At 42.5% G+C, this 107,103-nt stretch overlaps 1 protein-coding gene and 1 long non-coding RNA gene across 3 annotated transcripts; one reads left to right on the top strand and one right to left on the bottom strand.

Annotated features, from left to right (window-relative positions):
- Positions 1 to 6,601: 6,601 nt before the first annotated feature.
- LOC149461227 (uncharacterized) lies at positions 6,602 to 29,714 on the top strand. Its single transcript, XR_016312892.1, has 2 exons — positions 6,602 to 6,750; positions 29,549 to 29,714. It is a non-coding gene; the product is annotated as an uncharacterized LOC149461227 (long non-coding RNA).
- On the bottom strand, positions 25,598 to 73,340 carry LOC149461226 (uncharacterized). Of its 2 annotated transcripts, XM_089678563.1 has the most exons (5): positions 73,184 to 73,340; positions 71,180 to 71,267; positions 68,792 to 68,890; positions 55,948 to 56,128; positions 25,598 to 32,259 (listed from the first exon to the last, which is right to left on the bottom strand). In XM_089678563.1, exons 1-4 carry the CDS (start codon positions 73,237 to 73,239, stop codon positions 55,988 to 55,990), a joined length of 384 nt encoding a protein of 127 aa, XP_089534689.1. In that variant the 5' UTR covers positions 73,240 to 73,340; the 3' UTR covers positions 25,598 to 32,259; positions 55,948 to 55,987. The 2 variants fall into 2 exon arrangements, with proteins under 2 accessions (XP_089534689.1, XP_089534688.1); XM_089678562.1 differs by lacking the exon at positions 55,948 to 56,128.
- Positions 73,341 to 107,103: the final 33,763 nt, after the last annotated feature.

Here is a 107,103-nt window from a genome sequence, read left to right as displayed (position 1 = left end):
AACCTTTATACTGACTTAAAATTAACCTGTACTTTGCCAATGCAGGGCAAAGGAACAGATTAATCTAAATGCCTCCCCCCCAGCATAAAGATCTCCCCTTCTCAAACAAAAATCCTTTCATCCCTTCCACCAGCAAAACAGCCCATCACATCACATGACACAACACATCTTGCCCCGCAGCCAGCGGCAGCATAAGGCTGCTTGGGCAGCTACATTAGGGCTCCAAGGAGCTAGAAAATACACCTTTGCCTGTGTAGACAAAAACCCTTGGCACCAGCCCTGCCCCCAGCATAAGCACCCCACCCAACAGAGAATCCAGCAATGCCCACACATTCAAAACCCCCTGCCCTCACCCTTCCGTTCAGGGTATTGCTGTACATCACACTGTTCCCTTTTTTTTAAATAAACATTATTTAATTGTCACACAGTCATCGGTTGCCTCTCACAGCGCTGTACTAGAAAAGAGTATAGACTGCCATTTATTTTTTCAGTGTACACTATCCGAACACAACAACAATGTAGTGGTGTGAACCAGCCAGATAGGAGACAAGGCCTTTTGCCTTGGCTTGTGGCTGGATTGCAGCTAATAGCTGTCTAATGCAGTCCCATCCACACTTAGTGTGAACAAAGCCTAAGGGCTCGTTCACACTTGGCTGTTTTACCAATGCTTGCCAAATGCCCCTATAGCATTTGGCAAGCGTTGGTCCGGCGTTTGCGGAGCATTTTTTAATGCTCGGCAAACGCTCCGCAAAGGCTCCGCAAACGCCGCATGCGCGGTTTAGCGGAGGTTGCTAGGCATTTGCTGAGCGTTAATAACGCCCCACAAACGCCTATAATGCAGTTTGAGTGGTGTTACCGCTCTGCAAACGCCCCGCAAACGCCGGCCAGGCGGCACCATAGACGAGAATAGGAGGCTTCAACACCTCCTGACTTGACCAGAGGCGTCCGTTTTGAAGCGACGCGACGCGACGCAAACGCTCCCGTTAGAACAGCACCATGTGCTGTAATGTGCAGAATTGGCAGAGGCGTTTGGGAAGCGGTAAAAACGCTTCCCAAATGCCTCTCTGCCGCCTGCACACAACGCTAGTGTGAACGTAGCCTAAGACTGGTACACACTGGCCAAATATCAGACGGTATCAGCCGATTCAACAGAAACCGGACGGTATTTGACCAGTGTGTATAGCAGCATGTCCGACAAAAGCAACCAGCTTGGAAAACCAGCAGCTAACCAGTATCCAATCAGTGCTCTCGGCCAATAGCTGCAAGCGATGATTAGTGTTGTTTTGTAGGGGGGGCGGACCCGCTGTCAGAATACTGGGGGGGGGACCCCATATCAGAACACAATAACGCAGCAGTGAGATCACTGTACTAACATTGCTTTGGTTAATACAGCAATATGAAAGTTTTTTTATAAAACTTATAGTGTGTACCCCGCATCAGGCAGTCATTCACTTTCTTGCCATTTTAGCACTGAAGGGTTGGAGTGGGCACCAGGCACAAATGGACAGGCTGGCTGGAGCCAGATGGGTGGGCATTGTCACAGGTTCATCAGGCAGGACGTGCCATTATTGGGACTCATGTTCAGGGGCGGACTGACAATTCATGGGGCACCCGGGCAATAGGGGATCATGGGGTCCCTCTGTCCTTGCCCAAACTCAAAAAGCCTATGAAAAAGGTACCAGGGGCATCTCATGGGGCCCCCTACTGACCCTGGGCCCTCGGGCAGTGCCCGAGTTTCCAAATGGTCAGTCCGCCCCTGCTCATGTTCCGACTGGTGGGAACATATGGGGAGGTGCAGTGTGATGCGGTGGAAAAAATAAGTCCTCTTGCAGATAGGCCAAAACTTGTATTGCAAAGCATGCTGAACTACAAACAACCCCATTGGGAAATCGCTGCTTCAAGTAAAGCTCACAGTTCAGTCCGATGCAGAGATACAAGGAGTGAAGATGCACCAACAAAGTCTGTCTTCAGAGGGTGGAATGTGGCCTGCCTGCTCCGGTCCAAAAGGACAGGCTTCCATAGCAGGATTGCAAGTCCCTAAGCTGTCCCTACTTGTCCGGTACCTCTTCCTGCCACTAATACTGTCCCTAACAGGTGCTCTTTCTCTACTCTAACCACTACGTGAAAGCATGCCAAAACTTGGGGCAGGGACTTAAAAAAGCCTCTTCTGACCCAAGATGGCCACCAGGGGTCACCTGGATGCAGCGCAGCCACCCGGAACACTCCCTCCAGGGACTAGGAAACCATAGAGAAACCAGGTTTCTCCTGACTTACTTTCCAGGCTGTGGAACTGCTCAGGTCGAGCATCATCTACAGTTGAGAAAGCAGACTATGCCTGCCTACAAACATACAGGGCGGTGGTGGTGGTGGAGCTTATATCTACAGCTGCCCACAGATGTGGATTCAAGGAAATACAAGTGAGGCTCACTAACAAGCTTAAACAAAATTAAAGCTGTTGCAGCCACGGGACCCAGAGCACTTAGCAAAGGTGTGGGGCATATGCCATGGCAGCCCAATGCTAGCGGTGTCCCTGCCCCACACTACCCAAAAATATTTTTGGGGGGCTATCAATAAGGTTAAAACCTATCTTCTTTTGACTACTTTGCCAAAAAAAAGTTGTTATTTAGTTCCAGGTTGTTCCTTGTTATAGTTTAAACATGGCTGAGGAGCCTCTTGTTACCCATTGTGATGGCCCCAGTGTCTCAGAGGCCAATTTTCAAGTACCAGTGCTGTCACATGTGAGGAAGGGGAGTGAGTCACATGACCCCCATACCTGGAAGTACTGAGTAGTTCCCAGCAAATGAAGCTGAATAAGGGAAGGAAAGGAACAGTTCTTATGTACTGCAAGCAGGGCAGATGGGTTGTATTGCCCTTCACTGGCAAAACACAGGTTCCCCTTTAAGGGTTTCTTGTCTGGGAAACACTTGGAAACTAGTTTGATGCATTTCACGCACTGCAGTCTGACAGTATTATTCTCATTTTACTTTGAAATGGAAAAAGCCGATGGTATACCAGTTTTATTTATGAAGCTCTAACTTTTGTTTCAGGAGGATTATTATACTGTAAAACACTTGTGTCAGTCATGGTTCTTGATGTGATGTGAACACATCACACTATCAGCAGCTACAAATCAAATTGTTATGAAACCTTTTTCCTTCCCAGTATATATTTTATCACTCTCATACTTGGCAAAACACAGTGTTTTATATATGAGAAGAAAGAGCTACAATTCTACATAGTGTCATTGGGTCCTTATCACTCCCTCCACACACCTCTAAGTGTTAACTATGCCTACTCATTGGTGATAACCAGGAATGTTCATTCAGTGTAATTTATTCCAGACTGCCTGACAAGTGCCACCCTGACCCCTCTTACTCCCCTACAGTGAGATCAGAGCTTTATTTTCTCCATCCTTCTACTTGTAATTTCCAGAGGGAAGCTATCTAATTGGAAGCACACAATGTAAGATAAGAATAGTTAACATCTCTTGTTGTTGTTTTTTTTAGCTTCACATATGAAATTCACATATACTGTGCAGGTCTTCAATTTAACTCAATATACAGGCATAGAAAGTCTTATGAGGACAGAGTTTTGCAATAACAGATTAATTTCTGGTATGGCTGGTGTTATGTCCCTGCCGGCGGTAGCCTCTAGCATTCCACAGACCGGACTCCCCCAGGGCATGGAATCTAAGTCCCAACCTTCTTGTTCACCAGGGCCCCTGATGGTGGGGATGGACTTGGAGCAGGCCGAGACCAGGTCGCGACCCCTGGGTTCACCCAGCTGTGGTAGAAGCAGCACCGGAGGTGTATAGCAGGTGAGAGCCTGATGTGAGGAGGTAGCGAGAGCAGAGTCAGGCAGGCCGGGTCAGTAATGGTGGAGGCAGAACGGTACCAAAACAGCAGACAGAAGAATAAATAGGTCACAAGCCGGGTTCGGTAACAGGAGATCAAGCGTGCAGGATTAAACAGGAGAATGGTCAGACAAGCCAGGGATCAGAACAGGAGACAGACAGCAAATCAGGGTCAGGCAGGGTCGGCAACAAGGCAATCTCAAATACAGGAACACAGGATACAGGTAAGACCATATGGCAATTAGAGCCAGACCTGACCTGTTTTAAATAGGGCGCCCCGCACCCTTATTGGTGCCAGGCGCGCGATCGCGAGTGCACATGTATGAACAGCGCTGCCGTCGCGGGTGCCCAGGTCCCAATGCTCGCACACTACTGCGGTCAGGCACACCGCGCATGCGCAAACCCGTGCGCAATTGCGTCCAGATCTGGGGTCCCTGACAGCTGGTTTTGTATAATTACATCGGTCAAGCTTGGTCCCAGATGCGACGAGAAAGAAAGAAAGAAAGAAAGAAAAAACAAGACTCCCTGGGAGTGTGGGTGGGGCAGGCACAGGAGGAGAGGGTGGGGGGCAGCTGCCAGGGGAGTATACAGGAGCCCAAGACAGCAGGAGATGGATAGCAGGGGCAGCTGGGCGGCACATACAGGAATCAGTCCATAGATTTCTCTTTTGCCGCTGCTGAATACCTGCAGGAGGGAGAGGAGGAGAAGTGGACATTCGGGCGCAGCAGGAGTGAAATGCATGGATCGGTTCCTTTATGTGCCTGCTGGCCGCCCCTCCTATCCAGGTGGCCCTGGCCCACCGGGGAAATGCCCAGTGTGCCTTATGGCCAGTCCAGGCCTGATCTACACCAGCTTCCAGGTCCTGTGTAAAGCACCTGCCCTGCTGCACTGTGAACTCACTTAGCATGGGTGCCATTCAAAGAACACTTTGCATTTTTCTCAACGAATTCAAAGCCTTTGCTGATTGGATGAGATGGAGAGGCAGGGTGGTGACAACACGATTTAGCCTGCAGTTTTCCTGCTGTGTAATTCTCACTTTGCTGTAGTGCTTCTCTTAGACCTGTATTCATATGTGGGCATACCTTGGCGCCGTAACCTGGTTCCAGCTTGCTGCAAGTTCATGTCCACCATCAAGGGCCCTGGTGAAGAGCAGGCTGGGGCTTAGACTCCATGCCCTGGGGAATTGATAATCTGCAGGGGCTTACTATCACAAACACCTGACACACATGGTCCAAGCAGGAAACGCTGTGCATAAATTGTGAAAATGTAACGTATTTTCTGATGGGTTCAATGCTGAGTGGGTGACCTCCTGTGTTCGCAATGCAGCACAGGACCTGGAAGCTTGTGGAGATCACTGGAATAGCAGTGTCTACTACAGTGAATTCCAGCTTCTAGAGCAGTCATGGCAAACCTTTTAGAGACCGAGTGCCCAAACTGCAACCCAAAACCCACTTATTTATTGCAAAGTTCCAACACTGCAATTAAACCTGAATACTGAGGTTTTAGTTTAGAAAAAACTACTCCTACATTAACATCTTTTGTCTTAAAAGAAAAACACAATAACAGAGCTTTTGTCCACAATGTTCCACTGACCACCAGCACAAGGGGGAAAAGTTCCACTGACCACCAGAACAGAGGGGCAATGTTCCACTGACCACCAGCACAAGGGGCAAAGTTCCACTGACCACCAGAACAGAGGAGCAATGTTCCACTGACCACCAGCACAAGGGGCAAAGTTCCACTGACCACCAGCACAAGGGGCAAAGTTCCACTGACCACCAGCACAAGGGGCAAAGTTCCACTGACCACCAGAACAGAGGGGCAATGTTTCACTGACCACCAGCACAAGGGGCAAAGTTCCACTGACCACCAGAACAGTGGGGCAATGTTCCACTGATCACCAGCACAAGGGGCAAAGTTCCACTGACCACCAGAACAGAGGGGCAATGTTGCACTGACCACCAGCACAAGGGGCAAAGTTCCACTGACCACCAGCACATGGCGGCAAAGTTCCAACGACCACCAGCACAAGGGGCAAAGTTCCACTGACCACCAGAACAGAGGGGCAATATTTCACTGACCACCAGTACAAGGGGCAAAGTTCCACTGACCACCAGCACAGATGAGCAATGTTCCACTGACCACCAGCACAGAGGGGCAATGTTTCACTGATCACCAACACAAAAGGACAATGTATCACTGACCACCAGCTTTTGGCCTGCTCTGAAAAAGGCATCTGAGTGCATTTCCTACCTTGTGGACCTGTGGGGGCTTCTGCTAAAATCATAGTCCAGGGATCCCAGCCCAAGTAAATACTTATATACCTTTTTGGCAGCACACTGACTGGACGAGTCACAGCTAATGAGTTGCGGCTAGTGACATCATTGCCTGATGCCGCTACTCCTTTCCAAGCATGCGCATTGGCCCCTATGTACGCCGTTATCCAATGCTCAGCTGCTAGGGTGATGCTGGGGCGACATGGCATGCGTGCCATAGGTTTGCCACCACTGTTCTAGAGGGTTCCCACAGGTATGGCACGTACAAACTTACATCATAGGTTCAAGCTGGACCAATGTAACTATGTAAAAATTGCCATACATAAACTTCTATTTTATGGTTTTCCTAATTCAAATTCACTGTGTACCATGAACTATTGCCTTTTTTTTCTTAAAATACTGTTTTTAACTTTATTTTTATCTTTTTTTCACATTGCACTGCAGCTAATCTCCTTCAGTCTTTTTCAGCCACTCCATGTCTTCATGTCTTTGGATCATCTTCTTGGTTGACCATAACTGTGTAATGTGTGTTGGCGTGGCTGCTTGTAGTCTCCATCAGGGATGCATTCGGCACGGTCACAGACTTGGGAGAATGCTGTCATCCTATACCAGGATAACCAGGTATTATTTTAATGAAAGATGCAGATTTAAAAATATAAAAAATTAGTTTTGAATTGGCACAACATATTACCGATTCTAGGAGATTTGAGTGATTATTTGTGCATATACCTTAAAACCTGTTTTCAAGCCTCTAAAATATCTGCTGTAATGCAGTAATGCAGACACACATATTTTTCGTGTTAGAGGCCCTAAACTAGAATGCTATGTCTAGGCATTTAATTAGTGCAAGACAAGGTCAGCCAGTGCCCAGGGCAAGGATGCCAAATTGCTACCCCCCCTCTATGTGGGAGCTTAGAATATCCCACATTATCAGTCATCTGTTTGTCAAGATCACTGTGGAGCTCCAGATCTGTCAATCAGGTTTTGAGTGGACCTGGAGGTATATAATGCTGTGGGACCTTCCTGCTGTGTTCTCTGCCTCTCCTGGTCATCTTGTGCCAGAGCCAAAACGCACAGCACAAATGCTAGTCAGAGCAGAGTATGTAGCTGTACAGGTTAGGGAAAAGTGATGGGCAGGGGCGGACTGACAACTCATGGGGCTCCCGGGCAATAGGGGATCATGGGGCCACTGTGTCCTTGCCCAAACTCAAAAAAGCCTATGAAAAAGGTACCAGGGGCATCTCATGGGGCCCCCTACTGACCCAGGGCCCTCGGGCAGTGCCCAAGTTTCCAAATGGTCAGTCCGCCCCTGGTGATGGGTCACCTTGTTTACCCCTCTCTCTCCCTCCTTCCAGTGCCTCGTTCCTATATTCCTGTGAACACCACTGCCAACTTGTTAATACAGGAGTGCTGCACTGGCAGCAAGAAGGAGTGGGAGAGAGAGCACAACCCGCACCTCCTCCAGGCTTTATGCTCTTCTCCTCGCCACTTCTAGCACTGCATTAACACTAGTCCCATCAGCCTTATAATGGAAGGAACTTCTGTTCATACAATCCATGCAATATACTGCTGTGCCTGGGGCAGCCACCCCTTATGCCCTTCCTTTGTCCCAGCACTGCATAGAATGTCTGTCCATATACACTGATCAGCCATAACAATTTGACCACCCAACTAATATTGACTAGGTCCCTCTTTTGCCACCAAAACAGCCCTGACCCACTGTGGCATGGACCCCACTAGACCTCTGAAGGTATGCTGTGGTATCTGGCACTAAGCTGTCAGCAGCAGATCCTTTAAGTCCTGTAAGTTGTGAAGTAGGGCTTCCATGGATCAGACTTGTTTTTCCAGCACATCCCAAAGATGCTAGATTGATTGAGATCTGGAAAATTTGAAATCAACACCTCAAGCTCATTGTATTCCTCAAATTCGTGAACCATTTTTGCAGTGTGGTGGGGTGCATTATTTTGCTGAAGGAGACCACTATCAGGGAATTCTGTTTCCATGAAGGGGTGTACTCGGTCAGCAACAATGTTTAAGTAGGTGGTGCATGTCATGTAACATCCACATGAATGTAAGGACCAAAGGTTTCCCAGCAGAACATAGTCCAAAACATTTTACTGCCATCTCTTTCCCATGTAAGCAATGCACAAGCACCCGGCCATCCACATGATATAAAAGAAAATGGGATTCATCAGACCAGACCACCATCTTCTATTGTTCCATGGTCGAGTTCTGATGCTGATATACCCATTGTAGGCTCTTTTGGCTGTGATCATGGGTCAGCATGGACACCCTGACTGGTCTGTGGCTACGCGCCCCATAGACAACAAACTGAAAAGCTTTTTTTTCCCTGCACATCAACTTCAGGGACAACATGTTCACTTGCTGCGTAATATATCCCACCCACATTTAGATACCATTTTAATGAGATAATCAATGTTATTCGCTTTACCTGTTAGTGGTCATAAAGTTATGGATGATCAATTCTCAAGTGTTTTATACTCAGACAGCAGTATACATTCTTCATTCCTACTTTGTTTTTTTTTCCGCATAAACGGAAACGTGGTTAGCTTTAGCTGGGTGCAGTGATGGTGTTTGTCCGCAGTGAGAACCCCCCAGCAACTGGTTCACAGTCCCTGTTTACTAAGGATTCTAGGTAGTTTCCAAGTACCTCCCACTATCTGTGAATTTTTTCTATAGGGTTCATTCACACAGGCCTAAAACACCATATTTAGATGCGTACAGTGTATAGTTTTGTACCCATCTAAACACAGCCTATAGGAATCAATGGGGCTATATACGTAGCTGTGTCTTCAAAGGAAAATGTGTGCCTTGTTTACAAAAAGTAGGACACAGTAGTGTCTGAGACCATACATATCTGCAGATTTTTTTGAGCGTACACTTGTAAATGTATCTACATGTACATGCATTTATAAAAGTCATTCCCAAAATGCGTGTAAACATAAATACTTTAGGCGCATATTTCACACTATTAGCAAAAATCTGCTTTTCGTGCAGAAAGTAAACAAATGGCCATGTGAGCCCTTAGAGTGCGGTATAAAGTTGATATCATCCTGCAAATGCTTGGATGCTCTAGATGGTGCTGTTGTACTAGAAATGAGTTGAATAATCCAACAATCAATGAAATGCCAAATAAACCTCGCCTTTTTGGTACAGCTGTGTGAACACCCATCTCAGCCATATTGTAATGTGAATCTGGGACTACAGTGAAGATATCAAAATGAAATTGACATAATAGTGCATTCCAGAACTGATTATGCCTGCGTGTACATTCCATGGTCTTGTAGCTCATCTCGAGACCTCCATATACCAAGGTATTCTGGTATGAAAAGTGAATCTGTGGTCGCCAGCCTTTTCCAGCCCTCCTATGCATTGTTACAGGGCCATCATTGTGTGTGGCAACTTTATAGTGAGGCTCAAAAGGTAGAAACGGGTGGGCAGAGCAGAAACAGGTAGGTTACTGCATTTCAGAGCACTTAGGTACTTTGTGGAGTCTCTACAAGAAACTGTAAAGTGGAGATCTAGCGTTCTTTTCATAGCTTTATTGTAGCTACAGGAACAATTTTTACAGTTTATTCTATCTTGGTGGTAGAGTGTTTATTACGACAGTTTAACATTAGCATGGATGGGAAACACACATACAGATCAGCTCTTAGGGCTCATTCAGACCTGTGCCAGGGGGGGCAGTAAAAGCAAGTGATTGAGGTGGTTATACTGTTCTCCCTGACCACCTGCCTAAACAAAGACCCCTGAAGGCTGTATACATTCTGTGGCTGCAACGTTTTGTGGCCACAGCAAAATATAAACCCCCTGTTGCATTCGGTTGGCAACACCACTGACAAACGTGACCCATTAAAGCCCTGTACACACTATGAAAATATCGGACGAACAATCGTCTGTTTTTTTTCACCTGCTAGTCTCACATCGAAATTGAAAGGTTACTACAGATATGAAAATTCTCGTATAAAAGAAAAGAATTTGAAAATGATGTCATGTATTTGTATTGTATTTTTCGGTTGACTACTGTACTGAATACATGAAAATCGTACAATCTGGTATCGTACGAGAAAAAATTTCGTACTTGTCCCTTTGGATATTTTTGCACGAATTGTGATTGGCTCTCGAAAGCTGTATACTAACGATCCGATTATTGGACGATCTGTCCTTGTACGAAAATTTTCAGATGAATTTCTTATTGTGTGTATGGGGCATAAGGCTCCTTCCACACTTGCAGCAGTGTTAACTGCTCTCTGGAAAGTGATGTGGGAGGATTGCTTTTCAGAGGAGAGCGAAATGAGTTTTTTAGGATATCAGAGGGTTACAGCATGGTTCTATTCACTTACATGGGAGAGTTTTGCAGGAGCCTCTCAAACTCAACATATTGTTTTAAAATTGCAACAACTGCGGTAATGAATACTCACCTTATGGACACCTTGTTCTCTTGTAGGTGGGCGGTCAAGGGTGGTAAAAACAGGGATCTGCCTGTTTTTAAAGTTGAAAAATTATAGAATGCACTCCCGATCTGGGACAAAAAATAGGCCGGGGCATTTAAGACTGAGCAGCCCCTTTTTTTAAAACCAAATTACAAATAATGACAACTACTGGTTTTTCAATGACTTTTAGTTATATTTAGCTGGATTCAGTCATTTATGACTGGACAATGAAAGACCAGCAACAGCCTGGTCAGGTGAACTCTCTCCTACTGTCAGCTTGTCCCCCTCCAGTCCAGGCCGATTGTGGCATTCCTCTTCATGTAAAAAAACATAATTTTTTTGCTAGAAAACGACTTAGAACCTCCAAATATTACAGATTTGTTTTTAGAAGAAGCCCTAGAGAATAAAATGGTGAATGTTGCATATTTTTATGTCACATGATATTTGTGCAGCAGTTTTTCAAACATTATTTTTTGGATAAAATACACTTAAATGAAGTTTAATGTATAAAAACACAAAATAATACCCAATTGTTTTGGTAAAATATAAAAGATGATGGTACGCCAAGTGAATAGATATGTCACACATTAAAATGGTGTCTGCCCCTGGAACAGCGCCAAATTACATGGATGCTTTCATCTTTTTAATAAAAATACTACACCATTAGAGTTTTCTCTCTCTGGGCTCTTTTATGAGCTTTTCCCCTCAAGGTGTGGCCAATTTTCATGTCAAGTACATACGTTCCTTTTGGAGGCATCTCCCATTTCTGATGTATGACAGCTTCATATCTGTACCTGACGGTGAAATAGGCTGACCTGTTCTGGAGGATATCATCACCTTTGCTTTCTATGCGCATTTTTTATGCGGTTCTGGTGAGTGAATTATAAAGAAGAATTTATCACAGATTCACATATCACTGGATGTCACGATCTTCTTTTGGACTCTATTCACACTATTGATTATTGGTTTTGCAATTTGTTCAGATTTGCTTCATTCTGTTGCATTTGTTGATTTGTATCACTACAGTCACGATATTTGTCACCATTACACTGCAACCTCAGCGTCACATTATACACTTGCATATTATTGTTTTTTTCACTTTAATATAGTGCCGTCATAGAGAGCTTCACTTATTGCATTACACATTGCTGTTTGTTCACTCAAGTCACTCATTGTTTATTCCCATCCAGTATAATGCAAAAGTGTTTTCTTTTTCCACCATTTTATTGTTCTTTGATATATTTTTTTAGTGCTGCACTTTTTTTGACTTATTGCTACTGAAAAGGTAGTCCTGTTTGTGCTAGTGGTTGTTCTTACTATTTCCTCCCTGTGCACTGTCTTTCTCTACTTTCTTACACTTAAATGAAGTTTAATGTACAAAAACATAAAATAATACCCAATTGTTTTGGTAAAATAGAAAAGAGGATGGTACACCAAGTAAATAGATACCAAACATGTCACACGTTAAAAAATCAGGTGTTTTAAGCTCTGTATGCATAAGCCTAAGGGTTTAAATAGGCGGTGAGTGGCAACATATGCCACGTGGAAAAAGCTCTCTGAAAAGAAATCCACCATACCATGGATTGCTTTTAAGGGTGGTAGCAATGACTGCTCCACTTGAGAATAAGTCCTTCCAGCACTGAGGATGAATGGCAGAGATGTTTAGGCAGCACACACACCTAATCATGGTTACAGAGGCACATGGATGTCTCCAGGCATCGACAAGTGATGTCAAAAACTAACTAGAGTTTCTTTTAGAAACATGGTCTGGCTAGTTTTTAAAATGATGTTTAGGGTTTTGAAAAACACAATTTTGCAAGATTTTCAGACTTGTTACCTTGAGAGGTGTCTAAGTCAACCTGCAGACATGCACAACTTTGATAGGCTCTGCTATCATTTCATGCCATTGTGTGTTGGATGGATAGCCAGGTTATCCTCTTCTAAACAATACAGCCATAAGGCCCCATTCATACCTGGTGATTTTGAATCGCGGGCGGAAACGCCATGATTCTTCCCAGCAATCTAAATCACATGGTAATCTCTGCAAAATGTGTGATTATTATTATTTTAAATAGCACCCCAAATGCAGTGTGATTTTGCCGGGATTGTTGATTAACAGAATGTGTGACAACTACGTCAAAATATGCCTTTAACCACTTGCCCTCCAGAGGATTTACCCCCCTTCCTGACCAGGCCATTTTTTGCGTTACGGCGCTGCATTATTTTGACTGACAATTGCGCGGTCATGCAATGCTGCACCCAAATGAAATGTACATCCTTTTTTTCCCACGAATAGGGCTTTCTTTTGGTGGTATTTGATTGCCTTTTCCTTTTTTTATTTTTTTGTGCTATAAAAAAAAAAAGGCCGCCAATTTTGAGAAAAAAAACTATATTTTTGACTTTTTGCTATTAAACATGTCCAGTAAAAATGAAAAAAAATCAAATTTCATCATAAATTTAGGCCAAAATGTATTCTGCTACATATCTTTGCTAAAAAAAATCCCAATACACGTTGGCGGTATATATACTGGGATTTTTTGTAATGTTTTATGTTTACTAGTAATGGTGGCGATCAGCGACTTATAGCAGGATTGCGGTGGGCATTCTGACACTTGGGGGAACTGACTTGTCACTGACATCATCAGTGACACCAATACAGTGATCAGTGCTAATAAAAAGCACTGACACTGTACTAATAAAGGGGTTAACGTGTGGGGCTATCAAAGGGTTAACTGTGTGCCATTTTACATAGTGTGCTATGTGTGTGCTTCACTGTAAGCACACTGCTTTGCATGGCAGTGCTGTGCACAGCCATGCAAAGCAGTGAGCAGAAGCTGACGGGAGAGATCTGTATTGTTTACAAACAGTTCTCCTCCCCCCCATCGGAGATGCTCGGAAATCACTAGGCACCACCGAGTAATCACTGGCCAGGACCCGGTGATTGACAGCTGAGGCTATGAATGGTGCAGGTAGGGCATGCATTGGACTCATGCGCACCTCCTACCACCTATATATACGTGATTTTGCGCACCTGTGCTGCCCTGTAGCAGTACTTCTGCTATAGGGCACATGGGAAGCGGTTAAAAACTGCATTAAAAAAACAGCAGGAGCTTCTTTTGGGTGACAAACATGCATAGAACAGTCCATTGACGTAAACAGACTACCCTATGCGTGATCATGTGAAAAATCACCCACACAAAATTGTGAGTCTGAATGCGAGTTCCCACTATGTGAAGTGTGAATGGAACCTCAATGTAGTAGCTGTCCCCATAGCAATAATTATGTAATTACTGTTTGGCTTGCTGTTCACCAGATAAATTATATGCATATTGCTGAAGTAGATGCAAAATGCTGGTGCTATATAAATTCTGTATTGTAATAGTAATAATAAAAAAAAAACAAAAAACTAAGTTTCATTAACTACTTGCCCTCCTTAGGATTTACCCCCCTTAATGACCAGGCCTCTTTTTGCTACTCGGCGCTGCACTAATTCAACTGATAATTGCGCGGTCATGCAATGCTGCACCCAAACGAAATTTACGTCCTTTTTTCAAACAAATAAAGCTTTCTTTTGGTGGTATTTGACCACCTGTACGCTTTTTATTTTTTGCGCTATAAACAAGAAAAGACCAAACAATTTGAAGAAAAATTATATTTTTTACTTTCGGCTATAAAAAATAGTTATAAATTTAGACCAAAATGTATTCTGCTACATGTTTTTGGTAAAAAAATTCCAATACGTGTATATTGATTGCTTTGTGTGAAAGTTATAGCGTCTACAAACTATGGCATAGATATTGCAATTTACGCCATTTTTTTGCTATAGAGCATTGCACTAGTTTGCGCGGTCATGCAATATGCGCGGTCAATGCGCATCATGCAATATGGTACATAAATGAATTTTATGTTCTTTTTTTCACACAAATAGAGCTTTCTTTTGGTGGTATTTTATCACCTGTGTGCTTTTTATTTTTGGTGCTATAAACAAAAAAAGTTTTGAGAAAAAATGTTTTTTTTTGAAAAAAATTATATTTCCTCATTTCTGTCATACAAAATATCCAAAATAACGAAAAGTTTGTCATATATTTAGGCCAAAATGTATTCTGCTACCTGTTTTTGGTTAAAAAATCCCAGTAAGTGTATTTTTATTGCTTTGTGTGGAAGTTATAGCATCTACAAACTATGGTATAGATCAGTGGTTCTCAACCTTTCTAATGCCGCGACCCCTTAATACAGTTCCTCATGTTGTGGTGACCCCCAACCATAAAATTATTTTCGTTGCTACTTCAGAACTGTAATTTTGCAGTGGGAGGAATAGTGCCCCATCATTGGTATCAGTGGGAGGACTAGCGCCCCATCATTGGTATCAGTGGGAGGAATAGTGTCCCATCATTGGTGTCAGTGGGAGGAATAGTGCCCCATCATTGGTGTCAGTGGGAGGAATAGTGCCCCATCATTGGTGTCAGTGGGGGGAATAGTGCCCCATCATTGGTATCAGTGGGAGGAATAGTGCCCCATCATTGGTATCAGTGGGAGGAATAGTGCCCCATCATTGGTATCAGTGGGAGGACTAGTGCCCCATCATTGGTGTCAGTGGGAGGAATAGTGCCCCATCATTGGTGTCAGTGGGGGGAATAGTGCCCCATCATTGGTATCAGTGGGAGGAATAGTGCCCCATCATTGGTATCAGTGGGAGGAATAGTGCCCCATCATTGGTATCAGTGGGAGGAATAGTGCCCCATCATTGGTGTCAGTGGGAGGAATAGTGCCCCATCATTGATGTCAGTGGGGGGAATAGTGCTCCATCATTGGTGTCAGTGGGAGGAATAGTGCCCCATCGTTGGTGTCAGTGGGAGGAATAGTGCCCCATCGTTGGTGTCAGTGGGAGGAATAGTGCCCCATCGTTGTTGTCAGTGGGAGGAATAGTGCCCCATCATTGGTATCAGTGGGAGGAATAGTGCCCCATCATTGGTGTCAGTGGGAGGAATAGTGCCCCATCATTGGTGTCAGTGGGGGGAATAGTGCCCCATCATTGGTGTCAGTGGGAGGAATAGTGTCCCATCATTGGTGTCAGTGGGAGGAATAGTGCCCCATCATTGGTATCAGTGGGAGGAATAGTGTCCCATCATTGGTGTCAGTGGGAGGAATAGTGTCCCATCATTGGTGTCAGTGGGAGGAATAGTGCCCCATCATTGGTGTCAGTGGGAGGAATAGTGCCCCATCATTGGTGTCAGTGGGAGGAATAGTGCCCCATCATTGGTATCAGTGGGAGGAATAGTGCCCCATCATTGGTGTCAGTGGGAGGAATAGTGCCCCATCATTGGTATCAGTGGGAGGAATAGTGCCTATCATTGGTGTCAGTGGGGGGAGGAATAGTGCCTATCATTGGTGTCAGTGGGGGGAGGAATAGTGCCCCATCGTTGGTGTCAGTGGGGGGAGGAATAGTGCCCCATCGTTGGTGTCAGTGGGGGGAGGAATAGTGCCCCATCGTTGGTGTCAGTGGGGGGAGGAATAGTGCCCCATCGTTGGTGTCAGTGGGGGGAGGAATAGTGCCCCATCGTTGGTGTCAGTGGGGGGAGGAATAGTGCCCCATCGTTGGTGTCAGTAGGGGGAGGAATAGTGCCCCATCATTGATGTCAGTGGGGGGAATAGTGCTCCATCATTGGTGTCAGTGGGAGGAATAGTGCCCCATCGTTGGTGTCAGTGGGAGGAATAGTGCCCCATCGTTGGTGTCAGTGGGAGGAATAGTGCCCCATCGTTGGTGTCAGTGGGAGGAATAGTGCCCCATCATTGGTATCAGTGGGAGGAATAGTGCCCCATCATTGGTGTCAGTGGGAGGAATAGTGCCCCATCATTGGTGTCAGTGGGGGGAATAGTGCCCCATCATTGGTGTCAGTGGGAGGAATAGTGTCCCATCATTGGTGTCAGTGGGAGGAATAGTGCCCCATCATTGGTATCAGTGGGAGGAATAGTGTCCCATCATTGGTGTCAGTGGGAGGAATAGTGTCCCATCATTGGTGTCAGTGGGAGGAATAGTGCCCCATCATTGGTGTCAGTGGGAGGAATAGTGCCCCATCATTGGTGTCAGTGGGAGGAATAGTGCCCCATCATTGGTATCAGTGGGAGGAATAGTGCCCCATCATTGGTGTCAGTGGGAGGAATAGTGCCCCATCATTGGTATCAGTGGGAGGAATAGTGCCTATCATTGGTGTCAGTGGGGGGAGGAATAGTGCCTATCATTGGTGTCAGTGGGGGGAGGAATAGTGCCCCATCGTTGGTGTCAGTGGGGGGAGGAATAGTGCCCCATCGTTGGTGTCAGTGGGGGGAGGAATAGTGCCCCATCGTTGGTGTCAGTGGGGGGAGGAATAGTGCCCCATCGTTGGTGTCAGTGGGGGGAGGAATAGTGCCCCATCGTTGGTGTCAGTGGGGGGAGGAATAGTGCCCCATCGTTGGTGTCAGTAGGGGGAGGAATAGTGCCCCATCGTTGGTGTCAGTGGGGGGAGGAATAGTGCCCCATCGTTGGTGTCAGTGGGGGGAGGAATAGTGCCCCATCGTTGGTGTCATTGGGGGGAGGAATAGTGCCCCATCGTTGGTGTCAGTGGGGGGAGGAATAGTGCCCCATCGTTGGTGTCAGTGGGGGGAGGAATAGTGCCTATCATTGCTGTCAGTAGGGGGAGGAATAGTGCCTATCATTGGTGCCAGTGGGAGGAATAGTGCCCCATCGTTGGTGTCAGTGGGAGGAATAGTGCCGCATCGTTGGTGTCAGTGGGGGGAGGAATAGTGCCGCATCGTTGGTGTCAGTGGGGGGAGGAATAGTGCCCCATCGTTGGTGTCAGTGATGGGAGGAATAGTGCCCCATCGTTGGTGTCAGTGGGGGGAGGAATAGTGCCCCATCGTTGGTGTCAGTGGGGGGAGGAATAGTGCCCCATCGTTGGTGTCAGTGGGGGGAGGAATAGTGCCCCATCGTTGGTGTCAGTGGGGGGAGGAATAGTGCCCCATCGTTGGTGTCAGTGGGGGGAGGAATAGTGCCCCATCGTAGGTGTCAGTGGGGGGAGGAATAGTGCCCCATCGTTGGTGTCAGTGGGGGGAGGAATAGTGCCCCATCGTTGGTGTCAGTGGGGGGAGGAATAGTGCCTATCATTGGTGTCAGTAGGGGGAGGAATAGTGCCTATCATTGGTGCCAGTGGGAGGAATAGTGCCCCATCGTTGGTGTCAGTGGGAGGAATAGTGCCGCATCGTTGGTGTCAGTGGGGGGAGGAATAGTGCCTATCATTGGTGTCAGTAGGGGGAGGAATAGTGCCTATCATTGGTGCCAGTGGGAGGAATAGTGCCCCATTGTTGGTGTCAGTGGGAGGAATAGTGCCGCATCGTTGGTGTCAGTGGGGGGAGGAATAGTGCCGCATCGTTGGTGTCAGTGGGGGGAGGAATAGTGCCCCATCGTTGGTGTCAGTGATGGGAGGAATAGTGCCCCATCGTTGGTGTCAGTGGGGGGAGGAATAGTGCCCCATCGTTGGTGTCAGTGGGGGAAGGAATAGTGCCCCATCGTTGGTGTCAGTGGGGGGAGGAATAGTGCCCCATCGTTGGTGTCAGTGGGGGGAGGAATAGTGCCCCATCGTTGGTGTCAGTGGGGGGAGGAATAGTGCCCCATCGTTGGTGTCAGTGGGGGGAGGAATAGTGCCCCATCGTTGGTGTCAGTGGGGGGAGGAATAGTGCCCCATCGTTGGTGTCAGTGGGGGGAGGAATAGTGCCCCATCGTTGGTGTCAGTGGGGGGAGGAATAGTGCCCCATCGTTGGTGTCAGTGGGGGGAGGAATAGTGCCCCATCGTTGGTGTCAGTGGGGGGAGGAATAGTGCCCCATCGTTGGTGTCAGTGGGGGGAGGAATAGTGCCCCATCGTTGGTGTCAGTGGGGGGAGGAATAGTGCTCCATCGTTGGTGTCAGTGGGGGGAGGAATAGTGCCCCATCGTTGGTGTCAGTGGGGGGAGGAATAGTGCCCCATCGTTGGTATTAGTGACACAAATGATGGGGCACTATTCCTCCCACTGACACCAATGATACTTACCTTGCTGACCCCTGCTCCAGCCTGGGCTCGCTCTCTCCCTCTCCCATCTACAGCCTGCAGAAGCAAAATTTGCACTTACCTGTCAGCTGTCTTCCTTCTCTGGCCTCTCTCCTCTTCACTCGGTCCTGCAGCTCCCTCGATCTTTTTCGATCTGCACGCTCTGCCGCTCGGCTCCTCCTCTTCAAGCTCCACCTCCTCGCCGGTGATTGGCCGCCTGTGTGCCTCTCCTGAGCTACAGTTCCGGAGGCCAATCAGCGGCGAGGAGGCGGAGCTGTTGAGTGATCCCGGAGGTGTGGCCAGGTTACAGGGGCAGCATATCATCCCGCCCACAGATCGCGAGACAGAGCAGCGGTGTTTCGGTTCCTAAGACCATCGGAAATATGTTTTCCTATGGTCTTAGGCGACCCCTGGGAAATGGTCGTTCGACCCCCAAAGGGGTCGCGACCCCCAGGTTGAGAACCGCTGGTATAGATAATGGAATTTACACAGCTTTTACTTTCTGACTGCCCATCACATTCCTTGAGGTGCTAAAATACCATGACAGTACAAACACCCCCAAATGACCCCTTTTCGGAAAGTAGACACCCTAAGCTATCTGATGAGAGGCATATTGAGTCCATGGAAGACTTATTTTTTTCCATTCTGGAAAATGACAAAAACTTTTTTTTTTTTTTTTTTACACAAAGTTGTCATTTAAATTATATATTTCTCACACAAGCCATGGGTATGTCTTGGAAATTCACTTTCAATGAATTTTCCTTACCGTGAGTGCCCGCAGTTGGATGTGCAGCAATCCCTCATAAAGCTGTGCGAACTTCGCTGCAACCGTATTGCGCCCTCCGCTAACCGCGACTTCAGCTTAGCTCCACGATTCCTGCGCCTCCAACCGGTGTGCAAAGGTTTAGCTCTTTTGAGATGTGGGGAAATGGAGCTCCAGTAATCCAGGAATAAATCAGACGATACTCCCAGGTTAAAGTTGGAATCCACTGTGCCTGGGTCTAACACCAGACTCCTGTTTTTATTATCTTACAAAACACCCCCCCGCACGGGGCCAAGTCAATCCCCTCCCACAGAACAATGTATAGGGAGTGTCCATACACGAGAATGTCCATCCTGCTCGGAGTGCAAAGTTCCCTCTTAACCTATACTAAAAAACAGTTTTTCCAATTTTTCTGTACTCCCTTGTAAGCTCGCTTCAGAGAGCGAGTTTCACATTATTTACATGCTATCAGCTCCCAGCAGTATGTACATTGTCTGTACAAGCATCCCTTAGATTAAACAGTGCCAGTCTGTATCTGAATGGGCCTGATACGATCTTTATTAAAACACATCCATCCAGATACAGTTCAGGTCGCTAGCGGCTTGTAGAGATGTACATGAGCCTACACGCGGAGTTCGCACTGCCTGGCGCCTGGCCATACGAAGTCCATGTGGTACTATGCTGCTGATATGTGAATACAGGCCCGCGGCCTACCGCCGGCGGCATTTCTATCGAATGCCGTGGTGGCATACACGCCGGTCTATAGGCGCAGATCTGCCATCTCATCCATTACCGAGCTGAGTACTGTAATATATACATTGTAAATGCGCATGGCCTAATTGCAGCCTTCAGAGCTTTAATTAAGCCACACGAGAGACATATGAATAACACTAATATATGACACATTTAAAGGATAACCTGTAATAGAAAATTTCCATGACAGGTATATGTAGAATTACACCCCAAAATACATTCTGCTACTTCTACCGAGTATGGGGATACCACATGTGTGAGACTTTTTGGGAGCCTAGCCACATACAGGTGCCTGAAATCCAATGACCACTTTGAAAGCCTGAAGGTGCGTAACTTCCCCATTTCACTTCCTCATTACCTATCACAGTTTCAGAGGCCCTGAAATGCCAGGATAGCACCAAACCCCCCCAAATTACCCCTTTTTGGAAAGTAGACACTCCAAGGAATTTAAAAAGAGGCATGGTGAGTATTTTGCAGATCTCACAAGGTTTTGAAATATAAAAAAGAAAAGATAAAATGTTTTTGTTTTTTTTCTTCAATTTTCAAAAACTTGTGGCAACAAACGAGATCTGCAAAATACTCATTACGCTTCTGATCAAATTCCTTGGGGTGTCTACTTTCCAAAAAGTGGTCATTTGGGGGGATTTGGTGCTATCCTGGCATTTCAGGGCCTCCGAAACTGTGATAGGTAGTCAGGAAGTGTAATGAGTAAATAAAGCCCTTTAACCACTTCCCGACTGGCCGTTGCATATAAATGGCCGGACGGTGGCATTGCAGGATTGGGTGGTCCTTTAAAAACGGCCTCCCTGCACCCTGCTTGTGCCTTTAGCTGACACTCTGGGATTCTTTACCTCATGCAGCATTCTGCGCTGTGCTCTTGCAGTCATTTTTACAGGACGACCACGCCTAGGGAGAGTAGCAACAGTGCTAAACTTTCTCTATTTGTAGACAATCTGTCTTATCGTGGACACATGAACATCAAGGCTTTTGGAGATACTTTTGTAACCCTTTCCAGCTTCATGCAAGTCAACAATTCTTCATCGTAGGTCTTCTGGGAGCTCTTTTCTGTGAGGCATGGTTCACATCAGACAGTGCTTCTTGAAACCAGTAAACCCAAAACAGATGTGTGTTTTTTAAGGGCAGGGCAGCTGTCAGCAACACATCCAATATCATCACACTGATTGGAGTCAAGGTTGGCTCACTCCTGGCTCCAATTAGCTCTGGGAGAAGTCATCAAGCTAGGGCCTCACATACTTTTTCCTCCCTGCACTGTGAATGTTTACATGTTATGTGCAATTAAACCATGGCAACATCTAATGTTTGTGTAGTATTATGTTCAGCGGACTGTGTTCTTCTATTGTTGTGACTTAGATGATGTTCAGAGCACATTTTATGCCCAATTCATGCAAAACTCCATGAAATGCCAAGGGGTTCACATACTTTTTCTTGCAACTGTAGTACTCACGCAGCAATTTTTCAAACGCAATTTAAAAAAAACAAAAACTTTTTTTGCTTTTAATGCACAAAAACACTAAATATTGACCAATTATTTGGTTTAATTATAAAAGATGATGGTATGCCGAGTAAATAGATACCAAAAATAACATGCTTTAAAACTATGCATGCTCCGTGCAATGGCGACAAACTGCATACGTTTTTAATATCCATAGGCAGCGGTTTAAAAGCCTTTACAAGCTACCATTTTAGATTTACAGAGTTAGAATTACTGCCCTTGATCTAACGTGCGTGGTGATACCTCACATGCATGGTGCAATTTCTGTTTACATACTGGCACAGGGTCAGTGCTCACGAATGCAGATGCGCGTGTGCGCAGGGGGTGAGGGTAATTTTTTTTAAGTTATTTTGATCTTTTGTATTATCTTTACACTTTTTTTTTATCACTTTTAGTGCTATAACAGTGAATGCAAATATCCCCTATAACTTCAATGGGCATTGTCATATATTCTTTTTTGAGAAATCTGGGTTCTATCAGACTCTAGATATCTCCTCTGCCCTTACATTATGTAATCAAACCAAGATCAGATGCTTTCCCAATTTACAAATGGAGCTGTTATATCCTGATGAAATGCTCGTAGCTTCCAATTTCTTAGACTATAGAGATGATTGGCACCATTCTGTCTCCATATAGCTCTATGGTCAGCTAGCAAAAACACCAGCTGCATTCTCAGGTTGCCCCCATGGCACAGGACTGCCCGAGAAGGCCGTGGAAGGCAGTGGGGAGGGGGGCATCATCTTGTGCTGCTTGTAAAAGCAATTCTGCAGCTAATTAGCCACTAGCATTGCTTTTACATGAAAGTCGATCGCTGGCTGAAAAAAAATGATACCAGGGTGATGCCTGCAGCTGTAGGCATCATCCTGGTATAACCATTCAAAATCCAGTGATGTACCAGTACCTCTGTTTATGAATTTAATTCGTTCTGCAGGACTTTTCATATAGCGAAAAATTTGTAAATCGAAACACTGTTTCCCATAGGAATGCATTGAAAACCAATTAATCTGTTCAGAAGGTCAGAAAAACAGGAAACGCTATTAAAATACTGCCTGAGTTATTTTATTAACTCATGCAGTATTTTAGTAGTGACAACCATGTGTTAATGTTTCAGCTGTCAGTGGGGCTCCCCACTGACAGATGAATGTAAAAGGATTGCTGGTAATTAAAAAAAAAAAAATTAATTGCAGACAATTCACTCAGCTGTTAGGTGCCAGTTTTTAAATATAATTACCATTTTTTTCCCCCTTCACTATACATTAGTTCAGAAATTCAGCAGTCACTTTCCCCCTCCAGCTGAAAGAGAGAACCCTTCTTTTAGTTTATTTCCCCAAATTAAAAAATACAATGTTTCCTTTCAGGTTCTTAAAAGATACAATGTTTCCTTTCAGTTTCTTAAAATATACAAAGTATCATTTAGCTCCAGGAAACTGACAGCTTCAGTTTCACAATACACTTAGTATTGTGAAAAAAATTAATAAAAAATGTGTAAACCGAGGCATTATTTTCAATGGATTTTCATTCGTAAACCGAAAATTACCTTAACAGAGACATTCGTAAACCGAGGTATTACTGTATATGCTACTTTCTTTTTTTTGTATGCAGCCTATGGACTGAATGAAAAAAAGAGAAGAAATCTCTGCCAGAAAAAGTGTGTGGTATGCCCACCATTGGAATATACCGCACTGCATCCACCCACTTCTAATGGTGGGCACACATTAGGTCACACTTTGCCACATGCACCAGTTCCAAGATTGTACAAATATCTAAACAGTGGCACGCTTCAATAACAATTGTCCACGTATAAGTGGTACCACATATGGAGAAGGATGACACCAAGTCCCAAACTATCTTGTCACTGCTCCCCATGTAGTCTGGGCATCCGAGCAATACTTGTGCTCGCCACCGCACTGGCTTGTACTACACTTATGGGACTCGCCACGTCACCAAGTCATACTGCAGTGCTGGTATTATTATTTTTATACAGGATTTATATAGCGTCAACAGTTTTCTCAGTGCTTTACAATATAACGGGAGACAATACAGCAACAATACAGTTCAATACAAGAGGGTTAGGAAGGCCTGATCCTGGGAGCTTACAATCTAAGAGGTATGTGAAAGACCAGGATGTACTAGACCGCTGGTGCTCGCCAGTTCACCAAAAGGTAGAGCAGCACTAGTACTGGCACTCTGCTGCATATGAGAGTCATCAAAATTTACCGACAAGTGCTAACAGAGATCAGGCCTGATTCTGCCAACCTGTGGTTTTGTGTGCAATGTATCAAGTGACAGTGACCTACTGACACTGCACTTGCTGGGGGAGAAAGGGGAAGTAACCGTAGGGGCTAAACGCAGGTGTCGGAGCTGATCCTGCTGATGCTGCATTTTTGGGGACACTATACTAATGTGTACGCTGGTATAGTGCTGATCTGATCAAAGATATTGATCCGTTCAGACACTATACTAGCAATGGAGGTTTATTGTGTATGAGCGTGTTCCTGGCAATCAAGGGGTTAAATGTGATGAGATGACTGGTGTACTGACGGGCAATCTGACATTATCTGGGAGGGGCTTGAAAACCACGGGAGTGCGAATCACTTATATATATATGTGATTTTGCGCACCTGCGCCGCCCTTTAGCAGTATTTCTGCTATAGGGAAGTCAGGAAGCGGTTACAGAAGCGGTTTCTGTTACGGCGCTGTGTTAATTTAACTGACAATTGCGCGGTCATGCAATGCTGCACCAAAATGAAATTTACATCTTTTTTTCACCACAAATTGAGCTTTCTTTTGGACGTATTTTTATTTTTGCGCTATAAAAAAAACAACAATTTTGAGAAAAAAAAATATTTTGGACTTTTTGCTATAAAACATGTCAAGTAAAAAAATTTAAAAATCAAATTTTGTCATAAAGTTCGGCCAAAACGTATTCTGTGACATGTCTTACGTGTAAATACGTGTAAATCCAAATACGTGTAAATTAATTGGTTTACGTGAAAGTTATAGCATTTACAAATGGCGGTATATATACTGAATATTTAATTTTTTTTATACTAATAATGGCGGCGATCAGCGACTTATGGCGGGACTGCAGCGGACATTCTGACCCTGGGAGGGAACTGACTTGGGGTCACTGACATCCCCAGTGGCACCAATACAGTGATCAGTGAAAAAAAAAAAAACACTGACACTGTACTAATGGCACTGGGGAGGAAGAGGTTGACTTTTTTGGGCAATCAAAGGGTTAACTGTGTGAGGGGAGTGTTTTACTAGTGAGTGGAGTTGTGTACTTCACTGTTGCAAGCTGTCCCAGAAAGCTAATCTCTGCTCTCCGTGACAGTGAGCTGGGAACTGACAGGGAGCAGAGCTGCATTGAAAACAATGCAACTGTGCTCTGTGTCACTGTTTGCCGGCAATTGAAATGACTGGCCAGGACCCGGTGATTGACACCCGCAGCCGTGATCGGCGGTGTGGGTAGGGCGGTCGCACGCCTCGCGCGCACCCCCTACCCGATATGCAAAATCACGTGATTTTGCGCAGCGGTGCCACCCTGCAGCAGTATATGTTCTGTGGCTGGTCGGCAACCGGTTACGTTTGCTAAACCATTGTATATCATAAACAATGGCCATTTTTTAAAACACTGCTTTCACATTTTTTTCATGCTTATTAGTATCTCAGTGCTGCTGATCTCCTCCAGGTTCTTTAAAGTGTTACTAAACCCACAACAGTAATCATGAATTCATGTAATGTGTCTAATATGTGTGAAATGTCATTTCCTAATTATTTCCTATGATTGTCAGCTCTATCTGCATTTAAAAATTACATTAATAATCAATAATCAATACAGAGCTGTATTATTTTGTATCTTTTACATAAGCTTGGAGTTCAACTTCAGTGGTCTATAAAATAAGCAATGCATTACAGAGCACATCATGTGATAAAATGTGTTTATTTCCAGACAACACACATTTATAAAGAAAAGGCATAGATTTGATATACAATAGTTGTTTTTTTTTTTTTACACAGGATTAAGAACATTTGCCTATCATAACTTTTCTGCAGCCCTAACACTTTTAATCAATAGGAGAAAAAAACATTTTCTAAACGAATCCTGATGAAAACTGTGCTTTCATCACATACAAAAATAATTTATTATACGTTTTTAGCCTTTGAAGCTGAATTAAATAGAGGTGCTAAAACCTAGTAAAAGCTAAGTGCCAGCATCTGCTTTGCTCTCATGTTCTGTATTTGACAATGTAGCTTGAGTAGTGGCTGTGCACCAAAGGCAGTTTATTGAAAGTGTTGCCACGCAGCCCACAGTATTACATCTACTATAACTACCTAATGACCTAACTACTGGTCACACCAAAAAATATCTGCTAATCACAAAAACAGTAAAAAGGGGAACTAAAACAAAAATCATAATTGAAGCAGAATCTGCCAGGAGGTAGGTGCCTTCTTTATTGTAAAAAAGAAACTCCCCCTAGCCTATAGCTAAGGGGCTGGGGGTCCTACAAGTATCATTCTATACACTGGCAGAGAGGGGAGTTCATTATGTACCAAATGATTATATACATAACCCCCTCCCTTCTCAGATGGGGAATAGGAATAATATCTATAGCTGGCCATACACAGTTAGATTTTCATTCAAACATTCATAAAAAAATAATTCATCAGAATGTTCTTTCTTGCTATCATTGAGTCAACTTATTTTGTTCGAAAGCCCTTAAAAATTAATCCAGACCTGTTATTCGAATACAACCCGAGACATAATAAACAGGTTTCATTAAAAATATATATGATTTTTTCCTGAATGAAAACCACATTTATAGGTATCCACCTCTATGACTGGGCCCTGTGGGTGGGGCGAAACACATTAGAGGACGTGGCCTTGATGGAGTCAGGCTGAAGCCACTTTCACCTTCCTTCCATCTGGTCTGCTTTCTTGGAGTGCAGTGCTCTATCCCTCTTTCAAATGCAGAGGTAGAATTCAATAGACATGGCCACACCAGGTATTTTCATTTCACTTAATTTTGTTATGTTGGTCTGATTTGTTTTCGGAATTTGTTTTGTATCATTGGAATTCCTCTTGTATATTCATTGGTCTGAGTGGATTCCAACAATTCTACAGTTTTTACTATGTATTTGATATATTATCGAGTTGGATGGATTTGAATCTGAAGGATTCAATATTTTTAGACTCTAGTCCAACCTGCCAAGAGAATTAGCATGAGTTGACTGGACAATATTGACTGGCGCCATGTGCAACACAATTATGAATGGAACAAAATTTGGATTCATTCGTTATCCAAATCCAAATTAACAAACAAATTCAAAAATTGAATTAATTTCCCCATGGGCCCGAACTATTGTTGCATCACGTGATGTCATCCGAATGAAACAAATGCATTTGTTAATTTCATTAGAGCTTTTTCTTGGATTTGTTGACATTCAATACTATGTCCATTTGGAGATTTGCATACAACCGAATCTCTGAAAATATAATTATCATCTGAAAAATGAATTGTAACTTACTGAAAAGCACATGTCTAGAATTCAATTCATGTTGCTTCGAAAAAAAATTTCCATCCTGCCCCTTTCAAATTTTCTCATCATTATGGTCAAAAACCAATAGAAAATCAAATAAATATTCTAAAAATTAACATTCTTGAATCAAATTCTACTGGTGTGAGGCCTGCTTGTGTCACATTTCCAACAGGGAGCAGGGTCTGTCTTGTTCCTGCTGGCCAGAAGGGAATATATATATATATGCCAGGGGCGGACTGACCATTTGGAAACTCGGGCACTGCCCGAGGGTCCAGGGTCAGTAGGGGGCCCCATGAGATGCCCCTGGTACCTTTTTCATAGGCTTTTTTGAGTTTGGGCAAGGACACAGGGGCCCCATGATCCCCTATTGCCCGGGGGCCCCATGAGTTGTCAGTCCACCCCTGATATATACTGTATAAAGGATTGAGCTCTGTCATTTCAAAGCCATTGTTTCTAAATTTTAGGGACTCTTTAATGACTGGCATAGTACCACTGGATTGGTGTGGTGCCAATACTTGAAAATCTTTACCAAGTAATTATAGACCTATTAGTTTAACTTCTATAGTTGGGAAGATACTGGAGAGTTTAATAAAAGACCACATAGATGAGTTCTTGCTGGAACAAAATATTTTAAGCAACAGACAGCATGGATTCATGAAAGACAGAAGTTGTCAAACAAATCTGATTTCTTTTTATGAGGAGGCGAGCAAAACCTTGGACAGAGGGGTGGCGGTGGACGTGGTATACTTGGACAGAGGGGTGGTGGTAGACATGGTATACTTGGACAGAGGGGTGGTGGTGGTCTACAGGCTTGGAAAAATCTGTATGTAAATGGATAGAAAACTGGCAAAAAGATCATATTCAGAGAGTAGTGGTTAATGATTCATACTCTGAATGGTCTGGGGTTGTCAGTGGTGTACCCCAAGGTTCAGTGTTGGGACCCTTACTTGTTAATATATTTATAAACGATATAGGGTCTTGGATTACAAATCCCATTTCAGTCTTTGCAGATGACACCAAGCTGTGCAGTGGAATAACGTCCTTACAGGATGTCTCCAACTTACAAGCCAACCTCAATGCACTGTTTAATTGGGCAACTATGTGGAAAATGAGGTTTAATGTTGATAAATGTAAAGTTATGCACTTGGGGGCTAAGAATATGCATGCATCATACATACTGTGGGGGGTACAACTGGGGGAATCAATGGTGGAGAATGATCTGGGGTTCTGGTAGCTCACAAGCTTAATAATAACATGCAATGCCAAGCTGCAGTTTCTAAAGCGAGCAAAATCCTCTCTTGTACTAAAAGAGGTATAGACTCCAGAGAGAGAGATATCATATTACCCCGGTACAAATCATTAGTAACACCTCATCTGGAATATGCAGTTCAGTTTTGGGCACCAATTCACAAAAAGAACATTGGGGAACTGGAGAAAGTACAGAGAAGGGCAACTAAACTGATACGAGGCATGGAGAAGCTCAGCTATGAGGAAAGATTAGAGGAACTGAATTTATTCTCTCTTGAGAAGAGGAGATTAAGGGGGAATATGATCAACATGTATAAATACATCAGTGGGTCATATAGTGAACTAGGTGTAGAGTTATTCACCCTGAGGTCATCACAGAGGACAAGGGGGCACTCTTTATGTCTGAAGGAAAAGAAATGTAATCTCCAAACACAGAAAGGTTTCTTCACAGTGAGAGCTGTGAAAATGTGGAATAAACTCCCTCAAGAGTTGGTTCTGGCCAGCTCAGTGGATTGCTTTAAAAAAGGCCTGGATTCTTTCTTGGATACACAGAATATAACTGGATACTAACATTTATAGGTAAAGTTGATCCAGGGAATATCCGATTGCGTCTCGGGGGATCAGAAAGTAATATTTTTTCCCTGCAGGAGCAAATTGGATCATGCTTTGCGGGGGTTTTTTTTGCTTTCCTCTGGATCTTCTATGGGTATAGGATTATAACTTTTTTTTTTTTAATAGTTCAACTGGATGAACTTTTGTCTTTTCAGCCAGACTAACTATTTAACTATGTAACTATGTGCCAGTATGTGTTAAAGCGGTACTGTAAATGAGCACTACAAATTGAATATTCTATTTAATATATTTTTAATATTCAAAGCACATTCACCCATCCATCCATGTCTTCATGATTTATTTTGTAGAGAGATTATGTTGAAATACACACCTTAGCACTTCTAACTGCAGCCATCTTGAGTAAAAAGAGATGCTTCATGTAACATATATGTCCTGTAATCCATCTGCCCTTAGCTCAGGCATGCAGACAGGAGGGTGTGCTTAACTAAGAAAGCTCCTTCTTTCCTCCTCCAGGTGAAAGAAAAAAATGCCCATGAAGACTCCTGGGATGTATGATATTTTTTTGCCTAGGCCAGAAACCGGGAAGCATATGAAGAAATGGAAAAACAATTTAAAGAAGTAAATATACTATACTTTCCTATCTGTTTACTAACGCAGCATAAAGATTTAAAATAGTTAATGTTGATTGAGTTGAGAGTTTAATTCCACTTTAAGTTGTTTATCCTTACCCATTAAACCTTTGAAAAAACTGTAAACGCATCAATTTAGTAAACGTGGATTAGCTCAGGAATGGTTTTCCACAGGAAATCCAAGGGGATAGTGAGCTGGTCATAGATGGATTGAAATTTGTCTGGTTCCGCAGGATCCAGCTGAATACGATCCATCTATTGGCAGGCTGATCTATCAATCAACTTCAGTACAACCAACCTGTCAGGTTTCTATTGTATGATCAGTGCTGGTGGATATAGCTGCCAGCAGTGATCATTGTATTCTGACTGTGGGGAATCCTCCACTGTTAAAAAACAATGGCTTAGTGGGTGGGATTCCCCCATCAACACTGACTGTGTTGATAGGGGAATTGAGCAATTTTCTTTTCTTCAAACCAATGTTGAATAAAGAAATTTGCATAATGTATGGCCAGCCTTCGGAACAAATACCACATTACACTAGAAGTAGAAAGGGAGATTAAGAAAAAGAAATTACTTTCCTTTCAGGGGGCTCAAGGAACACATTTAGGCACATAATTGTTCTCCCCTTTAAAACAGGTGGTGTTATATGATACTCAGTTGTTTTGGTTAGGAACTGTTTTTTTTTGCTTATTAACCTGTTGATGTCAGCGGTACGCATATATGTGGCCTCTCGGGGTGTGGGCCTTAACACAGAAAGGCTGCATATATGTGTACCAGAATATAAACAGAACTGTACCAAGACCGTGCCCTGTTCACTCCTAGCACAGTTACTGGCGGCTAATGGAAAGCTCCATATCTCTACTTACAATTGGAGCTTTCCGATCATGTAACTGCCGTGGCAGCCAATCACCGCAGTCCCATGATCAGAAATCCCACCCTGCCTTTCGGCATCATAAACCTCTTAAAGGGCTGGGAGTGCTAGCATTAAGGGGTTAATTATGTAGATTTCAAGGGATGAGTAGAGTTGAGGTGGTTTGAGAGAACACATGGCTTTATTTTGCAATTTTTTTGCATTGAAATAGCAGAAGCAACTGGCCTTAAGCCAACCATACATTGATCAAAATATGTAATGAAATCTACTGGTTGACTTGTATAACCGGCATGTTGGATTTTTCCAGATCTATCAGTGCCGCCAGCTTTAGCCAGCAGCTCTGATTATTGTATTCTGATTGTGGGGAAGTCTCCATGCTGTCAGTATAGGAAGACACAGTGGGAGGATTCACCCATCCACAACGAATGTATGGATGGGAGGAATCAAATTATTATATTTTTTTCTACCCGCTGGTTGAACGAAAAAAAAGAAGATGAATGTATGGGCTGCCTTATCCAGTGCTGAAAACGTTTACTGAGCCTGACAGCTGACAATTGACCAAGGGGCGGTGGTGGAGATAGGGTGGTTTGAGGAATGGCACACTGCTACCACTAGTCAGCATCTTGATCATAACAGGGGCGGACTGACCATTTGGAAACTCGGGCACCGCCCGAGGGCCCGGGGTCAGTAGGGGGCCCCATTAAATTCCCCTGGTACCTTTTTCATAGGCCTTTTTGAGTTTGGGCAAGGACACAGGAGCCCCATGATCCCCTATTGCCCGGGGGCCCCATGAGTTGTCAGTCCGCCCCTGGATCGTAATGATGCAAGCAGCTACATTTTTGCTTGGATACTTCACTTTCTTTACAGCTTACACTTTAGTAGCACACATTTTATAACTTTGATTGCTGTTCACAGCATAAACTTTCAATACAAAGCTTTAGGACACACGTTTGGCAACAATACAAAACTGTGTTAAACAATTTAACAGGTACAGATATATTTTTGAAAGTTCAGTGCAGACCTTGCATGGTAGAAAGAAATATGTCATTTTTGGGTAGGAGTAGGAGGAAATACAATATACAGTATAGTTAGATTTTAAGGACTGTAAAATTAAAAAAAAAAAAAGGAAACAACAGGAAAACTAGAATTAACAACACTTGTAAAACATAAATGTTAAAATATACAGTAAATGATACAGTCCCTTTGTCCTACTTTTTCCCAATGAAATGTAGTAGTTTAAAATCCATAATCATCTCTAATTACAATTGTAATTGAACATTTTCACATGTCCACGCACCAGGTGTTCATTTTAGGTTAGAACACTGCGGTCCTTTTTCAGACACGCCACAGAAAGGCAACCCCATCTCTTGGCATTTGCCATTTTGACAGCAAAAAGTAAAGGAGGGCAGGCTTTGAGGGAAGGCGCTGTCTAGGGAGTACGGGTAAACTGAATGGAACTAGGTCACTGGATCTGGCATGCGGGTACCTGCAGGTGAACACATTCAAACATATTGCTCTTTAGGACACACATATGGTGCCCGTGAGCCGGCTGCAGGGTAACAGAAGGTAGACTCTGGTGCCTGTCGGCCATGCGAGTCCTGCATGAAGAATGAGAGTGGCACATAACCAGGATGTAACTGATCCAAGTAGTCCTCCTCATGGGAGCAGCAATTATTCAGGTACTCGTGACCATCTGATATTTCTGTGCAATGTTCTCCATACATCTGTCAGAGAAAAAAAAAAAAAACAGCGCTCAACATATAATTGAAAATTAACATGTACATACATCTTAAACAAAAATGTATAGGAAAAACCTTTTCAACTTGCTTTAAATGGATATTGAAGAGTTTTCCTTCACTTTTTTTTTGTAATGTAGGTAGGGAGAATAATTTAAATTTACTTTTCAAGGTTACCTAATAAGACCATAATGATATCCAAAGTGCAGTAACCATAGCAACAAGATCGCACCTTTTACCTTCGATCATTTTCAAGTTGTCAGAAAAAAAAAAGATGTTGATATGTGGTAATAGGTTACTACGCCTTATCTTTTTAAATAAGTCTGTATGATATTTTTCACCTATAAGAATTAGTTTAATTAGATATTACTTCTGCTTTAGAAGTTTAAACATTGTATAGAAAACTATTTTTACCATTATCCACTACATTTCCTTGACGTAATAAAAGTTGACATTTTTTCTTATTATGGCTTTGAGATGTTAGTCAATATGGAGTGATCCATGAAGCTTCCATTTCCTAACTCATGGACTACACATTAGTTCACATTGGTGGTGCAGGAGTCAGGGAATAACATCACGTTTACAGGCTTCTCACACAGGTATTCACTTACCGATTTCTTCACAGCTGAAGCTATGGTAGAGTTTCTGGATTAATGTATTCATTAATCATCGGCTCATAATGACCCTGGATGTCAATGAAGACATTAGCTCTGGTTAGTATAACTACTAGCACAGCATAATGCAAATACAATGTGATGGCTTGTACCTGGGTTCTGCATCTCTTTACCAATGAACAAAATTCTGCACCTGGCAATGAACCAGATATGGCCCCTCTAATGTAAAGCCGAACATTTTTTAATGTAGCGCTACCCCCGAAGGAGCTGATGATGATTTTGGGTCCTCTGTTTGTTCTCTGGCCCTGGCTAGAACCTCAATCTTACCGACACCATCAGAATACCTTGGCTAGGAGCTCCCAGTGGTCACACAAGAATGGCACGCACTGATCATTGGAAAATAGGAAGATTATATTTACAAACCAAAATGAAAGGATAACACAATGAACCAGTATTTCAGTGTCAACACATGAGAAAACAATGCAATACAAATACAATGCAGTTGACCCAGGTACCTTTAAGAATGGAGTCAGCGTGTACTGCAGTATCAAGAGCAAAAACAGTAAGTCTCTGATGGAGAGATTATACCCCAAGTGACTGTGGATGGCTAACAAAAAGAATAACAGGCTAGTACACTTGAAGGCTCTCAGTCAGGAGGGGCTAGGCTTAGGCCAGAAAGTTTGTTATACAAACAGCAAACCAGTGCTGTAACCAGGCAGGCCACAAGATTTGAACAGTTCTTTAATGTTAACTTCTGCTGGCAGAGTTGGGGCCCTTTAACGTTGGTTCCAAAAACAATGGGATGTTCCTAGGATGTGGAGTTCAGAAACAGTTAAATGAAAAGTTAGACTCAAGTCAATGGGTGTACCACTGTAAATAAACTAAGTGAAGGCAGACACATTTAAAGGAAAGTAAGTACAATGTGTTGGAAGGATTGGAAAGAATTAAGGTTGAGATGTTATGCCACGACTTATGATGCGCATGGGCTTAAGATCAGCTGTCTGGATTTGTGGCAGCTTTAAAGCAGGCTTTGGTATTGATAGCTGCAGATTTCAGTAGTAAATGACAGCAAATGTGTTTGGCCTCAATTGGGGAAAAATGTCAGTGTATGGTGATGGCCCAGCCGGGCCTGCAGAGTTGATTATAGCAACTGTATGGGTCAAGGACCCTTTCACCCAATCCCTATGCAGCAGTCATTAGAAGACAATGAACTGTCCATACAGTGGGGGGCCCCCTTATGTGATAATACAGTTGCGGCAATCAGGGTGCTTGTAACTTAGCAACGACTCTGGATGATAAAGGATCTCCTTCAGGTTGTCTTGTGGCTCAGCACTCAGCACAGCAGTCTGCTCCTCGGTTCAATGGGCTCTGTGGACTGCAGTTCAGCTCGGCCTGGTCTAAGCAGCGCGGCTCAGCACAGCTCCACACACTCCTTCGCTATTGGCACGTCTTTCCCCAACTCCCCAAATTTTTATTTTATTTTATATGTTCCCTTCCCTTGGCTGGCACTTGTGGGCCTTGTAGTTTTCAAGACTATATCTCCCATATTGCTTTGAGCACTTGTATCAGGGCTATTTCAAGACAATGTAGTGAACACGCCACCTTGTGGGAAAAAGTTCTGCATCTTCAGTAACAATGCCCAGCGTTACATGGCATTTTGGATAGAATGAGGAAAACCAAAAATTTCTATTAGCTCTAATTTCTGTATGTGATCCAGCTGGGGAGATTTCCCCACTCTACTATAAATGTGGTTTTGTCTTTATCTGTGTCAGTTTTCTAAACAATTTTTGTTTTGACAGGAAATGAGAGAAAATAGGGACAGGAATAAATATATGACAGAGGAGCTAACCCTTCTTCATTCTATCAAAACAAAATGAGAGGTTTTCCCCTGGGGTTTGCAAACCACAGAAATTGCTTTTGCACAGTGCCTCCAGCTGAGCAGAACTATGGTAAATAATGAACTACAGCTAGATGGCAGAATCCAATTTTTATCTATCTTTAATTAGACAGCTGAAAAAAAATTGCAAAAGGATGAATGCATGTACTATGTGTGCCTGCTGTGCTTGCCTGTGGATTCCTGATCATAATACGCAATCCTAAATTATATAAAGAGAGTTCATTTATAATTGTAAACATCTAAATAACCTACACACTGAAAATGAAGACAACTGACATCAAAATGGTGTGAAATAAGTGTGTTATCAAAGTACCAAGTAAAGACAGAGGTGGGAATAGATAATTTACTTATGTTTAGCAATTCCGACACATCACTTCTGTAATAGTTTTCTATTTACAGATTGAGAGCAGGCTGTGGAATAAGTGAAACACTGCAAAGTGAACAACAGATTTCTTCCTATTGGATACAGTTAAAAAGGGGTCATAGCTAACTGAATGGCTATCCAGTGAGTTTGTCCGAAAACACATTCCTAACTGGACTCCTGCAACCACTGGACTTTTCTGAAGGTCACTCTCATTTTAGTGTAGATTGCCCCAATGATTGCAGTACAGGCATGTAACAAGAGTCTGCTTTACAGGATGCATAATCTTCTTACCATGCTCCACTCTTCACCCTCTCCACTGACTTCATTCACTGGCAATTACAAGCAAAGATATCTGCAACTGCTTAAAAAAGAAAATGGGATCCACGAAAGATCCTTGACTTTCAGTCACACCTAAAGTCACCTTCTATATGTTGGCACACCCTATTTCTTCCTCCTAAACTGCTAAGGATGAGGATGACACAGACAACTACAAATCTTGGAGGAATTCAATACTTCATATTAAAGGAATATGAGGGCAGTGAAACTTGCCACACTGATGCAATCCTTCCCACAGAATTTAGCCTCAATACAATACAGGGGATTCTTAAGATGACCAAAGGTGGGAGCCTTCAGTGCCAAGAGAATACCGTGATTATTGCTAGAGGCTATAGCCGCTGGCAATAATTGAATGCTAAAAATCTCACATGTTGGTTGTACCCAAGTCGATTGATGGGTCAACTTGAGTACAATCAAACTGCCCATAGATGGATCAAATCTAGGCAGGTTCCTACAGAACCAGACGAGATTCAATCCATCTATGGCCAGCTTTAGACAACAAAGAAACAATTTTATGATCAGAGGCCTTCTGTATATAATTGCTAAGGAGGACCTTGTATTCATGCTATTATCAATTACATTCTAGACCAACAGTTTGAAGTTGTTCAAGTGAAGAGGATTGTACCTTCAAGGGTCTTTGGCCCAACCACGATTCCTCATTTGTAGAGTTCAGTAGAACTCATTTAAAAAAGAAATTCCACAAAACAGCAAGAAATGTGAGATGAATTAAGCTGGAAGTAACACAAGTAAAATTATTTCCTGATTTGTCTTCAACAACATTGACTTTTGCAAACCTTGCAGACCACATTAAGAATAATAAGATAGACTTTTCTGCCTCTACACTTCACTTCCCAGAACTGACTGTATTTTTTTTTGACAGAGCTCAGTTGTGGCTTTCTGTTATGGTTTTAAACAGATTTTCCACATCTGTGGCCTTAGTTGATAAACTCTCGTTTGCTCAATTTGGATCATCAACACTACATATATAAAAACACTTATTCCAATTATGAAAAGCTGGGTCTTTTTTCACATTATGCATTAAGCTTTTGATGGGTGGGAAGGTCATGGCTCACTGGACCAAGGTATGAACAATCTATGTATCAATTCATATACAGTATGTTGAATGCATTCCCCTAGAAGGCAGGATTTCACCATATACCAGCCCTTTATGTATAATACTCTTTTTGGTGAAATGTAAGCTGGTCAAAGACATATCAAAATTCAGCTGGGACTAAACAAACTTCAATTCATCTAAAGCCATTCCTGCTAGAGAGAAGGCTAGAGAACGATCAGCTTCTCTTGAATAGGAATGTTGGAAAATTTCCATTTGACTGGTGCTGATCAATGTATTCTGACAGCAGAGGAGTCCTGCTGTCAGAATACAATAATGCAACCAAGAGGATTCCTCCATCCACCATGATATTGTGGCTAGGGGAATCTGTTAGTTTTTTGTTTTTATCAGCCAGCTGGCTGATTAAAAATAAACCATCCAACTATGGCTTTATGTTTTAGGCTTCCAATAAGCTCAGCCCTCCTGTTAACTTTTTGTTTTTGTAAATCTTTGTTAAGATTTTTGTTGGATAACCATGACATGAGATCTTATAAAATGTATTTTACACTTAATTGTGTGGTAGGTTAGGAATATAATTTCTTATTGCTTTGTGTTTGCTAATTATGGCCCCTTTTTTTGAGCTGTGTTAATAACATACAACTATCCCATTTTTCAAATGTTTATAACATACTCTAGTCATGTCAGTAAAGGCAGTTTCAGTAGATGAATATTTTTAGCATGTGTCTCAATAATACTATTTAGTTGCCCCTTTGCCCCTTTAGTTGCTCCTTCTAGAGCTCCACTTAGATAACTTGGTGTTCAAATACCATTCAGTGAGGTTGATAAAGGAGTAGAGCATGTTGCAAAGTGAATTTTCACTTAGCTTATTGTAGGAACCCCAACCCCATACCACCAACCCCCAGGTCACTTAGAGGACTAGCAAAATCCTTCTTACAATGTCCAGGTGGCATTTTCAACTCAGCTCCTCTGCAGCACTCTTCAGGAAGAAGATTCTCTCTTCAGTCCAGATACCTTGAGGTACCCACTCAATTTCTAGCTTAGTTTCTAGTGCCCTCAACTACTGCTGGGGCCAGGTCTCCTATCAGGGGAATGCTCCAAATGATACCTTTGAACATAGCTTCTCAGGGATGGCTGTATCAGATAAATATTAATAACTCACATGGTTGACCTTTTTGCACTGCTTACTGGATCATCCCTCGAGCAAAAGCCACAGCCAATCAACCCTCTGAACTGAATACGGTGTATTTCCCTGAACGTGCTACTGCACAGTTGAGGACATGGAATTCATATTGCAAAGAATAGTTATTCATATACAAGAAAAATATAAAAAAATAGGATTTTTGCCTGCACACTCTTTGATGATTCACCTTAACTTAGCTAAATACATTTTCACTAAGCTTCACTAAGTGAATGAGATAAAGTTGCGCTGTGGATCCAATTTCCCTTGTACACGACTGCATATTGTTCACTTTGTTGCGCTGTATTTACTAAGATAAGTAAAAATTCACTTTGAAAGTGAAGCTTCTCTGCTCCTTTAGTAAGTCATGGTCTTGGAGTATATTGTTTTCAATGCTTTGGCCAACTCATAGACTTGCATTGTGAGAAGGAGCAGTAAAGCACAACCACTGTGAAGCAATGCAGAAACTGCAGCAGGTCATGCCTGGGATTGTAATGATAAATGAGTTGCCTACAAGTACATCTGTGGTCATTAGTGCAGCCCATGGGCTGGATGTGGCCCTTTGTTTCCCTTTAACTGCTCCTTGAGGCACCATTCCTTCCACTAACACCAGTGATGGGGCATTGTTTACTCCCACTGACACCAGGGCATTTTCTAATCCCACTGGCCACAGTCTGCTCCCTCCTAAAGCCTGAAGGATGTTAAATGACCCTTTGTTTAGAAAGTTTGGAGACCCCTGATGTACATGTACATGCCATACACACGTACAGTATATTTCTCTTGCTCATCCTCACTGACTGAGAAATTATTAGATTCCCCCATCTACATTAACAGTGTGGATGGAGAAATCTTTTCTGCCAGTTCCCGTGGCTGTGAGCATATTTGAACAATGACTGCATCTGATTGGCTGCTGTCACTGTCAAGAATTTTCCACTCAGTGCCTTCAATTTTTAAATCAAAGTTTGACAAGAATCAGACAAAAATAAAGCCATAAATGGCTAGTACTATAGCAATTAAGACAGACAAAAGGACTTCAATTGACACTAAATGAAAACAGAAAGAAATGTATTATATTGAAGCTTATCAATCATTAGATGTGGTGGTTGCCTTAGTTTTCTTTGATTATTTACCAATGTTTTCACCTGGTGATCTGGCCAGTAACACACCACCTATATTAGTGAGATACCACTCTGGATGAATGACCATAGGAGGCACAGCAGACAGCATCATTGTCAGTAAGGGGAGAGGGGAAACTTACATGTATTAGCAGATTTAAACACATTAAAAAAAAATTAACTCAAACGCCAGCTAATACTTTCTAATCAGTTACAGCAAACAGGTTTTTTTTTCCTTTTGAAATAAAAGTTTTACATGAATAAATAAAAGCTGATCATTATACACATCACTGCTAGTGTTATATCGTTTATCTCATCCCTGCAAACCGACACATTTGTTGGAGAGCTTGTGCTTTTGAAAAACAGCAGACTTGCTGGCTGGATTACCAGATGACAGTAGAAGAAACAAAATTTAAACAATAAATCTAATGCAGCCATCACATCCCAGACTTGGTAAGCTGCAATATAATAAATGTTTGCTTTTGGGCTTAATACCCCTTTAAGCTGGGTATACAGGCTTGGTTTTTTGTATCAACCAGCGGGCTGAGCGAAAAAAAAAAATTCACAGGTTCCTGCGTCCACATTGCTTGTGTGGATTCAGGGATCTCCCCTACTGTACTATTGTATTCTGACAGCAGAATACAACAATCATCGGGGCAGTCAGTGGCTGCAGCTGCTGATCGAGTGCTGGTTTTTATGCAGAACTGTTCAACAGAAGCTGGTCTAATGATCTGGTTTTGATCACACAGTGCGAAATTTCTCCGGTTCCTGCTGAACTGACTAAATGTCGATCCATGTGTACTCATCTTCAGGATCCATGCACACTGGCTTAAAAAAACGCAGCTCATAGAGGAGTTTAGTGTTTTGCCTGTAAACGCAACTAATGCTAGCCTATGTGTCTTTGCACATTAGATAGTCTAGGGGCGTTTTTTTAAACTCAGCATTTAGAGGTGAGTTTTCCAGTTTTGAGAGCATTTTTCTGGCAGAAAAAAATGCTAAACTATTAAAAATGCTCAAAATTAGCATTTTTTTCTGCCAAGAGCACTGGCAGCCAGTGTGCATGGAGCCTCAAAGTGTATTTATGCCTTAGCCAGACAACAGCAACTCACCCCTTATCTCAAGGAAACAATAGGCCATGATTCTACAACTCCAGAGTAGCTCAATGTTTTTCCTCTTGAGTTGTCAGTGATTCATAGCCTGAGCCTAATCCATGCCTGCCAAATTTCAGGCATAGGAAATCTTTATCTATTGGTTCAGCAGTGGTGTGTTTGGGATCAGAGAGATGCAATCATGTTGGGCTCCTATTTATCATGAAGGTATTTGAATAAAGTTTGAGGAGATAAAATTGACAGGCAGGGGAAGTAAAAGAAGATGAATGGGCAGTAATACTTGGGGAGGAAGCCTACTGTTGTGTTCCAAACAGAAGGAGAAATGGCACTGTTACACTGAACATACACTAGTAGAATGTAATTCTTTTTTTTAAACATTTATAAGAATGTTTGTTTGATTTGTTTATTATTACTGGATTATAATTGACATTTGTTCTCAACTGCAGTGACAAGAAAGTTGAGAGGAGCTGAATTGTACATTTTGCCCAGTGAAGCGATGTATATGGTTTACATTCCAAAAACGAATGTGAAAAGTAAATAAAACTCTTTCAATCCACATTGACTATTTGTAACCACTTGCCCTCCAGAGTATTTACCCCCCTTCCTGAGCCGGCCATTTTTTGTTGCTATATGGTGCGGCGCTGCGTTACTTTAACTGACAATTGCGGGTGATGCAATGTTGCACCCAAATTAAATTTATATCCTTTTTTCCCACAAATGGAGCTTTCTTTTGGTGGTATTTGATCACCTCTGCGTTTTTTATTTGTTGCGCTATAAACAGAAAAAGACTGACAATTTTGAAAAAAAAACCCCAATATTTTTGACTTTTTACTATAAAACATGTTCAGTAGAAAAAATTAAAAAATCAAATTTCATCATAAATTTAGGCCAAAATGTATTCTGCTACATGTCTTTGCTAAAAAAAATCCCAATACATGTAAATTAACTGGTTTACGTGAAAGTTATAGTGTCTATAAATGGCGGTATATATACTGGAGTTTTTTGTTTTGTTTTATACTTTTAATGGCGTCGATAAATTACTTATAGCGAGACTGCGGGACTGCAGCAAGCATTCTGACACTGGGGGGGGAACTGACTAACTGTCACTGACATCCCCAGTGACACTTATACAATGATCAGTGCTAATAAAAAGCACTTACACTGGGCAGGAAGGGGTTAACATCTGGGGCGATCAAAGGGTTAACTGCGTGCTGTGTGTGTTTCACATTATGTGCTGAGTGCTGTTTTACTGTGTAAATATGCTGCTTAGTATTGCTCTGCTATGCAGAGCAATACAAAGCAGCATGCTGGTGCTGACAGGGGAGAGATCTGTATTGTCTACATACAGACTTCTCCCCTGTCAGTGTTCCTCGGCGATCGCTGGGTGCCAGCGGGGAATCTCCGTCTGGGACCCGGTGATCGACAGCTGTAGCCGCCAATGGTGGAATTATGTATATATACATGATTTTTACACAGCCCTTCTGTGCTGTAGCAGTATTTCTGCTATAGGGCGGTTGGGAAACTGTTAATCCTTATGCTACTAGCATTAGTAAATAGATAAGAAAATATATTATATTTGCTTGTTTTACATGTTTTTTCTCATTTTATCAGTTACTTCCTGGTTTCCAGGCCTAAGCAAATGATGTCATGTATCCTAGGAGTCTTCAGGAGGGGAGTAGTTTTCCCAGCTAAGCACGCCTTCCTGCCTGCATGTCTGAGCTAAGGGCAGATGGATTCCAGGAAGTAAATGCTACATGAATCATATACCTCACAAATTTCTGAGTAGGGAATGAGGGACACCTATTAGCAAAGATATGTCAGCATAGGACACACACCCTGCCACGCCCTCCTTAAAGGAGAATTATACAACAAAAAAATGATTAGTTAAACCCAGAAGTGTTTTTTTTACCACTACTATTCCTTAATATTGGCTTTTGAAATTTATAAATGCAGTAATTTAGAAATTGGATGAAAGGTTTAGCACTGCAAAACATTTTTTGATAGATAAATAGTTCATTTCATATACAACTAGATCAGACCAAAATGACAAAAATGACAAATGAGGAGGATGGAGGGACAGAGGGACTTTATTCCAAATGAGGGACAGTCCTTTGAAATCAGGGACAGTTGGGAGCTATGGAATCATCTGCCCTTACTCAAGATGGCCATGGTTAGAAATGCTGGGGGTGTTTCATAGAGACATGGATGGATGGGCTCATAGCACCCGGATTGCTAAGGAAGGAAGGAGGGTACAGCCCCCGTGGTGGTCTGCCAGAAGAGTAGGTAAGGGACAGCACTGTGCAATATTCTTGCACAGAGCAGGTAAGTATAACCTCTTTTTTTTAACTAAAAAACAAGCCAGATGCTAAGGGAAAACCCATGCGCATTAGTTCCCGAGCTGGGTTGTGTGCATCCAAGCCATGCCTCTGCTACCTCATTGCAGGAGTTTGACTGATAGCAGCAGGAGCCTATGGTTCCCGTTGCTCTCAGTATCTCCTGTGAGACCAAGAAGTGAGAGCAGCCCGAATGGCACTGGAGCAGTGATGCAAGGAATGCATTAAGGTACAAAAAGTGTAACACCCCTCTAGTTAGCCAGGGGAAGTTAGCTAGGTTTTAGTTAAAGGCTGGATAGCAGCCCAGTATGAGTCAGCCTGGGATGAGTCAGCAAAGTTACTTTGGGTCAGGGCTGAGGGCTCTGCAGGACAGTTCCCTGATACCTCCCCCTGCTCTAGAACCTTGTGAAGTTTCTAAAAGTCAGTGGTTGGGTGTGAGGAGAGGGCTGATCTGCATACTTAAGGGATCTTGACCAATCCCCAAGCAGGAGGCTTGGCATGGGGTCAGGACAGCCCTTACGTATGAGAGAGCCCAACCAGGAAGTGGTCAGTGTTGGGTGGAAGAAGAGTGAGCAGGCTGAAGTGTGTAGCCCAGGAGGGTGCCCAGGAGAGGAGCCTACCTGCAGGCAGGAGCTGGAGAGGATGATCTCTCAGCTTCCAGTCCCGAGAGAGGACTACCTGTGGAGCAGGGAAGGATCCAGTCCAGCGTAAGGCCTGAAGGCAGCCTCCAATCTACCAAGCTCACAGGAGAGGACTAAGTGAGTAATCCTACACACCCTGGACCAGATAAGGGGAGAGGGCAGTCAGGTGGCAAACCCAACTAGCTCCTGATCTGCTTTACTAAAGTAGCAGTTTCTTGGTCCTCTTGCCCAGGGATTCCCTCAGGCAGCTGGGTGAAGAGAAGGATTCACCTGGGGTCTGAGGTGGTACACCAAAAGGGCTGGAGCGCTCTTCATTCTTCTTGTCCACATCTGTACATAGATGCTAAGAAGTTTGTCCTCAAGTTTCTACAGTTCCTTGGGCATCCCATACACCCCTCAACCACATCCAAGTTCAACATCCCTTAATAAAACTACAAAAACAAGCTCAAGGATTGTTTACTGTCTCCAGTGTGCAAGTGTGGAAGAAAATCCGTGTTGCATGGCTGTGCAGGACTGTAGGGGCCCAAAAAAAAAAAGTCAGCAACTCCATTTGGGGTAGTGCTAAAACGTTTAGACTTTAGAACCACTTTAAGTCTATAGGAACATGCTATTGCATACTGGATTTGTAAGAAGCAAGGAAACTTACCTTGTGTTGGATGAGAGCACTTGCAAAGCGTTTGCAGTTTATTAATATTTTAATGTCTTTTGGTCAGTAATTAAACACAGGGAAATTAAAAATGTAAACAAAATAAATCTAGTGTTTTACTAGTTTATCTTGTCAGCATGTCATAAATGAGCATCTACTAACTTCAGAAGACACAAGCAGCAATGTAGCCAACCTTGTGCTGGGATGTCAGCACTTAAAATGTGTTAGTAGATTATTAAATATGTTATAATGCCCTTTGATCTGTAATTAAATATCATTGTTACTGATATAATGTCCCCAGTCAGACGCGCACGGAAATTAAAACAATTTAGAAATTGTACTTAGCCAGTTTATGTTGTCAGCAGGTCATAAATGAACAGGCCTGAGACGCAAAGTAAAAAAACCCACATCCAAAACAAACCAAGAACATTTACCCCCAGTTTATTTACAGCATCAATACACTAAAAATATGTAAATATAAAATCAATTCTTAGTACATCTGACATCGTCTCACTGTATAGGATTTTCTAAAAAACAGAGATTTTTTACCTGTAGATCAGGTCAATAAGACCAATTCCTGTTGCAGGCTGACAACAGTAAACCACTGCCTCGCAATTAGCAGCAGCATTGACAGCCTGTTTGGGGAGCTCCCTCAGTTGGCCATTGGGTTGTCTATCTGATAGACCTGATAAGCAGCTAAAGGGTCAACTATTGAGTACACATGGCAGGCTAGTCGTCGACTATCAAGAGTCCAATGGCAGAGTGGCGGAGCAGAAGCAGCTTCAATTGAAGGCCATACACAGGCCTAGGTTTAAAAGTCCCTCACAGTTAATTCCAATAACGAACTCTACTCCTCCGTGCAATCTACTTGCGAGACCTTGGGTAGGTCTGGGTCCAATTTGTGGTAGAGACTGGTTTTGTTCAGCCATGCTTGAGCGAGTAATAACAGGTCTGTGCTGCCCTTTGGTGTCTGGCTTAATGCGCACAACACTGAACGTCCCAGCGTTTGTCAACGATTTGCCGTTAAGTGATGCAAACCCGCTGAACCACGTTCATGAGGAGCCGGTACAGGGGGGCATGAATCAGTATGGACCTGGCAGCAGCGTGAGCAGACGACAGAGGCACATGGCGCAGGGTGGCGGTGTAGGCAGCATTATTCTGAAGCCATACACAGGCCTAGGTTAAAAAGCGGAAGCCGTCAGCAGCGTGAGCAGACGACAGAGACACATGGCGCAGGGTGGCGGTGGATGCAGCAGTATTCGGAAGCCAAAAACAGGCCTCGGTTAAAAAGCGGAAGCCGTCAGCAGCGTGAGCAGACGACAGAGGCACATGGCGCAGGGTGGCGGTGGAGGCAGCAGCAATGGAAGGCCATACAGCACCCTATCACAAAATGGAACCCACCAACAGTGTAAGGAGACCTGAAAGTGGCACATGGCAGAGTCTGGCAATGAAGTCAGCAGCAATGGGAGGCCGTACAGGGACCCATGACACACTCTGGACCTGGCAGCAGCAAGAGGAGGCGGTACAGGGGCCCATGGCAGAGTGGCGAAGCGTAAGCAGCTTAAATTGAAGGCCATACAGAGGCCTATGTTAAAAATAATAACATGTTTGGGGCATGATTCATGGCGGATTTAGTCAGTTGTGTCAGGAACTGGTGGTTTGAAATCCAGACTAATCCACGCTTGATTCATTTTCACAAACGTGAGTCTCTCCACACTTTGGGTGGACAGTCGTGTCCTCCGCGGAGTTACAATACCTCCTGCCGCACTAAACACGCGCTCCGATGCCACGCTACTGGCCGGGCATGACAGCCTTTCAAGGGCAAATTCAGCTAGTTGGGGCCAAAGGTCAAGTTTCGTTGCCCAGTAGTCAAGGGGATTGTCTACCTCAGTTGGCAGGGTGCTGTCCAAGTAGGCCCGAGCCTGTTGTTTGAGGTCCTGCTCCAGGTCCACCTGATGCTGCTGCTGCTGCGGCTGGTTAGTAGTTTCCTCACTGCGCTGGTGAAGAAAGCTACTCATCATCGACTGCAGACTGAGGCAGCCGCTGCTGGTGGAGCTGCCACTGCTCCTACCACCCCACCCCTCCCCTGCTGCCATGGCAGCGGAATGCGAGCGCACAGGGCCCACAGTGTCTGAGGATGGACGTTGGCGCAGAAAGGCAGAGACCAACTGACTACATAGGTGGTTTTTATAGTACTTTATTTTGGCCTCCCTCTCAGCAGGTGTGAAAAAGGCCACCATTTTTGAACGGTAGCGAGGGTCCAACAAGGTGGACAGCCAAAAGTCATCCCTCTGTCTGATGGTTATTATTCGGCTGTTGCTACGCAAGCAACCGAGCATGCTATGGGCCATTTGTGCCAAGGAATGCGAGGGACTCCCTGCCTCCATCTCCACAGCATACTGCCACGGTGCATCTGGGTCCTCTGTCTCCTCCTCCTCCTCCTCTACCAGATGCTCCTGCTCCTCCACTCCTGTCCGCTGAGTGGAAAAACCACCCATTTCACTCAATAATTCCTGAGCACCAATGTCCTCCTCTACCTCCTCCTCTTCTTCCTGTCCTGCCCCCACAGGGGTCATGTGGCGTTGAGATCTGTGCGCCACGTCTACCGCACCCTGACCAGCCATTGTTAACAGCATTTGTTCCAGGACGTGCAACAGAGGAATGACGTCGTTCATCCCATAGTCCTGCCGACTGATGAATAGCGTGGCCTCCTCAAAGGGCCTGAGCAAGCGGCAGGTGTCACGCATGAGCTGCCAATGGCTGACATCTAAGTTACACAGGGGAGTACCTTTATCCGCTTGTAACATCAGGAAATCGGTGATGGCCTTTCGCTGTTCGTAAAGGCGGTCTAACATATGTAGGGTTGAATTCCACCTTGTTGCAACGTCGCAGATCAGGCGATGCTGTGGAATTCCGTTCTGCTGCTGCAGCTCAAGGAGGGTGTGCTTTGCGGTGTAGGAATGGCTGAAATGCATGCAAAGTTTACGTGACATTTTAAGGATGTCTTGCAGTGGGATGGTGGATTTTAGGAACCGCTTGACAACCAGATTGAACACGTGAGCCATGCATGGCGCATGGCACAACCTTCCTTGACGCAGAGCAGACACCATGTTCTTTCCGTTGTCGGTCAACATGGTTCCGATTTTCAGTTTGCGCGGAGACAGCCATCTGTCGATTTCTCTGTTCATTACACTCAGAAGTTCCTCCCCTGTGTGACTACGTTCGCCAAGGCATACCAGGTGCAGCACAGCGTGACACCGTTGCGCCCTGCACATGTGATATGCCGGTCGGGTAATGGGACTTGGCACGGGGGTGGCGGCTGAGGACACGGCGGAAGAAGAGGTGGTAGAGGCGGACATCTTTGCTGGACCAAGGACGTGCAAACGTGGAAGCAAAAGCGGCGTGACCTGTCCAAGTTGCTGGTGCGGCTGTGCCGGCACCACGTTCACCCAGTGGGCCGTAAATGACATGTACTGTCCCTGACCGTAGTTACAGCTCCACACGTCGGCGCTGCCGTGCACTTTGGCAGAGACCGACATGCTCAAAGACTGGCCCACCATCTCTTCTACATGTGAATGCAGGGCTGGCACTGCCTTTTTGGCGAAGAAATGCCGGCTTGGCACTCTCCACCGCGGCTCGGCACAAGCCATCATTTCTCGGAAAGGTGCTGAGTCCACCACTTGGAAAGGGAGGGACTGCAGCACTAGCAACTTGGACAGGAGGACGTTCAGCTTCTGCACCGTCGGGTGCGTGCTCGCAAACTGTTGTCTCTTGGAAACGGATTCCAAGAAAGACTGCTGACGGAATCCGTGAAGAGGAGTAGCAGGAGAAGGAGCATCTGAATGAGCGGAAGATGCCAACGAGCGACAACTCCCCTCAGCAGAGGTGTTGGAGCCTTGACTGGCTGATAGAGGGCGATTGACGTCGGGTGACGGAGCAAGTAACGGAGCGGGTGATGGAGCGGGGGCTGGGGCAGGCAGAACCGCCGTATCTTTATCACGGTTTTCCCAGGCCACCGAATGGCGACGCTGCATATGCTGACGCAACGCTGTAGTCCCAACATGGGCCCCCTGGCCACGCTTGACTTTCTGGCCACATAGTCGACATACGGCTACGTTTACTTCCTCGGGCGGCTTGACGAAAAATTGCCACACCGCCGAGTAGGAAACTTTGCCCCCGCTACTCCTCACTGGCTGACTGCTACTTCCTCCATGCACACCGGCACCACTACTGGCCGTGGTGGTAGGCTGCAGTGGAGCTGGTGCTCTACTCCGTGGCCATTTGCCTCCACTGACACTGCTGCGACCCTGCTGCCTCCTGGGCAACCCACCGACTGTTTTGCTCGCTGGCAAGCTGGCACCCTCTTCTCCTGATGATGCGGAAGCAATAGCCTGATGACGACGAGGCTGCCAAGTGCGATCAGCCTCATCATCATCAATTAGGGTCTCCGCCTCACTACTAGCCCCCTCGGCTGCGTGTGGGTCAGGAGACAGACCTGTCTCTAGACCGGCTACCGAGCCACTCTCCTCGCCAGTACTTCTTCGCCTGGCTGCTGAAGAGGCGGATGTCTCCCCCCGTTCCTGACCGCCCTCTGTTAGCTCTTCCTCACTGTACAGTGGGGCTGAGCCCACAGCATGCGATACTTCACTTGGTGAGGGAACACCAAAGGACAGGGGCAGGTAGAGGACACGTGATTTCAGTGGGCTTGCTCCCGGGCCATGCCAACTAACGGTTGTGTCTGACGTACCCACCGACCGTTGGCTGTAGGTGTCAGAGGTGACCTGGGAAGAGGAAGACGACCGAGTCAACCAATCGATGACGGCAGGGTTGTCGGTGGAGACACGACCGCTGGATGACACCGGGAGCACTGGCCTCTGGCTGCGACTAGTGCTGCCTCGACCCCTTCCTCTGCTGCCACGTCTGCTCGCTCCTGAAACATTGCCTCCTCTGCCACTCCTCTGCGTGTTGTCTGACATACTCTTTAATTCAATAAGCACCCCAAACATAAAACAGGATTTAACTCTTTGAACGTACAATAGTGGTTGTGAAGCAGAAAGTAACGATTCTGTGTCCCTGAGTAACAATTCTGTGTCCCTGAGTAACGATTCTGTGTCCCTGAGTAACGATTCTGTGTCCCTCAGTAACAATTCTGTGTCCCTGAGTAACAATTCTGTGTCCCTGAGTAACGATTCTGTGTCCCTGAGTAACAATTCTGTGTCTGTCCCTGAGTAACGATTCTGTGTCCCTCAGTAACGATTCTGTGTCCCTGAGTAACAATTCTGTGTCCCTGAGTAACGATTCTGTGTCCCTGAGTAACGATTCTGTGTCCCTCAGTAACGATTCTGTGTCCCTGAGTAACGATTCTGTGTCCCTGAGTAACGATTCTGTGTCCCTGAGTAACAATTCTGTGTCCCTGAGTAACGATTCTGTGTCCCTGAGTAACGATTCTGTGTCCCTCAGTAACGATTCTGTGTCCCTGAGTAACAATTCTGTGTCCCTGAGTAACGATTCTGTGTCCCTGAGTAACGATTCTGTGTCCCTGAGTAACGATTCTGTGTCCCTCAGTAACAATTCTGTGTCCCTGAGTAACAATTCTGTGTCCCTGAGTAACGATTCTGTGTCCCTGAGTAACAATTCTGTGTCCCTGAGTAACGATTCTGTGTCCCTGAGTAACGATTCTGTGTCCCTGAGTAACAATTCTGTGTCTGTCCCTGAGTAACGATTCTGTGTCCCTGAGTAACAATTCTGTGTCCCTGAGTAACGATTCTGTGTCCCTGAGTAACAATTCTGTGTCCCTGAGTAACAATTCTGTGTCCCTGAGTAACGATTCTGTGTCCCTGAGTAACAATTCTGTGTCCCTGAGTAACAATTCTGTGTCCCTGAGTAACGATTCTGTGTCCCTCAGTAACGATTCTGTGTCCCTGAGTAACAATTCTGTGTCCCTGAGTAACAATTCTGTGTCCCTGAGTAACGATTCTGTGTCCCTGAGTAACAATTCTGTGTCCCTGAGTAACGATTCTGTGTCCCTGAGTAACGATTCTGTGTCCCTGAGTAACAATTCTGTGTCCCTGAGTAACGATTCTGTGTCCCTCAGTAACGATTCTGTGTCCCTCAGTAACGATTCTGTGTCCCTGAGTAACAATTCTGTGTCCCTGAGTAACGATTCTGTGTCCCTGAGTAACGATTCTGTGTCCCTCAGTAACAATTCTGTGTCCCTGAGTAACAATTCTGTGTCCCTGAGTAACGATTCTGTGTCCCTGAGTAACAATTCTGTGTCCCTGAGTAACGATTCTGTGTCCCTGAGTAACAATTCTGTGTCCCTGAGTAACAATTCTGTGTCTGTCCCTGAGTAACGATTCTGTGTCCCTGAGTAACAATTCTGTGTCCCTGAGTAACGATTCTGTGTCCCTGAGTAACGATTCTGTTTCCCTGAGTAACGATTCTGTGGCCCTAAAGTCTCTGTGGCCCTAACTCTGTCCCTAATACAGACAGGTCTGTCTCTCTTGAATGACCGGAGGCTAATGGAGAATTCTAAGATGGCCGCGATTTATAGCTCCACCATTACACAGTGCTGGCTGGCTGCTGATTGGCTAATGCGATCACATGTCATGAATGAATGCATTATGGGTCAGTGCGCCTTGTCTGCGCGCCTTCCCAGAGATCCCCGCTCCGTCGCCACACATGTCGCCGCCATTTTTGGGAAAATTCGATTTGTGCATCCGAAGTTTGCTAATTTTCGGATTCGGCGCGAATCGAATTTTTCCTAATCTTCAAAACGAATTCCACTTCGTCATGTTCGATTCGCTCATCTCTACTTACAACCCCAATAGCTTTTTTTGCCATCTGGACCCAGTTGGAGAATTTCACTTCTTTTGTAGACACAACATGAAATGAATGGAAATCTCCTCTTAGCCAGTTGGCACTGAAAAGATGCCGTCATAGGAAGATTTCATATTTATTCCTGTTCTGGCAAAAACTAATTTTCCTAAGGTGGACAACAATAAAAATCTGGACAGACGTTCACCACTTTATGAAAAACTAAATAAAAAAGGTTTGGCTTTAGAAACAATTTAATGTTGAATCATTCATGCCAACAAAATTTTATTTTTGTCTTAAGTTTATTTTTGACTCACAGAAAATTTTGCTATTGTATCCCTAGTTATGGGAGTATGTGGCTGTGTTCTTTGGTCAGTCCTTGGATGTACAATGCATTACTATAGTTGATTACTTAGCTAATAAATATCCATAAAATAGTTCATTCTGTAAAATGTTAAGTATGGGACTTTTATTTAAAAAATAATAAATCAAGTTACAACATATTGCACACACGTTTACTGCATAATTTATTTTTAAAGAAATGAAATATACAAAATATTGCCAAAAGTATTGGGATGCCGCCACACACATGAATTTTAATGGAATCCCAGGTTTAGACTGTAGGGTTCAATATTGAGTTGAATCCTTTACAGATATAACAGCTTCAACTCTTCTGGGAAGGCTGTCCACAAGGTTTAGGAGTGTGTCTATGGAAGTGTTTGACCATTCTTCCAGAAGCATATTTGTGAGGTCGGGCACTGATGTTGGATGAGAAGGCCTGGCTCGCAGTCTCCACTCTAATCCATCCCAAAGGTGTTCTATCGGATTGAGGTCAGGACTCTGTGCAGGCCAGTCAAGTTCCTCCACCCCAAACTCACTCATCCATGTCTTTATGGACCTTGCTTTGTGCACTGGTGTGCAGTCATGTTGGAACAGGAAGGGACCATCCCCAAAATGTTCCCACAAAGTTGGGAGCATGAAAATGTCCAAAATGTCTTGATATTCTGAGGTTTTAAGAGTTCCTTTCACTGGAACTAAGGGGTCAAGCCCAACCCCTGAAAAACAACCCCACACCATAATCCCCCCTCTACCAAACTTTACATTTGGCACAATGCAGTCAGGCAAGTACCGTTCTCTTGGCAACCGCCATACCCGGACACGTCCATCGGATTGCCAGAGAGAGAATCATGATACGTCACTTCAGAGAACACGTCTCCACTGCTCTAGAGTCCAGTGGCAGCGTGCTTTACACCACTGCATCCGACACTTTGCATTGCACTTGGTGATGTAGGACTTGGATGCAGCTGCTCGGCCATGGAACCCATTCCATGAAGCTCTCTATGCGTTGTTGTTGTGCTAATCTGAAGGACACACAAAGTTTGGAGGTCTTTAGCTATTGACTCTGCAGACAGCTGGTGACTTTTGTGCACTGTAAGCTTCAGCATGCGCTGATCCCACTCTGTCCTTTTACGTGGCCTACCACTTCATGGCTGAGTTGCTGTTTTTCCCAGTTGCTTCCACTTTTTTATACCACCAACAGTTGACCATGGAATATTTAGTAGCAAGGAATTTTGCACAGGTGGCAACCTATCACAGTACCACGCTGGAATTCACTGAGCTCCCGAGAGCAACCTATTATTTCACAAATGTTTGTAGTGGCCATGGAGGTGATTGGAACACCTGAATCCAATGATTTGGAGGGGTGTCCCAATACTTTTGGCAATACAGTGTATTGAGTATATTCTGTTTAAAACCACTTCTGATTTTCTTATTACGATCAAGAATATAAGATTACCACATGAGAATTGTCTGTTGAATGTTGCAAATTTATATTCCTCAATCCCACAGCTTGAGGACATGGTAGAAATCAGAGAGTGCTTACGTACAGATTCTCAACTTAATTATTTATAAAATGAATTTCTTATGTCTCTCGTACAATTTGTACTGTATCATAACTACATTTTGTTTCAGAATTTTTTATTTTCTAGAACTCAGCGACTTTGCCATGTATAAAACATACTGTATTTGGTGCACAATTAGAGCAGGCCTTGATCAGCAGTAGCAACAAATTTTAAACTTTGTTGTCTATGGATGTGTTATGAAGGTGATGTGACCATGAACTGGTCAGTGGAGTTAAAAGATCTACAGAAATTTCCAAAATTTCTTAGAGTCACATCTTAGCATTTCATGCTTACCTTGCAATCTGAAAAAAAAAATCACTGTTGTTATAAACTGTACGTAGTATAAATTACAGTATGTCAACCTTCAAATGTCCTCAAAATGTCTGTATAGATTTGAGCAAATAACATATTTATTAACTTTTTTTTTCTTTGGACTGTGCAATAAATAGTCACTGTCTAAACATACAGAATTGCTAAACTTAGACCTCCAAAATGCACTGGTTATTTTTTTTTATTACTTTTTGTGTATCAAGCTTGAATATAATATCTCATAGGTATGCAATTTACTTGCAAAATAAAAAATGGTCCTATAAGTAAGAAAAAAATGTGGTTGTGAAGAATTAAATTGAACATGGAGTCCACATAAACATATGAATAATAATGATGTGAACCTCCTGCGCTCACTAGTGTTCAACTCTATATATAGAGAAGAGAAGCTGCTAACATTAGATCATATACCAATGATTACCATAGACATATAAATAATAAATTATAATGTAGCGCTACTCACATAATTAACAAGTGCATATAAATATATGTACCAAGTGTATCAATTAGTGAAAATTGCCAAATCAACTATTGACCAAGTGCTTTCATGCAAAAATCCAAACAATTATATGTGAACACAAAATGTGATGGTGATAATTGAAAACAATTGATGCTGATCAAATACAATCTTCAAAAATAATTATAATGACCTAAATCATATGGAAAACATATATATCTCTTTATACAAATCCATTCAGTGTAAATAATATATAAAATCACGCGTGCATATAGTGAACATACTATAGTGAAACCACAATACAAAAACAACAAAATCAGTGCTCTTAAAGTCCAATATATGCTGATAGTAACACTTAGATGACACACACTCGTGCTGATATTTGTGTGCAAGTGGATATGACAATCCGACCACCGTCTGGATGAGCCTCTCACCTTATAGCTTCGACCCTTGCGGGTCAAAGCGCTTTACTGGATCCTTCTCACGGATCCTCCAAGCCTGCTATCCCTCCAAATGGTCGCTCCTTGTCGCACCCAAATCCCTCAAGGGGTCAGCACTCCACTAATGGCTCCTCTCCAGGTAAGATCAAGTGTAGCACCAATCTCTCATGTGGAAGTCACATGGTATTGTGACGCAACGCGTCAGCCTAACGTAGTGATGCACTTCCGGAGTAGCGGCCATCTTGGTACACCTGTACACCCTTTGTACACCCATACATTCCTTTCCTCATCCGAAAGCATGAGGTTTGAACTGGATACTGCTGCTATGTGAGTTTATTATTTTTATTATTCCTAGATTGTAAGCTCGAAAGAGCAGGGCCCTCAATCCCCTCATGTTTTGCATTGTATTGGTATTGTTCTGTCACATGTTCTGTCCCCCTTTTGTAATGTACAGCGCTGAGCGAACTATTGGCACTTTATAAATACTGAATAATAATAATTATTATTTTTGTTATTGTCCCTACTTTACAAATAAACTTACTACACTATGGGAGGATCTATTTTATGTCTCACATGAGAGATTGGTGCTACACTTGATCTTACCTGGAGAGGAGCCATTAGTGGAGTGCTGACCCCTTGAGGGATTTGGGTGCGACAAGGAGCGACCATTTGGAGGGATAGCAGGCTTGGAGGATCCGTGAGAAGGATCCAGTAAAGTGCTTTGACCCGCAAGGGTCGAAGCTATAAGGTGAGAGGCTCATCCAGACGGTGGTCGGATTGTCATATCCACTTGCACACAAATATCAGCACGAGTGTGTGTCATCTAAGTGTTACCATCGGCATATATTGGACTTTAAGAGCACTGATTTTGTTGTTTTTGTATGGTGGTTTCACTATAGTATGTTCACTATATGCACGCGTGATTTTATATATTATTTACACTGAATGGATTTGTATAAAGAGATATATATGTTTTCCATATGATTTAGGTCATTAAAATTATTTTTGAAGATTGTATTTGATCAGCATCAATTGTTTTCAATTATCACCATCACATATTGTGTTCACATATAATTGTTTGGATTTTTGCATGAAATCACTTGGTCAATAGTTGATTTGGCAATTTTCACTAATTGATACACTTGGTACATATATTTATATGCAAATGAACATATTACTAACATTAGGCCCTAATAGTAAGCACTGAAGGTAGCTACATAAAAATTTAGTTGTCAACAAAACATTTTTCTGTAGTTCTGGAATGCCCTTTAAGATAGATGCATGCTATATGAATTTGGGGGCGGACACTAGACCAATACTCCGCACGAAGAGAGAGAGCAGCAGTGACCGGTCTGAAATATAGGTAACTCCTACAGAAAAGCAGAGTGTATGGGTTGTTTCATGCTAGATTACTGTACAGATCTGGAAAAAAAGACAAAAACACATAAGACACTATGTTTTAAAGTGTAAGCTCACCTGTTCACTAAAAAAACTAAAAGGAGAACTAGCACCGTACACCCTCCCCACCTTTCCAGTCTCCATTGCACTTGCCTCCATCTCATAAAGCTAAATTGCCAGCTGCGCGGTGCGAGGCAGTGGATTGAAAAAAGTACTGCTTGCTTTACATTCTTTCAGTGCATCGCGTCTGCACACAACTGCAACACATTGATGTGAACCAGGCACATGGGACACAAGACATTTTGCCTTGTCCATGCAGTGGGACTGTGCTAGAATAGCTGCCCAACACATGTGGTGTGGAAATACCTTCAGGGCTCTGGGTACAAATCAGAGCGATTATGATTGGTGAAAGTGGTAAAGGAAATACAGGGGAAGATTATTGGGGCTTTCAAATCTCCAGATTGCTGCACCGGCTGCATGGGCAGTGACAGCTAACCACCCACGGAGGTAAGTGCAGTGGGAAATGATGTGTGTGTGGGGGGGAGGAGGCTCTGAAAAGCTGAACTTACACTTTAAGTAAGAATACACATTCCTCTTGTATTCAGGCCGTATGTGCAAAGCCTGGATTTCAACTTTAAGATGAGGTTATTAATCAGCTTATAATGACATACAAAAGAAATGCATCACAAATTACTTAGCCTAAGATTTTCTTCTAATGATGTTCCTTTGTATATCCTTGTACCGGTGTCAAGAAAAATTAAATAAAGAAAAGCCACCACATACAAACAAAGAGACATTTGAAATGGTAAACAAATGAAACTGCTGTACAAATGCACTAATGGCTTTTTCTAAGACTAACTAGTTTCTTAAGTGCTACTTGCGACATGTAAAGGTGGACACATGCATGGAAGTTGACACATGCAGGATATAACCTTTAGCTGTGGAAGCATAAGAGGACATAGGTAGGGAAGGTAAAGTATGACAATGTTGTGCTGAGGCAGATGGATGATAAGGAGCAAGGGGAACAGAATACCTTGAGGCCAGGCTGAGGGAAAGGGCCTAGGCTGCATGCTTTAGTGTAAGAGAGGCTGGATAGTTGCATACTCGACAAGGTCTCCGCTGGCGTGGAAGGAGCTCCCGGTGATGGGAGGTGACGCCAGGGCAGATGTATCCAGCTCAGCATACTGGACATCCAGGTCCATGTGACAGGAAGTCTGTAGATCAGAGTACCAGAATGTGAGAGAGATGGGGGTAAAATAAGGATCATTAGGATAAGGACAAGGAAATCAGGCAGGAAGGAAAAAACATGCAGCCACATAAAGTGTCAAGAAGGGTAATAAAGTAAAAATGCAAAGATTAACACAGAAAATATCATTTTAAACTTAAAAGGCACCTAACATTTGGGGGAAAAAACAAAGTTTGAGGAGAAAATCAATTTGTACTGGGTTGCTTCTATTATGAGGAATTACCTCTCTCTTAGCCTCTCAAACAAATATTATATGTATTAACAAGTCTAACCTGGATATTTTCAATGCTACTTATTTTTCAAGAGACCACATTAAAGTTGAAAAAACGTCATAGAAAAGTCTGCTGCCATCATCAGTCCTTACCGTGTTGCCATAGTAAAAAGTAAACAGCATGGCAGCACTAAGAACTTAATCTGGCCTTAAACAGGATGGTTCCAAATTTCCATAAAATATTTTTTTATTGGAAGCACAAAGCACATAATCTATCTTCTTTGCATTAGTTTGCTACTTAGAAGATATGTATAACAAAAATGTTGCAGGCTTCCTTCAAAAATGTAATTGCCTTAATTTACAGGAGGTGCTGTCAGCGGTCCTGGTACACAGTGCTATCAAGGTGACAGCGAACCCTTCAGAATATACCAGGAAAGTTGGTGTGGAAGGTGGGAGAGTTGGTGTTCTATTCAGCGTGCCCTAAGCATAGCAATTGAAGACACACATAGGGGTTTATTTACTAATGTAGACAATGTGGTAGTGTGACAAGAGCAACACCACCTAGAGAAAAGAGGTTACTTAAAGATCCACGCGGAGTAATGTAGGTTCAGTAGTTACAAAGAGTACTTTATTTGATCACATAGATCATGGGGAGGTTAAACATAAGCACGGTGAACATATCAGACAAATAAAATCATTTAAAAGCACTTGGCGTCCTCATTTCTGGGTGATTTTGGCACATAGGGAACCCAGAAATGAGGACGCCAAGTGCTTTTAAATGATTTTATTTGACTGATATGTTCACCGTGCTTATGTTTAACCTCCCCATGATCTATGTAATCAAATAAAGTACTCTTTGTAACTACTGAACCTACATTACTCCGCGTGGATCTTTAAGTAACCTCTTTTCTCTAGGTGGTGTTGCTCTTGTCACACTACCACATTGTCTACTATGCATTTCCCGGTTTATAAATCCACACTTCTATGATAAGTGAGTCGGAGATAGTACTAGGACACAAACTATTTGTGCCTTTACAGGTGGCTTCTTTCTGTTCTATTTTTGTGGTTTATTTACTAAACCTGAAGAGTACAAAGTCAGGCTCACTTCTGCAGAGAAACCAATCAGCTTCCAGGTTTCATTGCCAAAGCTTAACTGAACAAGCTGAGGTTAGAAGCTGATTGGTTTCTATGCAGACGTGAGCCTGACTTTGTACTCTCCAGGTTTAGTAAATAAACCTCCTAGTCTAGTGTCTTCAAAATTGGGTAGGTAGCAACCCTACTGTGGAAGAAAATGTTACATTATAGGTTGGCTCACCTCTAGGACATTGTATAGTGGATTTTTCTTTTTTATCCCTCTTTTTAATCTAACTGTGCTGACTCTGATTACAACTCAGACTTATGTCACACAAGCAACTGCGTTTCTGCCTCGATGAGAGTCTTCAGCCAAAAAACAGAAGACTTTCACTCTTCAGTGAGGAAGCAATGTCATTAGAACAAATAATATTGTGTTTAGAGATCCTGTTGCTGGCCAGTTGCCTTCAGCAATAGGATCACTATCATCCCATGGCTCTTCCTCATGCCCAAGGATCTTTTCTATTGACGTTCAATACATGAGACACGTAGGCAGTCCTAATACAATGATATATAATCAATTAGTGCAACACTAGACATATAATATAAATAACATATATATAAAACTAGTCACAGTAGAATGTCACACATCTATTCATGCAATAAGGTGACCAAATAATGTGATCATATTAAGGAATAGATCTCAATAATACACGTGTCCCCAGTGCCACTCACTGATGTGAATGTGAGTAAAATAAGTATCATAAAAAAGTTCATAACACTATGCAGTGGTGCTCAACTCCAAGCGGTATGATGCAATGCAAGTGATCACACAATAACTTCAAGTGATGGTAAGTGATTCTCCTCCTTTGGTAAAATTGCCCCCTCACCTCCACTCTGCGGCCCAAAGGGCCTATACGCCTTTAAGATCACTCAGGATCTTGATCCAATATAGACAGACATCACCAGCAAATCTCCCATAGGCTTCCCATCCGGTAAGGTAAGTATTAAGGATACACTGGCTCCTGGTCTCAGCAAGATATACCTCTCATCCGGATGACATAAACATAGGAAGAATCTCTCATAGCGTATTATGTCACACAGTGGGTACTTTAATTTGGTAAATAAGATGTCAACTCACACGCTGAAATCACAATCCACAGTTCCATGTATGGGTGTACTGTATGGGTTTTCAGGTAAAACAAGGTGTTCTAAGATGGCGACCTTACCGGATGTACGTCACCGCCAAACCGGATGCTGTGTCACCGCGTATCTACGCGTTGCGTCATCGTCATGTGACTTCATCGGGATATATGAATAGATGTGTGACATTCTATTGTGACTAGTTTTATATATATGTTATTTACATTATATGTCTAGCGCTGCACTAATTGATTATATATCATTGTATTATTGCTGTTGGGTACCACTTTGAGTGTTGGCGGCTTCTGATTGGTATAGGGACTCCATTGAGCGCAGGAGGATTACATATCTTTAGTAGGCAGTCCTGCTCCATTCTTTTATAACTTCCATATAAGATCTATTTGCAATTCTCTTAAACTTTAACAAATTAAAGTACAGTTCATTTTAAATGTTATAAGAACAATTTTAAACATTTAAATAATCATTTGAATTAAGAAAGTTTTCCTACTGCCAATAACATTAGTATAGTATATCTACAGAGACATTTCATTAGCAATAAGTGATTATAATAAAATGGTTATTTAAAAGTTTAAAATTATTTTTTTACACAACTCAATCTGATCAACAGAGCTTGCCAAAGATTTGAAACACATGTATATTATGTACAGTGACACAAATAAAATTCATAATAACTGTTAAATGAAATATTGGGCAATAGATAGCCTAGATGTTGTATACTGTATGTGTATGAACGTTCTCTCCCACAATCACAGAGCTGCAGCTGAAAATCTGATTTCAAATACAATCAACAAAACCCAGGGAAATAAATGGCTGTGCTTGTATAAAAGAGAAAGGCAGCTCCCACTCAGAGGGCTGCAATGAATAGACTGATCAATGGTAAAGCTTCAACATAAGAAGTTACAGTACACCTGCACTCATATGCACCAGTCCCACTCGCCAGACAGCTCCACTGGTCTCACAGAATCCTTCTCAGTCGATAGGTACTTATTGTAGTCCCAGCCGATGACTCTAGGTAAAGATGTTCCAGCATTCACAAAGGGGTATTGTCTATGTATGACATCTCTGCATCTACTTATGTGACAGGATGGGCAGTCAGCTGAATGATCATATAGGGAGTAACATTAACATACAGTAAAATAGATTATGCTGCACAAACATAGAATCTTTATAGCAATGTCTTTGTGGCTTCATCAGGGCAACATGCGGCTGCATAGCATAGCCTCTAATAAACTCTATAGCAACAGAGAGTCTAGCTGACAATTACTACTTCAGTAAAACATTTTAGCACACAAACAGCTATGGTGCTTGCACTTATCCTCATAAACAGTATCCCTCTCAGTGAAGTCCAAGGTAGTTTTTGTAACACAGGTGAAACAGCTAGAGGGATCCAAAGCCTAGGGACCAAAGGACAGCCAACCTACTGAAACTAGAATACTATGATAGCAATTAGACAGTCTTACAAAAAAACTAAGTGCTATTAGGCTCCAGCCCGGCTGCCTGCAGGCCAGTTCTGAATCTACATACATTATTATTATTATACAGGATTAATATAGCGCAGTGCTTTACAAAATGTGCAATCCAATGAAAGTGCCAAACAAACCTCCAAGAGCCCAAAGTTATTAATGATAACATTGATTCACAGCACAAAAAAGCCTTGCGTTTGCATGTCAGCTCTGACAATGGAGGGCCTCTAACCTTGCTGCAGATCACTTGCCCAGCTACCTCTGCATCTTCAGTTGTGGCTTCTCCAAGCTGCTGAGGAAAGAAAGCTAGGGAAAGTATCTTTCCTGGGCATGTCAAGGAACCCAAGGTGTAGTCATCTCAGTTTATCTTAGGTTTCTTCTGTCTGGATATAGTAGATTGGCATACCTAGAATGGGCTGTTGGACTACTCCAGGGACTTCTTTCCACCATTTTTGCGGTTGTCCTTGCTGGTGTGTGCCTTTACATCAGACTAGCACTCTGTTCTCACGGTGAAGGTTAAAGTCTGCTTCAAGCTCTTCTTGCTCCATTCATGACCAGTCTTTAACAAACTGTTGGACTTCAGACAGGCATTATTTCCACTCCTGAATCTAAAAAGTTGGAATGTGTTCAAATTCTTTTGTGGGCATTGTGGTCTATAGGTTTTTGCCCCTCCCCCTAGAGGATGGCCAAACATAACAGGTGAGTGGCCTGTCAAGAAATGGTCTATATGGTTGTACTTCCAGACCACTTCATCTAAATAATGGATCCATTTCCTTCATTTCTCACATGCAAAGCCTCTGAGCAGTAGTATCATAATCAGAAGGACTGATAGAATAATTTGTGTTCAGGATCACTTCAACCAAATGGCTTGCATTCTCTCTGGTGCCAAGGTTTGGTGTGTGGTGGACTGGGTTGATAAATTACTGGGAGGGGCTGGGCATGACCCAGCTGTCCTGGTCCATGTTGGAACCAATGACAGAATACATGGACGATGGATAATTCTTAAGGATCAATTTAAAGAACTAGGCTGTAAGTTGTAGGGAAGGACCTCCAAGGATATATTCTCTGGAATATAGCCTGTACCATGAGCAATACTGGAAAGACGGGGAGATTAGAGAACTGAATGCAGGGCTAAAGACCTGGTGTAAGAGGGGAAGATTTAGATTTCTAGAGCACTGGGCTGACCTTTCATTGGGATGCAAACTTTATGCTAAAGATGGTGTACACCTAAATGGAAGGGGGTCTGCTGTGCATGGGAGACGTTTATGGGAAGATTGGAGGAGCATTTAAACAAGGATTGGGGGTTGGAGGGGGGGGGGGGGGTGAAGTAGAAATCAGTGGGACAGAAAGGACAGTAAGAAGTCAGACATTAATGGAGGGTGGAATGGGGTTAGCTGAGGGGGGAGGGTTATGGCATGTAGTAAGAAGGTTCCCATGTTACAAACAACCATTGAAAGTTATAGTACTATTTGTACGGGACAGACTAAAACATTTAATGTGAAAATGGCTTAATGTAGCTCAACGTGTAATTACCTGCCTAAAACTTGAAACTTTGCACAGCCCAAGTTCTCAACATCCCAAACATGTCCTAGAAATTTCATAGATTTTGGTCTGCCACAAAGAAAATTAAGCTTGTTTTTTGGGGAACTTAATGTAGCTTAACGTACAAAAAAGAACTTAGATGTTAACCAATTTCCCCCAAACTTCACAAAATAGAAGACTCTATCTATGACAACATATTCTGAAAATTTCAGATCATTTGGTAAATCACACCAAAAGTTATTCACATTAAGCTATATTTTACAGTGCTAAAACATTTAATGTAAACAGCTTAATGTAAAAAGAGCTTAACGTACCATAATGTGCTTAAATGTGGCAGGCCGAAATCTATGAAATTTCTAGAACATGTTTGGAATGTTGAGAACTTGGGCTGTACAAAGTTTTAAGTCAATTGATTGAGATTTAGGCTGTTTATTACACGTTAAGCTACATTAAACCATTTTCCGTTTAAATGTCTTAGTCTGTCCCGTCTGAACCCAGAGTGTCAGAGGTGTTGGGAGGTCAGGGCAACCACTGGGAACAAGCATTATCACGTGGCCCCTGAGGGGGTAGCACCACATATATATATATATATATAGTGTATACGTATGTATATATGAAACTCTCGAATCACACATCTTAAGGGGGATTAACATGCAAGTGGCATCATTAGATATCCACCTCCAGGGAAGTAGCCCATTACATGTAGTGTACAAGTTTATAAGTATTAAAATGAATGCTGTCCATCCCTTACAACCTTCCACAAGGCTTGCATCTTTGGCCCAGGGGAAGGAAAAACAAACACCCCGGAGCAACTCTTCTACCACACAGGAGGGAAGCATCCTTCCTAAATCCCCAAGTGTAGTCTGATCAATTCTTATATTTGGTTTTTATTAGTTGTTTTTAAATTTGATTTTTGATTTTACCATTGCTACGGCATTACTAAGCATTCTATAGCTTAACCACTTTTTGTGTAGAAAACCTTTCCTACTTCATATTTGTAGCAGCATAGTATACAGTATATTTAGAAAATGCTTGCCTATCCTACCCTGTGATCTGATTTATTCTGAAATCACGCTACAAGTAATTCAAATTACCTCAAAGTGAGCTCTTATACTAGACTAGACTTTGTCACCCAATTTGGGACTCAGTACAAAAATAGATTAAATTGGTTACATGTTAGTTATATCCTTAAATGTAGCACAAAAAGGTGTGTAGATGTTACAATTCCTGGCCTCCTACCCTTCCATGGCTGTGCTGTGAAGCAGGGCTGTGTAAATCTAAAGATGGGATGGACAGAAATATAGATCTTTTAGCAGGTAAAACAGCTTCCATACATGCATTAGAGTTCAGCTTTATAGAATGTCATTCCACTTAAATCTAAAATAGGTATTGCAATTTAACAAGTGCAATGCAACATGCATAATTTACTTCATTACATCCTGTATAGAGAGTGTTAAGCTCAGTACAACATGGACACTAAAAGATAAGATTTAAGATCCTCTATAATTATATACTATATTAACAAAAATACCAATGTGGCTAAACAATTTGTAGAACAAATTCTAATTGTAGATTATTGATGGTCATGAGTGCAAGAGGATGAAGACCCCCTTAAGAAAAAAGCATACTGGATTTTTAACATACAAATAAAATGTTGGTTGGGTTTGAATTCAAATCAAATCTCTCTTAATTTTACAAATATTTACCCGTAATTTTGTTTGTTGCCCAGCAGCCAAAAGTATTGTCAACCTATTAATTTGAAGCATGATTTACTATTAGGTGCCAGTACTGGATCCATCTTTTTTATTTTATGTATTTGTTTGCTTCATAGTTAGACAATTAAAGGGTTCATAAGTTGATTTAATTAGTGTTGCTAGGAAAGATAATTTGTTCAGCCAGACATTTTTGCTATCACTCCTCGAGTTGTGACCACACACATCATTTTTTGATAAGTGTAACAGAATTATACCATATTATATGCCATTATTTTATTTTGTAGTAGCAATATTATTTTTGCCTTTTAAACATTGATTTTAAAAGTTTTTCAATATTTAACTGCAGTTCAATAAAGGAATTACCATACGGTGTGGAGTTTATTTGATCAGAGGAATTTGACATACTGTATGTTTATAGTAGATAATTCACATGTCACTCCTGACAAGTATATTATGTGTGAAATACACTAATGGGGCTTTCTCCAAATTCAGAAATGCATACAGATGCCTGAAAATGCCTGCAAACCAGAAATGGAGGCAGCTTATCATGTCTAATGGCTTGACACCCACAGGTACACTTTAATAACAGGATGTCTTGATAAAGTCATTTCTGTTGAATCAGTAATATATTAATTTGGCGGTACACATATTTATCAGCTGTTATACTGATAATACACGTCAGTCATTGCAAGCAAGAAAGATTGCATACTGCCAAAACATTGATCTTAGTAGTCTTCAGCTGACAGACAACAATGGATTCTTTGACATCAGCTTAATATTACTGGCAGAGACAAATATTTGATTTCTTTCTAGATTCAATAATATATATAGAGTCAGAATACTGCTTTGATTCTCATGCTATTTCTCAGAATTGAGTTTGTCTACAGGACACGTTCTGTAGACCTTGTAGACTTGTAGATCACAGAGTATACAGTATAAACAGTTTACGGTCAATCTCTTTTATGAACTGCATGTGCATGAACAAAGTAACTAGGTCTAAACATTGTGGTTTAATATGAAGCTTTACAGTTTATGCACAATGGCATTGCTCTTAACAGTTATTCCTTTTTAATGATAACAAAGGTGTATCCATTCATGAACAGGTTCATTTTGGCAGAATACTGTATTTGATCTATTAACCGTTTCAATACCGTGCAATTTTACACCTTCCTGCCCAGGCCATTTTTCAGGTTTCAGCGCTCTCACACTTTGAATGACAATTGCGCAGTCATACAACATTGTACCCAAACTAAAATTTTATCATTTTCTTCACACAACTAGAGCTTTCTTTTGGTGGTATTTAATCACCGCTGGGGTTTTTATTTTTTGCTAAATTAACAAAAAAAGACCAAAAATTTTGAAAAAAAAACACATTTTTCTTTGTTTCTGTTATAAAAGTTTACAAATAAATAATTGTTCTTCATAAATTTAGGCCGAGATGTATTCTGCTCCATGTCTTTGGTGAAAATAACCCAAATTAGGATGTATTATTTAGTTTGTAGGAAAGTTATAGAGTTCACAAACTATGGTATAGATCTGAATATTGATCAATCCTGAAGTACTGACAGCCAATCTAATTTCTTGAGGTCCAAGAATGTCAGAATAGTACAGATATCCCCAAATGACCCCTTTTTGCTGAGTAGACAGTCCGACGTACTTCATAAGAGGCATGGCGAGTTTTTTGAAGTTGTATTTTTTTGTCATAATTTTTCCGAAAATGAAAAAATGAAAAATATTATTTTCACTATTTTTTTTTTTACATACTGTCACCAGTGCAGTACAGCGTCATCATATAACTGGCATGGCGGTGAACAGGGACACTGATTGGTGACAGTATGAAAAAAAAAAAAATTATATTTTTTTTTAATTTTTTTTTATTTTTTTATTATATTTAATTTTTTATTACATTTTTTTTTTATTTTTTTTAAGATTTTTTTTCATATTTTACTATGACCAAAATAGTACAATGTTACCATAGTAACATTGTACTACTTTGGGGAAGTGATCAGTATTTTTTTTTTTTTTTTTTTTTTTACACAATTTGCTTATAGCAAAGAATTACTTTGCTATAAGCAAGCATTTAGCTGAATGAAATCGATTCATTCAGCTTTTTTTTTTTTTTTTTTTTTTTGTGCTTAGCTGTGATTTGGTCACAGCTAATCACATGACATGTGCATGTGATTAGCTGTGACCATTCACAGCTAGGCACTAGTATACAATGGATGGCATCATGAATGAAGCCATCCATTGTATACAACTGTCATGTGACCTGCTGTGATTGGTCGCGGCAGGTCACATGGTACCGGCAACGGGAGCCGGTACTCGGATCTGTCATCGGCCGTGTCCGAGGTGCACGGGCGGTGACAGATCCCGCTGCTGCGCCGCTCTGCAATAGCGCAAACGGCGCATGTGCGGGAGCACGCCAAATGGCGTGGACCCGGAAAGCTGCAGCGCTTTTCAAGCCGCCAAACGGCTATTGGCCGGGCGGCTAATGGTTAACCACTTGCCCTCCTGAGGATTTACCCCCCTTCCTGACCAGGCCTTTTTTTGTTTGCGATAAGGCTCTTCATTAATTTAACTGACAATTGCGCAGTCATGCAATGCTGCACCCAAATTAAATTTATGTCCTTTTTTTCACACAAATAGAGCTTTCTTTTGGTGGTATTTGATCACTTGTGCATTTTTATCTTTTGCGCTATAAACAAAAAATACCAACAATTTTGAAAAAAATCAATATTTTTGACTTTTTGCTATTAAACATGTCCAGTAAAAAATTTTTAAAAATAAAATTTTGTCATAAATTTAGGCCAAAATGCATTCTGATACATGTATTTGCTAAACAAAATTAATTGGTTTATGTGAAAGTTATAGCATTTACAAATTGCGGAATGCATTTTTTTTCTTTTTTTTTTGCTAGTAATGGCAGCAATCAGCAACTTATAGCAGGACTGCGGCAGGCATTCTGACACTGGGGGGAACTGACTTGGTGTCACTGACATCCCAAGTGACACCAATACAGTGATCGGTGCTAATAAAAAGCACTGACACTTTACTAATGGCACCGGGCAGGAAGGGGTTAACATATGGGGCAATCAAAGGGTTAACTGTGCGCTGTGTGCTGTTTTACTATGAAATTGTGTGTTGTGTTTTACTATAAGCACACTGCTTTGTATGGTGCAGGAGCTGACAATGTAGAGATCTGTATTGTTTACAAACAGGTCTCTCCGCTATCGGAAATCCTCGGAGATTGCCAGGTGTCGGTGGGGAATCACCAGCCGGGACCCTATGATTGACAGCCGAGGCTGCGAATGGCAGCGCGTGCCCCCTACCTGGAACTGCAAAATCACGTATATATACGTGATTTTGTACACCTGTGCCACCCTGTAGCAGTATTTCTGCTATAGGGTAGCGCAGAAGCATTCCACTCAGACAATATTGTAGCTGAACACATGTTGGTCAAGTATGTTTGATTATGGAAGGATTGTCAATATTCCCATTGCACACGTTCCAGCGGGTGCTGCACCAACTATCAGCTGGAACCTGGAATCATTGCAGATCAATGCACATATTTGCCAGCACACAATGAATCTGCATGTGACCACATGCCTGATGAAGGGGTTTTGCATGGTTCCAAAACATTTCACTTGGTCCTTTGTGATATAATCTGTCTGCAATAAACATTTTGAATGACACTTGACGATTTATGACGTGCTGGTGAATATGTGCATATATAATGGAAGGAGACAGTCCTAAACCACTAGGAGCCCTTTGAAAAAGTGTTTGAACACGAAACGCGTTAGGGAAGTGCCCCTAACTACTGTGTACACACCGATGGCCATATATGGATGGCCCGCGGCCATCTTTGATTTCCAATGTAAGTGAGATTCTTTTTGTATGTTCAAATTTTGACTAATAAACAATACTGCACTATTGGAGGCTTTCTCTGAGGCTCGTTTTTGTTTGGGAGCCCCACTTTTGAAGGTGATTCCTGATTCCTGCTGACATGACACATGGTACTGTACATGATCCCCCTGGTGGCTGTTATCGGCATCTCTGGAGGCTGGAAACCATATCCGGATGTATGACACCTGGTGGTTGCTGCGTTGATGACTTCCACTGTCTACAGTGTTACAGATCCAGCATTTTCGCCATCTGGTTAGTGCAATCTATATCCATTTCTACTAACACAGGAGTCACGGATATTCTGCTTAACGATTTTATTGATTTTATCACAGAAGTCACAGATATTTTACACTACTAGTGACTTTATGTTACTCGTTATGGTTTACATTTTATCATTTTGTGTTTAGCACCGTTTGGATATATCCATCTTGATGTATATGACTACTTTTCATGTTTATATGTTTATGAGCGCTGCATAGTTTATATTTTACCAATTTGATTTGTCGTCTCCTGAGGTTTGCCTTCATATGCCAGCAGCTACTCCATCATATTTATCACTCACCAAGCGCTCAAATTTTTCCGTTTTACCACTAGGAGAAGAAGCAGAGTAGCTGCTGCTCATGCACCTATAGACAAGAGGATGCAGAATTGTGGCTGAGCATGGAAGACATGTAGAGGAGTAGAGGAGGTAGAGTTGGATCACAAAACAAGAATGAGGATGAAGGGGAGACAGAAGGAGGACAAGGAGGTAAAGAAGAAGCAGAATGGAATGTAGTGTGAATGAGGAGGGGAGCTGACAGGGAACCTCCTGCAGTCAGCGTGGGAAGAGCTGTAAAGGTAGGGCAAAAACTGGGAATAGGGGTGCCCTAGAGTGGTGCACGTGCTTGCCTGCTATAGTCATTCCTGGTCGTTGAATCCTTCAATTGCAAAAGCAAAAGTTACAATCTCTCTATTTACTATGCAGTAGAGGAGCTGACACTGTGCCTGCTGTATTGGTAGTGTTGCCTGTATCATAGACGTAGCAAGCTGCTGTTTCAGCTCCCTAAGCCCTGGTTCACATATATGCAGACGCGCGGGCCGCATTTTGCGTTGGCACGAAAGCCCGTTCATTTGATTGGACTCCCGTGCCCCATGACACACAGGGAAGAAGTCCCTGCACTTCTTTGGAAATAGAGCCCACACGGGAACCTCAGTTCCCAGTGTGGTTGCGATTTCCAGTGCGAGCGGCGTGCCATTAGAACTAATTAGAACCATTAGAACTAATGGCACCCACCCGCGGGTCCGCATTTCTTGGTGTGGGTGGTGCGGCTGCACAGATTTTCCCGCACCTGCACATATATAAACCAAGCCTTAGTCTACATGCCAGTCTTTGCTTCAAATAATGCTCGAATCCAAATACAAGAATTTTCTTAAGCCCTGAAGTATAAGAAGTCCACATTCCCTGAAGCATGTTGGTTGTACCTGATTTTCCTAACCAACAAGGCACTCCACATCACGCTACCAAAGATTTTTAACATACATGGAATATCTACATGTCAATTTTTTACCTAGGTGCATCTTACCCTCTTCTCACAGTCTGATGCTGAGATATCATAATAAGGTGTCTGTATGGGTAGTGCAATAATCTCTTCTTCTGCTTTTACCGGGTCTAAGTGCACAATCTGAAGAGACAGTCACAAACAAATTTGTTATTAATTATTATTATATATACTGTATATATATTTGCAACTATGACAAACACAATATTTTAACCCAGGTTTAAATTGCATTATTATTAGATTATAAAATATTATTTTATTTGAACCATCAAACTTTTTCATATATACATTTTTATATAACTGCAATTTTTATAAGATACGAAAACCCACAGTGAAGAAAATACATCTAACAGCGTACAATAGTATTACAATGTGCAGAGATATACACAGTAAACTCCCCTTGGGGAAGGACAATATGTTGTTTGTAGACTTAGTAAACCAGACAGATGATACAGATTTATTACATAAGAAGGTTTCACTTAAACACCCTATCTATCGGACAGTGTTTCTAACAAAATGGTTAACTGTTGACCTAGAAACATGTAGAGGTCATATGATTCCATATCTGAATTGATCGATTCCGCAATATGATCGAAGTCCCTTCATATACTGTATACATTTTATAAGCTAAATGTAACTGTACTTGCAGACATCTGTGTATCATATTTAAACCGAGGAAGTGGCAACAATAAAGAAATTTGGTGTTCATGTGTTGTAGACACACCACAACATACAGTGAATCAACATTTTCTATGGGACACTATACTACAAAATACTCCCACAAATGCGGGCCATTGATTGCAAACAAGATTTGCAAACATAATCCCAGCATTGGGAGATATGCTGCATTAAAGGATTGTAAGCTCCAAGTGCTGTGCCTCCTCAGGGATCTGACCAGCAGGGAGCCCAGCCTGTTTTTGGACCCTGGCGGCGGGGTACTTAGTCAGCCTCCAGACTCCGGCGGCACGTTACTCAGTCAGCTTCCAGACCCCAGCAGTGAGGTGCCTAGCCAACTTCAAGACCATGGTGTTTGGACATGGCGGAGCACCCAGAGGCCACTCCTCAAGGCAGGGGAACTGTTAAAGCGGAGTTCCACCCACCTGTCAAAAAATAAAAGTCAGCAGCTACAAAAACTGTAGCTGCTGACTTTTAAAAAACAGCCATTCACCTGTCACTCGGTCACGTGGTGTGTCCCCCGCAGCCCGTTTCACTGGCCGTCCTGTATTCCAGGAGGCCGGCATCTTCAGTGTGGGCAGCTTCACAGCTTGGCACGCAATAGCTTGTGGCTTCACAGCTGGGTACCCACTGCGCATGCGGAAGTAACGCTGCGCTTCATGAATGGTCCTGTAGTCTTCTGGGACCTGTCACATGTCCCAAAAGACTACAGGGAGGGAGGAAGGGAGGACACCTTCTGTTTCCGATCGCCGAGGCGATCAGATCGAAATTGGGAGTGGGTACCTGTCAAATTCAGGTACCCCCCCGCCCCCCAAAGGTGCCAATCCTTAATGGGGAGCGAGGGAGCAGTCCTTAAAGCGGAACTTCCCCTTTTGGGTGTAGCTCCGCTTTAAATCTGAGTTCACCTGCTGATGGCTCAGTGGTTTTCTGGGCTGATAACTGCAGTTCCAGTGACCACCAGCAGGTGTCGCAGAATCAACATTTTCTATGGGACACTATACTACAAAATACTCCCACAAATGCGGGCCATTGATTGCAAACAAGATTTGTTCATTTGCAGACACAAAAAAGTATTTTTCCTAACAAATTAATTCAAGACCATGTTGCAAATATGAATACACCCCAATGAAAGTCTTAGGAGCAAAACAAATGTTTTATTAAACCCAGTTTTGTCAAAATGTTGAAAATTGTTCTTGTGTTCATTGAGATATTGACTAAAATATTACTTTTCAAAAGGGGTGTGCTCATTTATGCTGAGCACTGTATATTACTATGGGTACCTATGCAGTTTGAACTACTGCTGTTTTTTGCTCCTTCTCAAACACCAAGCTGAATGTGCCTCAACATGGTACTGGTACAATGCATGTGGGAAGTTGTAGCTGGACAACTGTCAGAAGGTGATAACATGCAGTATGTACACTTCTAAATTCCTGCAAAAAAATGCTGATAATGCAAAAATGTAATCATGGGAGCCTATTCATAACAATTAAAAACCATATCTATAGAATTATATTTTTTAGCCAACAGGTTCCTATTCAGCAATAACAGTATTTATTTCCGTTAAATCTAGTTTCTTTTCAGAATCTCGCATGCCTGGAGCTCAGCTTTTACACAAATAACAGAAAGCGCTTATTTTTCATTCTCTGGTCTATACTAGCAGAAGGACAAAGCAATATAATTTGCTACACAAAGTTTTCATAGTTCAGTCTATCTAGGTTTGTTAATGAATCTATATACCTGAATGTCTTGAGCAGTTATATGGGCTTTTACTTCTGTTTTCTTCTTTGGTGGAGGTGCTGGTTTATGTGCTGGAGGAGGATCTACTCTGAAGACAGAAATAAAAGAGAGAAATAATAGATTACTAAGTGTCAAAACAGTTTTTCTTTTTATATTAGACCAGGGAACCTCAGATGTTTGTGGAATACGAAAAGAAACCTTTCAAAATGCAATATACTTGAGTTAGTGAGAGACCAAGATCAGTCAGAGTGTGGATAGGCAGGAGACCCCCGTTAATTACTGTGTATTCAAAAAAATTAAATTGCATCTCTATTTAATTGAACATCTACTGTATTTGGTCCTTTCTTGTGGTGTATCCATGCTGTGTCATCAGATCTTTTATCATATATAATAATTTTATAACAATCAGGACTCACTTTCCTAGGACACTTTATACAAGTGTGCTTGACTCACGCCCCCCAAATAATTTTATCAGATTATTTGATGTGAACACAAAGGGGGCTCTCAAGGGTAAGCTAGGAAGCTTGGAGTAGTCAGGTATGCAAATGTCATATCCAGTTTGCCAGAGCTAGAGCCAAACTGAAGACAAAAACAGTCCAGAGCCCTGTCTAAGGTCATTTTCAGGAGTAACTAAATAGGAACATCAAAATCAAAACCAGAGCATGAAGCAGAGACGTAGTTAGGAACATAGTGATGATAAAACACAGTGGATTACTAGCATGGTCAGAAGAATTGAGTACTGTCCATGATATTTTTTGTATTTTCACTAACATCCATTTTTAAATTATTTACCTTTTAGGGGTTGTATTGTGATAATGTCTGGATTTGAAAGGTATGCTCATGGGGGCAGCTTTGATTTTGTGCTGAAATTTTGTGTTATTAGGGTATTGCATGTAATCGTTATTTTACGAGACATAAAAAGTGAGTTGTTGCTGCTTTAATTGTTTTGAGTTGATGTTTATTCGTTGTTCTAAATTCTATTTTGATTTGTTTTTTTTTATTGTCTTGTAGGTTTTATTAAAAACTTTTACAGAAACTAATGTAAAAAAAATCCAATTTTTCAGGGCAAGCTTTCGGGGTGGGTCTCCTTCTTCAAGGCCTCAGCAGTACTAATACACAAACTTTTAACAGACTGTTACTTTAACATTCTGCTAAAACTTTGTGCATTAGTATTGCTTGGGCCTTAAGGAAGGTTAAATACCGCAAAAGCTTGTCCTGAAAAATTGGATGTTAGTGCAAATAAAAAAGTATCAATTGTTCTTGTTGCAAGTGCACTAGTATGGCTACAATTACCTCTAGCATGGTCAGGATATGCACTTGATCAAAGGCAGTTCAGAAGTTAGAAGTTAGCAGTTTCAAGGAGATCACCAGAAGAAAAGCAACACTGTTGACACAGATTGAGAGCAAGCAGAAACAAGAAGGAAAATGAGCTAGGAGGAGGGAATACAGGACATTTAAACAAGAACTAAGCAAACACAGGGTTACCAAGGAACACTCAAAACACGGGACTGAAAGGGTCAGGAACAAGAATAAAGAACAATATGAACCCTAAAATGGTCAACCTGAATAGATAACTAAGGCAGGCATGTCAAAATGGAGATCTAGAGTGCAGGAAAAGCCAGAAAGGATTGTAAATGAAGGAACAACCAGTAAGCAGCCCCATACAGATGGTAGAACCCAGGAATGGGAGGACAAACAACAGCAACAGGCAGACAGCAGGTCCCAGGGAAGACAAAAGAATCCGCAACAGCTTCCTATCAAAAGCTAAGATTCCAAAAACCACAGAAGGAGCAGATCAGAGAAAACCTCTAGTTACTCTACTGAATCTGTAACATGAAGGTACATTTGCTGGTCTGACAGAGACCTTGAACTCCTTTAGTAAATCATTCTTGTATTAGGATACTTATGTCATCAGTGTTACCTTGTATGTGCTAAAGAGATTCTGAATATTGTATATAGCACTGATATTTGTTCTGGGAGCTATTGAAGCCGTTATACACTCACATGTCACTGTCTGTGTCTGATTTATGCTTCTTCTTCTTCTTCTTTTTTCTTCTCATCAGGAATGCACTCAATGCAGCTGATAATATGAGAAGTGCTACAAACACTCCTCCAAGAATACCCAGCAAGCTTGTGGAGAGTCCCTGGTATATGGGCTTATCTGAAAAATATATAATGAATCAAACAATGAGTACCATCACACTGCTGGTTCCTTGCAGAATGAGCTGGTAGGTGACATGGAAAGCTACAAGAAGGCCCTACCCTACCCTGCCCTGCCCTACCCAGTTTCCTGATGTCAGACCCCAAAGATCATCCACATTAATACAGACACCCTGAAAAATGCCCATGCACTGCTGGACCACTGCTTATGCACTCAAGCTCAATGTTCTGCTGGACCACTGCTTATGCACTCAAGCTCAATGCTGGACCATTGCAGGATTACCTAGCTAAATCAAATTATAAACCTTTTGAGAAAAAATACATTTATATATTCCTTTTAACAGTGTCAGTTCTGATAGCCTTGATTTCTTAAAATTCAGTTTGTATGATACAAGTAGCAGTTAACAAAAAGCTTAACACCTGACCTATTGCTCTAATAAGGATAATATTGCTGGTCGGTCACATGCCCTTTTCCAAGCCACTAGTCAAGAGGTCTGTGCTAATGTAATGGGTCTTTGGGGATGGACATCTGAAGACAGTTCAGCTCAATCCTCTGGGAGAGACCTTGATCTGCTGTAGGTTTGCATTTATTACACTAAAACATAAGGTTTTAGGCTATTTCATGTATATTATGGCTGTATAATAAATTAGCTGGCAATAAAGATGTGTTAATGTTTACTTTCCAGTCAAATGAATAAGAAAAAAACTAACTGGAGCAGAACTTCCACATCTCTTAATAAATAATTCCCATAGGATAGAAAAGTAATACATTTGAATTTTGTATGCAAATATGGGTATACTCATTATTAAATATTTATTTTTACACCACTTTTTTTTAATGTCTTGGAGATGCTTTCTATATGTAGACACTAATGTTCAACCATCAAAATAATATTGCTTCTAAAAAGATAACCTTTTAGACCTTTGTGACTGTTTATTGTGTTTACTTGACAAGATACAGATGTGCAAGTAGATTGGAATACTTTTGTTCCATATAGAGAGTCATTTAAGGGACATTTTTTTACATACTGGTATGTTTTTGATGTGAAAGAGGATATTAACAATGAATACTTGCTGCTTTGTATATCTCTTCCTTACCACCCTATAAATCAGTGGTCTCTAAACTGGATCCCAGGGGCTGGATGTGGCCATGTGCTTGCCTTTATCTGGCCCTTGGGGTGGTATTTCTCCCACTTACGTACGAGGAACTATTCCTCCCACTGAAGCCAACAACTGGCCATAATTACTGCCACTTACATATAGTTACCTAGTTAGTCTGGTTGAAAAAATACACAAGCCCACACAAGTTCAACCAATAGAAGGGGGAAACATTATATACAATCCTATATGTACAATCCTATACCCACAGTTTATCCAGAGGAAGGCAAAAACCCCAATGAAGCATGATCCAATTTGCTCCAGCAGGGGAAAAAAATCCTTCCTGATCCCCCTAGAGACAATCAGATATAACTATACCTATAAATATCAGTATCCCGTTATATTTTTTGCATTTAGGAAAGAATCCAGGGCTTTATAAAAACACTCTTGAGGGAGTCTATTCTACATTTTCACAGCTCTTACTGTGAAGAAGCCTTTCCATATGTGGAGGTAAATCTCTTTTCCTCCTGGCGTAAAGAGTGCTCCCTTATCCTCTGTAATGACCATAAAGGGAATAACTCTACACTAAGTTCACTATATGGACCACTTATGTATTTATACATGATGATCACAAGAGATTATACTTACCTAGGTGGATGCAGCATCAGACTGATGCTGCATCTGTCCCCCGCCAACCCTAAGGGTGGGAACTCAGCGATCACATGACAGCTGATCGCTGAGTTCTCACCGCCGCTCTGAGCAGAGAGCAGTGACTGTCAGTCACCGCTGTCTGCTCTGCCACCCCAGTGTTCACTGGAGTACTGGGCTGTCGACAGGGAGGGAGCGGAGTCCCAGAGTCTGGAGCGGCTGGCTGAGAGGCTGAGTCAGGTGCCACTCCAGACTCTGGGGAGGATCCCAACTTTCAAGTTGGGATCTTTCCCCAGTCTGGACCAGCTGAATGACGCCAGCTGACATCTGCTGAAAACAGGTGACAGGAGTGCAGAATGAATCCACAGGAGAAGTACAGCCAAAAGAGTTTTGGCTGTACTTTAAGTCTATGATATTTCAGCAAAATGGACTAGCCTATTGCATATTTTTTTTCACTCTGATTTTCGAGGTGTCTTTGAATTCAGTCCTCTGTAGGTTGATATTTTTTATTTCGATCAAACGGTGGGGCATCCTTATGTCCCTAACACATTACTCAGTCCATATCAGTATAGATATCAAGCATGATGTTTTTCCCCATTGAGATCTGATGTGTTTTCAAAGTGTTCCTTTTATTTTTCTGAGCAGTGTATTAAAAAGACGCAAGTAAGGTAGAGGTGAGGTTCTGAAATGGGCTGGTATTATTACAGTAATAATACCAGTCCATACCAGAGCCCCACCTCCACCTTGCTGGCGTTTGAGTCAAAGTGGAGCTATGTGTCTGTTACTGATCCAGACACAGGCCCATCTATCTGGTCTGTCCAGAGTCACTCATCTCATCAGTCCATAAAACCTTTGAAAAATCTGTCTTCAGATATTTCTTGGCCCAGTCTTGATGTTTCAATTTATGTGTCTTGTTCAGTGGTGGTTGGGTTTTTTGCCTTCTTTACCTTGGCCATGTCTCTGAGCACTGAACACCTTGTACTTGTAGGCACTCCAGGCAGGTTGCAGTTCTGGAATATGGCAGCAATGGAGGATAAAGGGTTCCTGGTAGCTTCAAGCTTGATTCTTCTCAAACCTTTGGCAATTAATTTGCGTCTTTTTTTGTCAACACATTTCTTGCAACCCCATTGACTATTTGCAACAAAATGTTTGATTGTTCTGTGATCACGACACAAAATCTTAGCAATTTCAAGAGTGCTGCATCCCTCTGAAAAACTTTTTACAATTTTTGACTTATCAGAGTCAGTTAGATCTCTTTTTTGGTGCATTTTTCCTGAGGAAAAGAAGCTGCCTAATAATTATGCACACCTTGATATAGGGTGTTGTTGATCTCCTTAGGCCACATCCTCCCTCATTACACAAATACACATCACCTGATATGCTTAAATCCAATAAGCATCCAAGTTTACAGAGCTTGGAGTTGGGCAATAAGCATGAAAATGATGATTTGATAAAAAAAAACTCACATGCCTAATAATATTATGCACACAGTGTACACATGGGGAAAGATAGGGAAAAAAGGAGATCCCTCAAGGACATAGAAAAAAAAGTCTTATTGCATTTTTATATATCATGGCACATTGTGAAGATGCATTGGGGTGCTATTAAAAATCAAATGCAGAGATTTGTACCTTACATTTGGTGGGATTTTTAAGGCAGCCTTAGAAAATATATAAACCAAACAATTAAAAAAAAAATTTGACATTTTATTTGACACATCAATACATATTTCCCCAATAGAATATAACAATTCTTGACAACATATTTGCTTGACAGTGTTTGTAATTATTGCATTGGAAGGTTAGCGGTATCTTTTGAAGCTGATTTCCATCTTGCAACCTCAATTGAGGGAACTACAAGTGCTTTCAGCCTAAATCCAATTCTTTTCGAATACTTTAGTGCAGATTCTTCCTCAGGGAAAGGATACCACTCTAAAACAATAATTATCGATAGTTAAACCTTTATACATATTATTTATGGTCCAAGAATTGAGAAACCAACTTTACAAATTTACATACCACCAAAATTGGTCCAACTGAAAATGCTTTGCTATGTTTTGGAGAATGAGCCCCCCCCCATATATAGGATGAGGTAATCGCTTGACATGCAGGAACCAGAGGTTCCACTTTGGGGAATACTGTAGTGATAAAGCATATCAATTAATGTGATGTCCTATACATTGATGTCCCAAAAATATATAGCACTAGACATCATATCTGAAGGAATGCGCTCTATTTTATTTTATATAATAGGGACCAAAAGTTAATTAAATGTTAATTGTAGGCATTCAAAGTAGTCACTAACATTCCTGAGATTCACCATGAACATATAGAAACATGGTGCTATGATAGTTGAACATCAAAGATCTGCTGTTCAGACTTTAACCCATCGAGGGGTCGGGAACAGGCGTTGTACATGTGGTTCTCCCAGGGACCGAACACAATTTGAAAACTGCCTCTGAGTCGCAATACTTAGGGCCTTATATAGTTCCAATAATGTTGAAATGTATGTATTTCTCCTCCCATATGTTGATATGCATCCGCCCAAGGGGAAGATGGTGCCCATAGTGCAGTTCCCGGCGTTCAACACAACTGCGCAGGCGCAAACGTGTTATACGCACTAGTGTCACTTCTGACTCTAGAAAAATGATCTCCAGAAGTCTGGCAGGCACCATGTTGGAGACTGCCGCCGACAGCAAAGAAACAGACCAATTTGGAGCATGAGGGGTGGAGAACGTTCCGCCCTTCGCTCCATAGGACAGCAAAGAGGGGCCCCCTGGCCATGTTTGGACCGGGGGACTTTTTCCGTGCCGGGCATGTTAACAAAGCAAAGCCCAACCCAGAGGGGGATCACAAACTCCAACATAGAGAGCATGTACAAGAATTATTAACATAACAAAGCACAACAAAATAATCTGGACTGTATAAAAAGAAAACAATTACAATATAATAATGACATTCACGGGGCAACCCTGTAGCACATGTAGAACGTGGAGAAAAGATCTCCCTTGGTGAGGAGAATAAATTGAATCATTAGTAGAGGCATTTAGAGAATTAGATCGTTAGTAAAATCAGAGATATTTCAATCTGTTTTACCAGAGGTAAAATCCTCTAAGAATGGTCTATAGCTTTCAGATTCATTTAAACCAGGATGGCGAGTTGCATCCAAGCATCTAATCCAGCGCATTTCCTGCTGGAGTCGTGCTTTATTTCTATTGCCTCCCCTGGTGGGGATATGTATTCTATCTAAAACTGAGAAAGCAACCTTAGGCATTTTATATTTATGAATAGAGATGAGCGAATCGAACATGGCGAAGTGGAATTCGTTTCGAAGATCAGGAAAAATTCGATTCGCGCCGAATCCGAAAATTAGCAAACTTCGGATGCGTGAATCGAATTTTCCCAAAAATGGCGGCGACATGTGTGGCGACGGAGCGGGGATCTCTGGGAAGACGCGCAGACAAGGCGCGCTGACCCATAATGCATTCATTCATGACATGTGATCGCATTAGCCAATCAGCAGCCAGCCAGCCAGCACTGTGTAATGGTGGAGCAATAAATTGCGGCCATCTTAGAATTCTCCATTAGCCTCCGGTCATTCAAGAGAGACAGACCTCTGTGTATTAGGGACAGAGTTAGGGCCACAGAGACTTTAGGGCCACAGAATCGTTACTTAGGGACACAGAATCGTTACTTAGGGACACAGAATCGTTACTCAGGGACACAGAATTGTTACTCAGGGACACAGAATCGTTACTCAGGGACAGACACAGAATTGTTACTCAGGGACACAGAATTGTTACTGAGGGACACAGAATCGTTACTCAGGGACACAGAATTGTTACTCAGGGACACAGAATCGTTACTCAGGGACACAGAATTGTTACTCAGGGACACAGAATTGTTACTCAGGGACACAGAATTGTTACTGAGGGACACAGAATCGTTACTCAGGGACACAGAATTGTTACTCAGGGACACAGAATTGTTACTCAGGGACACAGAATTGTTACTGAGGGACACAGAATCGTTACTCAGGGACACAGAATTGTTACTCAGGGACACAGAATTGTTACTCAGGGACAGACACAGAATTGTTACTCAGGGACACAGAATTGTTACTCAGGGACACAGAATTGTTACTGAGGGACACAGAATCGTTACTCAGGGACACAGAATTGTTACTCAGGGACACAGAATTGTTACTCAGGGACAGACACAGAATTGTTACTCAGGGACACAGAATTGTTACTCAGGGACACAGAATTGTTACTCAGGGACACAGAATCGTTACTGAGGGACACAGAATCGTTACTGAGGGACACAGAATTGTTACTCAGGGACACAGAATTGTTACTCAGGGACACAGAATCGTTACTCAGGGACACAGAATCGTTACTGAGGGACACAGAATCGTTACTGAGGGACACAGAATTGTTACTCAGGGACACAGAATTGTTACTCAGGGACACAGAATTGTTACTCAGGGACAGACACAGAATTGTTACTCAGGGACACAGAATCGTTACTCAGGGACACAGAATCGTTACTGAGGGACACAGAATCATTACTCAGGGACACAGAATTGTTACTCAGGGACACAGAATTGTTACTCAGGGACACAGAATCGTTACTCAGGGACACAGAATTGTTACTCAGGGACACAGAATCGTTACTGAGGGACACAGAATCGTTACTCAGGGACACAGAATCGTTACTCAGGGACACAGAATCGTTACTCAGGGACACAGAATTGTTACTCAGGGACACAGAATCGTTACTGAGGGACACAGAATCGTTACTCAGGGACACAGAATTGTTACTCAGGGACACAGAATTGTTACTCAGGGACACAGAATCGTTACTGAGGGACACAGAATCGTTACTGAGGGACACAGAATTGTTACTCAGGGACACAGAATTGTTACTCAGGGACAGACACAGAATCGTTACTCAGGGACACAGAATCGTTACTCAGGGACACAGAATCGTTACTGAGGGACACAGAATCGTTACTCAGGGACACAGAATTGTTACTCAGGGACACAGAATTGTTACTGAGGGACACAGAATCGTTACTCAGGGACACAGAATCGTTACTCAGGGACAGAGAATTGTTACCCAGGGACACAGAATCGTTACTCAGGGACACAGAATCATTACTGAGGGACACAGAATCGTTACTGAGGGACACAGAATCGTTACTCAGGGACACAGAATCGTTACTCAGGGACACAGAATCGTTACTCAGGGACACAGAATTGTTACTCAGGGACACAGAATCGTTATTCAGGGACACAGAATCGTTACTGAGGGACACAGAATCGTTACTGAGGGACACAGAATCGTTACTCAGGGACACAGAATCGTTACTCAGGGACACAGAATTGTTACTCAGGGACACAGAATCGTTACTGAGGGACACAGAATCGTTACTGAGGGACACAGAATTGTTACTCAGGGACACAGAATTGTTACTCAGGGACACAGAATCGTTACTCAGGGACACAGAATGGTTACTGAGGGACACAGAATCGTTACTCAGGGACACAGAATCGTTACTCAGGGACACAGAATTGTTACTCAGGGACACAGAATTGTTACTGAGGGACACAGAATCGTTACTGAGGGACACAGAATTGTTACTCAGGGACACAGAATCGTTACTCAGGGACACAGAATCGTTACTCAGGGACACAGAATCGTTACTCAGGGACACAGAATCGTTGAATTAAAGAGTATGTCAGACAACACGCAGAGGAGTGGCAGAGGAGGCAATGTTTCAGGAGCGAGCAGACGTGGCAGCAGAGGAAGGGGTCGAGGCAGCACTAGTCGCAGCCAGAGGCCAGTGCTCCCGGTGTCATCCAGCGGTTGTGTCTCCACCGACAACCCTGCCGTCATCGATTGGTTGACTCGGTCGTCTTCCTCTTCCCAGGTCACCTCTGACACCTACAGCCAACGGTCGGTGGGTACGTCAGACACAACCGTTAGTTGGCATGGCCCGGGAGCAAGCCCACTGAAATCACGTGTCCTCTACCTGCCCCTGTCCTTTGGTGTTCCCTCACCAAGTGAAGTATCGCATGCTGTGGGCTCAGCCCCACTGTACAGTGAGGAAGAGCTAACAGAGGGCGGTCAGGAACGGGGGGAGACATCCGCCTCTTCAGCAGCCAGGCGAAGAAGTACTGGCGAGGAGAGTGGCTCGGTAGCCGGTCTAGAGACAGGTCTGTCTCCTGACCCACACGCAGCCGAGGGGGCTAGTAGTGAGGCGGAGACCCTAATTGATGATGATGAGGCTGATCGCACTTGGCAGCCTCGTCGTCATCAGGCTATTGCTTCCGCATCATCAGGAGAAGAGGGTGCCAGCTTGCCAGCGAGCAAAACAGTCGGTGGGTTGCCCAGGAGGCAGCAGGGTCGCAGCAGTGTCAGTGGAGGCAAACGGCCACGGAGTAGAGCACCAGCTCCACTGCAGCCTACCACCACGGCCAGTAGTGGTGCCGGTGTGCACGGAGGAAGTAGCAGTCAGCCAGTGAGGAGTAGCGGGGGCAAAGTTTCCTACTCGGCGGTGTGGCAATTTTTCGTCAAGCCGCCCGAGGAAGTAAACGTAGCCGTATGTCGACTATGTGGCCAGAAAGTCAAGCGTGGCCAGGGGGCCCATGTTGAGACTACAGCGTTGCATCAGCATATGCAGCGTCGCCATTTGGTGGCCTGGGAAAACCGTGATAAAGATACGGCGGTTCTGCCTGCCCCAGCCCCCGCTCCATCACCCGCTCCGTTACTTGCTCCGTCACCCGACGTCAATCGCCCTCTATCAGCCAGTCAAGGCTCCAACACCTCTGCTGAGGGAAGTTGTCGCTCGTTGGCATCTTCCGCTCGTTCAGATGCTCCTTCTCCTGCTACTCCTCTTCACGGATTCCGTCAGCAGTCTTTCTTGGAATCCGTTTCCAAGAGACAACAGTTTGCGAGCACGCACCCGACGGTGCAGAAGCTGAACGTCCTCCTGTCCAAGTTGCTGGTGCTGCAGTCCCTCCCTTTCCAAGTGGTGGACTCAGCATCTTTCCGAGAAATGATGGCTTGTGCCGAGCCGCGGTGGAGAGTGCCAAGCCGGCATTTCTTCGCCAAAAAGGCAGTGCCAGCCCTGCATTCACATGTAGAAGAGATGGTGGGCCAGTCTTTGAGCATGTCGGTCTCTGCCAAAGTGCACGGCAGCGCCGACGTGTGGAGCTGTAACTACGGTCAGGGACAGTACATGTCATTTACGGCCCACTGGGTGAACGTGGTGCCGGCACAGCCGCACCAGCAACTTGGACAGGTCACGCCGCTTTTGCCTCCACGTTTGCACGTCCTTGGTCCAGCAAAGATGTCCGCCTCTACCACCTCTTCTTCCGCCGTGTCCTCAGCCGCCACCCCCGTGCCAAGTCCCATTACCCGACCGGCATATCACATGTGCAGGGCGCAACGGTGTCACGCTGTGCTGCACCTGGTATGCCTTGGCGAACGTAGTCACACAGGGGAGGAACTTCTGAGTGTAATGAACAGAGAAATCGACAGATGGCTGTCTCCGCGCAAACTGAAAATCGGAACCATGTTGACCGACAACGGAAAGAACATGGTGTCTGCTCTGCGTCAAGGAAGGTTGTGCCATGTGCCATGCATGGCTCACGTGTTCAATCTGGTTGTCAAGCGGTTCCTAAAATCCACCATCCCACTGCAAGACATCCTTAAAATGTCACGTAAACTTTGCATGCATTTCAGCCATTCCTACACCGCAAAGCACACCCTCCTTGAGCTGCAGCGGCAGAACGGAATTCCACAGCATCGCCTGATCTGCGACGTTGCAACAAGGTGGAATTCAACCCTACATATGTTAGACCGCCTTTACGAACAGCGAAAGGCCATCACCGATTTCCTGATGTTACAAGCGGATAAAGGTACTCCCCTGTGTAACTTAGATGTCAGCCATTGGCAGCTCATGCGTGACACCTGCCGCTTGCTCAGGCCCTTTGAGGAGGCCACGCTATTCGTGAGTCGGCAGGACTATGGGATGAACGACGTCATTCCTCTGTTGCACGTCCTGGAACAAATGCTGTTAACAATGACTGGTCAGGGTGCGGTAGACGTGGCGCACAGATCTCAACGCCACATGACCCCTGTGGGGGCAGGACAGGAAGAAGAGGAGGAGGTAGAGGAGGACATTGGTGCTCAGGAATTATTGAGTGAAATGGGTGGTTTTTCCACTCAGCGGACAGGAGTGGAGGAGCAGGAGCATCTGGTAGAGGAGGAGGAGGAGACAGAGGACCCAGACGCAACGTGGCAGTATGCTGTGGAGATGGAGGCAGGGAGTCCCTCGCATTCCTTGGCACAAATGGCCCATAGCATGCTCGGTTGCTTGCGTAGCGACAGCCGAATAATAACCATCAGACAGAGGGATGACTTTTGGCTGTCCACCTTGTTGGACCCTCGCTACCGTTCAAAAATGGTGGCCTTTTACACACCTGCTGAGAGGGAGGCCAAAATAAAGTACTATAAAAACCACCTATGTAGTCAGTTGGTCTCTGCCTTTCTGCGCCAACGTCCATCCTCAGACACTGTGGGCCCTGTGCGCTCGCGTTCCGCTGCCATGGCAGCAGGGGAGGGGTGGGGTGGTAGGAGCAGTGGCAGCTCCACCAGCAGCGGCTGCCTCAGTCTGCAGTCGATGATGAGTAGCTTTCTTCACCAGCGCAGTGAGGAAACTACTAACCAGCCGCAGCAGCAGCAGCATCAGGTGGACCTGGAGCAGGACCTCAAACAACAGGCTTGGGCCTACTTGGACAGCACCCTGCCAACCGAGGTAGACAATCCCCTTGACTACTGGGCAACGAAACTTGACCTTTGGCCCCAACTAGCTGAATTTGCCCTTGAAAGGCTGTCATGCCCGGCCAGTAGCGTGGCATCGGAGCGCGTGTTTAGTGCGGCAGGAGGTATTGTAACTCCGCGGAGGACACGACTGTCCACCCAAAGTGTGGAGAGACTCACGTTTGTGAAAATGAATCAGGCGTGGATTAGTCTGGATTTCAAACCACCAGTTCCTGACACAACTGACTAAATCCGCCATGAATCATGCCCCAAACATGTTATTATTTTTAACATAGGCCTCTGTATGGCCTTCAATTTAAGCTGCTTACGCTTCGCCACTCTGCCATGGGCCCCTGTACCGCCTCCTCTTGCTGCTGCCAGGTCCAGAGTGTGTCATGGGTCCCTGTACGGCCTCCCATTGCTGCTGTCTCCATCGCCACACTCTGCCATGTTCCACTTTCAGGTCTCCTCACACTGCTGGTGGGTTCCATTTTGTCATAGGGTGCTGGCAGATTACGGGCCTCCCATTGCTGCTGCCAGGCCCGTAATCTGCCATGGGCCCCCGTACCGACTCCTCATGCTGCTGCCAGGACCGTAATCTGTCATGGGCCCCTGTACCGCCTCCTCATGCTGCTGCCAGGTCCAGAGTGTGTCATGGGTCCCTTTACGGCCTCCCATTGCTGCTGCCAAGCCCGTAATCTGCCATGGGCCCCCATACCGACTCCTCATGCTGCTGCCAGGCCCGTAATCTGTCATGGGCCCCTGTACCGCCTCCTCATGCTGCTGCCAGGTCCAGAGTGTGTCATGGGTCCCTGTACGGCCTCCCATTGCTGCTGTCTCCATCGCCACACTCTGCCATGTGCCACTTTCAGGTCTCCTCACACTGCTGGTGGGTTCCATTTTGTCATAGGGTGCTGTATGGCCTCCCATTGCTGCTGCCAGGCCCGTAATCTGCCATGGGCCCCCGTACCGACTCCTCATGCTGCTGCCAGGCCCGTAATCTGTCATGGGCCCCTGTACCGCCTCCTCATGCTGCTGCCAGGTCCAGAGTGTGTCATGGGTCCCTGTACGGCCTCCCATTGCTGCTGTCTCCATCGCCACACTCTGCCATGTGCCACTTTCAGGTCTCCTCACACTGCTGGTGGGTTCCATTTTTTCATAGGGTGCTGTATGGCCTCCCATTGCTGCTGCCTCCACCGCCACACTGTGGCTCCACACTCTGGTTTTGGCCCCGTGACTGCCCAAATGAGTGAAGTGTGCGGTGATTCTAAGATCGACGGCACTCATCTGCATGTCATACTGACTGACAGTATTATTTCTCTTCCCCAGCAGACTCCAAGGGCATTTAAATTAAAGGTACAGTGTTCTGCACTAATATAAAGGCTCTCTGAAGCCTAGAAACACCCTTTTTATAAGTTAAATTCGCAGCGAATATATTCGACTCGAATCGAATTTATTCCGCGAATTCGCCGAATCAGCCGAATCGAATTTTTGAATAATTCGCTCATCTCTATTTATGAACTTTGCCAACATGTCTGCCCAGGGGTAGATACAGATTTTCTATTCTCATAGCATGAATATGTTTGTAAATACGTCTCCAAAATTCTTGGCGTGTTTTACCTACATAAAAAGATACACATTCACAGGGCATTAGATATACTACTCCTTGTGTCTGGCAGTTAATGAAATGTTTAGAAATTAATTTGTCTCCATTTGGAAGAATACATTTTTTCCTATTATCAAGTAAATAGCAATATGCGCACCTTCCACAAGGAAAATGCCAATATATTTGAATGGATCACATCTCTGAGTGCCTTTATATTCACTTTGTACAAAAAATATTTTAATGATCCTGCCCTTCTATATGTAATAGAGGGATTTTTACTGACCAATTTGCCAATGATAGGATCCCCTGCTAAAACTGACCAGTGATTATGTAATATTTTCCTTATTTTAATATGTTCATTGGAATATTTTATGATCCTAGTTTCATCTTTATTGGCATGTTTGTGTGTTTTGGAGTTGAATAGGAGGTTATGCCTATCCAAATGTTTTCCACAGTTAAAGGCCTTCTTGAGGCTCGTTTTAGTGTAGCCTCCTGTTAACAATCGTTCAGTGAGCTTATTAGACTCATTCTGAAAAGTAGAATCATTGGTACAGTTTTGTTTAATCCTTTAAAACACTGTCCAAATCCACCCGAGGTTAGAACCGGAAAAAGGTAAGATGGGTGTATTATCCACCCTGAATGTATAAGTATAACAGTCATCCGGTGTAACCTAGGGTGTAGTTGCCATCATCCCCATTTTTCTAATAGACAGATTTGTACCTTACATTTGGTGGGATTTTTAAGACAACCTTAGAATATATATATATATAAACCAAACAATTAAAAAAAAAAAGATTTGACATTTTATTTGACACATCAATACATATTTCTCCAATAGAATATAACACTACTTCCATGTACAGGGTGTGGCTATGGGGACCTGTTGTGCCCCCTCCTATGCTAATCTGTACCTGGGGGTGTGGGAGCAAAGTTTTTTGTCAAATGAATCTCTGTCTGTATACACACAACATATTATCATTTGGAAAAGATATATAGATGATATATTCTTTGTCTGGGATGGTCCCGAGACACTTTTAAAAAAGTGTCTTGAGGAAATGAATCAAAATGACTCAAACTTGTTTTTCACTATGACCTATGACAGAGAAAGAATTAACTTTTTTGATCTATGTGTTTCCAAGACAACAGACAGATGCCTGGAAATCAGTCTTTTTAGAAAAGATATTATTATTATACAGGATTTATATAGCGCCAACAGTTTGCTCAGCGCTTTACAATATAACGGAAGACAATACAGCAACAATACAGTTCAACACAAGAGGGTTATGAGGGCCCTGCTCCTTGGAGCTTACAATATAAGAGGGAGGGGCTAGTGGTACAAAAGGTAATAACTGTGGGGGATTGACTGGTAGAAGGAATAGAAGATTCCATTATTAGCTGAAGGCAGGATAGGCTTCCCTGAAGAGATAGGTTTTTAGAGATCGCCTAAAAGTGAGCAGAGTAGGCGATAGTCTGATAAGTTGGGGTAGAGAGTTCCAGAGGATGGGTGAAGGTCTGGAGAAGTCCTGGAGATGAGCATGGGAGGAGGAGGCAAAGGAGCTAGAAAGTAGGAGGTCATGCGAAGAGCGGAAAGTACGGTTTGGGTGATATTTGGAGACAAGTTTGGTGATGTAATTTGGGGCAGAGTTATAAATGGCTTTATATGTTATTGTTAATGTTTTGAATTTTATTTGTTGGGCAACGGGAAGCCAGTGGAGGGCTTGGCAGAGAGGGATGGCAGATATAGAATGGTTAGTGAGATGGATGAGTCTGGCAGCAGCATTCATAACAGACTGAAGGAATAGCCTGGGATGAAGTAGGCCAATGAGGAGGGAGTTGCAATAGTCAAGGCGAGAGATAACCAGAGAGTGAATAAGCTGCTTAGTAGTTTCAAAGGTTTAGAACGGGCATATCTTGGAGATGTTACGGAGGTGAAGTCTACAAGATTTGGACAGCGATTGGATTTGGGGCTGAAAGGACAGATGGGAGTCTAGGATTACATCTAGTACCCTGGCATGAGATGGTTGTATTATTGATCTTGATGGAGAAGTCAGGGGAGTGGGCACGGGCAGGAGGGAAGAGTATGAGCTCAGTTTTGGAAAGATTGAGTTTGAGGAAATGGAGTGACATCCATGCCGATATGTCACTTAGTAGGTTAGAAATGCGAGAGGAGACTGAAGGGGTGAGGTGAGGAGTAGAAAGATAGATTTATGTGTCATCAGCATAGAGATAGTAAAGTCATTGGAGTTTATCAAGTGACCAAGGGAGGAGGTGAAGATGGAGAAAAGAAGGGGTCCAAGGACAGAACCTTGAGAGACCCCTACAGAAAGAGGAAGTGGAGAGGAGGAGACAGAGTTATAGGTAATGCTGAAGGAGCGCTACGATAGGTAGGAGGAGAACCAGGAGTGAGCAGAGTCTCGTTGGCCAAGAGAGAGGAGTTTTTTTAGGAGGAGGGGATGGCCAACAGTATCAAAAGGTGCAGAGAGGTCAAGTAGTAAGAGTACGGAGCAGTGGTCATTGGAAAGCCAGACTGTAAAGGGTCAAGAAGGTTGTTGTCAGTGAGGTAGGAGCTCAGGCGATTGTAGACTAAGCTTTCTAAGAGTTTAGAGGTAAACGGGAGCAGGGAGATAGGTCTTAAGTTGTTCAGGTTGGTGGGGTCCAGTGAGGACTTTTTAAGCATGGGAGTGATGTGTGCATGCTTTAGAGGGGAGGGAAAAGCACCATTAGAGAGGGAGAGATTGAAGATGTGAGTGAGGGAGTATAGGATAGAAGAAGAGGGCGACCGTAGTAGTTGTGAGGGGACAGGATCCAAGGGGCAGGTAGTGAGATGGGCTTCTGAGAAAACTTTAGTGATCTCTTCAGTAGTAGCAAGGTCAAAAGAGGAAAGTGTTGAGGAAGGTTTTGTATAAGGTATGCTAAGTGGGATAGATGTCTGTGCAGTGGAAATGCCCCTGTGAATTGCTTCAATCTTGTTTTGGAAATGATTTGCAATCTCTTATGCAGTGAGTAAGTTACTGAGTGGAGGTGGAGAAAGTAGAGAGTTAAATGTAGAGAAGAGAAGACGAGGACTGGATGACAAGCTATTGATGAGAGTGACAAAGTAGGCTTGTTTGGCAGCATGGAGGGAGGAATTGTATGTTAAGAAAGCAGATTTATATAGGGTGAAAGCTTGGTGAGATTTGGTTTTACGCCACAATCGCTCCACCGCACGACTATGTCGCTTAAAATTTCTGGTGTCATCAGTCTGCCACGGTTGTAATGGTCAGGGCCTGATACTGATGGCTGGGAACACTATCTTGCATGCTGATAGCTTTCACCCAGAACCTTTAAAAAAAATCTATTCCATATAGTCAATTTTTGGGGATTAAACAAAACTGTACCAATGACTCTACTATTCAGAACGAGGCTAATAAGCTCACTGAACGATTGTTAAGACAAGGCTACACTAAAACGGACCTCAAGAATGCCTTTAACCATGTAAAAAATGTGGATAGGCATAACCTACTATTCAACTCCAAAACACACAAACATGCCAATAAAGATGAAACTAGGATTATCCTAAAATATTCCAATGAGCATATTAAAATAAGGAAAATATTACATAATCACTGGTCAGTTTTAGCAGGGGATCCTATCATTGGCAAATTGGTCAGTAAAAATCCCTCTATTACATATAGAAGGGCAGGATCATTAAAATATTTTTTTTTACAAAGTGAATATAAAGGCACTCAGAGATGTGATCCATGCAAATATGTTGGCACTTTCTCTTGTGGAAGGTGCACATATTGCTATTTACTTGATAATAGGAAAAAATGTATTCTTCCAAATGGAGACAAATTAATTTCTAAACATTTCGTTAACTGCCAGACACAAGGAGTAGTATATCTAATGTCCTGTGAATGTGTATCTTTTTATGTAGGTAAAACACGCCAAGAATTTTGGAGACGTATTTACAAACATATTCATGTTATGAGAATAGGAAATCTGTATCTACCCCTGGGCAGACATGTTGGCAAACTTCATAAATATAAAATGCCTAAGGTTGTTTTCTCAGTTCTAGATAGAATACATATCCCCACCAGGGGAGGCAATAGGAATAAAGCACTACTTCAGCAGGAAATGCGCTGGATTAGATGCTTGGATGCAACTCGCCATCCTGGTTTAAATTAATCTGAAAGCTATAGACTGTTCTTAGAGGGTTTCACCTCTGGTAAAACAGATTGAAATATCTCTGATTTTACGAATGATCTAATTCTCTAAATGCCTCTACTAATGATCCAATTTGCTTTCCTCACCAAGGGAGATCTTTTCTCCACGTTCTACATGTGCTTCAGGGTTGCCCCATGAATGTCATTATTGTATTGTAATGGTTTTCTTTTTATACTGTCCAGATTATTTTGTTGTGTTTTGTTATGTTAATAATTACTGTACATGCTCTCTGTGTTGGAGTTTGTGATCCCCCTCTGGGTTGGGCTTTGCTCTGTTGGCATGCCCGGCATGGGAAGGGTCCCTCGGTCTGAACGTGGCCAGGGGGCCCCTCTTTGCAGCCCTATGGACTTTCTCCACCCCTTATGCTCCAAATTGGTCTGTTTCTTCTGTGTTGGTGGCAGTCTCCAACATGGCGCCCGCCCGACTTCCGGAGATCATTTTCCTGGAGCCAGAAGTGACACTAGTGCGTATGATGTGATTACGCTTGTGCAGTTGTGTTGAACGCCGGGAACCGCACTATGGGCACCATCTTCCCCTCGAGCGGATGCATATCAACATATGGGAGGAGAAATACATTACAACATTATTGGAACTATATAAGGCCCTAAGTATTGCGACTCTGAGGCAGCTTTCAAATTGTGTTCAGTCCCTTGGGGAACCACATGTACAACGCCTGTTCCCGACCCCTCGATGGGTTAAAGTCTGAACAGAAGATCTTTGATGTTCAACTATCATAGCACCATGTTTCTCTATGTTCATGGTGAATCTCAAGAATGTAAGTGACTACTTTGAATGCCTCGAATACAAGAAATTTTTATAGTTTAAATACTTAATTGACTATCTCTTTTTTATTGATAGCATATTCTTATACTATGAAGCGACAATAAGATTGGTTCAAATATTAATTTATTATATATTTGTTCATGTGCTACACATGATGAACATTTGATTAACTTTTGGTTCTATTATATAAAATAAAAGAGAGCGCATTCCTTCAGATATGTTTTGATGTCTAGTGCTATATATTTTTTGGACATCAATGTATAGGACATCACATTAATTGATACGTTTTATCACTACAGTATTCCCCAACGTGGCACCTGTGGTTCCTGCATGTCAAGCGATGACCTCATCCTATACAGTGGGGATCGAAAGTTTGGGCACCCCAGCTAAAAATTGGTATTAATGTGCATAAAGAAGCCACGGAAAGATGGAAAAATCTCCAAAAGGCATCAAATTACAGATTAGACATTCTTATAATATGTCAACAAAAGATAGATTTTATTTCCATCATTTACACTTTCAAAATAACAGAAAACAAAAAAATGGCGTCTGCAAAAGTTTGGGCACCCTGCAGAGTTAATATCTTGTACTGCCCCCTTTGGCAAGTATCACAGCTTGTAACGCTTTTTGTAGCCAGCCAAGAGTCTTTCAATTCTTGTTTGAGGTATCTTTGCCCATTCTTCCTTACAAAAGTCTTCCAGTTCTTTGAGATTTCTGGGCTGTCTGTCACGCACTGCTCTTTTAAGGTCTATCCATAGATTTTCAATTATGTTGAGGTCAGGAGATTGTGAAGGCCATGGGAAAACCTTCAGTTTACGCCTCTTGATGTATTCCCCCGTGGATTTTGAGGTGTGTTTAGGATCATTATCCATTTGTAGAAGCTATCCTCTCATTAACTTCAGCTTTTTCACAGATGGCATCAAGTTACCATCCAAAATTTGCTGAAATTTTATTGAATCCATTTTTCCTTCTACTCGTGAGATGTTCCCTGTGCCACTGGCTGCAACACAACCCCAAAGCATGATTGATCCAACCCCATGCTTAACAGTTGGACAGAGGTTCTTTTCATTAAATTCCGTGCCCCTTCTTCTAAAAACGTACCTTTGCTCATTCCGGCCAAAAAGTTAAATTTTAACCTCATCGGTCCACAGAACTTGTTTCCAAAATGCATCAGTTTTGTCTATATGTTCATTTGCAAAGTTCAAACAATGATTTTTGTGGTGAGGACATAGAAGAGGTTTTCTTCTGATGACTCTTCCATGAAGACCATATTTGTACAAGTATCTCTTTATAGTGGAATAGTGTACCACAACTCCAGTGTCTGCCAGATCTTTCTGGAGGGATCATGCAGTCAAACGTGGGTTTTGAATTGTTTTTCTCACAATCCTGCGAGCTGTTCTGTCTGATATTTTTCTTGGTCTTCCAGATCTTGCTTTAACTTCCTCTGTTCCTGATGACTGCCATTTCTTAATTACATTCCGAACAGAGGATATTGACATCTGAAAACGCTTTGCTATCTTCTTATAGCCTTCTCCAGCTTTGTGAGCGTCAACTATTTTCAGTTTCAGTTTTCTAGACAACTGCTTAGAAGAACCCATGGTGCTGATTGTTGGGGCAAGGTCAGATGAGTCTGGGCATTTAAAACCTTTGAGATTGACATCACCTGGTCTTCCCAGACGATGATTGAGAACAATCCATGACACTGGCAGGTCTCAGCTTGGCAAAGGGGGCAGTGCATGCTATAAATTCTGCAGGGTGCCCAAACTTTTGCAGACGCCATTTTTTTGTTTTCTGTTATTTTGAAAGTGTAAATGATGGAAATGAAATCTAACTCTTGTTGACATATTATAAGAATGTCTAATCTGTAATTTGATGCCTTTTGGAGATTTTTCCATCTTTCCTTGGCTTCTTTATGCACATTAATACAAATTTTTAGCTGGGGTGCCCAAACTTTCGATCCCCACTGTATATGGGGGGGGACTTATTCTCCAAAACATAGCAAAGCATTTTCAGTTGGACCAATTTTGGTGGTTTTGTAAAGTTGGTTTCTCAATTCTTGGGCCATAAACAATATGTATAAAGGTTTAACTATCGATAATTATTGTTTTAGAGCGGTATCCTTTCCCTGAGTAAGAATCTATACTAAAGTATTCGAAACACGTTGGATTTAGGCTGAATGCACTTGTAGTTCCCTCAATTCAGCTTCAAAAGATACCGCTAACCTTCCAATGCAATTATTGCAACTATTGTCAAGCAAATGTGTTGTCAAGAATTGTTATATTCTATTGGGGAAATATGTGTTGATGTGTCAAATAAAATGTCAAATCTTTTTTTTTTTTAATTGTTTGGTTTATATATATTCTAAGGTTGCCTTAAAAATCCCACCAAATGTAAGGTACAAATCTCTCTATTTAAAAAATGGGGATGATGGCAACCACACCCTAGGTTACACCGGATGACTTTTTTACTTAAGAATCAAATGCATTACCAGTCCTCTATTACATTTTGCAATAACACGAGTTTACAATTTGTTATATAAAGGAAGATAGTGTGATTGGGCCCCAAACAGCATATGCAATATTCAGCATATGTTCATTTATGCAGGCTGGTGTGGGCAGCAGGAGACAGCTGGCTGCTGTTAGACACAGAATGACACATTCTCCAGCTGCAAAACAAAGAGAAAGAAGTGTGCAACTTTATGCGTCCATCAGAATGTGTGAGAGAGAGAGAGAGAGAGAGAGAGAGAGAGAGAGAGAGAGAGAGAGAGAAGGAAAAGCAGAAGTTCATGGTTCTTGGGATTCTGTTAGATCACAAGTAGGATCTGTAGACATTGAGAACACAAAACATGGTGGCTATCTTAACTTCTGACAGTTCATTAAGGGCTGATTAATGCAGGCCATGTTAAACGTAGGCAGTTGAGCAGCAGTTTTACCACAACAACTAGTAGAGAGGTGTAAGAAACTCATTGCTGGTTACAGGAAGCGTTTGATTTCAGTTAATTTTTCCAAGGGGTGTAATACTAAAAATAAATTGAGGGTGCCAAAAACTTTGTCCAGTCCATTTTTGGTTTTCCTGTGTGGAATGTGTCAAGATTTGGTATTTTGTTTCTCCACTTTTTGTGTCATACCAATACAAACAAAAGAAATAAACATGAGAATACCTAAACATTTGTAATTGCAGCAATTTTCTGGGTGAAGTAGTGCATTATCCGACAGAAATACAGGGGTGTCAATATTTTTGGCCATGACTGTATATTGTACATCGACATTAGTCCCTGCCCTCCAGAAGCTTACATTCTAAGGTTCTAAAGCACATTCCTACATACACATACTAGGGCCAATTTCAACAGGAAACAATTAACCTACCCACATGTCTTTGGAGTATGGAAGGAAATCAGAGTACCTGGAGGAAACTCACGCAGCCACAGGGAGAACATGCCAGCTTAAGGTAGATAGTGCTGTGGTTAGGATTCAACCCATGCTTTGGTTCATGACCAAGGCAAAAGTTAAATAGCAGTTAACATTTGGTAGGAGGTACTGCCACCAAACGCAAACTAATCAAGCAAATGGGGCAGCTCCACAATTGTCCTTTAACTGTAAGCAATGCATATAGTATTTTGAGGATTAAAGGAGGTGACATATCACCTCCTCCTTACTACTCGTCAAAAAACCTCTGAAAAATGATCCACCGTAGAATAATAGTAGATCAATAGTTGCACATGTGAGTGAGCCCTTCAGCTGAGGCAGTAAAGGAGAGAGTAACTTGATGCCCATGCTTAAAGTGATGTTTTCTGACATATAGAGACCACTACAAGGGGGCAGGGAAAAATATGAAAAATACTAATTAAGATGTCAAATTAGTTGAAGAAGCAGGTGGATCAGCTGCGGAGGAGAGCTGCTGTTTGTCAGATGTGGGGAGGAGAGACTGCAGATGGTTTTCAGTGTTCAGCAATGACAATTACTATATTTATTAATGTCATTGAAAAGCTCTACAGTTCAATTAGTAATGTTTACACTTTGAAAAAACATATCCTGCAAATGTAAAGATTAGTATGTAATTTCCAAAGATGAGAAAAGAAAGTTCCAATGCTGGCTCAGCTGCTCCTTTCTCCCTGAAAATAAACAGAAGGACAACTAGCTGAACCAGCATCAGCACTGTGAATGTTGACTAAATATCTGCTTAAAATTTGTAAATGCTCAGCAATAAGCTTAAAGAGAACCTTTCATGATTAGGCTTATGCAGTAATTTAAATATTTTATAATATAATTGTTCGGCTTACTTATACGCTTATTTAGTCTTACTTATTTTCTCCAAGCCTAACACTTTAGCTGGAGTGTCAGGGGTTAAGGGTCATCTCTTTTTTTTTCTTGTAAATCTTTTATTTATTATCAATAAAATATACATCATACTAGAACAGAAAGCAAAATGTTCAATGTACATAATAATGTCCCAATAAAGGAAAAAACAGGACCAAGACATTGCCGTGAATAATACATAATTTCCACAAATGGTTTTGATACATTCGAATCATTAGATAGCCAAGAATGCAGGGGCAGACAAAACTCAGGAGTAGAACACAGAAAAAGAACCTTTGTAGAGATTGAGTCAGAAAGTAGCAGACGCCAAGACTAACTGGAAGTATACTCAACAGGGTTATCCAAATAGCATAGCTAGGTGTTGCTGGGTTAGTCATTGTAGCAAACTTGCTCATCAGAGTTGGACGCGGAGTTCCCCTATTTTATTAGAAGTATTCCTCAATCCTTTATTTCCTGCCCCCTCCCTTCCTGAGAGGCACAGGGACAGATGTGTAAGTGTTAATAGTTTCTGGCAGGCTGGAGCAGCAGGGGGCCCAGCACTACAAAGCCCCCCATAGAGACAGCAACCTCTCTGTCCAAGGGACCTATGTGATTTCACACCTCGGGGAAGGGTGGCAGAAACTACTCAAGAGTTCAAGGCATTCCCCAGAAGCACAAACAAGATAAAATTTTTAACAGATCTGGTTTTCCCCTATGTTTCATGTCATGGATTATGACAAATGTTGGTTCTAATTCAGAGTTCACCCGACTGACCCCTCCCTAAACAGCGTATTGGTCAGTTACTCAGAGCCATTCCCCCTGCTGGGGGACTTTTAAAAACTCAGGTAACAGGCCTAAAGAGTTAAGCTAAAGAGATCTTCTAATTTTAACATCGTAACAGCAGGAGATCAAAGACCCTTGGCTCTGCAACTTGGATCTGCTACCCCAAGGCTAAACATGGCAAGTAACTTAACCTTTTAACTTCTCCCTGTTATCTCTTGGCTGTGATATGCTGTTTTTATATATAAATATATATATCTAGTTACATTTTCTTTGTAAATATTTTATTGCACCTGTTTGACTCTTTTAGTAATAAATCTTTCTTTCTGAAAGTGTTAAACTGTTTCTAAGCGCTTACTTGCAATTCACAAATTCCCACCTTTTGAAGAGATGCTACTGTGTTTGTTTAATCCTCTGCCCAATCGGCCTGCGGTGACCGTATTGGACAAGAGAAATGATAGAAAAATAGTGCAGCGCTCAAACCGGGGTAAATTATATTATATCAGGTGACATATATATGATTGAAAGTGACTCACACAGCCGTACCTCTTATATACATAAATGGGCTGGTGATGACATATTCTCAAGCAACTAAATCATGCATTTAAGTGACTATATGCATATTGCAATAAATGGTGTCCATGTGCATAAATTTCCATGCAGGTGAAAACTGTAAGTGTCAATCCTCAAATAGGTGAAGTGCCCCCTCACCTTCCTGCCCAGGCCCCTAGGGACCAATGAGCCTTTTGATATATGGTGGGTCTTGGATAGATCCTTCAGATGATGGATCCCTCGAGAAGTAATGGTGGGACTCTCCTCCTCTAATCTCCTATACCAGAGCGTTGGTGGTATCGAAGGTGCCCTTCCCACAGGGTCATCAATAAGGAGAGAGAACTTATTGTAAAACCGCTTTATTATAAGAGTGATAAAATCACAAAACTACTCACACATTCACATGTAAAAACGAGCCTTCACACCACTCAAAGGGTGTACTGTATTCAGGGACTGAGAGCACCAAGATGGCGCCCGCGCCGGATATGACGTCAGAACGTTCGTGTAAGCTCCTCCCACTGGCGTATCTACGCGTTACGTCACTTCAACCACGTGACTTCATCAGGATATACGCCTATCCTGGGTGGAGCCCTATTTATCTAATGTATTAGCCAATCAGTACTTCCGATGGGCGGAACTTGGCCGCCATTTTATTGAAGTTCACAGGACACCTTCAGCCATCGTACTAATTGCGGCTGCAAAACGGAGGACCGAGGTCATTTGGTATATGCTACTAATAGCTATCATGCCAATATATATATGTAAATCCTCATATCTGGATATATTATAGGACTAGAAGCCTGCATTCACTAAAGTATGTGAAAATAAAATAAAGATAAAAATAAAGATAAAAATAAAGATAAAAATAAAAATAAAAATAAAAACGTCTTCAACTCATTAGATCTATGATGACAAAAAGCCTATCATAGTCCCTCATGACTTTATATGTGTGAGTACCCTTGTCAGGGGAGTAACCCTTTATAGTGGTATAAAAATATATATATAAGATATATATATATAAAAAATATGTATAAAAACCTATACCTATATATTATAAAAAAGGGGACAAAGACCCGAAAAAAACCTGATGTACAATACACCGTCATCATGGAAATTCATTATACAATATCCTAAGGAAAACGTTGGTATTACATACATGGATTAGTGGTTAAGCTGAAACATTACATGAGTGAAATTTCCTGATCATGTAAACTTCAAAAACATCACCACAATGGGGGTTGAGCTGATCATTGCTAGAAATTGCTGATGAAGCAGTTAAGATCAAATTCTACGTTCAAACCCCTCGGATGTTGAGACCTCATCAGGAAGATCCATTTGGATTCTGCCTGACTGATAACTTTAACCTTATTGCTTCCCCTCCAGTGATTATTAAATTTCTCTATTCCCCAGAATCTCAATTTTGTGGGGTCACTATTATGGTGATTAGCGAAATGTCGGGAGACACTGTGTTTGGTGTGACCCTTTTTGATGTTCTGTACATGCTCCCGTATCCTTTTCCACATAGGCCTCTTAGTTCTTCCGATATATTGGAGTCCACACTCACATTGGAGCCCATATACTACACCTGCCGTCTGACAGGATATGAAATCTTTAATGGTGTATGTTATTTCTGTTGTTGTGGCCTGAAATTGTCTCCTTCTTACATTTAATCCCTTTGTCTTTTTGCACGCATAACAGGTTTTGCAGTGGTAGAAGCCTTTTAGGTCAATAATAGTAGTTCTTAAATTGGTTCGGGGTGGGTCAATCACATTTTTTACTGGACAAGTTCTAATATTTGGAGCCTTTCTATATATGAATTTTGGTATGGCAGGTATAACCTTCATCAGGGCTGGATCAGATTGCAAAATCGGCCAATGTTTCAAAAAGATCTTCTCAATCTTTTTATGATGTATATTATAGTCCAAAACAATAGGTACCAGGTCATCTAGGTGTTTAACTCTTTCATTGTCTTTAAGCAGTTGAGATCTATCCATATTTTCTACCTCCTCTATCTTTCTCGAGATGAAGTCTTTGTTGTAGCCTTTTTGTTCAAACCTTTCCCCTAATTTTTGGACTTGCACTTTGTAGTCATCTACAGTAGTGCAATTCCTTCGCAAGCGGACAAATTGTCCCTTAGGGATATTGAGAAGCCACTGGGGTTAATGGCAACTATCTAAAGAGATGTAACCATTCCGATCTACGTTTTTAAAATAAGTAGTAGTCACCAGTTGGTTATTCTTAACTGAAATATTCAGATCCAGGAAGTTAATAGATTCACTACTGGTTTCCCAGGAAAAAGAAATATTCTTGTCATTGGTATTGAGTGACTGCAGAAATACTTGTAAAGAATCCTCATCCCTCCGCCATAAAATTATCACGTCATCAATGTATCGTTTATATAGTACTAGTTCACCCGGGGTATTATGATAGATAGAATGCTGTTCCCAGTGGGCCATAAAAAGATTTGCTACACTTGGTGCAAACCGGGCGCCCATAGCAACCCCTTTGATTTGTTGAAAATATTGATGACCATGCCAGAAGTAATTGTGAGTGAGACAAAAATCTAAACACTCCACAATATACTTCTGCTGTTTCCTAAGAAGATTACTATATGTCCTCAGACCCCAACTTGTGGATGTAATGGCCTTCCCATGGTCAATAATGGTATATAGCGAGGAGACATCTGCACTCGCTAACCTTAATTCTTTGGTATCTTGAATGGTATCTAGTACTTGAATCAGATGCTTAGTATCTCTAAGATAAGAGACCGTATTTTTGACCAGCGGTTGTAGAAACTTGTCTACATATTGCCCTAGCCTAGATAGAATTGAATCAATTCCATTCACTATGGGTCTCCCCGGGGGGTTATGAAGGTCTTTATGAATTTTTGGAACTAAATAAATAATAGGTATTCTGCATGTGTCCGGTATGAGGAATCTTGCTTCTTTTTTATTAAGGATGTTGTTCTGTACTCCTTTATCTATTAATATTTCCAGTTCCTTCCTGTATTTTATAGTGGGGTCTTTTTGTAATATTTTATACGTGGTACTATCAGTTAGTTGTGAATTCAGTTCTTTTAGATATTGATCTTTTGACAGGACTACAATCCCCCCTCCTTTGTCTGCTGGTCTGACTACTATATCGGTACGTTGCGATAGTTTCTTAATACCCGCTTTGATTCTATTATTATATGACATATGGGGTAATTTGAGTGTCTCAATATCTGATTGCATCATCTTTTTGAAGACTTCAACCTGGTTGTTTTTGGTTAGTTGTGGGTTAAACAATGATTTATTCCTGAGATCAGTATGTACTATCCTGCTGGTCTCTCTATTCATACTGCTTAAGCTTCCCGATACGCCCAAGAAATATTTTTTAATATTAAGTTTCCTGGTAAATTTAAGCAAATCCACATAAACATCAAATCTATTGGCCGGTTTTGGTGGGGCAAATTTGAGTCCTTTATCTAAGACCTCCAGTTCTTCTCTCGAAAGTACCTCCCCACTCAGGTTGAAGACCCCAACTCCTAGTGATCTCTTTTTCTTTTTTTCTCTTGCTCCTGCTCTACACCCTCTGTATTTTTTGGTGGGCTCCGTCCCCTTTCCCCCCCTGGACTTTTCGCTATTCTGCTCCTCTCTAAAAAATTATCCTGGGGGTAGTTATAACCAAGTGGCTCATAACGGTTATACATAGGTATTGGACTCCTCATATCATATGGTTGGTAATAGTTCCTATCATTCCGGTAGTATCCTTGATCTCTGTTGGGCGGTCTATACTGGCGATCGTTGGGATACTGGTTGTAATTATTATTATTATTCCTTGGCGGGTATTGAGGTCTAAATTGTGGATGTTGTGGTCTCCATTGGTTTCCATAACCATTCCCTTGAGGTCTATTGTATGGTAATCCTTTACTCTTTGGTTTGCCTTTATTCATTGGTGTGTGGTGATTATTATTTTTCGGGTGTTCTTGTGGTTTATTAGCTTGTCTCTCATCTCTTATATTATCTTTTGATGAAGTTCCTGTTGGTGTATCAGGTTTGGACTCATTTTCTAGGGATGTATCAACCGAAGCTGATACTGTAGCGTTCAGGTTGTCTTGCCACTTAAACACCTGATCCTTTCTAAAATCACTTAAATCCCTCTGATATTTCTTAATTTTTCTATGTTTGATCTCCTGTTCTGATTTTTCTAGATCTTTATTTAGCCTGTGACTAAGATTAATCATCTCTTGTGTCTCCTTAAATGGTTCTATTCTGGTTTTAATGTCATCTATCAGTTTTTCTATGTTGCGCATTTTCTTTTGTTTTCTTTTCATTAGGAATGTAATGAATTCTAACCCCTTCTCGTGGAAGAAATCAAACCATTCCTCAATTGATTCCTCATCCGTCAATCCATCCCCTATAGGTACATCCCACCTTAGTCTCCTGGGGATGAGTCTATCCTTGAGATATTTCTCATATGTCAACATATCCCACCATGTGGACAACTTCTTTTCCATTAAATGTCCAAGCTTTCTAAACTGAGTATCAAGATCCCCTTTCTTGGTGGGGTCTGATTTTGAAAAGATATCCTCTAGGTTGATAGACTTATTTTCTATAAAACTGAAAATTTCCATAATGGCAGCTGGAGAATATTGATTGTAACAAGCTAATAATCAAAGAAATATAGAATTGTCTCCTGCGCCACTACGTATAATGGTACTATTCAGCAGCCAGCACAAATAGGGGGCACTTCACCTATTTGAGGATTGACACTTACAGTTTTCACCTGCATGGAAATTTATGCACATGGACACCATTTATTGCAATATGCATATAGTCACTTAAATGCATGATTTAGTTGCTTGAGAATATGTCATCACCAGCCCATTTATGTATATAAGAGGTACGGCTGTGTGAGTCACTTTCAATCATATATATGTCACCTGATATAATATAATTTACCCCGGTTTGAGCGCTGCACTATTTTTCTATCATTTCTCTTGACTAATGTTGGTGTTGTGATTGTGACATCGTCAGTGCTGGCTGCTGAATAGTACCATTATACGTAGTGGCGCAGGAGACAATTCTATATTTCTTTGACCGTATTGGACAGGCGACTTTTCAACCATTAAAGTGATATATTGGATAAAGAGAGTTTCCCCTTTCTCTGTACAAAAAGGGATGGTGGCAGTGAAGGATTAGTTGCGTAATTAACCCGACCCAGTAACAAGCGCATTCAGGCTGCCGGTGCGTCGATTGCGTTCCATTAGCTGGACAATATTTGGATCTGCAGGGTTCAGCTGAGTGTGGCATTGTTACGCACGTCACATCGCGGTTTTAGATCGGCCGGTCCTTTGGTCATGAGTTTAGTGAGAAGGTCTGGGGTCTGACGCCACGGGCGTGGCGTATTATTGTTGGTCGCGGTCGTGTGATTGTCGCATGTTGGTGGCGGCGATCGGGCGACCGTGACAGTCATAGGTTATAAAAGATAGAACAGAGGAAAAGTAGGGAGTTGAAAAGAGGAAGGTGGGACATGGAAAGGGGATCGGGAGAGGAAAGCATCAGACAGGAGAAAACTGTGAAGGAGGGTGGGGGAAAAGGAGAACAGAGAATATGAGGTAGAGGGTGGGGGGCAGAAGAGGAAATAGGGGGCAGGAAAAAAGTAATAAGCCAGGAAAAAAGGGTAGGGGAACAAGGGAGTAAAGACCAGAAAAGAAATAACCTCCCTCTTCCAGGCAGGAAACAGCTAACGGGTAAATTAAGCCAAATGCACAAACTCATTGAGATAAGCCTTTGTGTAGACAAAATACTGCCAGGGTCTCCACAATTCAGTTGAAGATTCTTACACAAGGTGGCCATGAGGTCTTCCATATCTCTAAGCTTGTTGACTTTGGTGAACCAGAGAGACTTTGTGGGAGGGTTGGGATGTTTCCAGCATAGCAGGATACAGGTCTTCACAGCATTTAGAAGCTGGATGGTAAGGGAGGCCTTGTATTTCTGGGTGGGCCACTCCGAAAGGTGCAACAGGCAAGCTGCTGTAGGAAGTTGTTTCATAATACTGATTACTTCTCACCAGAACAGCTGTATTTTCGGGCATTGCCAGAAGATATGGATCATAAAACCATCAATTTCACCACACCTCCAGCATGAACTAGGGACTTGAGAAAACATCCGGTGCAATGTAATGGGGAACATCTGGTATGGACTTCGTAACTAGTCTCCTGCACCTTAATGGCAATCAAGGACTTTTGGATGAAGTGGAGAATTTTCTCCCTTTGTACATCAGTCAACTAGAGCCTCAAATCCGACTCCCACTGAGAGAGAAAAGGTGGAACATAGTCTCCTGAAGGGCAGACCAATGAGGGGTACATCAAGGATATACAATGACAGACAGGTTCCTTCTTGTGGGAGAAGGCCGCATGCTCAGAGAGGGAACAGTGGATACCAGGGGAACGAGACCTTCAGAGTGGAAAGTGAGTTGGAAGCCACCTCAGAAATCCAGGGGAGGAGTCTGTCAACCGTGTGAAGTCTGTATAAATCAGGGTACCAACCGATTGGAGAAAAATGGTCAAATGGGTATGTCCACTCTTTTCCAGACATCAGAACTCGTTATAGTTACCAAGGTTGGAAATCTAGCTTCCCCAAGAGGGGGATGTTGCATGGCTGTACAGACAAAGGGGAACACAAAATCCAGCGGCTCCTTAGGGGGTAGCGCTACAGGTATATGGACCCTTCATACCATATACTGTGCTATATTCATCCAAACTATCTCAATAATGGAATATCCAGACAGAGACTTTGATTTTCTGGATTTTTACTGAATAGTGTGAATGACACTAAAGGATCCAAATATTGGCAAAGTCAAATTTCAAGAACAGTGACATCTCTTCTCCTATTTCCAACAATCCTGCACTGAGGTACATGGCCATTAGTGATATAAGTTTGTTCCATTTGCCATAAGCTACACTCACAGGTATCCACCAGGTTTAGAATTAAATAGACCCAGGACAAGAGCCAGCTGAGTGGAAGTACATGGCTTGCTTACCACTAATTATTGGAGCTTTCCATGGTACTCATTGTTCCCACACACCACCACAATAGCAGTCTACACCAATCAGCATAATGTTATGACCACCCACCTAATACTGAATATGTCCTCCTTTTGCTGACAGACCCATGTGGCACAGCTGTGTAAACCTAGGCACAGACATACAAATTCCTTTGGCAGTTAAAAAAAATTGCTTTATATCTATTTCATCTGTGTATTTAGCAGTTTACCTAGAGTTCAGCTTTAAAGAGGGCTGATATTTAAAAAGTAATATTTATTCTTATTATTTTTGATTTCCTGTAACAGCTGCGTATCACCCAAAACCCTGTCAGAAATCTGTGGTTGAATAAATGCTTTGAACAATGACAATTGTATGACATAGGCAGCAGATGCTGATGAATCAGGGATCCAAGTTCATTAACTTTCTTTCCTAAATAAGCTGTTTCACTTTCTAATTCATATAACCAGATGTTTAATGTTTAAATAACCCTTTTCCTTCTTCAGACAATACTGTCATAATTAGGAAAAAAGAGCTATTGTTATATGCATGGCATGATGAACCCACAAGAAGCATATCCAATATCTAAGAAGCACAAAGCAATTTGGTGAGAATATTGTTCTCATTTTTAAAAATGTAGTACTACCCCCACAGGGGCCACTTGGTAATTTGGGTTCTCTATTCCGCAAACCAACTCCAAGAGCAACCTTAGCTCCTCTGGCACCCCTGGTTGAATAAAAGTTACTGTACATGCATATAAGAACATGACCATAGATACTTTTAATTCGGCTGTGAGTTAGCACCAGAAAAGAGGCAAAACTGTTTAGCGGTAAATTAACTCAATGTATTGGTGTGGGTTATAATAAATGGTGGTATGAGCATACATGAACACACAGAAGGTAGGTTCTGACACAGTCCGCTAGACAGTATAATCACTATGCCAAGTTAATTTAGAAGAGAGTTCTGAACTACTAGACTGGGATTAACTCATGAATCAGCAAAGTCGGCAATAAACAGTACATTTAAGCATTAACTGCAATTGGAATAATAATATTATAACTAGTTTAGAGTGCACTCTAGGAGAATGGCTAGGATATGGTGTAATGTTCCCTGAGAAGTACCTCTTAACATAAGCAATAGTTGAAGGTCTCTGTGTAACAGCTGTAAAGGGACAGTCTTTAATCCTAACACTTTAACCGGCTAATGTTGGGGCCTAGTTTTCCGTTGGTGCACATACAAATAGTCCCAGTCAAGCCTAAAGGCAGCAATAAGGCTATTAAATATAAGATATTCCTAAAGGCCTGTCTCTGTAACAGCAGATAGAAAATCTCTATAGCAGCGATATTGTAGCTGGTCACACACAACGATTAGTCCACTCTAGGTGAATCAGAGTGACTTGCGAGCCACAGGTGTGATAATTACTAGAGGATCGCAAATATGAAACACATAACTACAACTGTGTTGGAAATATCTGCAAATATATGTTGCGCTCCTAAATACTTCTCAATAAATAATAATTAAATTATTAACATTAAATTAATTCAAATTATGATACAAATAACTAATAAAAGTGTATACATACCAAAGAATATTTAAATAGATAATTTCAGCTAATCAATCTCCTCCCAATAAATATCAAAATAATTCCACATGAAATACTCCTCTAAAAAAATATTTTGCCAAGTGCTCATAAATCATCTATTAGTGACATGATGTACTTACTAATACCCTCAATTTCATTTGTATTCATAATACCCTCATTTAATATAATAAAAATAGTGAACCAACTAATAACCCTCAACTAAAACGCATTTAAATGATCCCCCATATATAAACATAACCAAATGCTCATAAATAATTAATAGTGATTAGTATGAATCCAAATATCATCAAAATAATAGTCCCATTGAATAAACAATTGTTTATATATAGTGACTTGGTGCTTGTTGTTCTTCAATTTGTGATTTTTGTGAATCCTTCAAATAGTGAAGATGTGCGCTCACCTCCTTTGATGCCTGCAATTAGGCTATACACGCTTTCGGTTCACTTTCCCTGGAACCTGCTGGACATATACTTTTGCTGGTAAAATTGGGAGATCCTTCCTTTAGGAGTAATGGATGTATCCTCTGGTGGCTGATTATACCCTCAGGGATTACACACTCCTTTTGTTATCCCAGACCTCGTGATGAAGCCACGTGATTGGAGGCGTAACGCGTAGGGGAGGGGCTACGTCACCACTCAGAGAGGAGCTGCACAACACGATAGACGGCAGGTGTATGAATCAGAGGCCAGCAGAGGATTTCCTATGGGATATTGCGTTATTTTAACCTGTCTAATGTGAGTTTAATACTTGGATGGTGGGAATAAAAAGTTTTAAAAGGTAAAGCACTATGTCCTCTATTTCTTCCTGCATGCGGAGTAATACAAGGAGAGGAAATTAGGAGGTCTGGGATAACAAAAGGAGTGTGTAATCCCTGAGGGGATAATCAGCCACCAGAGGATACATCCATTACTCCTAAAGGAAGGATCTCCCAATTTTACCAGCAAAAGTATATGTCCAGCAGGTTCCAGGGAAAGTGAACGGAAAGCGTGTATAGCCTAATTGCAGGCATCAAAGGAGGTGAGCGCACATCTTCACTATTTGAAGGATTCACAAAAATCACAAATTGAAGAACAACAAGCACCAAGTCACTATATATAAACAATTGTTTATTCAATGGGACTATTATTTTGATGATATTTGGATTCATACTAATCACTATTAATTATTTATGAGCATTTGGTTATGTTTATATATGGGGGATCATTTAAATGCGTTTTAGTTGAGGGTTATTAGTTGGTTCACTATTTTTATTATATTAAATGAGGGTATTATGAATACAAATGAAATTGAGGGTATTAGTAAGTACATCATGTCACTAATAGATGATTTATGAGCACTTGGCAAAATATTTTTTTAGAGGAGTATTTCATGTGGAATTATTTTGATATTTATTGGGAGGAGATTGATTAGCTGAAATTATCTATTTAAATATTCTTTGGTATGTATACACTTTTATTAGTTATTTGTATCATAATTTGAATTAATTTAATGTTAATAATTTAATTATTATTTATTGAGAAGTATTTAGGAGCGCAACATATATTTGCAGATTAGTCCACTCTGCTCTGCACCTTAGTGAATCTGTTTGCACACCTGGACTCAGCACTCCAGATCCCACCCAGGCCCCCATTATGCAGCAGTGGTAGTGCACACTGGACATCAATGTGCACTCTCTGGGCTCTCTCATGGCAAGAGGAATCTATCTTCTGTACAGTCTGAGAAAATGCAGCTATTTCTACTCCTCCTCCTCCTGGCAATCTCCCTCCAGGAAATGCAGTTCAAAAGCTCTTGATTACAGTATCTCTCCTCTGGACTACAGTTCCCACAGTGCACTGTTGACTGATTCAGTCTAATGAACTCTTCCTGCTCAGCAGCTCCCTCCTTTTGCTGATATAGCTGTTAACCAGTTCAGCACCCAGGGCAGCAACTACAGAGATCAGCTGCAGCCAGTGTTTCTCACTCTTCATTCTTAGCCAAGCACCTGGCTACAAAAAGTTCAAGTGAAAATCTCCTAAATAATTTTACTATTTCACAGCATAAGAAAAAAAAAAAGTTAACATTGAGATACCTAAACGCCATGCACCTAGTCATTGCTTTGAACATCCCATTCAAAATGAATAGGCTGAAACCACCACAACTCATGCAAAAATAGGACAGCACAATACATCACATTGCATAGGTGCAGGGGACATCTATTTTAAAGTGCATTGGGTACCATTCACAATGAATGGCACTGCAGTTCACCAGCACACAACAGTGTTCATAGGCCTTCAAGTCATTGTAAACTTCAGACATGAAATATGAACAAAGCATATCCCTCTGTAGCATGGGGTGG

Source organism: Staurois parvus, unplaced genomic scaffold (assembly GCF_062004578.1).
Source record: "Staurois parvus isolate SC_StPar_1 unplaced genomic scaffold, SC_StPar_1.0 ptg000207l, whole genome shotgun sequence".
NCBI classification, from domain to species: Eukaryota; Metazoa; Chordata; class Amphibia; order Anura; family Ranidae; genus Staurois; species Staurois parvus.
Note: the sequence above shows the minus strand (reverse complement) of the source record. Positions and strands in the feature narration are given on the sequence as shown.

Excerpts from the sequence above, each read along its gene's own strand:
- LOC149461226 (XM_089678562.1), bottom strand. The coding sequence starts at position 73,239 with ATGAGAAGAAAAAAGAAGAAGAAGAAGAAGCATAAATCAGACACAGAC. Across the intron at positions 68,891-71,179 it reads TAACTGCTCAAGACATTCAG|ATTGTGCACTTAGACCCGGT; the intron begins GTATATAGATTC and ends CTGTCTCTTCAG. Across the intron at positions 32,260-68,791 it reads CATCAGACTGTGAGAAGAGG|ATGTATGGAGAACATTGCAC; the intron begins GTAAGATGCACC and ends TTTCTCTGACAG.